This window comes from Ptiloglossa arizonensis, chromosome 1, assembly GCF_051014685.1.
Source record: "Ptiloglossa arizonensis isolate GNS036 chromosome 1, iyPtiAriz1_principal, whole genome shotgun sequence".
Lineage (NCBI taxonomy): Eukaryota > Metazoa > Arthropoda > Insecta > Hymenoptera > Colletidae > Ptiloglossa > Ptiloglossa arizonensis.
The window spans coordinates 7,411,582-7,533,477 of NC_135048.1; the positions used below are offsets into that span (position 1 = coordinate 7,411,582).

Genomic DNA, 121,896 nt, shown 5'->3' on the forward strand with positions numbered 1-121,896 from the left:
ATTTCATGAACGAAATGTATTTTTTGGAAGTACAATTACCATAATGAATGTTATTTCGATATATTTAACAATAAGATATTTTAAAACGACAAGTGACCTTTAATTCATACGGAGTCAATTTGACTTCAAGTCACAACTATTGATAATCAATTGATACAGAGTCAATTCGACTTCAAGTCACGACTATTGATATTCACTTTTATTAAGCAGCTTTACCGACGAATTACCAATAACCCATAGCGAACCCACTCACCTAGCTTCTCATCCTATGTGTCCTATCTCATCTTATTTTCAATCGATCTCCAAACATATTAATCTAAGACTCATCGATCTTGCTTATTTCATCTTGTAGTACCTGAAAGTGCAATTTCAAGATTGTATAAACAATTCTGTAATAACGTGTAATAACCATTTGTAAATAACCATTACATACATATGTAAATAACCATTTTGATACCTATACCTAAAAATATAATTTCGAGATAGCTTAAACAATTCTGGGCACTTGAAACTAAGATGAATATAAATAACCATTCTAAAATCTGAAAGTACAATTTCAACACCTGAAAGTACAATTTCAAGATTGTATAAACAATGCTGTATGTAAATAACCATTCTGATACCTAAAGATATAATTTCGAGATTGCATAAACAATTCTGGGCACTTGAGAGTAAGATGAATATAAATAACCATTCTAAAATCTGAAAGTACAATTTCAACACCTGAAAGTACAATTTCAAGATTGTATAAACAATGCTGCATGTAAATAACCATTCTGATACCTAAAGATATAATTTCGAGATTGCATAAACAATTCTGGGCACTTAAGAGTAAGATGAATACAAATAACCGTTCTAATACCCGAAAGTATAATTTCAAGATAATAGAAACAAGTCTGGGCACCTGAAAGTAAGAAGAATACATAATTAACCATTCCAACAGCTGAAAGTACAATTTCGAAATGGTATAAACAATTATGGACACTTGCAAGGTGCATTACAAATAACCATTCTAATACCCGAAGTAAAATTTCGAGATCGTATGAACAATTCCGGTCACACGATGACTTTGAAGCCCGTGTTCGTTGATTATGGACGAGTGGTTCCCATACAATTTGCCAATCGTTTGGCTCTCACGTGTCCCCAATTTATCGACAAAAAGTTCCTTTCATCCTGGCCGCGCCGCAATCCGCACCAATTTTCGAACAAAGGCAGGTCGAAATGCAACGAGGTATCGATCCAGCGAATCCTGCAGAATCCTGTCTCTTGGCATTTTCCTCGGAATGCAAATCAGCCAGCCCGAGGAGCACAAAAGCAGCACGCCTCTGCGGCATTGACCTAGTTCGCGGCATTTAATTATTACGGTGCAGCAAGCCGGTAATGGCGCGTCCCTGGGGCTCCCGGTGAAACAATATCGAGCACTCAATACCATCGGACCAAAGGGAGAAGGTCTGGGTTTCCAGCGGGAACTCGTGCAGACATTGTACGATGAGTGAAGAGGCGTCTGGTTGTCGTAGCTGCGATCCTATTCATTGTAATAAACCGAAATCCAGGTTAAACGCAATTATTGTTACGGGGATTACAGTCTTCCAAAAGACCATTTTCCGAACACAAAACAAACGGAATCCAGTACGAAACTTCAATGTCTAGCGACCAGTGCCCGGTGTCTACTTCGAGTGGCCAGAATTGTTTACGTAGATGAAACTGCCTAACAGTTTCCACGTATCGTTGAATATCGTTCCATCTTTTCGTCGATCGTCCTTTCGATTAACCTCATCCTCGCGCAACTGGTTATCGATGAGTTCCATCCTGAACGAAGCGTTGGATCCATCGAGAAACACGTCTAACGAATTCTCACACTAGAGAACATTCGGTGTCAGAACGATGGTATATTGCGCGAAGAGAAACAATAGAGAAAGCCAGGTGACGATGACCGTCGAAGCTATCGGTGTAAATTCTGTAACACGATGACCGGCCCTTTGTTGCGAGACAACGTCGTAAACTGGGATTCACCTAACAGAAATGAGAGGCCAACGTTCCCAAAGAAAGGGGAACTGAAAACGAAATAACGTTCCAGCCGCGAATCTCTACCCGATATCTCTTAATACCTCGATGCTACTAAACTACGTACGAAACATTTTGCAACGTCTCGTCTTTACGACGCGTCCGATTTATCTCGGGGATTTGTTCAATTTTCAACGTATCGAGAATAAAATCATCGGCCATTACGGGGGATCATGGTTGTCGCGTTCGTCTCGTACGCGCCAGGAGACGGACACGAGGTTACAGATACTGCGATACTCGAGCAATGTTGTAAAAGCGAATTTTTCGACGCTTTGGGCGGACGGGAAGGAGGGTGATAAAGCTCGAAACGAGCGCGTTTTACCGTTCTGAACGACGGACCGGATTTTATGGAATTATTACGGCTAATGGACTGCCCTCTGGGTCTGTTACAATTACGAGCTCGATGGCAGAAAGGCCGAGCGTGGATTCGCGAAAGGGACATCGGGGCTGCAGTGTGAAACTTGTATGACGCGCTCGATGCAAATGTAATTATGGTTGAGAGGATTGATATTTCGCTGGTGGCGTTGAAAATCGTCGTGCACAACGATAGAGAACAGGAGACGTACAGTTGTTAGCGTAGCATTGGTCCAACTGTTGGAACTTCGTGGAACTTTTATCATCCGTTCTTAGTTATTTTCTGCCCATCCTTGTTACAAGTATACTGTACTAAGTTAAACACGGAATATCTATCGGTTCAATTTTATCTAATTCTTGCTGGGAACCTTTCTAGATGGAATACGGTGACTATTGATACACGTTAAACGGAGTCAGTGAAAGGGAAACACAGAATGTCTCTCGGTCCACTTTTAAGTAGTCTTTGCTAGAAACTTCGTACCCACAATACAGTGAGTACTAAGTAAACGGTGAACGGAGTATGTAAAAGAAAAACTCTGAATGTTTATCGGTTTTTTTTTAACTAGACTTTGCTGGAAACTTCCCAGATTGAATACAATGACTATTATATAAATGATAGACGGAGTATGTAGAAGAGAAACTTAAAATGTTTATCAGTTTACTTTTTAACTAGACTTTGCTAGAAATTTTCCAGACAGAGTACAGTAACTACTAAATAATCGATAAACAGAATATGTAAAAGAGAAACTTAAAATGTTTATCAGTTTACTTTTTAACTAGTTTTTGCTAGAAATTTCCCCGACAAAATACACTAACTACTAAATAAATGATAAATGGAATATGTAAAAGAGAAACTTAAAATGTTTATCAGTTTACTTTTTAACTAGACTTTGCTAGAAATGTTCCAGATAGAATACAGTAACTACTAAATAAACGATAAGCGGAGTATGTAAAAGAGAAATACAAAATGTTACTCGGTCCACTTTTAAAAAGTTTTTACTAGAAACATTCTTAGACAGAATGCAGTGATTACTAAATAAACGATAAACGGAGTAAGTAAAAAAAAGGCACAGACTGCTTATCGGTCCACTTTTAACTGATTTTTACTAGAACTCTTCTTGGACAGAATACAGTGACTACTAAGTACAGGATAAACGGAGTATATATGGAAGACACAAAATGAGAAACACAAATTGAGAAACAAATTGAGAAACACAAATTGAGAAACACAAATTGAATAATACAAATTGGGAAACACAAATTGAGAAACACAAATTGAGAAACACAAATTGAGAAACACAAATTGAGAAACAAATTGAGAAACACAAATTAAGAAACACAAATTGAATAACACAAATTGGGAAACACAAATTGAGAAACACAAATTGAGAAACACAAAATGTTTCTCAGTTCAGTAATAACTGCTTCAAGTAGTCACTACTCAGTCTTTAATTAGTTTTTACTAGAAACATTTTTAGACACAATCCAGTGACTACTGAATAAACAATGAACGGAGTATGTAAAAGAGAAACATAAAATGTCTCTCGACCCACTTTTAACTGGTCGTTGCTAAAAACTTCCTACACAGAATACAGCGATTACTAAGTAGACGATAAGCAGAGTATGTAAAAGAGAAAGACAAAATGTTTCTCGGTCCACTTTCAAAAAGTTTTTACTAGAAACATTCTTGGACAGAATGCAGTGATTACTAAATACACGTTAAACGGAATAAGTAAAAGCTATCTCGTTCGCTTCCTGAAGCATGCAAAATTCTGCATCCTGAGAGTACTCTTAATGTTCGTTTTGAAGAATCAGTCTCCATCTTTGCAACAACATCGCTGCTATAATTAATGCACCAGCGAAAGAAAAAGTCCATCGTTGACAGGAAGATAAAAGACGCATAAAAATCGACTGTAAACCACCTCTCCTCTCCCTCCTCCGATCCAACGACCTCTTCCTCTCCTGCTGAGGGAACAACACGTTTTCGCGCCGTGTTGGCCGCTGTTCTATGGGGTTCTCGGTCGATGGGGCATTAAACCGGCACTAATTACCCACAGGCTCGCGGTGTACCGTCGTAATGTCTTTATGGTGCTTCCTCGCGGCCAATTAATATCAATCCGATATTGTGGGTTTATCGCGTGCAGAGCGGCACTAGACCATTTTAATCGACCCCGTTCTTAACGTCGTTCCATGGTGGATTCGAGGTACGTTCGTTGGACACCTTATTGCTCGACTCGAAGAAATTTCTCTGCAAAGTATCGTGCTGTTCATAAAATTGCCACTTCGCTATTGAGAACACGGTAATAATAATATTTCGTTCGTTTTAAAAAGTATAACGTGTAAATGCATTCGAGTGCACTTCGTTCCAGAGTCGTTAATTGACTTGTACTTATGCATTCGAGTGCACTTCGTTCCGGAGTCGTTAATAGACTTATACTGGGTTGTTCGATCAGTTTCGACGTGTTCTCCATTCTAGAAAAACTACTATGACACTTCAACTTTGAACAATTGATCTCCATTCTAAAAAAAACTACTATGACACTTCAACTTTGAACAATTGTAAATATACGAATGAGTAAATATCGACAGATCTACACGAAACTTCACACATGTTCATCGAACGGTAGTACCATCTTTAGAAAAATAAAACGACGAACCTAATAGTGATATTTTTTATCGAACGACGAAATTTATCGAGCAACTTATTAGACAAGGCTACCAGACAGACCAGACTATCTTTGGAGCGTAAAGTTGTGAGACCAGGATTGTTTAACATCTGATGACGTTAAAACTGAGATAGTTCAAACTGTGGTGATTTTTGGTCGATAAGACTAAATGGAAAATTACGAGATACGTGTATTTCGTTCTGGACCTCTTAATGGAATCATCTGCTATCCAATAGATCTTGCATTTGTATATAATGGCCTAATAATAGTGATTCTGCATGGAAAAAATAAGTGTGCAACACTTTCTCAAAGTTGCATCGCAAGAACGACCAGGACAACAAATGAATTCATTGAACGGCGATTTCACAAATTTTTGCATATCTGTGATCGAATCGTATAATGTTTCTTTTTCAGGATTATATTATATATATCGTTAAGAACCTAAAAAGTGAAGTGGGAATGGAACAAGTGGTCCAAGTCTAAGATAGTTCTATTCAAATCTCTCTATTAAAAATATTTATAATTTTACCAAACATCGTTACGTTTTATCAATACATCGAGACGATCCTATGTCTATGGTTTTCTAAATTTTCTAAATTTCCTAATTATCCTCCGATATTTGAAAATTCTACTGCTATGCGGATAGCGTTTCACCTTCTCGTCTCCCAATGGTGTATTCCACGTACCCGATCGAAAAATGGCTACTTTCGATCCCGATACACCTCGATTCTTAGCAATTTCTCTAGAAAGACACATGGTGTCTATCGCGTGCACGAGCCGGTATAATCTGTTCCGTTTTTCGATCGTTGCACGGTCGACTTGTAGCCGACACGTGTCAAAAGCACATTTACGAAGCTCCGTGGGCAAGTTTGAAGTCCTAGTCGCGTGTGAAATATGCATACCATACGATAAGACATGCGAACCGAGACGACCGAGTCGCAATTATTAGAATTCGCGTACCTACGAACGGGCACTAACTTATTAAGTTTCAATTAACCGTGGTAAGCGCATCGAACAGGCCGCGCCAATGTCGGAAAACAATTCGAGCAACGAACACGGAGAATATTTTAAAACTTTCACAGAGGCTAACCCCGTGCCGTGGAAACAGCAGCGAAATTAATTGAATTTTGATTAGACATTACGTCTAGATTGCCTTAAGAGGAACTGCAAAAATCCACCGGTGAGCGGGAACGCCGATTATTAGGCGTGGAAGTGGCGGCGCTACTTAGAATAATTTTCATCAGAAGTCCGAGAAGAATTTCAAGGGAGAAAGGGTCGCGGAGAGGGCCAGAAGAGCCAAGGGTAAGGGAATTGAGGCAGGGAGGGAGGAAGGGAGGTTAGCATGATTATACCGAGGCAATATTGAATCGAGCACGGACACGCGAGGTCGGACATATTAAGATTATGAATCCATTAGCCAGAAACGAGTAGATGAGGTCGAAATACTTCTCGGTAGTATTGCTCTCTAATGGAACTCTATTTTTTATTGCCACTACCCGGTCGCGCTTCCGGTATAAAGTTTTCTGGCCCGCTTAACCGCGGTTGAATAATTTCTTGGTGGTAATCGTAAATGCGAACGACGATTACGGTTCTAGCACTTAAATATTAATCGCGGTGCCGCGAGAGAAGTGAAAAATTAAGGCACGAATGCGGTCGGAGCCGCGAGAAGTGTCAACGTTGCCTAATTCGGAGCCACGAGTACGAGAAGTATGTTGTAAATTCGGATTACGATACAAAGTTAAATACGTTGTAAATTCGGATTATAGTATGAAATAAAGTACGTTGTACGTGTAAATTTAATATGAAACGAAATGTGTTGTACGTTCAGATTGTAATATGAAATGAAATATGTTGTACGTTCAGATTATAATATTAAATGAAATATGTTGTACGTTCAGATTATAATACGAAATGAAATATGTTTTCATTTGTTGTACATTCAGATTATAATATGAAATGAAATATGTTTTCATTTGTTGTACATTCAGATTATAATATGAAATGAAATATGTTTTCATTTGTTGTACATTCAGATTATAATATGAAATGAAATATGTTTTCATTTGTTGTACATTCAGATTATAATATGAAATGAAATATGTTTTCATTTGTTGTACATTCAGATTATAATATGAAATGAAGTATGTTGTACATATCAATTTAATATGAAATGAAATATGTTGTACGTTCAGATTATAATATGAAATGAAATATGCTGTACGTTCAGATTATAATATGAAATGAAATATATTGTAAATTCAGATTATAATATGAAATGAAATATGTTGTACGTTCAGATTATAATATGAAATGAAATATGTTGTACATTCAGATTATAATACGAAATGAAATATGTTTTCATTTGTTGTACATTCAGATTACAATATGAAACGAAGTATGTTGTACGCTCAAATTATAATACAAACTTGAGTAGATTATAAATTCAGATTATAATATAAAGTTAAGTGTGTTGTAAATTCAGATTATAATATACAAAGTTAAATACATTGTACGTTCAGAATTAGAATACAAAGTTAAATACGTTGTAACTTCAAATTATAATATCAAATTAAACGTACTGTAAGTTCGGAATAAAATATAGAGTTAAGTGTGTTGTAAATTCAGATTAAAATGTAAAGTTTATCACGATACCCTGAAATCTCGCGTAACCAGTACTAGAAATTGTGAATGCAAGAATACGAAATATATAAAGAAATGTACAGCAATACAACTTGGTATGCACGACGATAATATCGTGTGCCCTTCCTGACTCGCAGCTTGAAACTGAAAAATGTAAATAACCAAACCTTTTACCGTGCAACAGACGACCTTTTAGCACCAGTAAAACAGACAGTCCTTAAAACTAACGTCAACCATTGGTCTACGACGTCTGACACGTTTCAATATCATCGTTGCATTCGTTCCAACAAAATAATACGCGTTCGAGCATTACTCGTTTCGAGATGTTTCACTTTTTCATGAATATGAGATATTTATATTTATGAGTATCTACCATTATATCAATCTTACACAAAGTTATACAGGGTGAGTCACGAGAAACAAGTCCCCGAAATATCTCCATTAGTCGTCATTGTATCGAAAAATGTCGAAAATTTTTTCAAGACAAAGTTTCGCTGTTTTAATTTGAGTGAGAGAATACAGTGAGAGAAAAAGTAGACATCTTTTTCATAATCGATTTCAAGATCAACGATATTTTCTTCAACAATACCCTGTATTTTTTCTCCTTATCCTTACAGAGCATAACGAAATAAATTCACCGATCGTAACAACGATACAGTTTCTAGAATTTATTCTCAAGGTATTTGCATCGGAAGATATTTCAACTTTTTTAAACATTTACGCGGCGGATCGAATTACGCATTCGTATGCATACGTAATCACTGACTGCTATTGGAAGCGATAACCGAAGGTACTTACTTTTTCGCTGCGTTCGCGATTCTTGAGAATACGAGCATTCAAAATGGTGACCGTTGACTTCGATGCATACTCGAAATCTTTTAATTAATTCTTCGTGCACTTTATCCAATTTCCAGAACGTTATCGTCGAGCATGCGGCTACAATTCTTTCGTTCTTTCGTATCGTGTTGTGACTTTTTCAATGTAAACGATATCATTTTTTTTTCTTTTACGTCACGAATGAAAATCTAATAGAGCAATGTCGGGAAAACAAAATGGTCGTTCCACAGTTCTTCACAGGTCGGTCAATCTAACGGCCACTAAACGTTCTACGTAATTCTACCACGTGAATGTTGAAAAAAGTTTCAAAATTTAGAGAATACATTTAGAAAATAAATACCAGGAACTGTACGGTTATTACGATCGTTGGATTTATTTCATTGCGTTTTGGGAAGAAAAATATAATAAGCTTGGGTTTAAAAAATATTCTTGAAATTCCCGCGAAAAACTACTCTCTGGAGAATAAATTATCTTCACTGTTACGCGTAACCCTCGAATCGGTGCAATTTTTTCTGTGAACTTTCTTCGTACAGAAAAACATTTCTTCTGTACGAAGAAAGTTCACAGAAAGAATAAAGCAAATATACAGGTGATTCGATTGAGACATCCTGTGTGTGGCACACATAGTAAAATTCACCAGAATCTATCCGTATCTCGGTCCAAACTTGTTTTCACGTAGGTTCTATAGATACATCTTCTGTGTGCATCATTGTTGAACAAGTTGTACCGGTATAATTATAAACGACTGGGAATATAGCTCGATGAACGCCTCCGTTCGTTCTTGAAACATTCTTGGTGGCTGGTTCGCGTAATTAAACCAACAAGTCGAATTTAAACGAAAGAAAAACCGAAGACCCTTTCACGATCGACGATCAGTTCCACGGTATCGACCGAGCCACCCGTTTCGTTACACGTGCTCTTATAACTACGTGTGCAATTAAAGCGCGCGAGCACCTTACGATAAATGCTTCGCAATTAAACGGCCGCATTATGTTAATTAAAATGTTGATATTTATTAAAGCCGTTCTCACCGGTTTCGCGCTGCAATTTCTCAAGACAACAACGAGCCTGTTTATTCGCGATGCTTCGCCGGTTTCTTCCTTAATTGCTCGAAGAACGAACGATCGAGAAATAAGAACCAATGAACGCTGAATGAAATTAAGTTGAAGAATTCTTGATACGGTAATGGGATGAAAACTTCCAACAAACGAGACATTGGTGGCGAAAGTCGTTACAATTCTGATATTTTGTAAGAGAAGATGATCACCTGGTTAGCTCACGTGATCGAAGTTAAGCGTTTGGAAAGCTGTAGAGATCTTGGTTCGAATCTCACGAAACCCGGTAATCGGTTTGTCGAAACGATAGAGAACGAAAGTTTCAAAAATTGAATCGCAACGTGTAAAGCTAAGTCGATTGTTAACCTTCGAATAGCGACCGAATTCGTAAAGATAATAATAATTCGATGAAAAGAAACCGGCGGACCAGAAGTTAAATAAGAGTTTGAATCAATCGATTGAGACTTTTGACAAGTTTACGGTAGATTAACCAAACACTGAACTAATTCTTTCCGAGAGAATAATATTCGTTTGTTTAAATACTTAAAATTGATCGTATTACGGAAGTTTACGCAGCTAGAACTTGTTTAGTTGTGTTCTGTAAGGTTTGTTGAACTATCGGTACCAAGTCCAGAGAACACCGTTTGCTGACACTAAAAATTTCTATCTAATTACGGTAAATTAAAAATTCACTTTTGTAAAATTTCCGTTCCACTGAAAACAATAACAAAATCGTTGATTTAACGTACGTTACGTATTCCATTTCGACGTATATAATCGAATTATTGAAACATTTTATCGTTAAATGTTGTCATTTACGCGTAATCGTAACGTTGTATCTTCCGCTAAAAGTAGCATCTATTCTGTACTCCATCTTTGACGTAGAATGTACAATGACGTAGAATGACAAAGAATGTAACATTAGTCAAAAATGTTTACTAATTTTCGTACGTCAACTGCTATGAAACCGCGTTAGAAAAGTTCGTTTCTTAACATCGAAAAATTGAACTTTTCCCCATCTCCGAACCATCATGCTTTCTCGAGCGTACACTATCACACGGCTTCGAGTCCTAATCCGTCGAATCGTCGGACGACGATCTCGATAGTCCGAGGGAACGTTGGTTTCGCGTTCTTTCGCGATCGATCTAAATTTCCATGGGCAACTGCAGCCCCCAACATTGTCAAAGCGCCGATAAACTCGAACGATAAAGTCCGCGATGGCGGGACGTCCCGATCGCAAATCCTGCGACCTCGTTTCGGGAGTGGTAAACGTATTACGGAATGCAACACGCGGTGACAATTCACGCGAATATATTATTCGTCTAGCTGAGGTGGTTTTTGCTATCTGAACCACGCGATCTGGCCCCCCGACTCTTCCGCCAGCGCAAAAACAACCGAATAATAAAGCCAATTCACCCGAAGCGACGTTATCGCGTGTTTTTCGCGCCGAAACACCGAGCCGATAGTCCGGTACAATGAAATGCAAATTCGAGGAAAGAGGATTGCACCGTGTCGGTAAGAATCGCGTTCGATCGATCTGCGCGATAATATATTGTCGTTGTTGAGCGACAATATTCCATCCAGCTCGAAGGATCGAAATATTGCGCGTTGCGTCGTTCCGATGACTGCGCTTCGAATTAACGGAGTATAGTCGAAAGGAAGATTGTGACTGCATTTCGAATTAAGTGTAGTTGAAAGGAAGATTGAATTCCATCCTCGATGGAACATGCAAGTGTCTTGGGGAACGACCAAATGAGTGTCGAATGTAAATACGAAGGGAGCCAGGATAGTTAACAGCAGAGAGGCACGCACGATAATCGCATAAATACGCGAAAGTTGTGAAAATTAACGTAAAATGTACGAGGGTGGTTCTAGAAGTAACCGAGCTGAGGTATAGATAACGATTGTTGTTCGAAAAGAACGACTAAGGGAGAAAGTAGCGATCTTGTAAAGTTCAAGTTCGAAGGTTGACGACGCTACGTTGTTCAGTATTTGTTTGGTAACCATCAATAGTGAACGCTCTCGGTGAATTTGTAAAGGTGGAAAAAATTGGTTATCGTTATACAATATTTTCGTTTGAAAGGTCACGTTCCAATCGATACCAAAGCAGAGCTAGATTCTACTCAGGGGTAGTCCGCTCCTTCTTTTGCAAAGGTGAAATATTGTGTGGCAGAGTTTAAACGAAGACGTACGAGCTGTGAAGACGAACACGAAAGGATGCAATTCTTAATTGCACGTGCACTGTTCAATTTGAAAAAAATCTAAGGTCCTACAGATGCAGTGCTCTTCGGACCATTCACCTTTTCCCTTTGACATTTTTTCGTAAATGTATCGATAACGGAGTTATGATACATTTGCATGGACGATCCAGTACATACGATCCTTTACCAATCTTCGAACACGAAAGGATGTAATTCTTAATTGCACGTGCACTGTTCAATTTGAAAAAAATCTAAGGTCCTGCAGATGCAGTGCTCTTCGGACCACTCACCTTCTCCCTTTGACATTTTTTCGTAAATGTATCGATAACGGAGTTATGATACATTTGCATGGACGATCCAGTACATACGATCCTTTACCAATCTTCGAACACGAAAGGATGTAATTCTTAATTGCACGTGCATTGTTCAATTTGAAAAAAATCTAAGGTCCTGCAGATGCAGTGCTCTTCGGACCACTCACCTTTTCCCTTTGACATTTTTTCGTAAATGTATCGATAACCGAGTTATGATACAGTTCCGTGCACGATCCTTTACCAATCTTCCAATGTCCGGACGTATAAGGCAGGGCTCTGCTAGGATGACTTACCGACGAGTCCACTCCCTTTCCTTTTCCTATTTTTGCTCATTCGATCCTCCATCGCATCCTTTGGAAGTCGCCACGTGCTATTCGAATCGAGATGAAAAGATGAGAGAAAATAACGAACAGATAGAACGAAAGAAGCAAATTGGGAAGAGACGGGAGCTGTGCTAGAGACGACGAAGAAGATGAGAGAAAGTGAGAAGACGAAAGCGAATTGCCGGCAGGATGAAGGAGAAATGAAAGTGCTGGGAAGTGGGAACAGAGGAGGTAAGAAAATTGACGAGTCGAAATGCAGTGTAACGTGTCGCACAATTGTAACGGAAGAGTTGTCAGAATCTCGAAAGGGAAAGATGAAGAGAAGCGAGAGATGTTTAATTCCGCGATTTAGATGTGACAACGGAAGCCGAGCGGGAAAATGGAGAGGATAAAATGTACAGGATATGTAAAAAGGAAGAGGATACGATGATACACACGGGATGGTAAGATGTGGAGCTACGCGAGAGGAAACGAGCATTGAGGAATTTTTTCAAGCGAAAGAGAAGATAGGAGGTCCAGGGACGTGAAAACGACAGGACAAGAGGGAACAGGGAGAGAAATAAATAAGAACGAGGTGGAAAAAGTTACATAAATCCGCAAAGAAACACACCGATGAAAGATCGCAAATGCAACACGAACGAGATCGATGTAGTTGGAAAAATGTTTAGATCGATGAGACGTTTCGCGCGTAAATGTAAGTAGGATGTGAAACCGGAAAGAATCCTAAACCGAGAGTAAAGAACGATGTACGACAACGCGAACGAATAATATCTATTCGCAACAAGATGTGAAAGTCTGTTCGAGGATAAATCGGGAAAGAAAACGCGAGCGAATCGCGCAACGAAAGCTCCTGCAACAAGACGAACAAGAAACGGGCTTTCTATCCGCAGTGTATCGATTTACCCTCCGCTGGCGGTCCACCGAATGGCCGCATAATTTATCAATGACGGCGTTATCGGGCCGAAAGTGAGCCGCGGGCTTTTCCATTTCGCGTATCGCTACGGTTTACCTGAAGCGTTGCGTTGCCAAAACGCCCTGGGTTCGCCGCAACACCTGACAAAACGGACGCGAAACCGCTCGGCTTTGTGGCAGATAGCGCGATTCAATGGCCCCGATAGTCCGCGGATATCTTTGGGAACGTTCGTGGGCTTCGCTTTGGCCCCGAGCTTCGCGGAGAGGGGAAAAAAAAAGTGGAAAGTTTGCACCGTTGCCGATACCAGTCACCCCAATAGACGTTTCAACCTTTGGCGGATCGCTGCTGGAAGATAGCTTTTCGAGGAAAGAATGGCGAAGCTAGAAAAGACACGAGGAAAGAACGAATAGGAAGGAAGAGGAGAGGTGTGACGTTTCGTTCTGGATGTACTGGAACGGTGCTTTCGAAACTTCTTAGAGAGTGCTCCACGAGAAGGGGAAGAGGCTGTAGGTTCAAAGGGGATACGATAGATAAGAAAGTATTCGTACGTTATATTATAAGGAAATTCCCCTAACCTGCAAGTCCGATTTTAATGAAAGTTTGCGTGCAAGTGAAGTATATTGGGTCGTGTACGACATAATTTTTTTGTTGACGAAAAATGTTCCCGAGAGGATAAAATCATGATCGGTAATAGATCATTTTGAACCAGTACCAACATACACTATGGACAACTGTAACTTTTAAGGTTATACTCGTATTAATTGATAACGTCAATTCTTTTGCTTATAATCCACTTGGAGGAATTGATCGTAAAATAATCTAAGGAATAAAAAAAAAAGAAATTTCGATATGTTTTATTAAATGTGCTAACATCATGAATCATATATATGAGTATCGTGTAATAGTTGATACTTTTTAACCAATACCGACGTACAGTATGGATAACTGTAACTTTTAAGATTATCCAGCCATCCCATTCTTCTCGATTAAAAAGGTTAACTCCGCTAAATCTGGCGAGTAAATTTATTACATAACTTAAACTAATACCAACGTACACAATGTACAACTGTAACTTTTAAGATTATACCCATATTAATTGTTAACGTCAACGCTTTTGTTTATAATACCCTTGGAGGAATTGATTGTAAAGTACTCTAAATAATCAGAAGAATATAATTTCTCTATGTTTTGTCAAATGTGCTAACATTATGAATTATCGAAATCATACGTACGGGTATTCTGTAGCAGTTAATACTTTTTAACCAGTACCAACATACACCATGGACAACTGTAACTTTTAAGGTTATACTCGTATTAATAGCTAACTCCGATACTATTATTTATAATACCCTTGGAGGAATTGATTGTAAAGTACTCTAAATAATCAGAAGAATATAATTTCTCTATGTTTTGTCAAATGTGCTAACATTATGAATTATCGAAATCATACGTACGGCTATCCTGTAGCAGTTAATACTTTTTAACCAATACCAACATACACCATGGGCAACTGTAACTTTTAAGGTTATACTCGTATTAATAGCCAACTCCAATACTATTATTAATAATTCCCTTGGAGGAATTGATTGTAAAGTACTCTAAATAATCAGAAGAATATAATTTCTCTATGTTTTGTCAAATGTGCTAACATTATGAATTATCGAAATCATACGTACGGCTATCCTGTAGCAGTTAATACTTTTTAACCAATACCAACATACACCATGGACAACTGTAACTTTTGAGGTTATACTTGTATTAATAGCTAACTCCGATACTATTATTTATAATACCCTTGGAAGAATTGATTGTAAAGTACTCTAAATAATCAGAAGAATATAATTTCTCTATGTTTTGTCAAATGTGCTAACATTATGAATTATCGAAATCATACGTACGGCTATCCTGTAGCAGTTAATACTTTTTAACCAATACCAACATACACCATGGGCAACTGTAACTTTTAAGGTTATACTCGTATTAATAGCCAACTCCAATACTATTATTAATAATTCCCTTGGAGGAATTGATTGTAAAGTACTCTAAATAATCAGAAGAATATAATTTCTCTATGTTTTGTCAAATGTGCTAACATTATGAATTATCGAAATCATACGTACGGGTATCCTGTAGCAGTTAACACTTTTTAACCAATACCAACCTACACCAACGATCGTAACTAAAAGGCGCCAATTGACGTGTTCCGTCGTCAGTGTGTTAAACTGCGACAAAGTGTTACAAAGAGGTGAGATACTCGAGTAAGTTGTCCGACGTGAAATAGAGTCACCGGCAATGGCATCGAATATAATTCCGACGGAACCGCGATCTGTATTCGCGACTCGCGGTACGACGTTATCGTCGCTTCGAAATAAAGTGCCATAAATAACGAAATACTTGAATAAAAGTCACCAGGACCCGGGCGTAAAACATAATTTTTTACCCCGAGACAGATTACAGAGCGCGACGGGTGCATTTTAACCCGTGCCACGGCATCGTTAGCTGGCAATAAAGTGCCATAATGTGAAAAATATTTGTCTAAAGTATCTGACGCGGAATGGAGGGCCGTAATTACGTAAAAAAGTGGCTTTTAACTAAAACACATTACACCGCGCGTCGGTGCACTTTAACTCGTGCCGTTGCCGATGAATAACAGCCCCGCGATTAACGCGTTATTCAGCGAGAAGTTCAGCCACAAACAGGAGAGAAAATAAAATTAAAAACACAGGAGGAAAAATAAAATATAGTACTGGTTAAGGTGGGAGGGAGGAGGGGTTAGTTGGCAAAGGATGGAAAAGAAGGTGAAACGACCGGGATAATATCCCGCTAAAAGAAAACCGTTGCCCTCGGTCTTAATCTGCTCGTTTTACGGCGCGTTAGACGTTTTTAAGCTTGTATTTTCTCATTACTTATTGCTGTAACGTAATTTATTACCGGCACGTCATTTATGACCGCCGTATATTTCGTGATACGCGTGTGCCACACGGCAGGGGGGAGGGAAACCGTAGCGTAAATCTTCATTTAGATCATCTTTGAAAACGATTCGCGATGTTCGTTAAGGACGACGTCCGAGGCCGAGGTTTACGATGCCACTGGAACGTGAATTCTTCGCCGTTTCTGCGAGTTGGGATTTCTATACAATTAGTTTTAATTTACGGAGATCCTCCACCACTCGGTACCTCGAAAATTAATCGACCGTTCAAGATCGCTAGAAAGTTAACCGTGCTGTTTCGTTAACCTCCCCGTTCCATTTCTCGACACTTTGCGAAAACGTAGAGTCACATCCGTAACTCGAGCAAAGAATATGGCTGACACAGGGTAAAAGTAAGTGGTGCGCTTCAAGATGGGGAAAGTGGCCTTCAGCGACCAATTGATATCGCCCTAACGACGATAACTATTCCGCTGACTCGCCAGAGGGCTACCAAGACCTTAAAAGAAACTTGCTACGTTTATTTATTTCGGTGTGGAACCATCATTTTTTGGACATCCATCCAGCAGTCGTTCGTCATCAGGAAGGACAACCGGGTGACGAATTGTTAATACCTGAGCCTCTACGAAACACTGTTGAATTGAAAAATACACGTGGTCGTTATTTCAATTATAGTTCGTCCCGCACTATGAATCTTATCCTATACCTTCGCGTTTACACTATGCCAGTTTGTATATCTCTTTAAGGGGATATTCTTGTCTAGAATACGATTTTTGTTGGCTTTTTGTTATGAACCTTTTTGCGTATGGATTATGGTACACATGTTTACCGATATTTAGACTGCGTAAAATTATTCTTTCGAATCAAAAATAAGAAAAATTACACGAACTATGTTTGGCTGAAAAAGGTATCGCGAAGAAAAGTGTCTTGCTTATATGAACACGACTATGGTGTGAATCATCGAAAATGAAAAATCTTGACGATTAAAGAAACGACGACACTTTGAAGTTTGAATACAGTTTTTTTTGTTTTTCAAATCTATGACATGTTAAAACAATATAAAAGACTAAACAGTTTTTAAAAACCGTAGTTTATGCGATACGGCACGTCTGCTGAAGGTTCTCTGCAAGTTTGAAGTTAATCGGTGAGAAAATTCGAACGCGTTCGAAGTTTTCTTATCAGTTCACTACAACTGTCAATTGTGTTCTTTAAACGACTGCAACTTCGTAAATATCACGAATTCGAACAAATCCTGCTGTATACATATTTTCAACGATATATACTTTAAGATGAAGCATTGAAAAGAAATAATTTTTTTTAATCGTAGACTTAACTTTTTTCGATAATGATTTTATACACTAGGTTGTTCACTAAGTTTTTCCAGTTTTTTTACTGTAAAAAAATACTATGACATTTCAACTTTGAACAACTGTAAATATACGAACGAGTCGATAGATCTACGTGAAACTTCACACATGTTCATCGTACAGTAGTACCATCTTTAGAAAAATAAAACGACGAATCTAATAGCGTCATTTCTTATCGAGCAACAATTTTTTTTAATTCAAAAGAAACAATTTTTTTAATTCTAGACTCTCTTCGATAATGATTTTGTACACAAGGTTGTTCACTAAGTTTTGTCGTTTTTTTTACTGTAAAAAATACTATGACACTTCAACTTTGAACAATTGTAAATATACTAATGAGTAAATATCGACAGATTTACACGAAACTTCACACATGTTCATCGAACAGTAGTACCATCTTTAGAAAAATAAAACGACGAATCTAATAGTGACATTTCTTATCGAACGAAAAAACTTATCATGCAACCTATTACCTACAGATTTCCACGGAGAGCCGAGAAATGGACCGGTGGGGGTAACCAAACAGTATGGTGGGGATGATAACCCAGTGGCCCAGAGCAGCCAATTAATCTTGCTCCCACCGCAGTAGTATAATACGTGCGCGATAAAATGCTTATGTTTCCTAATTGTACCGACCAAAATTAGAACGCACGATATCCAGAATTTTCGCACATCGATTTTATCGTTATAATTTATGTTTCTACCATTGTTAAATCATCGTTGCCGTTAACAAACTCGTACTTGTTAATGGTTTTTATACGACGCACGGTCGATGTTCACGATTATTTCGGTCGAAGTAAATGTTCGGAACGCGAGAAAACGTGTCGCGTTTTCGTTAAATTTGCCCGAAGGCTGCGACGAAATATTAACAACGACGTTAATTGAGATAAGCAAGATCATGGCCGCGGTCACGCCACTGCGGTATACGGGGTGACAAAATTTTATTCGTCACCCTTGCTGGCCCCCCTTCTCGTTCCAAGTGCGAAACGAATCGCTAATTTTGCTTGTAGATGTATTTTTTTCCGAGCGGCATGCCTTCGCTCGCGGAAGATTAGCATCGTTACACGAAAGAAAGATTTAATTCCTGTTCGTGTGGCCTGGGTTCTTTTCGCTACGATTTTATCGAGTCTTTATGGGAGCGTACACTCAACTCGGAATAATCGAATAATTCGAGCAAGTCCTTGCGCCCCGAGGAAACGTTTTGCAATCGTTAACGAACGATTTGCGAGCGGGACCAATTAAAGAAAACGGGAAGATACGATCCGAGAATTGACACTTTTTTCAAGAAATCTGGATAATTATTGGTGCACCAGTCTTCGAAGGTAACGAGACCATCGAGGCTCCAAATGTTTCGATAATTGTCAAAGAGTGATCTAACAGATTGCTCAATAAGTTGTTTCGTCGTTACGTAAGAAATGAGGCTATTAGGTTCGTTGTTTCATTTCTCTAAAGATGGTACAGATGTTCAAAGTTGAGGTGTCATAGTATTTTTTTTTTTTACAATGGAAAAAACGATAAAGTTTATCGAACAACCTAGTATTTACATGACTTAAAAGTTACCTTACCGATCGTTTTCAGATTATTCGTATTCGCAATTGTCTATCTTTTTCTATATGTGTTTCATCTGACGTAATCCAAGGCTCTCATCTAGGTCCTTAACTTTCCATTATTTTCATCCATGACCACTATCTTTCAATTCTGTAAATGTCTCTCATTTGTAGACGATGTTAAAATGTTTAACGTCGTCTCGTCTCTCGATGATGCTTCTACGATACAGACTGACCTTGATCGTTTCTATGAATGGTGTCTTAGAAACAGTACGGATCTCAGTATTAAAAAATCCTCTGAACCTTTGATCTATCCTTGCTGTCCTAGTAACTGTATTATCTCGTCAATAGCAGAAGTAAAGGATTTACGACTGAATTTCTCTTGCACCTCAGACTTTTCCAGCCATATTTTTGAAATTGTTAACTCCGTTTCGAAAACTCTTGGTTTCGTTATACGTTTTCCCTGCGATTTTCATTCAATCCATACTATAAAATTGCTACGTATTACTCATGTTCGCTCGTTATTGGAGTACGCTTCAATGATACGATCCCCGAAAAGCTCGACAGAGTACAGCATAAATTTCTACCATTTGCGTACATAAACTGAACTCAAGTCTGTACATGGAATAAAACTGACCATATTTTTACATTTAATTCGATCAATGATTACACCGATCTCTGATCGAAAAATTTCTGGTAAGATTCAAATTTCAATACACAAAAGTCCAAATCGTATTGTAATTCCTGACTCTAACACTCTTTATGATAATATAAATTTTTTCTATGGATCTCTACACAGTTTTAAAAGCCAAGCGAGTATGTTCACTGGTTAATGTTAATCCTTCTCGTGAAATGAGTCTATGTACACTTCTTTGTAATACAATATCTAATTAGTTTCTTTTTCTTAATTTATATATACACTTTCGACAAAGGCCTTCGACCAGTTTATAAGTAAACAATGATAAAAATACCCTTCCAAATGCTCCAATTCATCGAATCTCTCCCCTCTAGTGATTCTACCAGTACGATGCTTTCGAGACTTTCGAGAATTCCAACGAATCGAAATTCTTCGCGCACGTGGAGTCCTCAGCGATTCCCGTGGGCCTCGGTGATTCGCTGGTGCCCAATTTCGAGGAACGTTGCCTGATTAACCGAATTGCGCGGAAATTTGGAAAATAGTGGGGGGGCCTCGAGCAATTTACCACGAAGAACCAACCGCACGCGTCCCAGTCCCTGCACCGCCGAACTTTTCGCGGTTGTCACGGTTGTTATGATTTGCGGCGGGCGTCCGCGTCGCGGTTGATAAATCACGGACGACGTTTCGCGGCGCGCGTGACGCGTGATGAACACGCGCGATGAACACGCGCCGAGTTGAACACACTGCCGGCAACCGGGAACGGACAAGCTGAAAGGGTGCGTGCTGTACGCGGCGCAGTGTGCTTTCATGCTCGGAAATCAGGCGTCTAAATCTAAACGGCGCCGCGACACGACGCCTCTTGCCGCGCGTCGACTAATTACCGTTAACGCGACCCGCTTAATTAACGGGAACTTTAACGTCTCGCCGCTAACCTCCTTGCTCCGCAACCATCTTGTTTTCCCGACGTATCGCTTTACGATTCCCGGCGCTGCACACTGTTTAAAACGATCCAGATCTCGAATCACCGTCGCAGTTGCAATTTTATCTTGCCCCGCGTACCACGTCGATTTTGAGGTTATGCCTCGCCAGGCGATTTTAAATCCTTTTATCGACGCGTCGAACATCACGGTGGCCCCTGGGGATTCTCTAGAGCGTTTACAAGAAATGAACTATAGTACTTGTAATAACTGCTCTGATACTTGTAAACTTTTGATTAATATTATTCTCGTTAGAAATACAGTATTGTCACGTTACACGTCGTTATTATTTGTAATTCTTCATTCATTGTATTGTTTGTAATAATTACTCTAATATTTGTGAACTGTTGCTCGAAGCACATCGATTTTGAGGTTATGTTTGGCAAGGCGATTTTAAATCCTTTTATTGGCGCGTGGAACGCCACGGTGGTCCTTGGGGATTCTCTAGAGCGCTTACAAGACATGAACTATAGTACTTGTAGTAACTGCTCTAATACTTGTAAACTTTTGATTAATATTATTCTCGTTAGAAATACAGTATTGTATCGTTACACGTCGTCATTCGTATTCGAACTATGATACTGTACTACTTGTAATAATTACTGTAATTTTTATAAACTTTTACCCGAAGTATATCTATTTTAAGGTTATGCTTGGCAAGCGATTTTAGATTCTTTTATTGACGCATCAAATGCCACGGTGGTTCCTAGGGATTCTTTAGAGCGCTTACAAGACATGAACTATAGTACTTGTAGTAACAACTTCTCTAATACTTGTAAACTTTTGAATAGTACTATTCTCGATAGAAATACAGTATTCTCTCGTTATACATCGTCATTCGTATTCGAACTATGATACTATATTACTTGTAATAGTTACTCTAATATTTGTAAACTTTTGCCCGAAGCACATCGATTTTGAGGTTATGCTTGGCAAAGAGATTTTAGATTCATTTATTAACACGTTAAACAACACGATGATCCCTGGAGACCGACACTCCAATGTTGCAACGATTCTTTAAAGTATTTACAAGATGTAAACCATTGTGGAATTTATATACGACTCGTAATCTCTCAACTATTAAGATAGCTGATGGTTTAGAAAGGAGTATAGAGTTTATACTTCCCGCCTTATACATAGATTATATTTAGCTTATGTACGAACGCCATTTATAGTACATTATACGTCTAGAACAAAAGATGAGCACCACTTGTTCTCAAAACGTAACACGTGTGTTTTATTTTGTCTTTATTTTTATGCGGCATAAATATAAATATACGAATCCGTGAATAAATCCCATTAACTATACTACTCGTAATAGCTACTCTAATACTTGAAAACTTTTAAGTAGTATTACTCTCGTTAGAAGTACAGTATCATCTCTTTATAAGTCGCCATTCGGAGTCGAACTATGCTACTATACTACTTGTAATAGCTACTCTAATACTTATAAACTTTCAAATATCATTAATCTCGTTAGTGATACGTACTACAAAATAACAAATACATCGACAAATTATCGAATGTTTCCACTCTTTACACTACGGTACGAACAAATATCGAGGATATTTTTAAATATAGAAAACTGGTGTGGCGTTTAATTTGTTGATGAAAAATTAAGAGTACTTCAGGGACGGTCACTTTTTCGCGAAAAGGAACATTACGGCGCGGTACAGTCGTAGAGTCGAATGCGAGGGATAATATTAGATCTTCCGCTATTCCTCTAGATCTACCATTTAGATTCTCCGTAGGAAATTATTTAAAGCGACCCAATCGTCCGATCGTGACTTGGGTTCGTAGTTCGAAAAGGTATTAAATTTAACTTTAGCCTCCTGAGGTCCGACCGGTTTGGTAAAGCGTATCAATTTTGAGGTTATGGTTGGCACGAGGGTCCGAGATTAGTTTTGTTTAAAATTATAATCGTTCGGCTATCGATTTTTCTATAAAAAGGAATATTTAAATAAAAAAGAGTATACTATATCTAAAATTTAACATACAAATCCGATGTACTACGTATGTGTGCGCATATACACATACATTACAATATATATTATAACATAATAATATACATTAATGCGTCATCATAGACAACTTACCCGTTTAGTTCTCTAACTGTCGAGTTTTTATTTCCAACGCGGAAAATTATTTAATTATTGTCGAGTTTCGTCGTGTTCCGAATGTTTCGAATTCTATTTCAAAGATTTCCGGTATAACAAAGTACCATTTATTTATTTAGTTAAATCTAAGGTCTACTGTACCAAATCGATTACCCAAAGTTCAAATAACCGAACACTTTAAACTGTGTAACTGGGCAGATACGCAATCCCGGATGTTTTGAATTCTATTTCAACGTCTTCCGATATAACAAAGTACCATTTATTTATTTAGTTAAATCTAAGATCTAGTGTACAAAACCGACTACTCAGAGTTCAAATAACCGAACACTTTGAACTGTGTAACTGGGCAGATACGCAATCCCGGATGTTTTGAATTCTATTTCAACGTCTTCCGATATAACAAAGTACCATTTATTTATTTAGTTAAATCTAAGGTCTACTGTACCAAATCGATTACCCAAAGTTCAAATAACCGAACACTTTGAACTGTGTAACTGGGCAGATACGCAATCCCGGATGTTTTGAATTCTATTTCAACGTCTTCCGATATAACAAAGTACCATTTATTTATTTAGTTAAATCTAAGGTCTAGTGTACCAAACCGACTACCCAAAGTTCAAATAACCGAACACTTTGAACTGTGTAACCGGGCAGATATGCAAAGCACACATTGTGCCTAGATACGTGCTACTTTAGAATCCAAGTGTCGCTGCTTCGTGGAGATATTTGTACGTGAAAGTTGTTACGTGGAACACCGAGAAGAGTTATAGAACGCTTCACGCGGTCCATGAGCTTGTACTCGATACAACATTATCGATAGATATATTTCGCGAGCCGTAGGAACTTTGCCCACTTCATAAGTTCACGAGTTAATAGCTCCATTACGGTTTCTCGCCTCGCGCGCTTACTTCCTTCTTCTACCGGTATGATTTTCTCGTATATCGAAACTCTCCAATTTTCTTAAAGTGTGTTCAACGTGACAAGCGATAACTTTGACTTCGCGGTAGTGCCTTTCGAGGTTCCACGGTTTCGCGTTAATTAATGAAAAAGTTCAACGGGAAGCGGAACAGGCCCGAGTTACGTTCGATTTCGATTTTATATGTACTTTAATACGACGCTCCGACACTCTGCCGTAGAAAGTACGCGATCTCGAGATTCTTGGTTTCGACAGCGGGAAATGTGACGATGGAGTGAAAATAATTTTAACGAAACCACTTGGATCGAACTGTTCGATAAAATTTCGGCGAGGGAATTTTTAGCCACGAGTGAGAATAATTTTAAACGGGACCACTTGGTTCGAATTGCTCGATCGAATTTGGCGGATAAGTTTCTCTAGCCACGAGTGAATGAAATATAGTGTGCGTGTTTGAAAGAATGGCTCGTGTATTGTGACACGGAACGTCCAGTAACCGAGACGTGTAAGAACGAGTGGAAAACTTCGTGAAAGAGATTAAAAGGAGTCACCCTTGGCGAATCGGACGTGTCCACTTTTATTTTCGCGCAATCAGCGACCCGAGACGCGATATAGCAATCAGGGCGATTAAACAAGAACGATCGTACGTCCGCCGCAGACTTTGTTAAATATTAAAATCGAGCTGGAACCCTCTCCGTCCCTTTTTGCCCTGCCTTTTTTCCCTGTTACAATAGAGTCGACAAACAACGATTCGTTTTCCCTCTCGACGACGTAATTGTAGCTGTTGCTGGCACCCCGAGGGAGTCTCGCCGCGGATCCGTGCGTGCGTCGCGCGAGTGACACGCGAGAGCTGCGCGTTTCTCCGATCCCATGAACGGATTCGCGTAAATAATGCATAGCGCTTTTAACGAACACCGCTCGTTGCGACGGAAAGAGCGCTGGAAAAGAAAATCTACGGTTGAAAGCGTTTCTGCGTTGTTTCGCGAGAAAATGTGTCGCCAGGGAGAGCGCGAAGTGGTGTCTTTCATCGAGTAAATAATTATGGAATTTCGATACGAAAATAACGACCAGCTGCTAACAAATACCACCGTATTTGTATCGGTTTGGAATTTCGATACAAAAATTACGTCTAGGGACTAATAAATACGACCGTATTGGTATTGGGTTCGAATGTCGATACGAAAATTACGTCTAGGTACTAACAAATACTATTGTATTGGTATTGGCTTGGAATTTCGATACGAAAATTACGTCTAGGTACTAACAAATACTATTGTATTGGTATTGGGTTGGAATTTTGATACGAAAATTACGTCTAGGTACTAACAAATACTATTGTATTGGTATTGGGTTGGAATTTTGATACGAAAATTACGTCTAGGTACTAACAAATACTATTGTATTGGTATTGGGTTGGAATTTCGATACAAAAATTACGTCTAGGTACTAACAAATATAACCGTATTTGTTCGGTATTGGATTCGAATGTCGATACGAAAATTACGTCTAGGTGCTAACAAATACGAACGTATTTGTATTGGCTTGGAATTTCAATACAAAAATTACGTCTAGGTACTAATAAATACGACCGTATTGGTATTGGGTTGGAATTTCGATACGAAAATTACGTCTAGGTACTAACAAATACTATTGTATTGGTATTGGGTTGGAATTTCGATACAAAAATTACGTCTAAGTACTAACAAATACAACCGTATTTATTCGGTATTAGATTCGAATATCGATACGAAAATTACGTCTAGGTACTAACAAATACAACCGTATTTGTTCGGTATTGGATTCGAATGTCGATACGAAAATTACGTCTAGGTGCTAACAAATACGACCGTATTTGTATTGGCTTGGAATTTCGATAGGAAAATTACGTCTAGGTGCTAACAAATACGACCGTATTTGTATTGGTTTAGACTTTCAGTACAAAAATTACGTATAAGTACTAATAAATATGACTGTATTGGTATTGGGTTGGGATTTCGATACAGAAATTACATCTAAGTATTAACAAATGTGACTGTATTTGTATTGGGTTGGAATTGCGATACAAAAATTACGTCTGGATACTAAAAAATACGACCGTATTTGTATTGGATTGGAATTTCGATACAAAAATTCCAACTAGGTGCCAACAAATACGATCGTATTGGTATTGGCTTGGAATTGCGATACAAAAGTTACAACTGGGTGCTAACAAATACTACTGTATTGGTATTGAACTGCAATTTCGATACAAAAATTTCAACTAGGTACTAACAAATACGATCGTATTGGTATTGGCTTGGAATTTCGATACAAAAGTTACAACTGGGTGCTAACAAATACTACTGTATTGGTATTGAACTGCAATTTCGATACAAAAATTTCAACTAGGTACTAACAAATACGATCGTATTGGTATTGGCTTGGAATTTCGATACAAAAATTACATCTAGATACTAACAAATACTACTGTATTGGTATTGGATTGGAATTTCAACTAGGTGCTAACAAACACGACCGTATTTGTATTCGGAAAGTTCGTGCCGATCTTCGGTAGATGGCATTAGGACTGATTTTTGTATATCAGAATAATTGAAAACAATTGACACGCGCGCATATTCTAAAAGGTGATATTCCAAGCATCTTTGGAAAAATAGTTCGATTAAGATGAAACTTCTAAAAGGATGAAATTTTCAAGTTACCTAAAAGATGGAGGCAGGTTGTAGAACAAAATGGTAACTGTGTAATTCAATGTGTATCGAAATTAAATCTATTGCCTTTGAATTTTCCGGACAACTCAATATTTCTCATCACTGTTGACGCGATGACGTCAACGATAGCACCTAGAACATCCTCGCAACGGACTAACCTTCTGACCTAGGCCAGTGTTGAGTAATGTCGTCGCTGCGTCCGGCTCAATGGATCAAAATGTGCCTTCGATACATTGCTTTCATGATTGCACTTCGAGTTAGCGTCAGTGCAATCGCGTTGAAAAAGTTGTTGAATTACTACAAGGTGTTCGAGTCGAACTTCGATATACTCGCGTAGACGAGGGGGAAAATTTATCACAGTCGAGCGATCTTGTAACCAGCTCCGTGTTCTGTCTCGTCGTTGCAAGTTGAATAGTCTTGATCATCTGTCGATAATTGGTGGATTCTGTCAGTGGAGGTGTCAAGGTCGGATATCTTCCCAAGATAGATCGGTCCGCAATTATGCGAGTTTCGATGACAGAGATATGGAATCCTAACTGATAAATCGTTTTCTAACGTTTATATGTCTAAATAATCGTGGCTGCCAGTCAACTCGCCAGATTTTCGAAAACGAAAGTTTGCACGTTCACGAGGTGCAATAGTGATCTCGTCGTTGCGTAACGCTGCGGACGTACCGTTAGCACGACGAACAGTTTTGCAATTGGAAGCAGCTTTCTCTGCATTTTGGATCCGTTCCAATCCAAAAAGCACCGGTACGTGTCCCAGACACCGGTGAGAGCGTTTCTGGAGTGTGGTCCAGGTGTTGACGATTTTCGAAAGTGGTGCTAATATTATCCGGTGGCCAAGAATTGCAGGACCTGTCAGCGTAGTTGGGACACAAGACGAACTACCGTGACCCGTATCTGATAATACCCCGTCCAAGAGAGAACTCTACACCTTCCGGTTCACTGCTTCTCGCATAGCGCTCGGTACACTCATCGAACGAACTCGCGGAAAAATCGTGCTCGGTGTCGGACTCGTAAATCTCCAGTCAGGCGGTACACGTGAAAAATCACGGCCGGGATCGATGCTTAACGCGATTGGAAACGTACAATCACCGACAATGAACGGTGTGTCTGGCGTTTCACAGACATCCGCTCGTTACGATGTTATCAGAGGCGCGATTCTTTGATTCTTTTTATTTTTCTTCTACGATCGGTCGGTTCAGTTTCTGCGAATGTGTGTCGCGCGCGATGGCGCGCCTCGTGTCGGGGTCACGATTCGATAAATGTTACGCGCGATTTGCATAGCCAAAGAGGAACGACGAGGGGCGGCGGAGGCGGAGGGTTTGGCTATTGCAAATGCCGCTGCTCGAACGCAACGCCCACGCGTTGAATCCGAGAGTTTCTTCGAGCGAAATCGCGTGTCGTAATAAAGCGAGCCTCGTATAAATTACCTATCGACGCGAGTGTCCATGAATCTATACCGAGCGCTAGATGGATAAAAGGTATACGTTGGATATTAGATGGTTTCGCGGTTCTGCTCCAAGTTACCAACTCGTTAAAGATACTGTAACACGAACCGCACGATACGCGATCCGTGGTGCTTCGACTATCTCGATACGTGACGAAGATTCGTAAAATAAACCGAAACGGCGATAAGTATTCTTTCGACGAGCCTGTCCAGCGGGAACAACGATCTTAAACATGGTTCAGCTCGAGGCTGTTGGGTGGTTAAAGATATCGCGAGACGTCAGGGATGATCAGACTAGTGGATGTCGCTAGAGTCAGGATTCCAAAGAGGATTTAGACTGTTGGAAATTAGATTCAATGTATACGCGTATTGGTTAGGGTCACTGTTGAAAGAAATTAACTGAGAGAAACACGCGATAATCACACAAGTAGATAAAAGTCATAAAAAGTAACATAAAACGTAACGTGAAACGTAACGCGTGATCTCTCGATACGTGTCCGACAAGAACTGATCAGAGATGCTTCGACTATCTCGATACCTGACGAAGAATCGTGAAATGAACCGAAAGGGCGATAAGTATTCTTTCGACGAGCCTGTCCAGCGGGAACAACGATCTTAAACATGGTTCCGCTCGAGGCTGTTGGGTGGTTAAAGATATCGCGAGACGTCAGGGATGATCAGACTAGTGGATGTCGCTAGAGTCAGGATTCGAAAGAGAATTTAGACACTTGGAAATTAGATTTAACGTATACACGTATCGGTTACCCTTTTTAATAGTCATCCTGACTATTAAAAGAAATTAACCGAGAGAAAAACATAATAATCGCATAAATACGTAGGAGTCGTAAAAACTAACATAAAACGTAACACGAAACGTAACACGTGTTCTCTCGATGCATGTTTGACAAAGACTGATCCCTAAACTGCACTTCGGTCTAAAACCTAAACAAAAAACTGTCATCAGCGTGTCAGAGCCATGCAACCCCTTGTCCTGCGATTGAAGTTTCAATGACACGTGTCATAATCAATAATAGAGTCGGTCGCAACTCTCGCTGGTCCCGTGAACGCTAAATTTTCTTCTTGAAGATATACGAAGGTTTTTTTCCAATATTAGGTTCTTCGGAAAGCCATTTCGTTTTTTTTTTTTTTTTGGTGGAAATCGAATACGATTTTATTAGAGTGTATAAACATTTTATTAAATTGTATATTCTCCATTTTGAAAAACGAAACGACTTTCCAAACAACCTAATATTTCGAAGGAAATACATTTCAACGTACGAACGTAAACAAGACTCATTCGCGATTCTTATATTTGGCACGATTTCCTTACCACTTGTGTTAAATAAACCAAAGCTTATCTCGTACTCGTACATTTCTTACAATATGACGGTATCGAGCTACTCGACACGTGACTCGAGGTGATTCGACTATTCGAATACCTGACAAGAATTCGTGGAATAGACCCAAGAGAAACACCTTTCACTATCTACACCGATGTGTTCGGTGTGTCAGGACTTTTACGCTTGTTAAAATAGAGTGTTCCAACTGGGATTGTTAAAGAAACGAATCTTTCAAATAAGAAAAGATTGTAACGCGAAAGATATTCGACTTGAATGCTTCGTTGAACCGTAATGAAGAAAGATTTAGCAAGAAACGTTACGTGTATTCAATTTGAAGGTTAGACTTGAATTGATTCTTTATTCGGATGTTTTATGTATATATGGTCTTGTCTTGTTGATTTGGGTTTAAGTACAGTAGGTTTGAGTGGAGGCTAGGCAAAGTTCGGTTGATGTCATTTCAGTGCCACGATCCCTGGACTATAGGTGTTTTTGATACGTTACAAAGGCAAAGTTCAGTTGATGTCATCTGAATGCCACGATCCCTGAACTATAGGTGTTTTTGATACGTTACAAAGGCAAAGTTCAGTTGATGTCATCTGAATGCCACGATCCCTGGACTATAGGTGTTTTTGATACGTTACAAAGGCAAAGTTCAGTTGATGTCATCTGAATGCCACGATCCCTGGACTATAGGTGTTTTTGATACGTTACAAAGGCAAAGTTCGGTTGATGTCATCTGAATGCCACGATCCCTGAACTATAGGTGTTTTTGATACGTTACAAAGGCAAAGTTCAGTTGATGTCATCTGAATGCCACGATCCCTGGACTATAGGTGTTCTTGATACGTTACAAGGGCAAAGTTCGGTTGATGTCATCTGGGAGTGTGTTATCTCTGAATGATGAGTCCTATGCCTCACATCCGCGTATCTTGTTGCAAGTAAAATAAGGAGTTGTTTACACGGCGTGACGAGACTGCAGATGAGAAGGCTTCGCATCAGCCCCGATAGATTTATCGAAATGAAAGCAATGGATCGAAACGGTGTAATCAACCGAAAAGATGGACCCGATAGTAGAAACAAGAACGTAAGAATCCTTCAAACGAATCGTCTCCTTTCACACCCAGATTTTCAATTCCGTTGAATTGCTACCCAACGTGATCTTATCCGTCAGGATTGTTACGTTCCAAGCGTACAAAGTATAGATCGTGAAAGATTTCACTCTGCGTTCCTTAAAACGAATGCTTGGAAAAGCTTCCTTACCGGACGTTCAGTAGCTGTCCAAAATTATCCAGTTGCCTAGAATCCTCTGGCTTTCCCGCCTAGCTCGTTATCTTCTTTCTATCCGTAAAATTCTCTTGCACGGTACAATCGGAGTCGCTGGAAACGAGTCAAGTGTCCGGAAGATCGTTCTTCGTGACAACGATGCACATCCACCTACAACGTTCAAAGACCGGTTGAATAAATCCACTCGAGTCACCGCTGGAACAATGAAACCTCTAATCGTGACGAGACAATGAAACCTGCGATTAGCCGCGAGAAACTGGACGGCGTAAACGCGGCAATTAGCCCAGAAACCGCGTGAAAAAACGCAATAACAAAGGGCCGGGAGGATAACCACAAACGGAGAGGCAAGATGGCCGCGACGAGTCTCTGATCGCGACACGTGCAATTTTCTGATAGCGAAACGAAACCGGGCTGTTTAACCGAAATCTAAGAGCTCGCTCCGCGTCGTATTTTCATCGTTTCCGCGGTATTTGGCCAGCTCGAGTCGCTCGTTAAACCGGTGAGGCGAGCATTTGTCTTCGCTGAAGCAGTTGCGTCGACTAACGAATCACCTGTCGCTGGAACAATGCTGCTCGTTGCTTCGGATATGCACCCGTGGAACAATTCTCCGTGTCAATTCTACCAGCAGACATTAACGGGCCAGCGTACTGTGAATTTGAAACCGTAACGCGAGCAAGACACGAATCGGATCATCGGTAGACCGGTTCGACATGATTTTCAGCCGCGTTGCCCAATGTGCGTTCAGTTACGACGAACGTAAACAGCGGAAGTGGCTGCGGAAGGTATACCAGGTTGTTCGAGAAGTCTTGTCGTTCGATAAAACTTATCTAATAGTATAGTACTGATGTACTAACATAATACGTAAGAGTAGTGTAACAATAGTATAAGAGAACGTATTATAATAGAACGTAGTACAACAAAAGGTAATACAACAGAAGGTAGTACAACAGAAGGTAGTACAACAGAAGGTGTACAACAGAACATAGTACAACAGAACGTAGTACAATAGAACGCAGTATGGCAGAACGTAGTACAACAGAAGGTAATACAACAGAAGGTAGTACAACAGAAGGTAGTACAACAGAACGTAGTACAACGGAAAGTAGTACAACAGAAGGTGTACAACGGAACATAGTACAACAGAACGTAGTATGGCAGAACGTTGTACAACAGAAGGTAATACAACAGAAGGTAATACAACAGAACGTCGTACAACAGAACGTAGTGCGACAAAACGTAATATGACAGAACGTGGTATAACAGAACGTAGTACAACAGAAGGTAATACAACAGAAGGTAGTACAACAGAAGGTAGTACAACAGAAGGTGTGCAACAGAACATAGTACAACAGAACGTAGTACAATAGAACGTAGTATGGCAGAACGTAGTACAACAGAAGGTAATACAACAGAAGGTAGTACAACAGAAGGTAGTACAACAGAACGTAGTACAACGGAAAGTAGTACAACGGAACGTAGTACAACGGAACGTAGTACAACAGAACATAGTACAACAGAACGTCGTACAACAGAACGTAGTGCGACAAAACGTAATATGACAGAACGTGGTATAACAGAACGTAGTACAACAGAAGGTAATACAACAGAAGGTAGTACAACAGAAGGTAGTACAACAGAATGTAGTACAACAGAACGTAGTGCGACAAAACGTAATATAACAGAACGTGGTATAACAAAACGTGATACAACGGAACGTAGTACAACAGAAGGTAGTACAACAGAAGGTAATACAACAGAAGGTAATACAACAGAAGGTAATACAACAGAAGGTAGCACAACAGAATGTAGTGCGACAAAACGTAGTGCGACAAAACGTAGTACAACAGAACGTAGTACAGCAGAGCATAGTACAACAGAACATAGTACAACGGAACGTAGTACAACAGAAGGTAGTACAACAAAAGGTAGTACAACAGAACGTAGTACAACAGAACGTAGTGCGACAAAACGTAATATGACAGAACGTGGTATAACAGAACGTAGTACAACAGAAGGTAATACAACAGAAGGTAGTACAACAGAAGGTAATACAACAGAAGGTAATACAACAGAAGGTAGCACAACAGAATGTAGTGCGACAAAACGTAGTGCGACAAAACGTAGTACAACAGAACGTAGTACAGCAGAGCATAGTACAACAGAACATAGTACAACGGAACGTAGTACAACAGAAGGTAGTACAACAAAAGGTAGTACAACAGAACGTAGTACAACAGAACGTAGTGCGACAAAACGTAATATGACAGAACGTGGTATAACAGAACGTAGTACAACAGAAGGTAATACAACAGAAGGTAGTACAACAGAAGGTAGTACAACAGAACGTAGTACAACGGAAAGTAGTACAACGGAAAGTAGTACAACGGAACGTAGTACAACAGAACGTAGTACAACAGAACGTAGTACAATAGAATGTAGTATGGCAGAACGTAGTACAACAGAAGGTAATACAACAGAAGGTAGTACAACAAAAGGTAGTACAACAGAATGTAGTACAACAGAACATAGTACGACAGAACGTAGTACGACAGAACGTAGTATAACAGAACGTAGTATAACAATAAACTACCTATTACTTTCGTCGATGAACAGTGTTAACGGGTATGACATTGTGGGGATGTATCACGTATGGTTCCGAGGAAATGTAAAAATGTTCAATCGCTATTTTCGATTCGTCTAATTGCAAGCAATATCGTGCTATTCCGTATTTATCATACAATTGTTTGGCAGAAGCTCATAATATAGGATTCCTTTCCAGTCCCACTGGATACGAAGAATGACTTTCTTCGAACGAAGACCTACCTTTGGTGTCTCTGAAGGTGATTCATTTCACTTGTTCCAGGATCTTTTCCGCTCAACATTATTATAAATAATTCATTTTTCATCTCGTCACCACTCGCTTGAAAAATGGTACGCCCCCGTTGCGTTTATAGAGCGAGTCGCAAATGGAAATGCGGTCCATCAGACTTTTTTAGTTAAATTGTGGGGAACCCATACATCAAAACGGTTTACGTAACCAAGCTTTGCAAAATGCTCGTGGACAATGGTTTTTGATATTTTTAGCGTTTCTGCTAATTCACCGGCCGTATAGCGTGAACTATTCTCGATCAGTGATTTGATGCGATTTTCGTCAGTGATAGAAGTTTTTGATCATCGAGGTTGTAATCGTCTGCTTTGAATCTAACGAAAAACATCGGCACAATTCTTTCAACTATAGCACCTTCACTGTAAACATCATATGTATTTTTTGCTGTTTGTTCGGTATTGTTGCTTTTTTCGGAAAAAGAAATAGCATCGATCGATTATAATGCACTTTGTTTCCTTCCATTTTCAAAAGTGTACGAAACTTACAAAAATTAATATATTGTAGGAATGTAACGAAATACGTATGGCTCTGAGAAAATATGAAGAGTGTTTAGGATAGAACTAAGGATGAAAGACGAACAATTGAGATGCCATCAGACTTAGAAATTTTGGGTGAACGTGATCCAAATACACGGAATGAAAAATATTAAAGATTAGAATGAAAAGGAATGAATGCGAATATAAGGTGCAAGAGAAACGTAATTGGGACACACTTGTTGTTAGAAATTTGTCGAAGTGTTTTTTTACTTCTTAAACCTCTAAACCTTAGTCACGTGGGATTTAACAAAGATAATCTCTGAAAGCGAGCCTTTTCTTCCTAAATAAACATAGTAGTAATATTAAAGGAGTTTTTTTACTTCTTAAACCTCTAAACCTTAGTCACCTGGGATTTAACAATGATAATCTCTGAAAGTGAGCCTTTTCTTCCTAAATAAACATAGTAGTAATATTAAAGGAGTTTTTCTATTTCTTAAACCTCTAAACCTTAGTCAAGTGGGATTTAACAAAGATAATCCCTGAGAGCGAGTCTTTTCTTTTCAACTAAATATAGTAATAATATTAAAGAAGTTTCTTTACTTTCCAAACCTCTGAGCTTTAATCGCGTGGGATTTAATAAAGATAATCTCTGAAAACGAGTCTTTTCTTCCTAAATAAATATAGTAATAATATTAAAGGAGTTTCTTTACTTTCCAAACCTCTGAGCTTTAGTCGCGTGGGATTTAACAAAGATAATCTCTGAAAACGAGCCTTTTCTTCCTAAATAAATATAGTAATAATATTAAAGGAGTTTCTTTATTTTCCAAAATTCTCTAAGATAGAAACATTTAGTTAAATATTTTACGTATTATTACTGAAGTTCTAACAAACAACTTAAGTAAAAAGGGTTAAAATCGAGTTCCTGGTCCCATCGTTACAAATGTACCGAATCGAATAGTTTCTTACAGACATGTGGTTAATGTTCTGATTGTGCAATAAAGAATACAATAATTTTTGATAAAACGTGTAACATTTCATGTCAAAGAACCTATAATAACACGATCGCCAAAGTATTCACGCATTTATTATCTCCAATATACTACGAGGGCCAAGGCCACGTGTTCTCGAGAACAGCGTTCGTTAGTACGATAATTGCGGACCCTTTCAAAGGGCAAGAGAGTTAAGTGTATACCGTTCTACGTGGGACGACTCACGATCCGAATCAGGTCCGTCCACGGACCGTCCTATCCAATTTTGTCGCTCGAAATATTTTTCGTATTCTTGGAACAAAAAAAACGCTTCGCGTGTCGCGTAACTCTCGCAGCTAGGGTCGCTTTACACGAGAGACCAAAAGACCGAACGACGAGATGGCGCCACACCTACGGAATGCGAACAAGAAGCGAACAACTGTCCGAGATTTCGATCTACCTATCTCTGCTTCCGTAGATACCGAATTAGCGCGCGTCTTGTCGATGGGGTAGCAATAGTTGCACCAGAGCAACGAAAGATGTTCCCTGATCTCGTTCCACGTCGAAAAATTAATCTCGAATGAATATCAAAATTGATCGGTCGAGTTTAAGCAAAATTAACTTTAATGTAAACGTTTGAAAAAAAAAAAACGAGGTTTCAATAATATCAATTTGACAGCGATGCGTCTCGTAAGTGCCCGGAGTTCTGAGTTCTTCCCAGGTCACGATGGTCACTATAGTTACATGTTTTCTTAAGGTATTGTTTAAAGGTTCATAGAATTTGACTGAATAGAACTATCGAAGCTATTGAAGTTTCGCTATTTCTATAAACTTTTATATTGTTACACCGTAACCAGATACCTTTCATAGATTATCAGGCTATTATTTGGAATTCTTCTTTTCACCCCTTGAAATGTATATCGTGAGAAGTCGAATGGAACATTATCGAATCGATGGAAACATTTGAATAATACAAACGTTGCAGGTCTCGCGTAAATAATACAAACGTTGCAGAAGCGTCGCATAAATGTGTGACTGTTGGCCAGGTGTGACTGTTTTTACCCGAGGGTCACTTTAACCAAATGTTTTCTTGCAGTATTATTCGAAGGTTCTTAGAATTTAACTAAACGAAACTATTGAAGTTATTAAAGTAAATTGCCCATTTTCTTCGTTGAAAATTTCGCAATTTCTATGGATTTTTGTATCGTTACAACGTTGCAGAGTCGAACAATCCACGAAAATTAATACTCGCTTTATAGGGTAACGTAGAATAACATACTCGATTTTCTACCGAAAAATAATACTACCGGCACTAAACTAGAACTATAATACTACTAGAATACTAAACTGGAACTATCGATAAATTCCGGTATATCGTGGTGTTCCTCGTACGTGTTTCAGGAAAATTAATGGTTGGGAAAAAAAGAAACTTATGAAATTGATTACATTTGTAGAATAGAAAATGTAACGTCTTTTGAAAATATGCTATGGAATTTAAAGTAAATTTCTTTGTAAAAATAGTTGAAACCAGTCATTTTACAGATTGGTAAATCTGGTGTTAATTAGTGTTGCCACGTTCAGTTCACGACGTTGATCGTCTATTGGTTCTAAACTAACCTATGGTACTTGTTGAGAAAGATACTTAGTTTTGGAGAGGAAATTATCATCGTTTAAAGCGAGTAAGCTCGGTTAAAGGAACGGAGAACCATATTAGATATTGTATGTTATACGAATATGGTAAAGGCAACAATGCAAGCGTTGCCACAAACAATATTAACGGTATGTGTCCCGAAGCTCTAAATGTTCGAAAGCGTCAGAGATAGTTTCAGAAATTCAGAAACGGAAATTTCAATTTGGAGGATGATGGGAGATCAAAGAGACCTTCCACCCTTGAGGATGATCGTTTAAGGATTGAAGGAAATCCATGTTTAACAATTGGAGAGGTTGCCGAATTTCTATTGGCCGATTGGTGCGTTCGTTGATCACCAAAATGCTATACAAGAAGCATAGAGAGATGAAACGAGGGACTTGACTATCAACCACCGTATCGAGCAGTACCGTTGTTTAACATATATAACTTTTCAATCTCGGTTGTAATTATATTTGTATTACAGTGATCCGTACTCAACTCGACCGATTTAATTCAATATTCACCTTCGATCAATTTCACAACGCGAAGTGGAACGATACCTGAAAGTCTCTTTCATCGAGTTTGTAAACTAGCAATTATTATTTTCACACCGGGCGTCACAACTAGTGTTAACCTTTTGACTGCAGCACTCTGTCGAAGAGTATCAGTCGCTGCGACTGGTTGTTCATTGACTATTTACCAAAAATGTACCAGAGAATACATTTATAATTGGTAAAACAGTAAAGGTGTTGCATTAAAACTCTGTAGTGGGCGTACATTTACGTCTTTCGTATATATCGATGACTCGTAAAGGCGTATATATACGAAAGCCATAAATTTACACCCACTGTATATCGGTAGACTTGTAAAGGCGTATATACACGAAAGTTGTAATTTTACGCCCTCTATATATCGATAGACTTGCAAAGGCGTATATATACGACAGACGTAAATGTATGCCCTCTACATTTGTTAGATGTATCTAACAATATGATAACAATTACTGTTATCTAACAATAAATATTGATTTATATTTATATACGCCTTTCGTGTATATTAATAGACTTGCCTGAATGAATATATAGTATACACTTCTCGTATATACCGATAGACTTATGAGATTGATAGATTTGTAAAGGCGCATATACACGCTGTTCGTGTATATTAATTGACTTGCAAAGACGTATAATATACACCTTTCGTATATATTAATAGATTTATAAACGCGCATATACACGCTTTTCGTGTATATTAACAGACTTGTAAAGACGTAAAATATACACCTTTCGTATGTATTGATAGATTTGTAAAGACGTATACATACGCCTTTCGTATATATTCATAGACTTGTAGAGGCGTATATACACGCCTTTCGTGTATATTAATAGACCTGTAAAGGCATATATATACACCTTTGTGTATATTGATAGACTTGTGGGAGTGAATATAAACGTCTTTCGTATATATTGATAGACTTGTTGGTGTGAATATATACGTCTTTCGTATATATTGATAGACTTGTGGGAGTGAATATATACGTCTTTCGTATATATTGATAGACTTGTAGAGACGTATATACACGCTTTTCGTGTATATTAATAGACCTGTAAAGGCATATATATACACCTTTTGTGTATATTGATAGACTTGTGGAAGCGAATACATACGTCTTTCGTATATATCGATAGACTTGTAAAGGCATATATATACACCTTTCGCACATATTGATAGACTTGTAAAAGCGTACATACACGGCTTTCGTGTATATTAATAAACTTGTAAAACCGTATGACATACACCTTTCGCGTATATTGATGGACTTGTGGGTGTGAATATATACGTCTTTCGTATATATTGATAGACTTGTAGAGGTATATATACACGCTTTTCCTGTATATTAATAGACCTGTAAAGGCATATATATACACCTTTTGTGTATATTGATAGACTTGTGGGAGCGAATATATACGTCTTTCGTATATATTGATAGACTTGTAGAGACGTATATACACGCTTTTCGCGTATATTAATAGACCTGTAAAGGCATATATATACACCTTTTGTGTATATTGATAGACTTGTGGGAGTGAATACACACGTCTTTCGTATACATTGATAAACCAGTAAACGCGTATATACACGTCTCTCGTGGTCGAAGGGTTAAAGAGAACGCTAGCTTCCGGTAGCCCTGACCGTAACTGGCGACAGCGGCCGGCTCCTCGACACTCGACGTGCCCCCTCTCGAAAAGACGAACGACCGACAAACAATTATGCCAACTTTTCCGTGGCGAGTTCGCGCGATCGTCCGGGCATATTTCATTTAATTAACCCGAACCGAAAGTGGCGCGTTCTGTCTGCCAGCGGCAAACGCGGGACCATTTTTCTCCCACCGGGATCTTTTTTTCTTTTTTTTTCTCTCTCTCTCTTCCTCTTTTTTTCTTTTCTTCTCTCTCTCTCTCTCTCTCTCTCCGCGCGTTTCGGTGTCACGCGTCCGTCTCTCTATCGCCGGGGGCTATTTTCGCGACGTGACGCAAGGATAATACATCACGGGGCCGTGTCCTCGCGCGTGTCGTCGTGTTACACGGCTTGAACAGCGGTCGCGCGATTCCTACGCGCCGCGGTGATCCCCCTGGCCGTGGATCGTTAATATTTGATTTTACTGGGTTGACGGGAATGAAGAACAACCGGACGGTTACGAGCGGGAAAGAAACTCCATCTGGAGGCGCGCCAGCTCGATAAATTCAGACGCTAGTTTCGCAACGGTGCACGTTGCCCAGACATTCCAGGAGTCACGGTATCCCTGTTGCAGCTGCGTCTTCGTCGCTCGGCTGACAGGTGAAAGGTATTGCAAACACTCCGGCCGCCCGGGCCGCGCAATAAAATCCGAATGTTATGATACGGTGAAGAGGCAAGATCAATTTTGAACCGTGGCTACCGAGAAGGACACCAGAGACGTACCCGGTGACGTTCCCAGCTTTGTCTCGACGAACGTACGTCACGTTCACGAATACTGGAGCGACCCAGGGAACGTATGGTTCCGCGGGACTTGATTTTAATGACTCGGCCGATTACTCGCCGTACGGAATAGTCGGTTTAATGGTCGTTGAACGCTTGAAATACTCGCTACTCGAGGATCTGAACGATCGCACGATAAATAGTCCGGTCGACTCGGTAACACTTTGCTGATAGGTACGTATAGTCTACGTAATTTCGTAATCGGCCACTCGGGAATTTAGTTTATCGGTACAAGTGGCCGTGGAATCGGTTACTCGGGGATTTTGAACAGCTAGGCGTACAGTCGCACCGAGATACGAACGAGTACCAGGTTTGGATCCCGGCTCTTCGAATATCCGTAGCGTCTTGGCTGGTTTAAATTGTTACGCGTTGAATTGTTCAGAGATCCGATTAATTATGTAATCGGTTGCTTACAGATCCGGACAATCACGTTAGCCGCTGCTTAGGAATCTAAATAATCCTACGATAAATTCCTCAGCAACTGACTAGTTTCCCCAAAGAATTTCACAGAGATCTACATAGTCGGGTGAACCGTTGCTCGGTTATCCGAGTAGCTAGGTTTCCATTTGCCCGGAGACTCGAAGAGTTATGCGAGCCGTTGCACCGGCGATTAAAACAGTCACGGGATCGGTTACCAACAAATCCGAACGATTGTGTAATCGGTCGATTAGAGATCTAAGTAATTGCACGATACGTTACACAGGGAACTAAATAGTTTCGTGTTCGGTTCTTTAGAGAACTAACCACCTTCGTTATCGGTTGTCCAGATATCTATGTTGTTTCGTGATCGATCGCCCGCAGATTTAAATATACCTGTACAACCAGTTACACGGAGATTAAATATATATATACATACGGGTGATCAGCCGCTTAAAGAACTAAATAATCGTTGCTTAGAAATCTCTTAGCAGCTGCTCGCCCCGTTAGAGGTCCACGTAACTCTTGCGCAATTTCCGTGAACTTCGTGCAACCATAATTCAAGACTCTTCTTATCTAATCGAGTAACTCGAAAGAAATCCTCGAATACCCTATAAATTCCATCGGGAGAAACATTAGCTTAAATCTTCCCGATCGCGGGGACATAAATAACGTCTACTCCTTTTTCTGATGAGAGATGAAAATGACTTCTCCTCCGACCATGGATTTCCGTCTCTCCATCGACATTTTCCATCATTTTTATCGCGCCGCGTGACTTCGGTGTCCCACACGCTCGCACCTCTTTCACGAACACGTTCAACCCTTTGTTTACAAAAAAAAAACCCCCCGTACGCGTGTGTGTTCTCGCGCGCTCGCGCGCGAGAGTGAAAAATGTCGACAACCGTGGCAAAAAACAATCGATCGATTCAATTTATCAAAAGTGCCCGAGCTTTTCGGTCCGCGCTCGTATAAATTTGTCTCCATTTGCAACGGAACGCGAGACGCCTCTATACGAGGCGTCCCAACGAAAATGGACGGCGCGCCTAGCATTCTTTTCGTTTCTCCCGTCACGATTATTCGTGAGTAGCAAGCGAAGTGGAAAGCCGTCGATACGTCAAATCGACTCGAAGCCACCCTTTTTCTTCCCGTCGTCAACCCCGAAGACACGTAGGGCGTCGATGCTGCGCCGGTAAACTCAATCAAGAGATTCCATTTGCATTTCGACGCCGAGGCGTCGCGTCGCGTCGCGTCGACTCTCGTCGCCCATAGACCCTGTTTCGCGAGCTAGATGGCGAACGGAAGCTGCCAGCAACCATGCCGAACGAAACTTTTAACGTTTTCGTATATTTTCTTTTTCCAAAACCTTTCAACGAAAATTTCCAACGCTCGACTATCGCGAGTCGAATTGGTCAATTATTCTGATCTTCCTTTTTAACGATAGTGATTGAAAACCGATCGGTTCGAACCATTCTTGTATCGACTATTTGTAATTCTTTCGGGAGAAAGAAACTTGCAGTGGCCTATTTTTGCATTCTTCGAGAAGTCGAAAATATTGTCGATTCTGAATACAATCACATTATTTTACTCGTGTAACGATTCTCGTACAGTTTGTTGGTCTTTCGTTCTTTTTCCGAGGGGTTAGGTTGAGAACAGCTAGCGGGAAATATTAATTTGTCGAATTGGTAAATTATTATAATTTTCCATTTTATCATCAAATTATTCTATTTTTGCAACGATTCGACGATTCTCGTACAGTTTGTTGTTCTTTCGTTCTTTTCTCGAGAAGTTTGGTGGAAAATCGCTGGCTAGAAATATTAACTTTCCTCTCGTCACGAGTTAAATTGAGAAATTATTATAATCTTCCTTTGTACCATCAAATTATTACACTTTTGCAACTATTCAACGATTTTTCTAGAGTTTGTTGTACTTACCCCAGGGAACTAAGTTAAGAACCACTGGCGGGAGATATTAATTTGTCGAATTGGTAAATTATTATAATTTTCCTTTTTACCATCAAATTATTATACTTTTGCAACGATTCAACGATTTTTCTAGAGTTTGTTGTACTTACCCCAGGGAACTAAGTTAAGAACCACTGGCGGGAGATATGAATTTATCGAATTGGTAAATTATTATAATTTTCCTTTTTACCATCAAATTATTATACTCTTGCAACGATTCAACGATTTTTTTAGAGCTTGTTGTACTTACTCCAGAGAACTAAGTTGAGAACTGCTGGCGGGAAATATTAATTTGTCGAATTAGTAAATTATTATAATTTCCCTTTTTACCATCAAATTATTATACTCTTGCAACGATTCAACGATTTTTTTAGAGCTTGTTGTACTTACTCCAGAGAACTAAGTTGAGAACTGCTGGCGGGAAATATTAATTTGTCGAATTAGTAAATTATTATAATTTCCCTTTTTACCATCAAATTATTCTATTTTTGCAACGATTCAACGATTTTCCTAGAATTTGTACTTTCGTTCTTCGTCCGGGGAGTTAGGTTGAAAACGCTGACTGGAAACATTAATTTTCCTCTCGTCGCGAGTCGAATTGATAAATTATTATAATCTTCCTTGTTAACGACGCTGGTTGAAAACCATTGACCAGTTCGAACCATCATCGTCTATCTGTATTTCTTTCGAAACAAATGAACTTTGCACCGGTCTATTTTTGTATTCTTCGTTAGAGAGGTCGAAAACCTTATCGATTAAGAAATACCATCGAATTATTATACTTTTGCAACGATTCTGGTACAGTTTGTCGTTCCTTCGTTCATTTCCCGTGGGATTAAGTTGAGAACCGTTAACTGGTTAGATCCAGTGATCTCCGAAACATTAATTTTGCTTTCGTTTGCAATAAATCCCACGTGATTTGAGTAACGGGGGAATAACATTGACATTACGCGCGATTACGTATAAATCGGATTTAAAATCCCCGACATAAAGTAGGTCGTGTCGCGAAGCGAGTTCTGTACTCGTAACTATTCCCGCTCTGTGCAACACCTTCGCATACACGAAAACCCTAGTTACGACAGCTGATAACCGTTCTAATTATTCGTACTCTATAAAATTAATCCACAAAAGAGCTTAAGATAAGAGCGTTGATTTCATCCAGAAAGCCTCGTAACTATTCACACCGGTTGCAAATACTGGATACCTGCACGTTTCTACACCTACGTGGGTAATCTACGAGCTTGTCGCAGGTGAAGTAGCCATATTGGTAATGGGACTTTCGACGTTTCTAGTTTTATCAAAAGCAGTATTTATTAATCAAAGTATACACTATCGAACTCTGCGCTCTTTGACCATCGTAAAATAAACGCATTTGTATATACGTTTTTTAAGAAAGTTTCCAAGTTTAAGGGGGACACCCCTAAAATTTGTAAATTTTGTAAATTTTTTTTCTAAATAGTTACTAAATGAAAAATGTAGTCTTTTTAGGAGAGTATAAATATAACTTCTAGCTTCGTTTTACGATATTGCGAAAGTAAAGATCGTACAAAATGGCGAAGTTATTCGCTATTCCCAGAACCCCTTCTGCTGAAACATTGTTTGTTGGCCGCTACAGTTAACAAAAATTGGGAGATTTGATATACAAAAATGTAGTCGATTCATAAACTAGAGACTATTATCTAAAATGTATCGTAGGATTTTTCGAAAATTTTAATAATTGTAAAAATGGTCGAAGTTTGAAGAAAAAACAGTCATTTCTATCAAAAATAAAAAAACGACTTTAAACCTTTATAAAAAGTTAAATAATTAACATATTAAATAAATCATATGCAATATTGTAGAATAATCTATGCAGAATATGTCTATAAAATTTGAACTAAATCTTATGTGTAGTTCTATATAGAACTATAACTACATAATATAGTTTTGAGAAAAACGTAAAACAAGTTTATTTATCACTGCAACTTCGCTAAATCTTCGAATTTCGAATTGGAACGTTAAATGTTCGAATTATCTTTCGCAACGAATATGCCAAATTTAAGCTACCCTGTGTGAAATATAAATTCTTACGGTAAACGCCATACCGTCGTATCTGTTATTCAGCACGATCGTTTCTAAATCGAATATTATAAATAATATTAAAACGAAATAAAATTCAATATCAAAAATTGTTTCCAATTAATAACACACATTATTATCGCTAACGAGAAGATTTATAATAACAAGCCAAACATCGTTCGATGAAACACGAAATTGCGAAAGCTGTATCGATATCTATTGCTAAAAATGGATAACACATGTATATGCAATGCAATGACTTATTATCCAACCCGGTAGAATTCGATGCATCGAACGAACCTTCCCGAGGGTTCCTGGACTATCCTCGAAACAATCCAATATCCACGAAACGCAAAGGTATATCGGTGAGAATGTCCTCGCATATCGGCACAAAGAAAAGCGAAGAACACGTCCGTTCGGACGTGTCCTCCTCATTGGTGGCGGTGAAGTCTCAGGAGTGGTTGTCTGCAAACTTTGATTACATCTGCCAGCGGTCCATCTAAGCCACGCTGGCACAAATATAGAAGCGTACCAACACCTTATTCCTGGACGTCGTCGAGTCGCCCAACCCTCTTCATCTCCGGCTCTCTCTCTCTCCCTCCCTCTCTCTTTTTCTTACTTTCTCTCTTCTCTCTCTCTCTCTCTCTCTCTCTCTCTCTCTCTCTCTCTGTTTCTTTCTTTCTCCCTTCTCTCTCTCTCTCTTTCTTTCTTTTTTTCTTTCTCTCTCTCTCTCTTTATTTCTTTATTTCTTTCTCTCACTCTCTTTCTTTCTTTCTCTTTTTTCTCTTCCTCTCTGTCTTTTTCTTTCTCCCTTCTCTCTCTCTGTTTTTTTCTTTCTCCCTTCTCTCTCTCTGTTTTTTTCTTTCTCCCTTCTCTCTCTCTCTCTCTCTCTCTCTCTCTCTCTCTCTCTCTCTCTCTCTTTCTTTCTTTCTTTCTTTCTTTCTCTCCTTTCTCTCTCTCTCTCTCTCTCTTTCTTTCTTTCTTTCTTTCTTTCTCTCCTTTCTCTCTCTCTCTCTCTTTCTTTCTTTTTTTCTTTCTCTCCTTTCTTTCTCTCTTTTCTCTCTCTCTCTCTCTCTCTCTTTTCTCTCTCTCTCTCTCTCTCTCTTTCTTTCTCTCTCTCCCTTCTCTCTCTCTCTCTCTCTCTCTCTCTCTCTCCTTTCTCTCTCTCTCTTTCTTTCTTTCTCTCCTTTCTCTCTCTCTTCCCCTCTTCCGCCACCTTTTTCCCCTCCTTTGGAGTTCCTCCTCCGTAGACCGTCCTAGCAGATTTACCAGGCCCGGTTCCGGCGCTGGAAACCCATGGAAACGTATTTAAGCGGATGTCCCGACGACGCGAAAAGTAATTTCGTTAGCCAGCACGTGAGCCGCCTGTCAAAAGTACGCGCGACGATGAAAATGCGCCTCCGGGAACGCGATTGGATTTCCGATGGACGTCATTGTAGCCGGCGCGGCGGATTGAATCAACGCGAAAAGGTATACCATGGTGGTGGAGGAGAGGGAGGGGGGTACGAATCGCAACTTCGCGGCCGATAAACGACTCATAGCGGAAACAATTATTCTGTTCAGATTTTAGATACGTGGAATACCTTGCACGCGCTATTCTAGATCATGGACGGATATTGCGAGATCTCAGGGATGAGCTAGAGTAGGGATTTGAAAGAGAATTTAGACACTTTGAAATTAGGAAAGTCATCTCAATCTCCAAAGTGGAGAATATATAATTTAATAAAATGTTTGTACACTCTAAAAAAAATCGTGTTTCACTTTCATCAAAAAGAACGAAATTACTTTTCGAACAACCTAATACAATAGATTCAATGTGTACATGTATCGGTTACGGTAACTATTGAAAGAATTAACACAGAGGAACGCATAATAATCACACGAGTACGTAAAAGTCATGAAAAGTAACATAAAACGTAACGTGAAACGTAACGCGTGATCTCTCGATACGTGTTCGACAAGAACTGATCAGAGATGCTTCGACTATCTCGATACCTGACGAAGAATCGTGAAATGAACCGAAAGGGCGATAAGTATTCTTTCGACGAGCCTGTCGAGCGGGAACAACGATCTTAAACACGGTTCAGCTCGAGGCTGTTGGGTGGTTAAAGATATCGCGAGACGTCAGGGATGATCGGACTAGTGGATGTCGCTAGAGTCAGGATTCGAAAGAGGATTTAGACACTTGGAAATTAGATTTAACGTATACACGTATCGGTTACCCTTTTTAATAGTCACCCTGACTATTAAAAGAAATTAACAGAGAGAAACACATAATAATCGCATAAATACGTAGAAGTCGTAAAAGCTAACATAAAACGTAACATGAAACGTAACGCGCGTTCTCTCGATGCATGTTTGACAAGGACTGATCCCTAAAATGCACTCCGGTCTGAAACCCAAACGAAAGACTGTCATCAGCGTGTCAGAGCCACATAACCGTTTGCCTTATGATTTAAGAGTCGATGAAACGTGTAATAATCAATAACAGACTAAATTTTCTTTTCGAAGATAATTATAAAAGGGTTTCTCTCTGATATCTTCTTAGAAAATATATTTGAACGTACAAATGTGTAATTTAAATTTAGCGCGATGGGAGAGGTTGCGCGTGCGTATATATTGGTTAGGGTGATGATTAAAATAATAAATAAAAGAGAAGAAAACCCAATTATATCGTATAAATACTTAAAAATCATAAAAAGTAACATAAAAAGAAATATATATATATTGGTTAGGGTATCTATTAAAATAATGAACAAAGGAAGAAAAACAAAATAATCGCACAAATACTTAAAAGTCATAAAATTTAACAAAATATAAAACGTAACACGTGTTCAACGTGGATCTCCAAAATGTCATTCGGTCTAAAATCAAAACAAAAAAGTGTGTCAGGGCTATTTAACACGTCCTTCGTGCTGGTCCGATTTATTGTCACTTCCGGTCCAGATCACGTGAGACGTATACATCCTGCCCTATTATTATTAATAGTTTTGCTTCTGACTAAATGTTCTACAGCTTACAGTATTTATACTAGCGAAGAAAATATAATTACTAAGAAAGGGGTGTAAAGTTTAAGATACATTATAAAACAAGGCAATGTATTTAATTTTTAACGTTACACGTTTATTTAGAATGAAAAATACATATCGTAGTGAATTTTGTAACGAAAAGTTCAGCGTGTGCGGTAAACGTGTTATTTAAACTAAAGCTTATCTCGTACTCGTACATTTCTACCAAATTGTACATCGAACAATCTGAATATACCAACAATACGAAATATTTCGAATATATCGTGGAGACTTTTTTCCAGTTCGTGCAGTATAAAGTCTCCCCGTGTATTCCAAATGCACCGATCTGAACATCATTAACAAACTATGAGAATATTTCAACTCTTTTCGTATTTACTCCCTCTTATCTTCTTTTGATCCTTTTCGATCTCGATCCTCCGCGTTGGTCCAGCCGTGCAAGAAAATTAGTCGAAGAACTCGAGGGGAACTCCTCGGTGTCTTTCCCTCGCAACTGTCTCGTATCCTAATTGACACGAGCATCGAGAAGTGAAATTTTCCCAGCAATTTCATCCAAGATGATCCGTCTCGCGAACTATGTCCCCAATAATCCGCATATTTCCGCGAAGATTCCAGCCCGGTCGGTTTTCTGCTACTTAATATCGTTTCAACCCAGTTTCTCCGACGCATAATCCATCTCGTAAACTACGAACATTCTTCGCATTACCGGAACTGGTTCGTTGTCCCGTCGACGAACGGTGAAACGTATCGCGTTAGAAAATTGATCGCGTGGTACGTGAATGTGCCCCCTGTATCGAAGTAAAATCGCGTGGAGGTTGTCGCAAAAAGCTGGCGCGCCGGTGCTCGATCCGATTTAATAACCAAAGGTATGTCGCGCCTGGGACGATAACACGTACCGATAGCCATTATCGCCGCTCGAGAAGATGGCGAGCCGCTTTAATTGAGCGGAGCAGCTCGGGACCACCGCGGAAAGCCGCATTACCGTTCCTGGAAGCACAAATCTGTCGAGCGAGAGCCGATGACCGGACCGTGAACTCCCATATTTCATCGTGGACGATGCCATCGACGACTATGAACCGACGGCGTAACGATGCCCCGCGCGAATCGCCACGTCCCATGGCCGAGCACAGGTCGTTCACTTTAAGCGGAATCGCTCGTGTATCAGTTTTTAGGGATTGATAAATTTAACCGACGCTATCGGTGTATTTCTATCCGCGTGGGGGACATACGCGACCGGGTTATTAGCACTTTCGGGATTTACGCGTCGCGGTGACTGCACCTTCCGGTTCGCGGAAGATGACAGCTGTTCGACCAACGTACCATCTTCGGGGAAAATTATTCACTCGAAGGCACTGGACGATGGCGATGTTGGTTACGCGACGCAAGGTGTGAAGGGAATTGGACGCTTGTTTCAGATATTTGTCTCACTTTTTAGGTACTTAGAGATGGGAATGGTGGGATTGCTAGATGACGGGATAATTTTGAAACTTGGACAGTACAGAGAATTATGGACACAGGATTTTCTCACTGCGTTCATGAAGTGTAACTATGTTTAATGAAATTATAATTATTGTTAATAGAGAAATTTGGGTAGAACGATGTCAGACTTTGACCACTTGTTCCACTTTTCACTCTTTAGGTCCTTAGTGATCAAACTGCATAATAGATTTCCAAATATCAGAGGATTGTTTGGAAACTCAGACAGTAGAGAAAATTATACACACAGGATTGTCTCCCTGTGTTAATGAAATGTAACTATGTTTAATAAAATTATAATTATCATTCATATAGAAATTTGGGTAGAACGATATCAGACTTTGACCACTTGTTCCACCCTTCACTCTTTAGATCCTTAGTGATCAAATTGTATAGTAGATTTCTAGATATCAGAGGATAGTTTAGGAACTTAGACAGTACAGAAAATTATACACACAGGATTGTCTCTTTGCATTAATAAATCGTAACGATGTTTAGTATAATTGTAAATATCTTTAACACAGAGATAGAACGATGTCAGACTTTGACCACTTGTTCCACTTTTCACTCTTTAGGTTCTTAGTGATCAAACTGCATAATAGATTTCCAAATATCAGAGGATTATTTGGAAACTTAGACAGTAGAGAAAATTATACACACAGGATTGTCTCCCTGTGTTAATGAAATGTAACTATGTTTAATAAAATTATAATTATTATTAATACAGAAATTTGGGTAGAACGATATCAGACTTTGACCACTTGTTCCACCCTTCACTCTTTAGGTTCTTAGTGATCAAACTGCATAATAGATTTCCAAATATCAGAGGATTGTTTGGAAACTTAGACAGTAGAGAAAATTATACACACAGGATTGTCTCCCTGCGTTAATGAAATGTAACTATGTTTAATAAAATTATAATTATTGTGGGATAATGGATTTGTTGAGCACAAGAGAAAAAGTAAATAGAACGTTTATTTTTAAGATAAGTATAATACAGTCATACAGCGGAGTATGGTTATGAACAACTGAAGAGGGCGTAACGATCACGTCGGTACACCAACCGAAAAAGTATGGGTCTATGTCGTTGTATTCCAACAATTATCATTGATACAGAAATTTGGACAGAACGATATTAAACTTCATCAGCTTATTCCACCTCCCCAGTTTTTAGGTTCTTATCAATCAGACTGTACAGTAGTGGTATTTCCAGATATCAGAGGATAATTTAGAAATTTAGACAATACAGAATATTAGAGACTTAGGCGATGAGGTTACGCGATGAGTAGAAGATATGTTCGATTTGATCAATAATGATCAAGAATCTAAAAAATGAAAGGACCTAGATGGATTGGACGACCGATTTCCCTTGCTCCTTTGCGTCAGTTACTTTGTAGATAGTGTTTCGTCTTCTCGTTTCCCAATAGCACGTTTTTCGTCGAGAGGACCGAGACCTAGACCAACGACGATGGTTCGAAACTTTCGATCAAATATTTTCCAATAACTCCGTATTACGAAGATTCGAATATTATTCAAAACCGAGAAACCGTTCTTCAAAGTTTAGAAAATTTCAATATCTCGATCGTCTTGAATGTTTCGAAAGTTCCGAATATCTTCTGCTGTAAATTCGGAGCAGAATATACACTTTATTATAATATGCAGCGATCTCGTGTATCCAGTGGTATGATTGTGGATAGAAGAATATAAAATAGAAAACACATGAAAAAATTGTCGAAAGTTAAATTAGTTCGTCTAAAATTTCTTTTTCAAAAATTAAGAATAAGTTTCAGGTTTTATTTCTTTTAAACCAAATATAAAAATGTAATTCAGTGTTTCTTATTGAAATATATACATATTTTTGTAATTACGAAACGCATCTGCACCTTCGTTTTCCCATTTTGTCTTGTATTTTTACAGAAATGTATAGCAATACAACTCGGTTCAAACGACGATAATGTCGTGTGCCTGAATGCAATGAAATGCACCAATGCAATTGCAGTCCTTAAAACTAACATCGTCCATTGACCAACGACGCTTAACACACCTGAACATCATCGTTGCATTCGCTCCAACATCTTCAAACTTTGAAAAGTATCTCGATAAAATGGCAAATAAACGCAGAAAAAATTTATAAGAAATATAGAAGCAAAACTTCACAGTCAATATTATCCTCTAATCTATTTCTCATTGTAACCGTATTCACCGATACCTATTTAGATAGAGACGTTATATTAATGTAGTTTTAATCTTCGAATCGATCACCAGTGATGGTTGAATTTTTAAAAGAAAATATTAAAAGTGAAAAAGATATTCTGTTTCTCAAGATAAAAGGAACATGTCGAATTCAGTCAGAACGCAGCCTTGGATGTGCAACAGAAAACGTAGTATTACTTGAAGGATACTTGTTCTCTGCTCCTAAAAGGCAAAGTTCCTTTCGTTGAATAACGAAGGTAGTTTGGTTCTTATTAACGCTCGACAACTTTTAAACAGATTTTTTAAGGGTCGAATTATGGTGTTAAGGAAAAGTTAGAATCTGTTAAAAAGTTCCGAGTTCAATATTCCGGTTGCTTAGCCAAGAGGTGTAAAAACTCTGGATAGAAAATTGAATCAGTCTTTAGGGTGATACGCTAACACGATTATGACCGAAATCGCAAGGCCGTGTGTCATATTCGCAACGTACGCGATCCGTTAAACGATTGGACATATTAGACTATAGCCCGAAACGGAACTGCTCCAAATATTAACGTTAAACGTTAACTTTCAGCTTTTATTTCTTTAAAGTACACGCACAGATTAATGTCGTAATTCTTCGAAAAGCATTCTTTAACGTTGCACGAAGCAGCGACTCGACGTTTTAGAAATCTGCTGAAAGACAAAATGGATCCTTCGAATGACGTTACAGAGAGTGAAAAAAGGAGGAGCGTGGAAACTAAAGTATGCAAAGCTCGAACTCGTCTGCATTACAAGTCTACTAACAGAATTAAAAAAGTTTTCACAGTACATTAAAGAGAAATATGCGGAACGCGGTGTTATTAGACGTACGATGAAAGGATGAGAAAGAGGTTTGCGTAACGTTGAATAACAGTGAGCTGGAAAGAATATAGGCCACGCTAATACGGAACGATGCTTCGTCAAAGTCTCTTCCAGCTTAAGTTTATCGTCTTATTCGAAAAGTCTCGGTTATATTAATTATAACGTAAACGAAATAAACCACCGTTTATGTTCACCGACTACGAATAACGTCACGAACTATCATCCATTTTACGATATCCTTGTAGGTTTCTGTATTCAGACGGGGATATCACTCAATAATTTGTAGAATTGACGTTCGAGCAATAGATTATGTTTTAACATTTTCAAATGTTCGGATACGACACTAATAACTGCTCGAACAATATTCTAAAATACGTTAGTAAATACTGTAAATATATTGATTTCTTTTCGACTCTTGCTAGATTCAAGTTTCAATTGTTCTGTATATTGTCATATATTTTACAACTAATTCTTCCTTTTTTTCTTTTTTATTCTAAAGGTTTATTCCGTAAATATATAAATAAATCTTCTTGGTGGTCTATGAGCGGTCGAATCATTTTGACGATTAAAAATTTAGGGCGTATTATTAAGATGGAATCGAAACTCGATGAAGAATCGAACCGAGAACCAAAGATAAACACAGTCCACTTTATTGTAATAAAATTTCCGTAACCTACGAGTCTGATTTTAATGAAAGTTTGCATGCGTGTAAAGCATACTGGGACGCATACGACATAATTTTTTCATCGACGAAAAATGTTCTCGAGTGGATAAAATCAAGACCCAAAAATTCGACATTTCTTCAGTTTTTAATACAATCTTTTGGGCGACTTTTTTTCACAGATGAACGATAGAGCATTAAAAAACTGAATATTTGCTGTAAGAAAATTTTTGTTGTCTTTTGCATGATTACAAAATTCTAAAGAAAATGATAGTCGTTGCAAATTTTCCAATCGTACGAAATCGATGAAAATCGGCCTTTAAAGTGTCAATTTTCTTCGATTTTTCCTACGAGAACCGTTCAGCTACTTAGTGTTTTATGATTCTGTTGCAAAAAGTCCCGAGAAAAGTTGCATTAAAAATTAAAAAAAAAGCTTTAAAACCTTCAAGATTGATTTCACTTTCTTAAAGAAATTTCCTGTGGACGAAAACATTTTTTTTTATATGTCCTATTATGCTCCACGTGCACACAAACTTTCATTAAAATCAATCTTACGAGTAGGAAGAATTTCTTTATTATATAAGGAATGATAATATTACTCTATATTATAATATAATTGTAATATAGCGTATAATGGTATTATAATATAACGTACGAATACTTTTTCGAGCCACTGTAGATTCAGTCCATACACACAGGATCAAACGCGTCTCGAGCTATCGTACTCGAAAATCCAGCTTGCGCGATCCTTTATTTTCTCTTCTCTAAGTGCTAACCCAAATGTTACCGAGAAGGGGGAAAGCGTTACTAAACTGCAGAAATCTGCATCCTTCAGAGATTATACGTTCATAAACCTAAGGAACTAAGTACTTCAATGCCTCGGTTACTTTTAACTAAACACCTCGAGATTTGCGAAGTTTGCGGGTAGACGACCGGTATTAAGATAGTCCGAGAATTAAAATCCTGGAACCAGGATGAAGTCTAACAAGGAAAACGCAGGATCTTCGTTGCACCGATCTAGATGAAGCTTTGCATACTCGTGCATTTACTTACCACGATTTATTATGTATAAGATTATAAAATCGGATACTCGATAGTTTTCTAATTATTCATAGTTAAAGTTTCATCATTACGGATGATTTTAAAATGGTTACAATATTTTTCAAGTTGATCGATAGCGTTAGGAGAGGTTTGATTCAGATGAAGCTATGCATACTCGTGCATTTACTTACCACGATTTATTATGTATAAGATTATAAAATCGGATACTCGATAGTTTTATAATTATTCATAGTTAAAGTTTCATCGTTATGTATAATTTTAGTACATGTTACAGTATTTTCCAAGTTGATCGATGACGTAAGGGCAAGGTGTCTGTCTTATCCATCAGCAGACCACCAGAGTTTGATTCCCAGCATTTTCCAATACACCATATATTTCGTTTCATTGATTCAAATAAATTAAAACAATCTTATTTTTTACCCAAAACATGTCAAATATACTTATCGTTGATCACACCGACACCTTACCTTTATCACCAGCGTTCAGCTTGAAAAATGTCACAACTATTCTGTAATTACGCGCAACGATGAAACTTTAACTACAAATAATTAGAAAATGATCGATAATCCGCTCTTGCAACGCTATACGTGAGAAATCGGGTAAATGTAATTATACAAGCGTGCAAAAGTCTCGTCTAGATCGTTGCAACGAAGATTCCTCGTTGCAAGGAGAGAGCAGAGTTAGGGTAGTTTATTTCGAGGGTGATTGTCTTTCTCAACGGTACAACGATACTCTTGGTCGTTCTCTCACGTGACGGATCACCGTTCCACTGTCTTGTAATGGACGTGGCGATAATCACTGCCTACTTCGTGGCTTTTGAACGACGTCCAGAAGGACAAGGCGGAGAGACGATAACGCGACGACGTCGTATTCTTCGTATTGGCTTCGTTAGCCACTACCAACCGCTCTCGTTTCACCTCGTTCAAGGCTAATCGAATCGACGATAAAGTGGATTATGCGACCAGGCTCGGCTGCTTCCGATTCGATAACGCGATCGATCGTTCCTCGATCTGCGAACGACGTCTCTGACGCTTCTGTCGCGCGCAACGCGATTACCACGTTGACGTAGACGAAGACGATACAACGTCTACTCAAGTCCTATTCTTCTATTTAAATTGGGAAACATTTCTCGTAAAATCTTACCAAGTGACGAATAAATATTTCGAATATTCCAATATTTCGAATTATCGTCCAATCGATGTATTTTCAATTGCGGAAATAATTCTTCCGCGACTTTATAACTCCAATATCGAATTCTTTGCTCCGAAGAAAACAGTCCTCTTCGACGTACAGTAATTTAGAGAATAATGGAAGGTTCTTTCGTAATTATATTTTTCCCAAATATTCGAAAAAGAGTCGATTTCTTTCGTAACGGGTCTTCGCAAATGCAACGAATAAATTTGCAATAAATTTCTCGATGAATTGCGATCAGTCTATTTGTTCGCTGTTTCTCGCTTCGAGGAAGATTGAATTTTTCACGGCAGCGAAGGAGAATATTAATTTAAGTAGTCGCAGAGTACTCGTTGAAACAGTATTTAATTCCATCTTGCACTTGAACTTTAAGTAGCATTTAACACCGAATTAATTACCAATTGATGAAAACTGAAATAAGTGGATTACAGTCCGGAGTCGTTACTTATTCTCTCGAAACGAAGATCGAAACAGGGTATAATAATTCGAGTGGCTTCGTATCGTACTCGATCACGTCCATTTGCGTACAATGTTTCGAAATCAGGTTAAATCGTTCGCCTCTGTTCGCTCACCGATTCCTTTTTTCACAAGGACCATTTTAAAACACACACCGTGCAATATTTTCAACGAATAAAAAATTCATACTTTTATCTCTTTCTAGCAAAATTGTGCAACCTGTAACACTCTCGGTTATTTATTTATCAATCCCCCGGTTTGCAGACAGCTAGCTTCAAAGTAAGTACTCGTTATTCGCGCCATTCTGTGTCGTTAATAATAAAAAAAAACTCCCCGCCGTTGAATCGCAACATTCACCGCGGTCCATCTGTAAAATTTCGTCGCACGAAATATATTTTCGATCGAATGAAAATTAGAGTGTCGATTAAAAAGTCCGTGGAAGAGTGTCGGGCGATTTTTCCAGCAGTGTTTTCCGCGGCGCGAGATTGAAAAGCGGCTGACGAAACGAGGAGTGGAAAGTTTGCGTTGCCCTTTTCCGTGCCGATTTTCAGCACCGTGTCGCGCGGCCCTCTTCATACGCGTAGCGAACGAAAAGTCACGCCGCTGCGAGACCAGAGGCGGAAAACAAGCGTTGATCGATGTCGCGTAACCGTGGTGCCGGTTTCCACGGATTTCTTTTTTTTTTTTCTTCTTCTTTTTTTCGTTCGTTTGTTTGTTCGTTTTTATACTCGCGTTCGTGTTTACCTACCGTGAAAACACGTTTTTTCATTTAACGATTATCTAGAGGATTGACTATCAACGCGCACGTCTCTATCGACGAGATGCCCGGGGCATGCATTTTAAATACTCTGCTCTCGCGCAACACTTTTTATCCAGTTGACTCTGTCGGTAAACGCGACAGCGCGATACGGTCGCATGACCTGACCCAAGTATCCGTGATTCGATCTTTCAATTTACTTCCACTGACCGGTTATTCGTTCTTGCGCATTTTTTTCTTCTTTTGTGTATATATATATATATATATATATATATATATATATATATATATATATATATAATATATATAAATCGAAGCTATTAGGTTCGTTGTTTTATTTTTCGAAAGATGGTACCACTGTTTGATGAACATGTGTGAAGTTTCTTGTAGATCTGTCGACTCGTAATAGGTTGCTCAATTGGTTTTGTCGTTCTATAACAAATTAAGCTATTAGGTTCCTCGTTTTAGTTTTTTAAAGATGGTACCACTGTTTGATGAACATGTGTGAAGTTTCTTGTAGATCTGTCGACTCGTAATAGGTTACTCGATCAATTTCGTCGTTCGATAAGAAATTAATTATATATATATATATATATATATGAGGATGCATTGATACATCGAGGACCGCGTGCTTTCGAGTGCACGTGGCTTTGGAAGCTGCACATTTCGAAATGATAAACGCGCGAATATTCGAAAATGATGTTACAAGTCTTTGATATAGAATTTACTATGAAGCCTACTTGTATCGATAAGTATAATTACAGCGGATCGGTATTTGTCTTATTGTTCAATATTTCGTAAAACAATCGAGTGGTTAAAGAAAGTGGCATTTTGGATATATAGTATGAGGATGCATTGATACATCGAGGACCGCGTGCTTTCGAGTGCACGTGGCTTTGGAAGCTGCACATTTCGAAATGATATACGCGCGAATATTCGAAAATGATGTTACAAGTCTTTGATATAGAATTTACTATGAAGCCTACTTGTATCGATAAGTGTAATTACAGCGCATCGGTATTTGTCTTATTGTTCAATACTTCGTAAAACGATCGAGTGGTTAAAGAAAGTGGCATTTTGGATAATATATTGTGCATTGTATTTATTTGTACACGTTGCATTATATTTTGTAAAAAAATATTGAATCTTTTATTGAAAAGTTATAATGTTGACACATTGATGACGGTATGCTCTGATAAGCATACAGACTGAATTCTCACGTATTTTTTTAAGTATTTAATAAACGATCGATAAGATTCGAAAGAATGTATAGTATTTAAGAAGTAAAATAGTAATGTTTCTAGTAACATTTTTTAGTGCGATACGCTTGAAAACAATTTCGAACACAAAATATATCGTGTGTCCTATTTCCTTTCGTTTGCAGTACCTACGCGGTATTTTCTCTTTGGATACTTTTGTTTTGTTTAGTGTTAACAATTTGTTCTAAAATATGCTGCCGCATATTCTCAGACAATAGACGTTCCATGTCGTGCAATTTGAATTACACCTTTTCCTGCTTCAGAATCGTCACTTGCCCAATTTGTTGCCAATCGAAGTAAAAAATCTTTTTACTTTATTTTCATCGTAGCGTTTAACTTTCTGTATACTACAAATGGATCGAACAATGCACAATTTATTATCCAAGTGTCACTTTCTTCGACCACTTGACTGTTTTACGAAATATTCAATAATAAGACAAATATTGATCAGCTCTATTATATTTATCGATACAAGTAAGCTTTGTTTCTACAGTACCATTTCGGTATATTTTATAAAACATACCGACATCGTAAATTCTCGAAATCATAATAGGTTGTTCAATAAGTTTCGTCGTTCGATAAAGCAACCTAGTACTATACTGTTCAATAACGAACGAACGACAATATTTTAACGAACAACGAAACTTATCGAACAACCTATTATGTACTACTCGGATATTCTATGGTGCCATAGTTAACATTTTCTACAGGATACCGTAAGAACGTGGTCTCTTGTCACCAACGGTTGAAAATTCAAAGACGCTAATTGACGTCTTCCGGTACCAACGGTTCAAAACTGAAAAACGTCAATTAACGTCTCTCGTGTACAATGCGTTAATAGACCTTCGCAGAGACTGCTACTAAATAAACAAAAAATGACTCGTCGACGTTTCCCTGACTCGAGCTACCGTACTCCCCTCAATTCAGAACCGATCTTTCCCTAAAATACTTGCTTCCGTTGGTCCCTTCTCGACTAATAATTGTATTTCTTCCTTTATTACCCCTGTTTCACCTTCTCCTTCGAATACTGGCAACATTATTCTCCTCTGCTTTCTCTTCACCCTGAATCAATATTCAAGCAAGGCAATCTCATTCTGTGACCGACTGGGGCATCTCACTCCCGAGACGACGGGAGACTTTATACAACCGATGATCGATTTCGAGAAATCGAGGAGGATTTGAAAAATGGACGATCATCGGATATCGTTGCTCCAATACTGCTCTTGGTAACTAGGAAGCGCGAATTTGCTCTTCCCGCGGAAAAAGAGGACCAAGAGGGGTAGCCGTCAAACACAGCCGTCTACAGGCCAGGACCTGGCAAGTTATTAAGGCCTTATTAAATTGGTTCCTTTTTCCTCCGGGAACTTTTTTACCTGACAAAAAAGCGCCAGACGTAGGAACGAGTAACGAGCCGGGCCTACTCGCCGACTTCTCTTCGTATGAATTCTTTCGCAGTCTTCCTTCGTTTTTGTTTTTTTTTCTTCTTTCTTCTTATTCCACTTCTTCTTCTTCTTCTTCTTCCTCTTCATCTTCTTCTTCTTTTTTTCTGTTTTTTTATTTTTTTTCTATTTCGGTTCTCGTTCTCTTCGTAAAAACGGCGACGACAACGACGGGGGAACGTAAATTATTTCCTCGTTTTCGTTTCCCAACACTCCCGGTTCAACGACGAAACGAGACGGAGCACTGTTTTTAGAGGCCCTTTTAAGCCTTGCGTGAGATTTTAATTTCACCGTGGCGGCCGCGTTTCGGATCGTTCTTTTTTTCGCTCTTATTTCTACCGTTGGATATTGTCGTCGCGCTCGCGGTGGAATAATTGCGCAGCCACGGGAACACGAGAACGGCAAAGCGGCCTTTTCTCGAAAAGTGCAAGGAAAACGCACGGTTTCGGATACGTTCTCTTCGGTTTCGAGCGGTGAACTGGCTTCGCGCAAGTATTCCTTGCCAGGAACGTAATAGGTTGCTCGATCAGTTTCGTCGTTCGATAAAAATCGAAGCTATTAGGTTCGTTGTTTTATTTTTCGAAAGATGGTACCACTGTTTGATGAACATGTGTGAAGTTTCTTGTAGATCTGTCGACTCGTAATAGGTTGCTCAATAAGTTCTGTCCTTCGATAAGAAATTAAGCTATTAGGTTCCTCGTTTTAGTTTTTTAAAGATGGTACCACTGTTTGATGAACATGTGTGAAGTTCCTTGTAGATCTGTCGATTCATTCGTAATAGGTTGCTCGATAAGTTTCATCGTTCGATAAGAAGCCATTAGGTGCGTCGTTTTATTTTTCGAAAGATGGTACCACTGTTTGATGAACATGTGTGAAGTTTCTTCGTAGATCTGTCGACTCGTTCACATATTTAAATCAAAGTTAAAGTGTCATGGTATTTTTTTACAATGGAAAAAACGACAAAACTTATTGAACAACCTGGTATGTATGCTCGTTTTCGATCGAAGGTTCAGCGCTTCGATGCGATATTGCATCAACCAATAAGACGACGAACTTATCGATTAGATTATAAATTAGTTGCGTACATTCGGACCACCTCTACAAATACAATTTTGAACGAACTGTTTGTTTCCAAAATACAGCTGTTATTGTTAACCCATTGGCGCATGGAAAGTAGATTGAGTCGAAATCTAATTTTGTTGCAGTAACTTTATACAAACAAACGACAAATTGTTTCCAGTAATGGTTTACGATGTGCAAAAATAACGTGTAGATTAAAAATACTCTAAATGATACACTAAATATATTCGAGAATCTATCGAAGATGTATTTGTATACTTGGGATTCTAACAAAAAGCCTATGATTATTTAGATTCTATATTATACTTAGTACTTTGTATGCATTCATTTAGCTTTAATAATCGATTGTAATTGAATTTCGTTTTCCTCGCTTCTAAATTCAATAGATGCAATCAATTTTCAACCAGGTTTATATACGACTATATCTAGTGTTTCTCTGTTTGTACTATTTATAAATAGTTTGTTTCTTAAAAATATTTGAACAGAATTGAAAATGGTTTCTTTCTCAGAAATATTTCAGCAGAATTTGAAATATTTGTGGCGGTTCGAGGACAAACTTTTTTCTGCGAAATTGTCGCAACACAATTTAATAAAGTGCAAGCACTTGTAAAATACATTTTACAACATCCTTAATGACATTTCGTCGTTCTCAAACCCGTTTTCTGTATTTTCGATGTCTTTTTATTTTTTAACAATGTACTTATTATACCATTAACAAATTTAAATTTAATATTTTATCGATATTTCTCGTATCTTCCAAATTCTGACTTTTATATGAATTTTGTAATTTAAAGATGTATCACTTTCCGTGTAGGCTAAGGCTAGTAATATAAACAAACTTTTACATTTCGATCATTGCAATATTGCATACGTAATTTCTACAATTTAGCATTCTGTCGTAACGCGTTACTAAAAATTTCTAATTTGCACATTATTTCCGTGTATACTAAACTACAGAACGTACATAGTTTCGCTTCTTTGTACAATATTATTACGAATAAAGTAATTGTTCGATACATTTTTGACACACCGTATACGATCGATACAAATGATTAAATTTAACACGTTTCCTTTCCAACGAACAAGGTTGTCCCGGAAAAATAAGGCGTTTCGTGATAAATCATGTGCCTTATCGTGTACCAAGAATAACAGAAGCACGTACCGTAGGGAGAAACAAGGATCGGTCCTGAAAAATACCGCAAGTCATTGGTTGGACGTTTTACCGGACACATTTTACTTACTCGTGGTACCATATGTCCCTTAACACAGGAGTAATTTTTCTTTCTTCCTACAATACATAGAGAGAGAGAGAGAGTCCACTAAAAGTGTAATTTAAAAAACTTAAATTTAAAAATAGTACATTCTTGAAAATGGTCACATCGTATCGAATATCGTCCAAAACACATAGTAAGAAGTACAGTGTTCTAAAGCATTCGAAATATTTATTTAAATCCTGATTACTTTGAATCAACTTGTATACTTTATCGCTGAACACGATTTTAACAACTTTAAGTTTCGACTTTAAACTTGAAAAATTTCTTTCTTTCTTTAACAGCGTTCGATTATTTTCATACGCCTGCTGTTTGAAAAAAGAAAAAAAAGAAAGCACGTCGAGTAACGATGAACACGACTTCAACAACTGTTTCGACTTTAAACTTAAAAAGTTTCTTTCTTTCTTCAACAGCGTTCGATTATGTTCGTACGTCCGCCGTTTGAGAAAAGAAAAAGAGGAAAAAGTAACGACAATCCCCGAATTCTGTATACGTTTCACTTCGTACGATACGCTTGTAAATTTCGTGACGTGGTTGTGCACACAACCGTGCCCAGGTACGTTCCGTAGGTTCGAAACGAATGCACGAATATAACTCGCGAAACCGTTCGATAAACCATCGCTCGGCGAATTCAGATTTACGGCTCGATGGACTCATTACGCAGTCGGAGCGTTGCAGGGGTCGCTTTGGCGGACGCATAAACGGCGACACGGCGTTTCATCGGGCGAAGTGGGGGGTGGGGATGGTAGGGAGGGAGAGAGAAAACGGTGGGGAGGGGAGAGACGTCCGCGATAAAATTCTTCGAAGGTCGTTCTTTGTGCCACGGTTCCCTTTTGCGCGAGACAAATATTTACGAGACCGGGAAACAGAAATACTTATTCGCGGAAAATAAATAAATGCTACGAGTGGCCGCTGAGAAGAAGGAAATATGGCGGTGGGGTGGTGGCAAGGGGTGAGTGGGTGGCGGTTGAAATGGAATTAGTCAAGCACCGCGGACAATGGTTCCCCCTTTTGTGCAGCGCAAAACACGCTCCGAGGAGTACTTTTTATGAGACTTTCCGAAGGAAGGAAATTACAGCTTCGCGACGTAGATATATATCATCGATCCGCGCCGCTGAGCGACTTGCGAAATTAATTTGTTTCCGCCTTTGTTTCAGGGACCTCCAGGGGAACAATATCTCGGTGATATTCAAGACGGACTTCGAGGATATGGCCACGCTTCACGTTCTGTGAGTATACGTACAATCTGTGTCTTAGGGGAGGACACCACGCTGACGAGTAAAAAGAACAGAATTTCTTTTTTTTTTTTTTTCTTTGTTTATTTACTGTTCGATAGGCGTGGAATTTTGTGTCGAAAGGATACCTCGAAATTCGAACATTTGGCGAAGTTGCAGCGATAAACTTGTTTTTCGTTTTTCTATATTTCTCAACATGGCCGACACGAAATCTACGGAACTGCACACCCGATTTTGTTCAAATTTTGTGGAGATATTCTGCACAGAGTATTGTACAATGTGGCTTACGGTTTTTTTAATATGTTAATTGTTTGAGTTTTTATAAACGTTCAAAGTCGTTTTTTTTTTTTTTTTTTTTTTTTTGATAGAAACGATTGTTTCTTCTTCGAACTTCGACCATTTTTACAATTATTAAAATTTTCGAAAAATCTTACGATATATTTTAGATAATAATCTCTAGTTTATGAATCGATAGCAATTCTTTATTTCAAATCTCGTAGTTCTTGTTAACTGTAGCGGTCAACGAACAATGTTTCAGCAGAAGGAGTTCTGAGAATAGCGGACAATTTCGCCATTTTGTACGATTTTTACATTCGCAAAATTGTAAAACGAAACTGAAAGTTATATTTATAATCTCCTAAAAAGACTAGATTTTTCATTTAGTAACTACTTGGAAAAAAAATTTACAAAATTTACCCATTTTTTACGTCTCAGAGTGGTGTCCCCCCTTAAGTAACGAAGCCAGTTTGACTTGCATAGTTTTGATCATGCGCGCGCGACAAGTAGAATTCGATCAGGTCGCCAATGTAGGCAACCAAACCCTTGAGAGAATGAGAAATTAATCCAATACTGTGAAATTTAGCACAAAGAACACTTACTGCAATATTATTCCAAGGCAGAGCAGAGTTAACGAAGTTCTCTCAATTTTTATACTATTTTTATATTCTTGGAATAGATCCGCAATATTGAATTAGATATCAAATAACACGAAGCGATATTATGTTTTTGGATGCGATTGGTCTCGAAAGAAAAATATATATTCGATTTATAAACGGAAAAATTGAAGTTACGGATCACGTAAAAAAAACTCCTCGATGGGGAACCATCAATTCGAAAAATTGAAGGGTATCTTGAAATATGTGATTTTAACACAGAGATGAAAATAACTCGTAGAATTTTCCTACAGTTATTGGAAAACTATCAATTCGAAAAATTGAGATGTATCTTAAAATATGAAATTTTCAAACAGAGATGAAAATAACTCGTAGAGTTTTCCTATAGTTATTGGACAATTCGTATAGAAACATAACGCGATTATTTTTTGCGATGCTTGTCGGCGAAAGTTTATAAAATTTATACCGAACATGCGCTGGTATTTTTTTTTACAGTTGGCTATCGAATAATCAGATCCACACCATCGAGAGAGGTGCCTTTCAGGATTTAGTCGGCGTCGAGAAGCTGCGTCTTAACAAGAATCAAATACGCCATCTTCCCGACCTCCTCTTCAGCAACATGATAAACTTAAAACGCCTGTAAGTATTGCAGAATGAAATGAAACTATGCTATCATTTACTCGTCGTAGTTAGAAACGTATTCGATATCTGTGAAAGGCAAAAGTGTTCAATGGTAATCACTCTGGAAAGAAAGTTATTCTTTGAGTTAAAAAATCTTCTGTAATCTGAATTTTTCATATATAGAATTATTAAAATGCATACTGTCTATTGTACAGGGCAAATATCTTCATTGTTCGTGGATACGATACGATTAATGTAGTCAGGACTTTGTTAAACGATTTAAAGAGATAAGCATACAGTCAAGACTTTGTTAAACAAATTAAAGAAATAAACACACAGTCAAGACTTTGTTAAACAATTTAAAGGGATAAACATAAAGTAAGTACTTTGTCAAACAATTTAAAGAGATAAACACACGGTCAGGACTTTGTTAAACAATTGAAAGAGATAAACATACAGTCAGGACTTTGTTAAACAATTAGAGATAAATACACAGTCAGGACTTTGTTAAACAATTTAAAGAGATTAATATAGTACAGTAGAACTCCGTTTATGTAAACCCGACAAGAAACAAATAATTCATATAATCAGGTGGGTTTATGTAATAGGAGTCCACCAATTATTCCCACTTCTTGTAACTTTTTGTTCAAATAACCGCAGTTTTCGTTGGGATAAATGAATTCAATCGTATATTTAGCTCGTTTTTCGAATTATAGCAATATTTTGATCTTTATGAACATTTTTTCCATTTATCGTCATTGCTATTTTGTATTTTATTATTTCAAATTCGTTTCTTTTAACGTTAGCAATCGTAGATTCCATAATGTCGATCACTTTAGAGAGAGAAGCTATTATCTTACCGTTTGTCTAGCTATATCATTATAAACACGGGAAACTATTTCTTCGAGAAACAAGTAGAAGTATTCTTGTTTGACTACAACACTATTCGTTTCGACTAGTAAGCAAAATCCAGTGGCCTAACACAGACCTAACCCAAAATTGATTGTCTAAATCTCTGTACATCATTGAGACAACTAGAAGACTAAGGAAGTAACATTCCTAGGACTTGGTTACACTAGCTGAAACATAAACAAAATTTCTGTAAAAGTGTTAATCCAAAGGGATTAAAACTCTCTGGAAGAATTTCTCCGAGAAACAAATAGAAATATTCGTATTTGAATACAACACTATTCGTTTGGACCAGTAAGCAAAGTCCAATGGCCTAACACAAACCTAACCCAAAATTCATTGGCTAAAACTGTGTACACCATGGGGACAACTGAAGAAGAAACATTCCTAGGACTTGGTTATACTAGCTGGAACATTAACAAAATTTCTGCAAAAGTGTTAATCCAAAGGGATTAAAACTCTCTGGAAGAATTTCTCCGAGAAACAAGTAGAAATATTCGTATTTGAATACAACACTATTCGTTTGGACCAGTAAACAAAGTCCAGTGGCCTAACACAGACCTAACCTAAAATTCATTGGCTAAAACTGTGTACACCATGGGGACAACTGAAGAAGAAACATTCCTAGGACTTGGTTATACTAGCTGGAACATTAACAAAATTTCTGCAAAAGTGTTAATCCAAAGGGATTAAAACTCTCTGGAAGAATTTCTCCGAGAAACAACTAGAAGTATTCGTGTACGACTACAACACCGCAACAGTTTCGACCGGTAATCAAAATCCAGTGACCCCAAAGATCACCACATCGTGAACGTTGCCGGTAACTGAGAACCGGTCAGCCAGTTCCTAGCAGGAAGATCGAGCACTGGACTTAAAGAATGCGATCCACCGATTAACTCGAAGGCTCTCTTTTCCTTGAACATTCTTGCCGATCCTGAATCTTAATCAACCGCACCAGCCCCATACCCGGACGGACCAAAAAGTATAAAAGGCATCAAGGCTCTGTCGTGATCGAGAGGGAATACGCGGCTTCCGTGTTGAGGATGCTCGGTGGTTGCCACTCAAGGAGTAAAAAAGCCAGCTCGGGGTAAAAAGAAAGGTCCCTTTTTCATGTCGAGGCCGACAGGGACGATTCGTAGGGGGAGGCGGAAAGCCGAAAGGTGAAACAAAGAAAGAAAGAAAGAAAGAGAGAGAGGCGGGAAATGGAGATGGACCATCCATCATCCTGCGAAGTGGCCAGACGAGGCTCGAAAGTTCCCCGGGACTCGAGGTCTTCCGCTCTGCCCTCGGACACGTAACCTACAGTTTCTGATGATAAGGCCGGGATCAGGCAGCTTACAAAAGGACGTATTATGTTGCGAGCTTCGGCGAGGTTCTCACGGGCATCCGGACGCCTGATAATCCTTCATCTGCCGTGGATAAGTCGATGCCCCGCTCGGAAACGAGAGAAGGCCAACGGTGATTGCTACCGATAGAATTGTTTCGAATCTTGGACGTCTTACGTTTTGTCATTTTTTGGACTGTTCGTTTCTTGGTATTTTTCGCTGGTCGTTCGTCTATAAATTAATCACAATCAATTGTAACCGATCGTGCGATTTTTGCTCCTGTGTGTCGATTCGTTGCTGCTGTGTTCCATAATTGGATGACATGTGTCCATACAGATTCAATCACGACTTTACAGATCAGAGGTTTGCTTTCGTTACTTCGCTTAGATTGCCTACTTGTCAACCGGTACGTGTCCTTTCTCTTGATTCTAATTTGGTTTGTTCTTTTACACGAGATCCTAGGCATTTAACTAATTTTGTTTGAGGAATTTCGTTATCAGGAACGCTGATTTTTGATTGCGTTTATTACTGTTGACCTTTACTCTTCCTTCGATCAACCATTTTTCTAATGAGTGAACATAGTTTTGTAGGATACTAGCTGCTTCGTCTGAGTATTCGTGTGTTGTTACTATTCTAGTGTCATCTGCGAATGTACGTAAGTTGCTCGATAAGTTTTGTCGTTCGATATGAAAAGAAGCTATTAGGTACGTCGTTTTATTTTTCGAAAGATGGTACTACTTGTCGACGAACGTGTGTGAAGTTTCGTGTAGATTTGTCGATTCATTCGTATATTTACAGTTGTTCAAAGTTGAATTGCCATAGTATTATTTTACAACGGAAGAAACGACAAAACTTATCGAACAACCTAGTATATTATACTATTGGGTTGTTCGGAAAGTCATTTCGTTTTTTTTTTTTGGTGAAAATGAAACACGATTTTTTTTAGAGTGATTATATGTAAGAGAACCATTTCTACTTGTTTCACCGTGCAACTTAATTTTTTTTAGAGAAATTATATATTCTCTATTTTGGAAAACGAAATGACTTTCCGAACAACCCAATAGTTAGGGTCGTTGGAGTATCTGATGTATAATGTGTATAATACTGGACCCGGACACTCCCTTGCGGCTGAACACGAATCTTTCAAGTTCTGTTATTAGAATGCAGCAGTAGAGACTGTGGGACCGTTTGAACGATCATCGAATGTTTCTATGGTTCGTCCACGTGGAAAAATCTATACCAGTATCTGTTGTCACCTACCCAATTATCTTATCAACGTACATACGTCGAAAGTTCAAATCTCGAGTTTCGAAAAGAACTAAATCAACAATTTACAACTATGACCCTTAGGAGAGTACCTATATCCATTGTTCTCTCTACTACGTATCGAAGTTGTTTCTCTAGAGTTTATAGAATGTGTCCGGTTAGAACTTGTTATCGACTCCAGTTGTTGTGTTCTTTAAAGAACCCTAATTGGTCCTGTCCCACCATAAGAACTGGGAATGTTTTGTAGCTCAGAACTTCTGTATCGAAATACCCTGATCATTTTCCTAAACGATGTAGATTGATGTCAAATCCATCACACATTTTAGGTTAGGTTTCGAAACAACGATTCAGCAACAATTAGGTAAGAGTTACACTTCGCCTTCTTGTATTTTATCTCTCCTGGTAAACAAATGTCGATCTTCAAAATCTTAGAAAAATAACGCAAATAAAAACTGCAGACACAAGTGTCAGCCATATTGAATCCGGTTCCATATTTGAGTCAACGTTCCATATTTGACTCAACAGCCATTGCAACGTCGTTCGAGGTACATGGAAAAACGGTCGATCGACGTTTCATCCAAGAAATGACACTTGAAGCGAAAAACAAAGACTCGAAGCGAGAAACGAGCGTCCTTAAAGAAACAAAAAAATAAAAAAGAATTCGAAGCTGAACGGAAAAGTCACGTGTGTTCGATCAAGAGGTGGGAGATTCCCGCAGCGGGTTTCACGAACCTAACTCGTGTACACTTCCGCGTATACACGTACGTGTGGGTGGTATGTAGGCCATCGTCTGAAAAGTTTACGCGATAACCTCCGTCCTGTGTTACGGTGACGAGGTACAGGCCGTGTATGGACTTTCACGAATGCTAACCGCGCGTTTCGAACAAATTCGCCACGCGAAAACACACCGACACCGTTGAGTGTCTTTGAGCGTGTTATTGTACAAATTCAGCATTCATTAGTTATTACTTGCTACCTGGTACGAGCACGAAACTTGTACAAAGTTTAACTGGTTCGCAGTATCTAACAGTTAGTGTCGTCCTGACCTCGTTGAGAATTGAGGTTAGGTTTTAAGATCAGAATTTTCGTTGCACCTCGCCACTGAGACGCTTCTCGAAACTTGTACGAAGTTTGACTTGCTCGTGGTAACCAGCAACCAGTATCGTGCTGACATCGTTGAAAATTAAAGTTAGGTTTTAATATCAACATTTTAGTTCTACCTCGCCACTGAGACACGTTTGTACATCTTGTATCCAAGCAGTTGAAATTAATTTATCGGATGTACAGGCTCGACTACGTAATTCGTTCAAATTATTTCCGGTAATGGTGGAACGAACCTTTTGCTTTTAGATTGGTCGAGTAGGGCTTAGAAGTTAATTATAGTACGATTTTTCTAATTATTCGAACGAAAGAAATTCATATACTATACTGACAACGATCAATTGAGTCAAAGGATCAACCCTGTACACAACAGGTCCAAAATCATTTCTGAAGTGTCTTTGTTGGTTGTATACCTCCCATCGAATACACTTCTCGAGTATTTCTCGAGTACTTTCGCATCTTGCAAACGAGAAAAACAATATTTTCTAAATGTCGAACACTCTAACATCATTTTCATCGGCACTCGAGCAATATTGATTAATTCCTTGAGACAGAGGTTGCTAAACGTGCGAAATGATACGAAATAACTAAAACTAAGAAATAAATTAATTAGATATTCAATTATGAAATGAAATATTAACAGTCTCACCGTGCAACTTGCGCGGAGTTATTTTAATTTTTCACGGTGAGCTGGAAAATATCCTACCGTGCACATCAGAGTATTAAAGAGGTGAGATCTAACAGGTGGGAAAAATTGAACTAACCCCATACAAGTTGCACGGTCGGACTGTTGATATTCCATTTCATAATTAAATATCTAATTAATCTATTTTTTGGTTTCGGTTACTTTTAGATCTGAGACCTAACCCAAACCTAACCCATTGTGCCCCAAAGAATAACGGTTAGCAGTTAAACCTAGGGTAGAGTCTTTCTAGGATCCAATATGCCCTTTACCGAACAATTTCTGTAAACTACCCAATTTTAAACAATAGCCTGTCTCGTGTGGGCTACGAATGGTACTTCAATTCGATATTGAATGCATAGAAAGGTGAATATAGATGAAATTCAAGCGTTGGCGTACTCTAAAGTCAAATTTTTGACCTGCTCACCTCAGTGGAACCATTCTCCAGCTCACAAAGACTGCTCGATTCGGATAACATCGTCTTCGATCCCTGGGAGAGTTCCCTCGGTATCACGGTTAAGTCGTGGTGACGAAACGTGTGATTAACCCATCGCGCAAACGTAGAAAGCTGCTCGAGGTGGTAAGAGGATGAAACTCGCCGGTAATAAATGGTTTGACACAATGGAAAGGGGCGCGGACACTCGGCTGATTAGTATCACTCCGTCGTGTGAGCATATTGCACCGCTTGAAACGCGATACCTCGAACTCGCTGGCGAACGTACAAGCTTGTATTTACGAGGCAATAACATTTGTTCGCTGTACACTTAAGCCGATAATAACCGGGACAAACGGTTCCCCCTGTCGCTTTGACAACCTGGTGTTGCGGTGATTTAAGCAACGAAACGCATCGGGGCGGGAGTGCCTTACGATTCGCGACCGCGAAAATTTACGGCCACGTATTATTTCGTCGCGTAAGACGCGGTTCGATGCCCGCTGAACGGTGAAACGCGATGTTATTCCTTGTCGTCGTTATTCACAAAGTATCGTTACCGAGCCGAAGACCGCGACGATCCCAACCCTTTTTGCTTCAAGATAACTCGAGACCCTCGTTGCGTCTCTAGTGGCGAGTATTCTCCTAGCGTTGAGCAGCGAAAGAAGAAAGAAAAAATGGCAAACGCGGTGGAAATGTTACGATTCGAACCTCGTTTCTGTAACGTGTGACAAGTCGAACTGGAAAAATATAATGGAAAGTTACGGGGAGGACGGAAACACGTTAGGGACGAAGATAATTGATAAATCGGACCAATGTACGGGCGCTCGAAATAATTACGCGTTTATCACGAATAACATTTCAGAATCGCGAGAAAATGAATGTAAACTTAAAATAAACGTAGGCACTCGAAATAATTGCGCGGTTGCGACGTATAACGTTTTAGAATCGTGAGAAAGTAAACGTGAATTCTGAACAGGCGTAGGAACTCAAAATAAGGCACTCGAATAGGCGCTCAAAATAAGACGCTCGAATAGGCACTCGAATTAATTACGCGTTTATGACGAACAATATTTTAGGATCGTGAGAAAGTAAACGTAAATTCTGAACAGGCGTAGGAGCTCAAAATAAGGCACTCGAATAGGCGCTCAAAATAAGGCACTCGAAATAATTACGTGGTTACGTCGAACAACGTTTTAGAATCGTGAGAAAGCAAAAGTAAATTCTGAATAGACGTAGGCACTCAAAATAAGGCACTCGAATAGGCACTCAAAATAAGACGCTCGAATAGGTACTCGAAATAATTACGTGGTTACGTCGAACAACGTTTTAGAATCGTGAGAAAGCAAAAGTAAATTCTGAACAGACGTAGGCACTCAAAATAAGACACTCAAATAGGCACTCGAAATAAGGCACTCGAATAGGTACTCGAAATAAAGCATTCGCATAGGCGCTTAAAATAAGGCACTCGAATAGGTACTCGAAATAAAGCATTCGCATAGGCGCTTAAAATAAGGCACTCGAATAGACTCTCAAAATAAGTCGCTCAAAATAAGGCACTCGAAATAATTACGTGGTTACGTCGAACAACATTTTAGAATCGTGAGAAACTAAAAGTAAATTCATAATAGACACAGGCACTCAAAATGAGACACTGAAATGGGCACTCTAAATAATTACGTGTTTACGACGGAAAGGATTCTGGAATCGTGAGAAAATTCAAGTAAATTCAAAATAGATGTATTTGTAAATGTAAGGTTATGGTACGTACAGTATTGTACGGTAGGACAACTTGAGAGGCAGATAGGTTCGTTCCACTTTGTATACATTAAGAGCGAAAGTAAACAACCGTGAGAGCGAATGAGATGTAATTGATACGGTGCGAACTGTCCCAGGAAGTGGTAGGGATAACATTGTTCGTGACATGTGTACCACTGTATAGGGCAGTGCTCTCCAAACGAAGCATCGCGAGATCTCTGAGATTCCCCCGCTTCCGCTTAAACGCGACACCATACATACGTTTTGTAGAGCGTCTGTGAGCGATGTATGGCGCGCTTTCTCCGACAACATAGTTACTTGAGTATGCTGCTTGAAAATGGAATTGTCGAAGAAAGAAGTAAGTACTCAGAGTGGACTCTACGCTGGACTACGTTGGTACAAAGTATTCCTGAAGTAACTAAATTTGCAGACTAAACTTTGTTCTAATAATTAGAACAAAATGATTTCTGTTTTTATTTTGCTCATAAAATCAATAACTGTTCCATATATTGGCGTAAATTTAAAATAAATATTTTTCTGTTGTACGAATTAATTATATACGTGTATACGTAAAGACAATAAATATTCCATGTAATTACCGTGATAAAATAAATATTTTTCTACTGTATATGAATTGGGTACGAAAAAGTTCGTATTAATATATTAAACTTTATCCTATTCGCTTTAAAAATTATAATGCAAAATCGTTGCTGCAAGAAAATTCCAAATACCCTAATTTTATCACCGACAGAAAAGAAAAGTAGGAGAACATATCAATACAGATCATTTTACATTATAGCCAACATACTCAACAAGAAACCACAATTGTCCAGAAAAGGGAATTTTAATATAATTTTCGGTCGCTCCGTGCAATAAATAACGCTGCTTATTATGGTTGGTTGCAGTTACTGTATGCAAATACCTTCTAATTTACGGGTAACCATGAATACTTAAGCGCCTTAATTGCTTACTTGAAATTCTATTGTAAGTACAACAGCGAATAACTGGCCACTAGAAATGATTTCAAACGTCATTTTCGGGAAAATTAGTTTAAAAAAAAAATGTTTAAACGGTTCGAATTGTCTTACTAATTCATTGTACGTAAGTTGTATAAAATTTGCTCTCGGGGGTCCGCGACATTTAAGGAGAACAGAAGTAAACGGAAGTGAAGTCAAGGCACAGGAATTGTGTTGGACGAGTAACTCTTATGATTCCGGCGCTATCAATCCGGTTTAGTTTCATCCGACTCTTATCGCGTGCACACAAAGCACAGTGGCAGCAACATTCGAAGAGACGCCAGAGAGACGAGGTCCAGGAGGTCCTTTTGTTAGTTTCAGCGAAGGAGCGGCTACGTCGAAATTCGGTAATTGCTTTCTGGATTGGCTGGAGCGCGGTGGGAGTTTAATCTGTAGGTCTCGCCTTGCGTTGGAAATTATTGAAATTCTACCGAATTTACTGCACAAAAAAAAACCCCCAATAAATGAAACTATCTAAAAAAAGATAGATTCGATCCTCTGCAATCCTATTTCGTCGATGTTAGAGAAAGTAAAGGAGTTTATTTTTGAGATTTAAACCGAGTGTTGCAATCGGTACAGAATCAATTGATCGCTCGAGGCACCCAGGTTTCCCACCATTTTGTTCGGCTATCTTTAAAACGGACCTTAAAGTTATCTATATTTATAATTAAATGAAAACCTACTAACGAAGGAAAAAGTGAAAAGGAAAGCTAAAAAAACGGAGTTTGTAGTGCATTTGAACACAGTTATAACGCACACGCGTGTAAATTTAATAGGTTATGTACAATATAAAAATGTAATAGGTTATGTACAATATAAAAATGTAATAGGTTATGTACAATATAAAAGTGTAATAGGTTATGTACAATATAAAAGTGTAAAATTGAAATGTCCAATGAACAGCAGACCAAACGGGAGACCTTAGATTTATTAATATTTATAATTAAATGAAAACCTACTAACGAAGAAAAAAGTGAAAAGGAAAGCTAAAACAACGGAGTTTGTAGTGAATTTGAACACAGTTATAACCTATACGGTGGGAAAATACGCGCGTAATTTGAATAGGTTATGTACAATATAAAAATGTAAAATTGAAATGTCCAATATACAGCAGACCAAACTTTGAAGTTATCTATACTCGTAATTAAATGAAAACCTACTAACGATGGAAAAAGTGAAAAAGAAAATTTAAAAAACGGAATTTGTAGCGTATTTGAACACAGTTATAACGTGTACGGTGGGAAAATACGCGCGTAATTTGAATAGGTTATGTACAATATAAAAATGTAAAATTGAAATGTCCAATATACAGCAAACCAAACTTTGAAGTTATCTATATTTGTAATTAAATGAAAACCTACTAACGATGGAAAAAGTGAAAAAGAAAATTTAAAAAACGAAATTTGTAGCGTATTTGAACACAGTTATAACCTATACGGTGGGAAAATACGCGCGTAATTTGAATAGGTTATGTACAATATAAAAATGTAAAATTGAAATGTCCAATATACAGCAGACCAAACTTTGAAGTTATCTATACTTGTAATTAAATGAAAACCTACTAACGATGGAAAAAGTGAAAAAGAAAATTTAAAAAACGGAATTTGTAGCGTATTTGAACACAGTTATAACGTGTACGGTGGGAAAATACGCGCGTAAATTGAATAGGTTATGTACAATATATCCGATGAACAGCGGACCAAACTGGCGAACGTTACGTCCGCGAGGTGTGTATATATATATTTTCCGTTAAATCGACACTATTGAGAGCTGACGAGTTTAACGAGAAAAACATGTTCAATCCACCGGTATAGACTGCATCGCTATCAATAGAAACATTCCACTCGCGGGTGCACCAAATTACCCGTTCAAATTAGGAACTTATCATGATCCAGCGCTGCAACAGCGGTCCCAAATGAAACTGGCAGCACTAAAAGCCTGTCTTCCTTTTGTTTCTGGCATGTCTACGTGGTCGAAATTCGGTAATTGCTTTCAGGATTGGCTCCGGTAAGCAGGAGTCCAAATCTGCCGGTTCTTGCCGTATGTTCGCGGCTCTCGGGTTCGGAATACCGTGGCTGTGCTCCGTCTCTCTTTCTTCTTCGTTCGTGGCCGATCCCGCTCGCTCCCGGAGCCTCTGTTTCCTATTTTTGTTTCTCTGTCCGTGGTCTCTCTGGCGGACATAATTACAGGCTGCACGGGTCTCGGAGCCAATGGATGGTCAACGGTGAACCGAGCACCGGGACCTCTAACCTATCATCGCGAACGTCTGGTTAACTCGTGCATCGGGAAGAGAGTCCGGAGGATCTCGAGACGTAACGCAATCTATTTAAATGAACCTCCGGTTTAGCGGAGAATCCATTATCGTGACTGACTCTCGTCGTGGACCGAGCACCAGGCCGGGAAAACCATCGCGTTGCCATGCATTATGCACGGTGTTTCGTTTGTAGAAAATTATGGCGGCGAATGTGATCGAAGTAAGCCTGAGAAAGCCCAGAGAAAGATTTAACGTCTTACGGTGAACACGGGAACAACACCGATACCTTGCGCCGATACTCGGCTCAATTCTCGTGTTAACACATACTGGTCGATTGAGTTAGACCGGACAGAGGCATGTTGATACTTGCGCCGGTGGTCGTTTTGGTAGAATTCTCGACGCTTTACTATTAACGGGTAGACCATAATGTGGGGATCGTCTTTGTTAAGTCCCACGTGACTAAAGTTTAGAGATTTGAAAAATAAAGAAAGTCTTTTAATATTACTACTATATTTATTTAAAAAGAAACGGCTCGCTCTCAGGGATTATCTTTGTTAAGTCCCACGTGACTAAAGTTTAGACGTTTGGAAAGTAAAGAAACTCCTTCAATATTATTACCATATTTATTTAGAAAGAAAAGACTCACTCTTAGGAATTATCTTTGTTAAGTCCCACGTGACTAAGGCTCAGAGATTTGGAAAGCAAAGAAACTCCTTTAGTATCAGTACTATGTTTATTTAAAAGGAAAAGACTCACTCTCAGGAATTATCTTTATTAAGTCCCACGTGACTAAGGCTCAGAGATTTGGAAAGCAAAGAAACTCCTTTAATATTATTACTATGTTTATTTAAAAGGAAAAGACTCATTCTCAGGAATTACCTTTGTTAAGTCCCACGTGACTAAGGCTCAGAGATTTGGAAAGCAAAGAAACTCCTTTAGTATCAGTACTATGTTTATTTAAAAAGAAAAGACTCGCTCTCGGCAACTATCGCTGGACTTTCTTCGACTCTGACTCACTTCGATAAATCTCTAACAAGTGTCCCAATCGCGCTTCTCTCGCGCGCTATATTCTCACACGTATTCATTCCCTTTCATTCTATTCCTTAACATTTCTCACTCTGTGTATCTGGTCACGTTCACCTAAAATTCCTCGGTCTGGTGCCATCTCAATTGCTCGTCTTTCGCACCTCAGCTCAATCATTCTGTCATTCTGTTCAAGCACTCTTCCTTCACGTCTTGAAAACACTTTACTCGCCAGTCTATCCCAAACACTCTTCACATTTTCTCAGAGCCATACGTACTCTTACAATAATTCAAACTTTGCTAGGATTTACGTTACCGTTTATTTTTATGTATGTTTCGTTTGATATCTCAACGAAGATGTCATGCTTCTGTCTGTGCGTAGAATAGGACGATATCTCTCCTTTTATTATACGAAGACGTACAAAGTTTATTTAGGCGAAAAAAAGTAATACCAGAACGAACACGAAGTAATATCTATTAACGCAACAAAACCACTTCTCGCTTTAGTTCTCTCTCTAACTTTTTTACTCTCCGTTTCTTCTTTCTCCTGGTGTTTACTTCGTGTCTCTGCTACCACGACTGACATTCTCGGACATTGTTCATAACACCTCTTTCACCAGACTCGACTCTCACATATCTTATTTACACCACGAAACTACCGACCACAAAACTATAGACAAAAGTCTTCCACTCGTCCAACGTTGCTCACGTACACAGATAAAACCAACACTCACACTGTCAGTATGTATTGAAATGAGTTTCGCCAACTTACAGAAGTAGACAGGATTATGAACAATGAAGTATAGGCAAATTAGGATATTAATCACTGATTAATTCAAACATGACAATTTTAAAAACGTTGAATCAATATCGCTCTTTTTTTGTATTATGGACCTTGATAAAAGGACCACAAAGAATCGATGCACCCTTATTTTAGGATTAATAGTTTGGCTAAAAAGTTACATCCTTCTTTAGAAGAAAAGATCATCCTTTTTCTTTCAAATAACACAACTTTTCGACCGAACTATGAATTTTGGGACAACCGTGTTTCAGCATTTTTTTACTTCTTTTGCAAATACTTTCTATCATTTAAAAAGAAACAAAGTCGACCAAATGACTATGAAATTTTTGTTCGAAACCACTCTTGTATAAAATGATGCGTCGCATACTGTACCTAAAGTACCTGAATCGATATAATAATAGGTTGCTCGATAAATTTTTCTCGTTCGATAACAAATTTTTAGGATCGTCGTTTTATTCTTTTTAAAAATGGTACTACTGTTTGATTCGTATATTTACAGTTGTTCAAAGTTAAAGTATCATAATATTCTTTTACAATGTAAGAAACTACAATACTTATTGAACAACCTATGAAAGAGTGACGTGTTGACTAAAATTACGAAGAAAATAAAACCTCACCGTAAGATATAAATTTCAGTCTGCAGATTAGATACTGCTCGTTCCGTGTTTCGTACATATATTTACAAAGAATATTTATTTCGGAGAGTGGAAGAAGATACAGTTTTTAAATTATTTTGCACAACCTAGTACATTTAATGCCTTTATTATCCACGAAGATATCTCGATTTGTCACACACTTTGCCCTTTACTTTATTTTTCAAACGTGCCAAGAATTAACCATAGAACAAGGACGCGTGCAATTTCAAAAAATGTTCACTCCCTTTGGCAACTGAATATTTAGGACACCTCGAAGCCGCGGTAAACGCTGAAACGAGGGAAACGAGGCTACGGTACCGGAAACCGACCGGTCACGTGAGCCTTTGGAAATGGTCACTCGTTACTGGTGTAACGACTCCGTGAAACCTTAAGGAAATCCATAGGCCAGCAACGTGATCGGTGCACGTGCACACGGTCACACGTGAGCTGATGACTGTGTCCACGGAGAACTTCCTAAAGGAACATCTAGAGGCCCGCGTCGACACTCGACAAGTTTTTGAATAATTTATCGCGAATGTAGAGCGAACTCGAGACCGACTGCAACAAAGTGGACTACACACCGGTGTGTTACTCTTTGAAAAGCAACCTTCAGTTATAGAAGGGAAAAGTTCGAAAGGTCGATGTGTTGGCTATTGCTAACTAACACAGTAATTAATCGATGCTAATGTGTTCTAGAATTTCTAGAAACTTTGCGTTCGATTGTGTAATTTGGGCAAAGTGATTGCTTTCAGCTTCGAACGACAAACATTGGAATTTCTTTCTCTTTTCAAGCTACTTTGGTAAAGATAATGGACAAATTAGAATAACGTACAGGCAATAATTATGTATTCACTGTGAATAATATTCTGGAATTTCTTTCTTTTCAAGCTACTTTGGTAAAGATAATGGATAAATTAGAATAACGTACGAGCAATAATTAGGGATTTACTGTAAATAATATTCTGGAATTTCTTTCTTTTCAAGCTACTTTGGTAAAGATAATGGACAAATTAGAATAACGTACAGGCAATAATTACGTATTCACTGTAAATAATATTCTGGAATTTCTTTCTCTTTTCAAGCTACTTTGGTAAAGATAATGGATAAATTAGAATAACGTACGGGCAATAATTACGTATTCACTGTGAATAATATTCTGGAATTTCTTTCTCTTTTCAAGCTACTTTGGTAAAGATAATGGACAAATTAGAATAACGTACAGGCAATAATTACGTATTCACTGTGAATAATATTCTGGAATTTCTTTCTCTTTTCAAGCTACTTTGGTAAAGATTCAATTTTTCATATTATTGAGAAAACACTCGTAACAAATTGCGTACCATTTTCTGGATAGGAAACCAACAACACTTCTCTGAAAGCTAACATTTGAATTCAAGTTTCGTTACGATAATCTGAAATTTCGAAATTTGACTTTCTTTCCCTCGTTGCATCTTCTATTGATTTTTTTCTTTTTTTTTTGCAATTTTACACGGTGGATGATCGATTTCGTTGCTACGAGAATTATTTTTTCCTTTGTTTCAGGGATCTCAGCCACAATCAAATCGCCACGATTGGACCAAAGACCCTGAGAGGAATTTCATCTTTGAAACACTTGTAAGTTCCTCAAGTTTGAACGTTAATTTAACGTTAAAACAACCAACGGTGAACGTATTCCTATTTATACCCGACTTCAAATGTAACTTCGAAAGTAGAAGGAGAAACGACGAATTAATTTACGGGTATAATTAGTTTTCCATTTCAATAATTTCCAGCGAACATTGCGGGCGAGAGCACCGTTAATAATTGAATAACTTTAAAAAGAAATTCAAAACGGGTCAAATGATCCAATTTGGTAGTTTCAGTGTTGAACATATGCTCGATGCATTATCTTCGAACGAAAAATCATAGTAATGCTGTTCAGACGTCTAATCGGAACTCCAGAAAGGAAATAGTTGGAACTAGTAGAACACGTCAACACTATAGTAGCCAATTAAGTAGTATCGTCCGTGGTAGCCAGACACTTTGAGTGGAACAGAGCTAATACTGCTTTAATTTAGAATTGTTAGACGACATGAAAAGTAAACTCGCAAAAATATAAAGTGAATATTGCAAAGCTTGTTTTACGGTTGTCATTTTTTGCATTACTACCTGCTTAATCCTTAACTATAATTAATAAATTTTCCATCCTTTATGGCTTTCAAATTGTGCAGTTTCTCTCTTAGGTTTCATTTCAATTCTTACGCGATGACAAAGTTTGTTATTTCTAGAAAATATTTCTTATTTTAATGATATAATTCTCTGCTCTCAGACTGCTTGACAACAATTTGCTGACCTGTATCGACGAAGCGTCGATACGAGAGTTAAAAGACCTAGAAATGCTGTAAGTAAATAAAATACTTATCTAAATCAACTAAATGTATTTAATTTTCAATGAAATTAATTTCAATTAAATGTACATTTAAACACGACTTTACTCAGTCTTATAGAATTCAATTTACAGTTGCGCGAAAAATGTTTGTCATTTAATAAATATACAGCACTAATTGAAAATATAATAAATATGAAAAATAATGAGATTATTTCGTTTAAAGTACTTCCAAGAATCTAATCGTATTATTTTTCTTTTCGAACGTTTCTTATATCCTCTAGAAAAAGACGAGACAATTCATTTTTCAACTAATCGTTAATAACGTTAAGAATACAATTTACGTTTCCTATGTGTTGGTAATTTGTATAGATATAAACGAATAATTTTTCTCGAAGAGAACTCCAATACTTAATTCGTTTTCAGAATGCTGAACAACAACAAGCTGACGACGCTAGGCAAAGAAGTGTTAAGTGGATTGTCACATTTGCGTACGCTAAAGCTCGTTGACAACGCGCTCTCTTGCGACTGTCATTTAGCTTGGTTGTCACGACATTTAAAAATGTACCCACGGCTTGGCCAACATACACGTTGCGCATCTCCGATCCATCTTAAAGATCGAAATATCGCCGATGTGCAGGTTTGTTTAATTTAATTCTAACAAAAAATCACTTTAATATTTTATTCAAAATTTTACTATTCCAGTGTACCGTGTATTTAAAATTTAATTTCGATCAATTTCTTCTATTCAGAATTAATCCTTAACCCCAGACATGTGATGTCTCACATTTCTGTATAACAATTAATATCGTATTAATTTTATAAATATTTAGTAACCACGTTTTCCTCCACGTCTGATGGACTCTGTGTCGGTGTCATTGTCAAAAAATTGTGCGTCCCCGATTAAGGGTTAAACATCTGTCGATGTTGCTCGTGACAATTTATATTTTTGTCAATTACAATACAACACGTAGTCAATTTTCGAATTCACCACTTAAACGAAACTCGTGAAACAAATGTAATCGAACCGTGTAACTCGCTTTGTTACCGTTGCGCAAAATTTGAAACTTCTTCCTTCGTTAAAGGTTTCCTTAAATATCGTGACAATTATTTTATCGGTGCATTATTTTACCAACGGTTCGGCAATTTGATTATTTTACGGATTTCTAAGCTATCGCTGTATTTTTCCAAGAAAATTTGAAAATTCTCCGTAACATTGGTATTCTTACGATAGAAATTATTTCGCAAATGTATAATCGACACAATGTGAGAACTGATTTCGAAACTCTGGAACGACACCGATATTTTTACACCCAGTAGTCGGACCGAGTGACACACTTCGTTTTGGAAAGTTTTAAACCGCTACTTCCGTTGCTAAAAGTTCTTGGGATCCCTTTTGCACACAGGAGCACGAATTCAAGTGTTCGGGGCTGGTTGAGCGCACAGGATCAGAATGCAGCGCGGAACCGCAGTGCCCGCATCCCTGTAGATGCGCTGATGGTATCGTCGACTGCAGGGGAAATTCTTTGACGAAAGTGCCCACCCACCTTCCCGAGGACACGAACGAGCTGTTCGTAAACGCAATTTCATCCTACAATCCGCGTAGAGTTGCCAAATGTTCCTTCTGTTACGTGGGACCAGAGTCGAAACGATTGAAACGTCAAACTCCGTTAACCAACCTGGGCAAACTGTGCCAAATTTGTTCGAAACTGTTCAGGAAATGAATTTTTCAATCGTAACATTTTCGAATCGTAGCTGAAATTCTAATAGGATGGAAAATAAAATCGAGAGTTAGAGAAAGTTACACAAAAATTGAAGTCACGATTAAACCCGAGTTGAAGAAGTCAAAGCGTCGGATTGATTTTAAAGGGAAAGTTTTTTTTATTAGTCCGCACTAATTATGAAATTGGATCGAACGAACTTCGAAAGTTTGTAGTAAAAGTTTGTTCAAACAGTCCTTCCGTGGAGAAATTAATTATAAGAAGCTGCACAGAATGGGGCAAAAGTCGGTTAAGGTGCTCTAACGAAGCCATTCAGCTTTTTGTTTTAAAATTTATATTTAATCCAATTTATATATTTAATTCACCCAAGTTTGCAAACAATCTTTTGTAACCAATTTTGTACTAATTTGTCAATTGTAATCAATTAACTAATCAATTGTAATCAATTTTTTACTAATTTATAGAAGTTCATGGTTGTCGAAAACATTTTTACATCATATTCTATTTAATTTCAAGTGTCTTGGATCTCTCGGTTTATCAGTTCGTACAATCGCTTGTAAAAATGATATTACTTCAATTAATCGATGTTAACGAAGTTTACACGTTCCAAGTGTTTTGGACCTCTCGGTTTATCAGTTCGTACAATCGCTTGTAAAAATTGTATTATTTCAATTAATCGATATTGACGAGACTTTCCCTGTTTCTCGTAGCAACTTTTACGCGGTGAAATTAAACCATCCCGAGTATAGAACTTTGTTAACTTATTCTGTCTCTTACGAATCGTTCACAGACGTCTGGAACAGAACAACATAACGGAAATCCCGCCTAAGGCTTTCTCTCCGTACAGAAAACTACGTAGAATGTGAGTGACATTCATGATTGATCCAATTCCCGTTTTTTATATGCACACATATATATATATATATATATATATATATATATTTTTTTTTTACGCGCGTACGTGTATTGTTTATATACACAATTTATTTTGTTACACAATGTATACATAGATGTTTGATATTTTTTAATTCCTATGTATTCTTTGACAGTGATCTCAACCAGAATAAAATTAAAAAAGTGGCAGCCGACGCGTTCCACGGCTTGAAATCTCTCGAATCACTGTACGTATAATATTTCAAATGCTCTGTAACGATTTCTTAAAATTGTGATCGGGATGTTTTTTAATTACAGTGTACTCTATGGAAACAAAATCACCGAACTGCCAAGCGGTTTGTTCCAAGGCTTGACCAACTTGCAGTTGCTGTAAGTGAATGGAAAGATTTTTCGAGAAAATTATTTATTACACTGAATAGTAATAATAATTCGAAACAAACATTTTACGATACGGTTCCTTCCTTTATGGTATTACGTAACATAGATGTAATTTTAAATTATTCAATACGAAGAGAAATTACTAAAGAAATTAATCTTATAGTGTGTGAAATTGCTTTCTCGAAGTATTACGTATAATCATTATTTATATATCTTTCGAAAACAATTTTCGAAAAATAATAACAATTCTCTGCGCTCAAAAATATATAGATTTTGATTTGTGCGTAAAATACAAAAAAGTTATAGTTCCCATACTCAACAATCTACGTTTTATATTCTCTAGTTCTATACTCCACATTTTACAGTCTACATGTACACTACACTACTCTATACTCTGTCACTTTATCTATCGTTTATACTCTATAGTCTGTGTTTTATATGCTCTATACTGTAGTCTGTATTACATATACAATCTTCTATTCTTCATACTCTTCTATTCTTATACGTATACTCAACAATCCACGTTTTATATTCTCTAATTCTATACTCTACATTTTACAGTCTACATGTACACTATACTACTCTATACTCTGTCACTTTGTCTATCGTTTATAGTCTATAATCTGTGTTTTATATGCTCTATACTGTAGTCTGTATTACATATACAATCTTCTATTCTTTATACTCTTCTATTCTTATACGTGTACTCAACAATCCACGTTTTATATTCTCTAATTCTATACTCTACATTTTACAGTCTACATGTACACTACACTACTCTATACTCTGCCACTTTATCTATCGTTTATACTCTAAAGTCTGTGTTTTATATGCTCTATTCTGTAATCTGTATTATACATACGGTATTCTATTCTTTATACTCTATACTGTATAATCTACGATCTGTATTCGATACTGTGTATGACCTGAATTTTTCATCCTGTGTTCTACGTTTAAAACTGTACACTCTATCCTACTTGAGACTCTGAATTACAGGTAGTTTTACTCTCTCAGAATCTTTGCGATAATATCCAGGGTATTACAAATGGTGTAAATTGACGCGACAAAATGAACTTTTCAGATTACTGAACGCCAACAAGATATCCTGTATCCGAACCGATCTGTTTCGAGATCTGACCAGCTTGACATTGCTGTCCTTGTACAATAACAACATCAGATCCCTGGCCAATGGAACTTTTGCCAACCTGCGAAGCATTCACACGCTGTTTGTATTCCATCGTTCAACCATTAATTTATACAAATCACCATGACATTTCGAACCTTTCCCGCTGCAGGCTCTAATTGCAAAAGCGTATAACCATTCATTTTATCGATTGTTTCGAAATTTTCCGAGAATTCCAATCCACTTATTCCTTGATTCGACGTTCATTCATTTATATTCTAAAATCGAACGAACGAAACGATTTTTAGAAGCTCTCGACATCGATCGTGTCGTTTCGTTATATTTAATTACAAATTCTTGTGTATTATTACTATGTATTATTACTGTATATTATTACTTCCTGTTTATTATTTCGTCCGAAGTAAATATCAAGGTTTTTTCTGCGATATAACGATTTGAAACTGAATCTGCAGTGTGGGTCGAGAAAATTCGAGAAACGTTGACGAATCAAAATTTCACTCTGTCACGATTGAACTCTTTAAGTCGACAGTTGAAATTTATTTTATTCGAACATTGTAAGAATTAAGAAATTGATCAATGTTGCAGAACTCGGAAAAATTCTCTTAGACGTATATAAAATATGAAAATTCGATAAAATTTCGAAAATGTTTCTTACAAATACATATTTATTTAAGGGGAGACACCACTACCAGACGTCAAAAAATTGATAAATTTTGCGAATTTTTTTTCTAAGTAGTTACTCGATGAAAAACATAGTCTTTTCCGGAGAATATAAATATAACTTTCAGCTTCGTTTTACAATTTTGCGAAAGTAAAAATCGTACAAAATGGCGAAATTGTTCGCTATTCTCAGAACTCCTTCTGCTGAAACATTGTTCGTTGACCGCTACAGTTAACAAGAACTACGAGATTTGAAATAAAGAAATGCTATCGATTCATAAACTAGAGATTATTATCTAAAATATATCGTACGATTTTTCGAAAATTTCAATAATTGTAAAAATAATCGAAGTTTGAAGAAAAAGCAATCGTTTCTATCCGAAAGAAAACGACTTTAAACCTTTATGAAAAGTTAAATAATTAACATATTGAAAAAATCATATACAACATTGTAGAATAATCTATGCAGAATATCTCTGTAAAATTTGAACTAAATCTCGTGTGTAGTTCGGGAGATACGTGTCGATCAGTTTGGAAAATATAGTTTCGAGAGAAACGTGAAAGAAATTTATTTATCGCTGCAACTTCGTTCGATGTTTTTCATTTCTAAATATCCTTTTTACGTAACGTCCCACGCGTTTCGAACTTGAAATAAAATACGAAAAAGAGATTCGATTTTCTGGCCCGTCGGGTTGGTGTCCCCCCTTAAAGTTATTCAAACGTCCCCCATACTTTATCTTTCGACATCGCAAAGACAACGCTCTGAGATGTTTTCCTAAGGTATGTCCTCCTATGACGCCCCGTTTCAAACTGTGAAAGGGTTCCACAAATGAATCCCCGTATACCACGGATAAAAGATTGTCGCACACCGCGGAACCTCGTGTACACCGGCTTGACAGAGACATTCCTCGGTTTCTTGCAGACATTTGGCAAGGAATCCGTTCATCTGCGATTGCAATCTACGATGGCTGAGCGCGTACCTTGACGCGCACCCCATCGAGACGATGGGGGCTAAGTGCGAGTCTCCGAAGAGGGTGCAGAAGCGGAGGATCGATTCGATGCGGGACGACAAGTTCAAATGTAAGGGTAAGCACGACTCGATTTTTCCGATATTTTCTCCTGTAAACGCTCCGCCGGAACACGAACACAGGTCGGTAGTCCATGAACGTATTCCGTAATCTTTTTGTATAAATTACTTTTTTTTTTTATGTGTACGAATGTAAAGGACACTCGGTGTATACGACTTAAAAGATTGCGGATGAATCACGACTTGCGCCGGTTTTTTCTTTTTTTTTTTTTATGAGCGCTGTGACCCCAATTTTGAACAAAAATTGTACGAAAGTTTCCAAGATAAACCTATGCGATTTATTTACATTGAAATGATTAACTGTTAAAATCTTTCGATGATTCTATAAATTAATTATTGGAAATTATCGAACTGAGTTACAAATATATTTATATTTTGGAATTGTATATTTTGTAATGCTTTTGAATATGATCTCAGAATAAATTTACAGCTTCTGAAGTCGCAAGGAAACAGAAAACGTATATACAAATTTGTTCTTGATATTTTTGAATCGATTGAAATAAAACCTTGAGTATTTCGAAATAAGCAAATTCGAGTGAAAACGCTGAAAAAAGAAATCTACCGAAAATATTTGTTTACATAGTTTATTGCAAAAGCTTCATCCGCAATATTTTAAGAAACAAATTGGTGATTAAACATTATTATGGGCTATTGTTTAGTCTTCTTGGTGCCAGGTTGTTAAAATATTTCGCGTATTTGATTTTTCATGTGTCAAGTTATTATAGTGAAATTGATCTCGATACATAATATATAGTATCATTATGTATGATCCTTCTCTCTGTCCAAAATTATTGAGTCGGCTCATAAATTCATGCTCATATTTCAATGTATCGAATAATTTTCAATTGCGTCCTGCTCAATCCTGTTGGTGTTATTGTTAGTGAAGCAATCGAAATTGTTTTATCACACATGACACAGATTCAAAAAGTCCTTTAACTTTCGTACGTGCAATTTTATAGTTTCTTTCATTCATCCTCGTACGACAAATAAATGAACTATAACATGAATTATAACATGAACTATAAAATAATGAAACAATAGTTCATAAACATGAACTGTATGAAATAAATGAACTGTATTGCATTGAACAGACCCACATTGAACAGTACTACATTGAACAGTACTACATTGAACAGTAGGACATTGAACAGTACTACATTGGATAGTATTGCATTGAACAGTACCACATTGAACAGTACTACATTGAAGAGTACTACGTTGAACAGTACTACATTGAACAGTACTACATTGAAGAGTACTACGTTGAACAGTATTACATTGAACAGTACTACATTGAAGAGTACTACATTGAACAGTACTACATTGAAGAGTACTACGTTGAACAGTACTACATTGAACAGTACTACATTGAAGAGTACTACATTGAAGAGTACTACATTGAAGAGTACTACATTGAAGAGTACTACATTGAACAGTACTACATTGAAGAGTACTACGTTGAACAGTACTACATTGAACAGTACTACATTGAAGAGTACTACGTTGAACAGTATTACATTGAACAGTACTACATTGAAGAGTACTACATTGAACAGTACCACATTGGACAGTACTGTATTGAACAGTACTATATTCAACAGTACCACTTTGAACAGTACTACATTGAAGAGTACTACATTGAACAGTAGTACATTGGACAGTACTGCATTGGACAGTACTGCATTGAATAGTACCACATTGAACAGTACTACATTGAAGAGTACTACATTGAAGAGTACTACATTGAACAGTACCACATTGGACAGTACTGTATTGAACAGTACTACATTCAACAGTACCACTTTGAACAGTACCACATTGAACAGTACTACATTGAAGAGTATTACATTGAACAGTAGTACATTGGACAGTACTGCATTGAATAGTACCACATTGAACAGTACTACATTCAACAGTACTACATTCAAAAGTACTGTTCAATAAGTTCTATCGAACGACAAAACTTATGAAACAATCTATTACCATACGAAAAGATATCGATGACAATTGAAAATGATTGGAACAACGCGAACGATACTTCCCCCTGGACATTTTCAGTAGCCACAGTGGTACCTAAAGTGCTCGCGATGAATGGCACTCCCTGTACAAAGAATACGGTCTCGTAACGAAAACAATAACATAAAATCGCACGGACTCGTGGTGCTGACCTGATACAAGCGTCCGTTTCACGCGAGCCCGTTTAAGAGAATCGAAAGATCCACCGTACGGAAATAAATACCGAAGAGATGCTTGACGAGCATCGGGACAGAGCGTGCAGCCAACGCAGCGTACAAGAATAACAACGGCAAAACTTTACGCTTTTCTTTTCCACGGTTGTATATTTCACCTAATTGCACTCGCCCGCGCGGAATATAATCGCATCCACCTCCAGCAGCTGGTTCCGTGCACGCCAACTTCTACGGAGTAAATGACACTGGAAAATAAACACTTCGCTGGCACGTATGTGCCTCTGTAGCCGCACATTATCGTTACGCCGCATTTCCGCAAACGAGAACTTACGCCGGCGCCGCGTAAAACTTGCGGCCAACTTTCCGCAACTTTCGTCTCAAACGCCCTCTGAGAGAAAAATTTACGCAAAACTTCTGAGAGGTGTGCACCGGAGAGGATGTAGAAGCAACGGTGAACGACGTTTCTTTAGTTTCTTCTGGACTCCTGACGCAGAGAATTCGGAGCTTTCCGAGTTCGGGACTCTCGGGGATTGAGTAAGAGATTGATATACAGGCCCGGTACACTTTCTTCGAAAGTAACCCGCACAATTTAGAGAATTTCAGGTGACAATGTTTACCAGGTATATCTTACGGGTTGTATTCTAGTTTAATAATGATACTACGCGACTGTTAATATTTATTTTGACTACTGTCAGGATGTAAAGATCAAAATTTACTCCGTAGTTGATCGATGGACTGGTCGATAAGGCACGAACTGCAGGCCTCGTCTCGAACTCGATTAGTTATCGATATCGGTGATATGTACGACCATTTATCGTTTGGTTGGAACATTGATTGATTCGTGGATACGTGAACAACGAAAGAGTAAATTCATTATTGAAAAATTAAATCGAATTTATGCAATAGAGGATCAATATGGAATTTGGTTCTTATGTATGCCACTATATAGTAGCATTTTCTAGAAAGTTTATCGTTTGATAGTTCCTTCAGTGGACTCGTCAGTAACGCTACCATCTCTGTTACAAGGAGAAGAAGATTGATATCCTGGATTAAGGAGAATGTTTACAGTTTCGAGTTAATTTTTGCCCAGTTATTCCTTTCTTTATCCCATTTATAGTAAACAATCTCTTCTGCCTCGAGATATTCGATAACCAATTAAATATAAAAACGTGTGTAAGTCTATGGTCTATAAGAGCCTGTCAGTGGCTGATCGAGATCTTGCGAGAAAGAGATCGGTTGACCAGCCATCTAGCGGTGAACGATAGAGATGTCGCAACAGTCGGTAACTAACCATCACGATGCTTGTTGTTGAGTGACTATTTCTTCCACTAGTCGGAACAATACGACAAACGGGGTCCATGTACAAATATCAAGGTTTTACTGCATATATGTTATACGAAAAGCATTCGACAAAAGGAATTGACAATTTTAAACGCATAAAGATAACCTTAAAATTAAGAACCGTGGAAACAATGCACTCGAGTATCGGCAAAGGAATGATTTCCATATACAAATTATGTTCGAACATCGGTATATCGAGGGTCTTCACATGGCGAATGAGTTAATCGTTACGAATCAGTATAGACCTAATATGTGGCTATTTAATAGTACATACACACACTATATACTTCATATAGTATATATATATATATATATATATATATATACTACATATACTATATATACTACATATATACTACATATATACATATATACACTATATATGCAATATATACTACTACATACACTATATATATTATATACACACATAGTGTATATACTTTTCCCTTTAAATGGGAAATCACAAGCACGTTCCTTCTACTATTCCTTCGAAGAATTACACCCAGTCGCCAAATATCGAAATTACCAACTGTAGGTTCATTTTAAGAGGCGTTCCTCGTCAGGTTACAGGTTTAGAAGTATCCCTCGACCCCTCTTGGCCGTAGCTTTCCATACCTAGGCTAGAAACCGCTGAGTACACTCGGGTCTACGATATCCCATAAAACTTAACGTTGCCCTCTCGAAACCGATCCTCGGATAGCTGCCAGATAAACCCGCTTAAAAATCCCTCGCGGTCGCGAACACGTTGATTAATCGAAGTCGAAGAGCGTCGGGCGGCGTGATCACGCGCACCGGGTTACCATGTTAATGCCACGACGATAAATTTTGATAATGAACAGTAGTAGCGGCGATATCATTAAATTAAGCATCGGCGCAATAACGCGCGCTCTCTCGCACGTTAATTGAGTGTTGAATGTCATGTGCTCCGCGAGGTGAATATGTTTATGTATGAGTACGGGCGAGCAGGTGATTTATCATCGCATTATACGCCGCGTTACAAATTGTCCGTCGCGATACACGTACGTAATTATATCGGTAATTTGCGTTCAACGTTTAATAAGACGAGCGTACCACGTACCCGTAGCCACTTTCTCCGTGAGCTTCGTGCCCTCGCGATTTTCACCGTCACGATCGACACCGGGTCACCCGATTACCACCGATCGTAATGCTATCGCGATCGATAACGTAGTACTACGTTCCGCAGATATCTAGACACGGACACCACGGCCACGCGATAATAATTCTTCTCGGGAGCGGACACTAGGATGCCTCTATTGTGCATTTAGTTCGCGTCAGACGAAACGTACAGTAACAGGCGATCAAGTTCGTGAACGTTGATAACTATCGACGTGTCGCTAATTCTTCTCCGGGGACTGTTAGCTTTCGGCTACGTGTTCCGATTCGTTGAATCCCGAAGCTTCACACTGCCTCCACGAGTTTGCCAAAGTTTGGAGCCGTTGACGTAACACAGAGTGTCTCTGATAAATGGAGTCACCTAAATATCTTCCACCTTGCTTTTCGAAAAACTTTTGAGAAAAGTTTCCGATAAATGCAATCATCTAAATATCTTTTATTTTGTTCTTCAAGAAACTCTTCAGAGCTAAATTACACCGTTTCAAAATCTACGTGTGAACACTGAAAGATGATTTTTTCTCAATGTACCTTTTATACAGAGTGTCTTTAACAAATGGAATCGCCTATCTTCTACATTGTTTTTCAAAAATCTTTCGAAACAATCTTTTGCAAAATTACACCGTTTCAAGGTCTACGCGTGAGCACGAAAAGATGATTTTTTTCTCAATGACCCTTTTCTTAAAAGAGACTTTTAGGTGATCGATACTTCTTTAATCGGTACTTTATATTTTTTGTCCCTATTCTTGTAAAGCATTAAAAAACAAAAACAAATTCAACGATCGTAATAACCATATCGTTTCTAGCATTTATTCTCGAGATATTTGCATCGGATGATATTTCAATTTTTCTAAACATTCACGCGACAAGTTCAATTACTCATTCGTATCTGTACGTATGAATACTTACTTTTACACTCCATTTGCAATTCTTAAGACTACGAGTGCTCAAAATGGTGGCCGTTGAGTTCGATGTATACTTGAAATCTTGCAATTAATTTTTCGTGCACATTATCTCATTCCTGCAATGTTATCGCGTCGAACAGCTGAAATTCTTTCCCACGTATCGACCGATGTTGCAGGTTTTCCATGATAAAAAATATTTTTTAATTTACCCCGTGAATAAAAATTTAACGATGTAATATTAGGAAAACGAGAAAGTGCTCTACAGTTTCCCATCGACCAATTCAACGACCACTAAACATTCGTCGTTGAATTTGTCTTTTTATGCTTTACAAACATAAGAGAAAAGATGTAGATATAAAAAATATTGATGATCTTGAAATCTCGTAAAGATATGATATTGAAAAGAAAATTTTTCCATGGTTGCATAAAGCCCTTGAAACGATACAAGTTTGTCCAGAAAAGTTTTTTCATAGAACAAAAACTAAAGCAGATTATTTAGATTATACAGAATACTGTATTTTTTCGCATTGTTTTTACGTTACGACGGCAGTCGTAATCGAAAGTTAACCTCAAAATAATTATTCCATAAGTTGCATTGTACATTTCACGAATAGGTAGTTCTACGGAGAACACAGACTGTGTGGAATAACTTTTACCTACTTCCCTTTTATTTGCAGTTACAACTGCACGGTACTGTATGTTATTAAATTTCCCTAAACAAAAGGAAGAAAAAAAAAATAGAATAACTGCGCTCGGACTGCATTCGTCCGAAATACGTCCAGTATTTTACACAGTACGAGGGAAGTAATTTCCATGAAAATTGCACAATATCTCAACGATGACATTGCACAGAGCAAATTGTTTTTCGCAGACACACAGTTGTCGTGAAAAAAATGTAGGTTAAAAATTCGGTGAAAAAATTGGATTAAAATCGTACTCGATTTTTCATCCCTGTCGTACGCATCGATCGTCATCGATCATTATCGAGACGAAATAGCAAACAATCGGAAATATTAATAACATCGAGATATGTTTTTAATTCCAACGAACGTGAAAGATATCGTTCGAAATGAAATCTCTCGTAGAAAATTCGCCAAATAAGAATAATACTCAACCACCAACACCAAGAAGCCCAACAGTGCCCGCATTGACTCGAAAAGTCAATTTAGACTTTGTCAGTTCTAGACATGTCAGTTAATCGAGAAATTGTTCCTTTTAATCGTTTTAATCACCGATTCGTCCTAGAACAGATTGTTTTCGGTCCTGAGAAGGAAAGGCGGATCAGACGGAATTGTTTGAAGTAGAATATACCCAATTGTTTATTCGTAGGCGATGAGGAGCTCTTAACGAAGAGAGCCGGCGAATGCATCTTACCTGGTGAGTGTCCAGCTCCGTGCACTTGCAACGGTGCAACGGTCGACTGCTCTAACAACAAGCTAACCTCGATACCGGAAGAGCTACCAATCTACACATCTACATTGTGAGTACATTTCATTGATCACTTCGTAACAACGTCACTAGTTCACTGGTGACTGCTACGCACCAATCACTGGTAACAACTAGTGGAAACTTTGTGACAACGTAAAAATACTGACTATGCGTCAATTGATATACTACACAGGCAAACCGATATACCGAACGATCGATACACTATGTCAAACTAACCGATACACACCGAGATATCGGTGACCCGGTCTCCTAACTATCGCGCATTGTTTCACCTTCGAACCAGACTTTATCCAATCAGAACGGATAAAAAGGAAGATAAAAAGGAACGATCGATTCGGATGAATGGCGTTCGGGGCTCTCGTTTCCTTCGCGCGAGAGAATTAATTCAATCGGTCGACAAGATAATTATCTGATTAAAAGCTGGCCCGAGGGGAATTAGGCGCGATGAACGTCGAGCTATTATTTGAAATAAATTATTCGAACTCGTTTAATGAATCGACACCCCGGAGCGCGATTAATTGCTCACCGTATCAGACACTGACAATGGACTCTAACTTTCACGTCCACCGGCTTTTCTTTGTCCCTGGGTCCAGGTTGTTGGCCAACAATGAACTGGATAAGATCAAAGTGAAGGTCCTGTTCGAGAAGCTGCCGGAGTTGCAACATTTGGACCTCAGGAAGAACAAAATCTCACGCATCGAGGCCTCGGCTTTCGTAGGGGCGCACAAGCTTACCGATCTGTAAGTCTTTTAAAACTGATCCCACGATCACGTGATGTTTTTCCTAGCTTCTCGTTGTCTGAACGCGTTGACGAACGCGTGACTCGGTTTGATCGTGTACGTTTAATCGCGAGAAACGCGATCCAATCGATTACAGTGCGTTGTATAACGATATCGTGAATCGATTGATCTCTCGTAATAATTTTTCAACGTTTAATTTATGTGATATTTCAATATTCGAATTTCATCGATGAAATATCGAGAGAAGAGTGAGTTTGCGTACATCGAGCAGGGAAGTTCACTTATCGTACTTGAGAATTTCCAGATAGGATGTGTGTTTCTTTCTCGTTTATTTTTTAATCGGTTTAATAATTTTTTAACGTTTAATTTATGTGATATTTCAATATTAGAATTTCATCGATGAAATATCGAGAGAAGAGTGAGTTTGCGTACATCGAACAGGAAAATTTACTTATTGCACTCGAGGACTTTCAGATAGGACGTGTGTTTCATTCTCGTTTATTTTTTTAATCGGTTTAATAATTTTTGAACGTTTAATTTCTGTGATGTTTCAATATTAGAATTTCATGGATGAAATATCGAGAAAAGAGTGAGTTTGCGTACATCGAGCAGGGAAGTTCATTTATCGTACTTGAGAATTTCCAGATAGGATGTGTGTTTCCTTCTCTTTTATTTTTTAATTAGTTTAGAGAACAACTCCACTTACGAGGGAATTGTTGATCGTTTTTAATGAAACATTTCCCGCCGAGGCGTGTTCGGAGTGTCGAGATTACTTGCGTTATTTGTGCCTAACTCGATCGGGACTTTGAAACGAGCTTTAACGAAGCAGAATAGGATTTAATTTTCAAAGGCAATTAACGGGACAATGGGTCGATTAATTAGATAGCCCGAGGGGTGGAGAATGCCTGTAGCTTGTGTGTATTTTAGTGCACACGAGTGCGGAAGCCGATCTGAAATATCGATATTACCGAGGAAAAACAAGTCGAAGAACAGTAATTTTCATCGGGTTCGGAGTTTACCTAATACGAAAATTTAATGTCGATCGTGTGAAAAGTTTCGACAAAGTTCGACATAATTTTGATCGGTGCACCGTTATCATTGAAAATAATATTCATCGACAATTCAATGTGTTTTTTCAACTTTCTCACTGTTTCGAAATATTCGATATTTCGTATTCGTTCCGCGAAATGGTTCGTTGAAAATTTCGCGCATTCCACGTTAAACAACAATAATTCCCCGTGATTTTTCCATCGATTTAACGATGCAACGATGCGCAAGATTCGCGATTCCCAACGATGCGTGAACACCTCCAAAGCGTGGGGGGTCGTTTCTTTTTTCTTTTCTTCTAATAATTTCGAAACTTTATATCCGGGGCATCCTTGTCCCGTGGAAATAACGACTCCTCGTTTCGCAGAATCTTGGCGGAGAACAGGCTGAGGGAAGTTCACAACAAGATGTTCACCGGCTTGACGAATCTTAAGACTCTGTGAGTAGAAACTTTTACGTCCCTTCATAAAACGGTATCACTGGGGACTATATTCTTCGAACTTCGTTTTCGCAGGAACCTTCATGGGAACGCTATTACCTGTGTTATGCAGGGCGCGTTCGACGGACTGACGCACTTACGCACCATGTAAGTGCTTTTGCAACGATCGATCCTTTACTGGCTTCGAGGCAAAATTGTTTCTCTTTAGTACGAACGAAATGATTGCACGATAGTGGTCCAAGAACTGATACGTACTGTTATTAATGCATGCTTACGGTATACTATATTGTACAGTTATTCGATCATTACAAATACTGATAATAGGCAAAATTGTTGATTTCTTTGGCAGAGCTTTTTTTGAATCGGTCAACGACAAAAAATAGTGATCGTTCAACATACAAATGAGATTGTCGATTCTATGCATTTGACGTACTATTATTAGTGCATGGTTACGGTATACTACATTGTACAGTTATTCGATTATTATAAATACTGGTAATAGGTAAAATTGTTGATTTCTTTGGCAGAACTTTTTTTGAATCGGTGAACGACAAAAAATAATGATCGTTCAACATACAAATGAGATTGTCGATTCTATGCATTTGACGTACTATTATTAGTGCATGGTTACGGTATACTATATTTTACAGTTATTCGATTATTATAAATACTGATAATAGGCAAAATTGTTGATTCCTTTCAAGTCGGTATAAATAAGATTATCCATTAGATGCACTTGACATATTGTTATTAGGTACGATACACTATATTATACAGTTATTCGATTATTATAAATACTGGTAATAGGTCAAATTATTGATTTCTTTGGTAGAACTTTTTTTGAATCTATATAAATGAGATTATCGATCCGATGGATTTGACATACCGTTATTAGGTACGATACATTATATTGCACAGTTATTCGATTATTATAAATACTGGTAATAGGTCTAATTATTGATTTCTTTGGTAGAACTTTTTTTGAATCTATATAAATGAGATTATCGATCCGATGGATTTGACATACTGTTATTAGGTACGATACATTATATTGCACAGTTATTCGATTATTATAAATACTGGTAATAGGTCAAATTGTTGATTTCTTTGGTAGAACTTTTTTTGAATCAGTAATCTTTTTTTAATATAAATGAATTATCATTGTGAAAAAATTATATTCTATAAATTTTTGAATTATTTGTTTCTTATGTGTAACACTGTTTAAAAATAATCGATAATTATCACGATAGGAGTTACTTTGAATGAAATTATATTCAGTAAGTTAACGCAGACTCTTGTTATTAATGTGACAATAGTGAATATAGCATATAGATTTAACTCCCTGCTTCGTTATAATGAATAACATCAATTAATACTGACTGTCAATTGATAACAATAAGAGTTTCTAAATCGATGCGAATTAAATGATTAAATTGGTGGATTTAGGTAGCTAAAATTGACGAGTATTGTACTATTATATTATTCTCTCGTAACGACAGTTGCATATGCTTTTATCTATTTAACTATTACGAACAAAATTAATCGACAATTGTCGTTAATTATTATTTATAGAAGTTTTTAATAACAGGTGAATGAAAGTATCTAATTTACATATATACGATACTACACAAATACTACATAATTATCATATAGTGGCAGTGCATTTTGTACACGCTTTTAATCATTAACTATTGCAAACAACAACGATCAATACATTCTGTGAATTATAATTAAAATGTCTGGAAACTACTTTAAATGGATGCAAATGAAATTATTAAATTAACGAGCCCGAGAATCTAACATTGATAGGTACTACTGCCATAAGTAACGTTAATTGTCAGTAACTTATGAAATAAAGTAGTAATTGACAATTAATGCTACTTATGACAGTAGTAACACGATACTTATCGATGTTAGATCCTAGAGTGTGTCAATTTAATGATTTCATTTGCATATATTATAATAATATATATATATAAATGTTTGAATTAGTTAGTTTCAAAGAGTTCATGTTGGTAGGTACTACATCATTGTTGTTTGATGAGAGTGAAGCCAGCATATTATTAATGACTAGTAACTAGTACTGCTTCCAATATATAAGAATTACTCAACTATTAGATTAATAATTATTACAAAAATAATATTTAATCAGTTTAGAATTATATAAGAATTGTACGAATCGTGACTAGTTAAAATTTATTTTAGTTAAAACGCATTCACCCCCAACTTGCTTAATACCCTTTGCTAAAATATTTCTTGCTTCCGTGCGCATAATTAATGGCAGTTTAACAAATTGCCCCGCATTTTCAGCAACATGCAAGGCAATCCTTTGTCCTGTAATTGTCATCTCGCGTGGTTCGCCGGATGGTTGAGAAAACGCGACATGTCTGACGTGGTTGGACACTGTCACGATCCACCACGATTGAAGGACGCCATCATCAAGGACATTCCTCATCACGAGTTCAAATGCAACAGTACGATCCTTACTTATTTCGTTGAAAAAAGAAAGAGAGAAATAACGTAAATTAAATTGACGATTACCAATTGTGAACTACTAGCTTGTTCAATAAGTTTTATTGTGTTTTTCATTGTAAAAAAAAAATACTATTACACTTCAACTGTAAATATACGAACGAGTGGACGAATCTGCATGAAACTTCACACGTGTTCATCGAACAGTGGTGCCATCTTTCGAAAAATAAAACGAAGAAGCTTCATTTCTTATCGCACGACAAAACTTATCGAACAACCTATTACATTAAGATCAGTGGTGAGGGTACATTCCCTGAAACAATTGTTAATTTAATCTATCCAAGAACATTAACGTATACACATATGTATACGTTTAAAGTTTAAATTAGTTAAAAAATTCTAACAGGAAAATAACCGCTAAAATTGTGAACGAATACTCGTAATTAAATTTCGCAATAATATACAAAAATGAAACGGGAACATCGTCGCAGGATTGATATACGTCAATGTCTGTTTCATTTTCATTTATTATATTTCAAATAAAAGCATTTGTCCCTGAAAAGATTAATCTTAATCTCATCGCCGATATTTTTTAAGCATCGAATGAAAGAATCTAAACGAAAGCAATATTTCTTGGACGAAGGTAGAATTTTATTAATTATTTGGTAAAATATTTGGTAAAATAATTGATACAATTATTTGGTAAAATATTCGGTAATATAATTTATACAATTGTTTGGTAAAATATTTGGTAAAATAATTGATACAATTCTTTGGTCAAATATTCGGTAGTATAATTTTATCAGTTATTTGGTAAAGTATTTGATCAAATAATTTTATTAATTATTTTGTAAAATATTTGGTAGAATAATTAGTACAATTATTTGGTAAAATATTTGGTAAAAGAATTGGTACAATTAATTGGTAAAATATTTAGTAAAATAATTGACACGATTATTTGGTAAAATATTCGGTAATACAATTTTATCAGTTATTTGGTAAAATATTTGGTAAAATAATTGACACAATTCTTTGGTAAAATATTTGGTAAAATAATTAGTACAATTATTTGGTAAAATATTTGGTAAAATAATTGGTACAATTAATTGGTCAAATATTTAGTAAAATAATTGACACAATTATTTGGTAAAATATTCGATAATACAATTTTATCAATTATTTGGTAAAATATTTCATCAAATAATTGTATCAGTAATTTAGCACAGTTATTCAAAAGCAGAAATCTACCCAAATCTTGTCTTCGTATATTCCTTTTTGATCTTACGAATTGATCCCGAGATTAACGATCCACCGTCTACTTTACGAATCGCAGACGACAGCGTGGGTTGCCTAGGAGACGATTACTGTCCACCCCAATGTAATTGCGCCGGGTCAGTGGTGAGGTGTTCGAGGTCTCAGCTTACAGAGATTCCACGTGGGATTCCACCGGAAACCACCGAGCTGTATTTGGACGTGAACGAAATCAAGACGATCCAGCCGGAGAGGCTGAACCACCTGAGGATTCTCACTAGACTGTAAATAAAATACGCGCGCAACTACGTCCCCGAGGAGATTTATAAAAAAAAAAAAACAAAAAAAAAACTAAAACCGCTTTCTCTCGCTTTCAGGGATCTAAGCAACAATCAGATCGGAATGCTGTCGAACGACACCTTCAAGAATCTCACCAACTTGTCGCACCTGTAAGTCGACGTTCCAATTTTCTCGATAGAGTCGTATTTTCATCTGAATTTCATCGCTTCGATTCGATTCGACTCCATTGAATGCTTTCATTCTCGAGAACTCGTTGAACAAGTTTTACAAACGGAAAGAAAAATTGTAGAAAATTTTCGATACATGAAAATACTGTTTGCGATTCACACTGTTGGTTTAACCATTACAGATCCATTGGACGATTTTAAAACGGTACAAGTTTAGAAAAAATTTTCAAAAATGTATACCACGCGATTCGCGATTCACCAGAGAATTCATTATTATGGACTTGTTTGTACAATGTTGAAGCAGAATGTACACGAAAAATTATAGTAAATTTTGTACAATTGAATACTACGATATTTACGATTCATTGTTGACCGTGTTGTAGTTCTCGATAATGTTACAAGAGCTTGAATTTGAATTGTTATTTTTCCAGGATTATCAACTACAACAAGCTCCAGTGTGTTCAGCGTAACGCTCTTGCTGGCTTGAAATCGCTGAGAATAATGTGAGTTTCGATTATCCGTTACTTTTCTTTTCGAACAATACGTAGATTTATATCTTTGTTTCGTAGTCAACGTTCTTTATGAATAATGGAGAAAGTATTACTCGAAATAACGCTGCGAAAGGTTTGAACAAACGAGATCATTTCTCTTTCGAAACTTCCGTTTCTAAACGAAACACCAAGAGCTTTCGGTGTACTTTAGTTCTTCGAGAATGCAGAACGTACGAGAAAAGAACAATTGATAATTGGACATACATTAAAATTTGATAATGGGATAAATGGAATCCGTGATGAGGGAGAAACAATCTGCCCCGAATTAACGAGCGAAAACATGCCGTTTTATCGGTCCCGACGATTCACGATACGTTATCAATGTTTATTCCCCTGCTTGCGTTATTAATTTTATTTATAGAGACAATTTGAGCCATTATTATTCACAATAAACGAAGTATTTTAATTTATCGATTAAATCACTCGTACGAGCACAAAGCAGATGACGAAATAATTTTTGAGCGGATCGTTCGGGTTGAATTTAATAAAAGTTCGGGATTTTAAAAATGCAAAATATATTCGAACGTTGCGTTGATAATGTACTAACATTATGTTAATACTACGCAAAAACTATTCCAAATAATAATACACGATATATATATATATATATATATATATATATATATATATATATATATATATTAGCACTATCTAAATATTGTCTCGGTATTATATTAAGATTAAAAGGACATACTGTGCTAACACTGTATTAATATTATGTCAATACTGTTTTAATACAACGGTGTAACAGTGTGTGTATATATGTTATTAATACTATATCAACAGTTTGTTGACTGTACGTATATTAATTTTCTAGTGACGTTACAATATGGAATTATTATAATATAATAAACATGGTATTAGATAATGTATCAATTATGATATTAGTAGTATGTTAACGTGGCATTAATATAATGTTAATGCAACTATAATTTTACACATCTTTATTGAAACAGTGCAATATTAACACTATAATACTATTTTGCAACGAAAATGACAACGTGTCTAAATAAAAATTCCTAGGTCCATAGTATATTAACATAAGATGAATATAATGTTACTGCAACTATAATTTTCCACATCTTTATTGAAACATTGCAATATTGACATTACAATACAATACCAACAACAACAATAACCGTAATACAATAATACTATTTTGCAACGAAAATGACAACGTGTCTAAAGAAAAGTTCCTCATTGTTAGTTCCATAGTATATTAACGTAAGATGAATATAATGTTACTGCAACTATAATTTTCCACATCTTTATTGAAACATTGCAATATTGACATTACAATACAATACCAACAACAACAATAACCGTAATACAATAATACTATTTTGCAACGAAAATGACAATGTGTCTAAAGAAAAGTTCCTCATTGTTAGTTCCATAGTATATTAACGTAAGATGAATATAATCTTATTGCAACTATAATTTTACACAACTTTATTAAAACAGTGCAATATAACTGCAATACAATACCAACAACGATAATAACCGTAATACAATAATACTATTTTGCAACGAAAATGACAACGTGTCTAAAGAAAAGTTTCTCATTGTTAGTTCCATAGTATATTAACCTAAGATGAATATAATGTTACTGCAACTATAATTTTACACAACTTTATTAAAACAGTGCAATATAAACGCTGCAATACAATACCAACAACGACAATAACCGTAATACAATAATACTATTTTGCAACGAAAATGACAACGTGTCTAAAGAAAAGTTCCTCATTGTTAGTTCCATAGTATATTAACGTAAGATGAATATAATGTTACTGCAACTATAATTTTCCACATCTTTATTGAAACATTGCAATATTGACATTACAATACAATACCAACAACAACAATAACCGTAATACAATAATACTATTTTGCAACGAAAATGACAATGTGTCTAAAGAAAAGTTCCTCATTGTTAGTTCCATAGTATATTAACGTAAGATGAATATAATCTTATTGCAACTATAATTTTACACAACTTTATTAAAACAGTGCAATATAACTGCAATACAATACCAACAACGATAATAACCGTAATACAATAATACTATTTTGCAACGAAAATGACAACGTGTCTAAAGAAAAGTTTCTCATTGTTAGTTCCATAGTATATTAACGTAAGATGAATATAATGTTACTGCAACTATAATTTTCCACATCTTTATTGAAACATTGCAATATAACTGCAATACAATACCAACAACGATAATAACCGTAATACAATAATACTATCTTGCAACGAAAATGTTAAAGTAACGAACAAAAATCCCTCGTCGTTCGATCATTTAAAATTACGTTTCACACCAGGTCTCTCCACGGCAACGACATATCCGTGATCCCTGAAGGCGCGTTCGAGGATCTGAAATCTATAACCCACCTGTAAGTATCTCTCACGTTCCAGAAGCGAACGCACTGCATTCTCGGCAGTTGTCGATAATTCACCAACCGGTGTGTTTATAGCGCTCTGGGGTCCAACCCGCTCTACTGTGACTGCAGCATGCGATGGTTGGCCGAGTGGGTGAAGAAGGACTTCTTGGAGGCAGGTATAGCCAGATGCATGGAGCCGCCAGCGATGAGGGACAAACCCCTCCTAACAACACCTGCGACCGCGTTCCAATGCAAAAGTATGTATCTCCATGACAGATATCGCGATCGCGACAACCACGGCCAGTTGCAGCAATTCAGCTATTGCTCCACGAGCAGTTCAATCAGATTCTCTACCGTAATTCCATTCTACAGGATGTCCTAACTACCTAACCACCTAACCCAGACCTGATATACCAGATCGTCAACTTGTAACGGAGGATTTTTCCCTCTGCGATACATTCATTCATGTAACGTTGCAATTACAATATTTTCCTCGTTTGAAATATTATTCTACGATTTTCTTCCGTCCCTCCGATAGAAACTGAATTCCACGAAGAAAAAATTGCGGGCTTCTCGAACGCGTGAAACAACCGCGAAATAATTATCGACTCGTTTCTTCACTTTATTGTGCAATTTGAAACGCTGCTCTTACGAAACGTGTTGCATCGAGTTATACAGGTGATAGTCCGAAGGTGCAGCATCCGGAGAGTAGGCAAGGTGAGAATGAACTCCTCGTTTCGACAGTGGCTTCAGCTGTACGCGATCTGACATTATCGTGCTAGAAAATAACTTTTATTCGCTTTGACGCTTCTAAGGAACTTTCTTCCGTAACTTCGCGTCTAGGTTGATTAGTTGCCGACTTTATCGTGTGGTTCATTTTCGAGAAAGGAGAGAAAATCGACAACAAAAGTTCGGTGTAGTTTAACATCTTCGAAAACCGATTCGTAGAACTTTGTTAAGAATCTAATGGGTTTCCTCTGCTGTTAGACTTTCGAAACAATCTCTCTTACGAGTATTGTTGTATACTTTTGCTCGATTTGCCATAGCAACGGACTAGTTGAGAATTGATCATCGAATTGATTCTAAAGATGCGAGATATTCATCTTCAAATACGACTTTAGACTCCACGTTCGGTAGATACTAAAAAAAGTATCCTTTACAGGATATGTGTATCTGTGCTCTTCGAAGAAGAATCTTCGTGTTGTGTATCGATGTATTATACCACAAAATAATCGAATACCTACATAATAGTGGTTCGTTTGAACAAAAGGTAAGGAAGTTGACCATAGTGCTTCCTTGTTCCAGGTCTCCAGCTAGAATGAAAAAAATCTTCATTTTTTGGAAGTATTTTATTAAAACTCCAAAAACAAGGACAAATTGTGTTCAAATCAGAAGTTGTCAGTGTCACGAGAAAATTCCTTAGATAACATAAAAAATAAGATTGTCCCGGTCCGTGATCAGGATAATCGTTATATGAGCAAGAAGCAGATGATTTCTAAGAGAACTGTGGTTTCTTAATACAAATTGTATTGTATTAAGTTGTTAAATTGTCCACTACTGGTGCTAGTTTAGAATGTCACCGAAATATTGGGTTGTTCGAAAAGTCATTTCGTTTTTTTTTTTGGTGAAAATGAAACACGATTTATTTAGAGTGTATAAAAAAAATGACTTTCCGAACAATCCAATACATTCGGATCAATGTAACGAGATTTATAAGTTTTGAAACGAAACCGTAGCACGTTTTAAAATAACGAAGATAACAACGAAGATTTATTCGATGACGTTAGAACGAAGTTCAGAGATAATTGTTCAGTTGGTAATTGACTGATTACTTCATTCATCGCACGGTGATCTTATATACATATTGATACCGTGGGTTTCAGTGGAACTTAGGATCTGTACCTGGTATCGATAATCTTTATCTTAGGTTTATCATCGTAGGGGACACACCAGTGAGGGTGTATGCCTCATCTTATCGGTAGGGTTCGTCGTTCCCAGATTTGTCACGGACACCTGGAATACGTCAAAGTGGATCATAGTTTCTTTGTTTTCTTCTACACTTTCACTTTTTCGTAATTCTGTTATTTTACGTTCCCTACTTTTTGTTTTCTAATTTCTACGATTACTCGTCTTGCTCCCGAGCAATCTTGAACGCAAACATGTGGCGACCGGACTCGCGCAACAACGAACGAGTGGCATTTTCCAGGCTTTTCTACCCAGTCGCTTTCTCTGCTTTCCTGCAATTTTCTCCACCTTCTTTTCCGTTTCTGTTTTCCATTCTTTTCTATTCTACGTTCGTCTTGGTCTTTTCCCACTACTTGTAACGACACGTGGTACGGTGCTACGAAGTTAGATCAGAGTTCGTCACAGTTCGGTCCAGTTCGAGTTTCAGTTCAGTTTATCAGTGTCGTGATCACGCGTATAGAATTAAGACGAACTAGGTGTACGTGATTAACAGTAGATTTACCAAAACCAGTCAAAATGACTGGTTGCATCTGCTTTCATGACGAAATTTACTTTGAATTCTGTAGCATGTTTTTTCGAAAACGTTATGACCTTTTCTATTCTAAACATGTGATCAATTTTACACGTTCCTCTTTTTCCTCATCGATTGGCATTTTTGAGATATATATAAAGTACGCCTTAAGGGAGGACACCACTTCGAGACGTTGCAAACTGAGTAAATTTTGCGAATTTTTTTCTATGTAGTTACTAAATGAAAAATGTAGAATTTTTCGGAGAATGTAAATATAACTTTCAACTTCATTTTATAATTTTGGGAAAGTAAAAATCGTACGAAATGGCGAAGTTATTCCGTATTCCCAGAAACTAGCACCTCGATGAAATTCTTCATCGTGTAATTAATTTAAAACGGAACATTTTCATTTCAACATTTCATATACATATGTTTACATCTTACAAGAAAGGAGTAATTGAATTTTTATTGCAATTCCAAACCACGATGGTTTTCCGAACCCTTTGCACTCGAAGCTCTTCTCCTACCAGAAACTAGCATCTCGATGAAACCCTTCGAATCGTGTAATTAATTTAAAACGGAACATTTTCATTTCAACATTTCATATACATATGTTTACATCTTACCATAAAGTAAGACATTTACCATTTTCGAGTTATACCATTTTTGTAAGACTACAAATTGAATTTTAATATCAATTTCAAATCAAACAATGATTATCAAATTGGAGAAAGTACACCGAGTCGAGTGACGATCGAGGATCGCCTCTCGAGTGGAAAGGGTTAAGAAGATAAGGTTCAGTTCCTCTTACGTTCCCATCCTTCACACTTCGATCCTGTTTCGGATCTCGATCGTCGAGTCTCGCGTAGAATCACGTAGAAGTTACCTCAGCCAACTGGCCTACGTTGCCTCGCGATCGCCACGATTCTCCGCACGTGCAGATGTTTTTGATTTTCTCACTGACCCGTGACGCAGTCTGTTTAGTTCATGGTTTTTTGGCCCGTCGTCACAATAGGGTACTAAAATTGCTCATTAATCGTAGACCTTTCTTCCGCGCAGCCAATCAACAACCAGCAGAAGTCCTGGCCAAGTGCGACCTGTGCTACACCTTGCCATGCCAGAATGGAGGATTTTGCGAGACGCTTCCGGACCGGAAGTTCCGTTGCAAGTGCGCGCCAGGATATCATGGAGACCGGTGCGAACATAAAATCGACGCGTGCTATGGAAATCCTTGCCGGAACACCGGAACTTGCAAAGTACTGGAGGAAGGAAGATTCAGGTACCAAACGTCTCAGCCAGCTGCCAAGTAGACTTTTGGCCAGCTCGTTCGGGTCTGACCTCTAATTTGCTCGTTCAGTGGTGCCCGTAGTAGCGATGTCTGCGACAGGTTCTCGTCACGTTTATCGTCCTCCGAGCTACCCACTGAAAACGCGAAAGAAATAGTTTTTCACACGCTCGAAAATATTGCGTTTCTCGCAATTGTTCATCGAGTAACCGGAGCATTACACTCGGATGAGAATCTCGGTGCAGACACGAAGTCACGAGTTTGATCCTGTGCATTCAGTGTAGATATCGATTGATCTCATCTTCCATACGTGGGAGACACGAGTCGGTAGCTTTGGACAACAATCGAGTAGACCTGCACGAGAAATATTAATGTACTCGGTATAGTTGAATACCGATAAGGAAGTAGCTTTGCGTGTCTACCGTAGCACACTGCATCGATCTTGACGAAAATTGGAATTTGGATTGCCGACTAAACCGGTCTGATTGAGTAAAAGTAAATTGATCGTAGACCAGTAGTTACGCGCCAAATGTCATAGGTGCGTCTCGTCGTTTATCGAAGAACTCGACTCGGTGAACAAATTTTTTACGTATTCTGACAAGTAGACTGTATAGATTGTAGTTTCAGTAGCACTAAATTGCACGTAGAAAACCCGTGCTCTCTTGTGTAAATAAATGAAACGGGACCCCTGCACGTGAGCCCCGAAGAGTAGCAGCCACACGCAACAACCTATCGACGAGGTAACATCGATTGTCGAAGAATTCCGATTCGCGGTCACTTCCGGCCAGTATGCTCGTAAATCGATTCAAGTTCGTCGTAGGATCTCCAAACGAGATATTAGGTGAAATGAAAAGTTCTGAGCGTTTTTCTCTTTCGACGATGAAATTAACGAAGTTAGAATATTCGGATTTAGATCGAATATGCGCCGTTTCGTTCGATAAGTTTCGTCCATTTTGAGAGCAATTTAATAACTCCACGATCGAACAAGTCCTTGTCCCTATTGATAAAAAACTTGACCAGCACATTTTCACGAGCCTCTCTAGAGGCCAGGTTTTTACCATGAAGAAAATTTTGCAAATGCTTGAAAAGATGAGAATCGGTTGGAGACAGGTCTGAGCTATACCTCGGGTGCGATATAACCTCCCATTCAAGCTCTCGGAGCTTCTGGCGAGTCGTTAAAGATGTATGCGGCCTGTCGTTATCTTTATGGAACACAACAACTTTCTGTTGGCTAATTCTGGACGTTTCTCGTCGATCGGCTGCTTCAATCTGGTCAGTTGTTGACTGTACAGGTCCGAATTGAGCGATTGGCCCGATGGGAGCAGGTCATAGTGGAGGATTCCCCTCCAATCCCACCAAACGCACAGTAAAACCTTCTTGGTCGTTAATCCGGGCTTGGCGATCGTTTGGACCGGCTCACCGCGCTTGGACCACCATCTTTTTCGCCCGTTGTTCTCGTATGCCACCCATTTTTCATCCCCAGTCACCATCCGTTTCAAAAATCGATCAATTTCGTTACGATTCGGCGAAGAATCGCAGCCATCGATTTGCTCCAAAAGATTCTTTCGCGTCAATTCGTGTGACAGCCATACATCGAGCTTCTTCTCGAGACTGGTCTTATGCAAATGGTTCCAAATGCCCAATTTTCTGGCTGATCTTCAGTTCCTGGACAATGGAATAAGTGCTCACATGCCGGTCTAACTCGACGATTTCCATGATTTTATTAACATTTTCAACGATTGGCCTATCAGAGGGTGTTTCATCTTCGACGTCCATATTACCAGAACGGAAGCGTTGGAACCACCGCTTTGCTGTTGCATTCGATACTGTATTTGGTCCATAAACAGCACAAATTTTTTCGCTAGTGGTACTGAAGAATGTATCGAATTTTCTCTCTTTTTGCTTCCATTTTGGATGCGCTCTAACACACAATTGGATCCACCAAACGCAAAACTGTCGCAGAACCTTTTTTAAAGCGTCACGTCGCCTTTAAGTCACTGTACAGAATGACGAGCTGCAACGTATACATCGTGAGATATAGCTCGCTGAAGCCATCTAACGAAAAACGCTTAAAACTTTTCACTCGGCCCGTTATATTGGTTATTCAGAAAGTCATTTTTTTCATTTGTTTTTGTGTTTGTTTTCCATTTTTCATTTTTTTTTTGGTGAAAATAAAACACGATTTTTTTTAGAGTGTACAAACATTTTATCAGATTATACATTCTCGATTTTGGAGAACGAAACGACTTTCCGAACGAGCCAATCATTTCTCTCGTGAAAACGTAAAACACTCTCGTGGATACGTTGGTTGCGCTTGGTAATATCGATTGGCGGATACACCGCGATCGAAGGTCATGGTCAATGTCTCGATTGACGATCAGTCGGTGTGTGACAGTTGCGACTGCGCTCCCGGATACAAGGGACTTCGATGCGAGAACAACGTCGACGACTGCGAGAACAACAAGTGCGCAAATAACGCCACCTGCGTCGACCTCGTACAGGCCTACAGATGCGAATGCGCCCCAGGATTCATGGGCGAGTACTGCGAGGAGAAGATACCCTTTTGCACAAAAGGGCACGACCCCTGTGAAAACGGAGGCCGATGCGTCGACCACGGGACCCACTACAGCTGCGAATGCCCAATCGGCTTCACCGGCTTCAATTGTTCCACCAACTTGGATGACTGCGTTAATCATATGTGCCAGGTATTGTTTAGGAATTTATTTCATCGGTGGCGGTGATTATAGAATAAGGGTGAATAATGTTCTAGGATGTAGGTGTATTGAATGAGGTAGTAGCAGCACCAAAACATTAACAAATCGCACAATTAACCCTTTGAACTCGAGAGGAGATCCTCGGTCGCCATTTAATTATTCAACCTTCTGCGTTGAGTCTCTCTCTCTCTTTCTCTCTCTTATACAAACATACACCTGCATACTCAAGCTGTCTAGGTTGTTTACTAGATTGGTCGAACTTTACTAGGTTGTTCGATAAGTTTTGTCGTCTTTTCCATTGTAAAAGAATACTATGACACTTGAACTTTGAACAACCGTAAATATACGAACGAGTGGATAGATCTAGATGAGACTACGCAACGTGTTCATCGAACAGTGGCATCGTCTTTAGAAAAATAAAACGACGAATTTCGTAGCTCCATTTCTCATCGAACGACAAAACTTATCGAGCAACCTATTATTCCATAACTCACGATACTATAACAGAACGTTGTATCTATATTACTGTGGCCTAAACGAAAATTTAGACGAGATATTACCAGAAAGTTGACAAACCAAGTGATAATACTCTGTAAAACCTGTAAAGAACAACCAATTTTGACTGTGGCCTAAACGAAAATTTATACGAAATATTACCAGAAAGTTGACAAAACACGTGACGACACTCTGTAAAACCTGTAAAGAACAACTAATTTTGACTGTGGCCTAAACGAAAATTTATACGAGATATTACCAGAAAGTTGACAAAACACGTGACGACACTCTGTAAAACCTGTAAAGAACAACCAATTTTTACTGTGGCCTAAACGAAAATTTAGACGAGATATTACCAGAAAGTTGACAAAACACGTAACGACACTCCGTAAAACCTGTAAAGAACAATCAATTTTTTGTGTACCGTGTTTTAATAATACTCGTTGAAATTTTTGTTGGCAAATAATATTTAGGTACATTCTTCTATAATCTTTCAATTATTTGCAATTCATTAATAGGAGAATATAATTTTTTTCATTGTATATCGTCAATCGACAGTGACTGACGCGGCTTGAACGAAAAGTATACTGTCACTCACGAATGACTGACATGGCGCTTAACACGCTCAAAGCCACCGAACAGCTATCATCCACCCACCCCATTATTTCACCTATTTGATCACCCTCCTCGTCTCGTTCTTTTCTCATTGAGAATTTCGAATTTTACGATCGAAATACACAAAGCTGCGAGCAAACGTCTCTGCTTTCGAGTAAACGTCTCACGGTGCACGTGCTCTCAGTCTCTCGAATACGTGGACAGTAACCATTTTTATGCAGTGGTGAAACACGATTTTTTTTAGAGTGTACAAACATTTTATTAAATTATACGTCCTCACTTGACTGCGTGACGTGAAAGTGTGAATGAAATAGCGACTGAATTCAAACGTTTTTTTATACGAGTGAAATATTTTTCAGAACGGTGCTACTTGCATCGACGGCATAAACAACTACGTTTGTAAGTGCGCGGCGGAATACACAGGGAGATACTGCGAAGCTGCACCCTCGACAGCCATGCTCTATCCGCAGACTAGTCCATGTGCTCACCATGACTGTCAGCATGGTGCATGCTTCCAACCAGCTCCCGCTTCCGCCGCGGACTACCTTTGCCAGTGCCACCCCGGCTACACCGGTAAGTGATTAGACCAATTGTTTCGTTACATTTTGCGAATTCTTCGTTGGAAGATCGAATCACTTGTTTCTTAAAAACAGTTTATCAGTATTATACTAGATTGTTCGATAAATTTTGTCTTTATTGAAATATTCTTCTGTTATTGGACAATAAGTTTACTGTTCAATGTAGCACTGCTCGATAAGTTTTTCGAACGATAATGTTATTGAACAATAAGTTTACTGTTCAACGTAGCACTGTTCGATAAGTTTTATCGAACGATAAACTTATACATTGAACAGTAAACTTATTGTTCAATAACAGAACGACAAAACTTATCGAACAATCTATTATGTGGATCGATAAGTACAATTCACTGGAAAATTAAAACCAAGTATAGAAAAAAAAGATACCAGAATAAGTTATCGTTTTGATATATTAAGTCGTCTCGTAAGTTCGTACCGTTTATTTTTCTACCATAGAAAGTAATATTTTAATCTCACCTACGAAACTTACAAAAAAACCTTTTTGCACGACTTCTTCCCACTTTTGAGCCAACAACACGATCCCATTAGTACAACATTTCTTTGATTTGTCACAAAAATATTTTTCTAAAGCATTTTCTATCGCGTTCACATTGTCAAATGTTTGCCACTTGAATAATGTTGTAACGATCAATGGTGCGATGTCCGTAGAATAAGGTGGATGGAATAAAATTTCTCAACCAAATTCCTGTACATTTTTTTCACATTTCGTGTAACCTGCAGTCCGGCGTGACGAAGAATCACATTACCAGATTTTATAAGTTTTGTACGTTCTTCTGCAATTTTTTCTCTCAATTTTTCAAGCTGAACACAATACAAGTCGAAGAAGCAGCTCGAAGAACAAAATTCCTTAGTAGCCCCATTATATAGAAAAAACATTGCGAGGATGTAAACCAGATTTTGCAACTCGTTCTATTGTATTGTCTCTTTCGATCCAAGTTTGTTTCCTTTGGGTTTTAAGTACACATAATAATCCCTCTAATTACTATATCTTTTAATATCTTTTCTTTACGTGCGAGCAACCATATGCAAATTACCACGCGATTGTCACGGGGAAATTCCTCGTATCAGGAAATAAATAAGGATATTGACTCCTGTGTGTGCACAGCAGATAACTCCTAAGAGAACCCTAGTGTCTTAGTGACCTAACCCAGACCTAACCCTGGTATCTTAGGATCTATTGTTGTTAGTCGAGAATGCTACCACAGTGCATTCAGACTAGAACATCGAAGCTTTAATTCTTAAAAAGAACTCTACTGACGACGTTGGGACAGAGTCTCTCTCAAAGATTCGACACAGAGCTTAGTTGGTAATTGACTGACTGCTTTATTCATCCAGTTCAGTGGAACTTGGGGTCTGTATCTGGAATCGATAATCTTAATCTAAGGGTTATCTCAGAGGTCGCACGATCAAGGCATCATTCTCTACAAATGTCTATGCCAACTTTGCCATCATTCTCTTCAAATGTCTATGTAGACATGATTTCGAAGTGTTTAACATTTGCGACATTTCTCTCAAACTCCTCGTTTTGTTCACCAGATCAGGAATTCTGTCTCGTGGCTCATCTTCCGGATTAAAATTTCCTTTTCGAAATCGACCAAACCACTTTCTGCACGTACGAGTCGTTAAAACACCTTCCCCATAAACGACACAAACGTTATCTGCTGCGCTCGTTACCGCATTCCCTTCTCGAAACTCGTACAACGCGAACTGACGAAAATGGACACGCGTTTCGTTCATTATTTGATCCGTTATTAGATACAATATTCTCACCGCTTCGCGATCTGTGGCTTTCGAATGACTTCTACACGGACTAAACCGAAGCGTGTAAGTTTAGTCATACTGTGCGTTCATGAAACGTAACGCGCGAAGTATGAACACACCGTGGCACGAACCTACGAGACGACCTAAGATCATGAATGGACATCGTCGATGCTGACCGAATAACTCTCCATTCCAAGGAAAACGATGCGAGTACCTGACGAGTTTGAGCTTCGTGGACAACAGCTCGCTGGTCGAGCTAGAGCCACTACGCACGAGGCCAGAAGCGAACGTGACCATCGTCTTCACGACTATGCAGGAAAACGGGGTTCTCCTCTACGACGGGCAAAACGGCGACCACATCGCGGTCGAGTTGTTCAATGGCCGTGTCCGTGTCTCGTACGACGTGGGCAACTACCCAACCTCGACGATGTACAGTTACGAAATGGTAGCCGACGGCAAACCCCATGTGGCTGAGCTTTTGGCGATCAAGAAGAACTTCACGATGAGGGTCGACCGTGGTTCTGCTAGGAGCATTATTAACGAGGGTCCTAAGGAGTACCTGAAACTTGTCGCGCCGATGTACGTCGCCGGCGTCACGCCGGAAGTCGCCAACATCGCATTCACGGAGTTCCACTTGAGGAACACCACGAGCTTCCAAGGTAAGTTTCGGGCCAACCACTCGATAGACATCGCAGATTTCGAGATTAGAAGGGACACTCGGAACTGTGTAACCTCCAGAACGGGTAATACACCTAATCAGGTTCAACGACTGTTTTATTACTTGCTATGCGTTTAAGAATCTGTGACGTTTCTTGAGTTAATTCGGTTGGTAGACCAAATGCCTAGCTAGCGAAATCTTGTCAATTACAATTTAACGTCTAAGAATCTGTGATGTTTCTTGGGTAATTCGTTTGGTAGACCAAATGCCTAGTTGGCGAAAGCTTGTCAATTACAATTTAACGTCTAAGAATTTGTGATGTTTCTTGGGTAATTCGTTTGGTAGACCAAATGCCTAGCTAGCGAAATCTTGTCAATTACAATTTAACGTCTAAGAATCTGTGATGTTCCTTGGATTCATTCGTTTGCTAGACCAAATGCCTAGTTAGCGAAATCTTGTCAATTAGAATTTAATATCTAAGAATCTGTGATGTTTCTTGGGTTAATTCCCAATTCAATTAGAATTTAATGATTTCTACCGTTTTATTTACTAGATTTCATCTAGTGTTTAATGTCATTCGTTTAAAAATCGAAATAGACTTGGAACGGATGCTTTGACGTTAAAATCGGGGCAACAGATTCGTGTTTAAGAAACCTGAGCAATTGTCACGCGTTTGTCGAAACAATGTTTCCGTATTCGAATCCGGAAAGTGTCTTTCCGTTGGAAAGCGTCACACCTGAACATCGATGATTCTGATTCCATCTCAGGCTGCATCTCCGAGATGTGGATCAATCACAAGTTAGTAGACTTCAGCAACGCTGCAAAAATGCACCGTGTGACTCCTGGATGCATGTCGAACGACGAAGAGGCTGACGAGGCGCGTGACGTCATCGAACCAGAAGGAATGATGAATAGTGGCAGCAACGAGGAACCTATGCAACAAGAGAACATGGCTCACGAACATTCCGGTGAGTACCCGGTAACCACCATTTCTCCTGTCCATTATCGCGATTGAAACAGATACGAGAGAGTTCGAACGCAACGAAATGGTATTCAACACCAGGATGAATTTTAATCGAGGATGAAAACGATTGATTCAAGTACGTTCGATTACAGACATCGTCCTCACGGTACCTGACACTATAATTTCGGATCCCTGCGCGGGACACGGATGCAGAAAGGACTCCCAATGCGTGCCATCGCCGATCGAGAGTCCGTATCCGTACACGTGTCGGTGTCAAACTGGATGGCAAGGACGGTACTGTGAGAAAGGTATGTATAGTCATTCTTTGCACGTTCGCTACCATGCGTCACATATGTATGAGTTCTATCCAGGGCTCAGTGTCAAGCACCGAGATTGTATTTGAATTTTCAACAAAAGAAATAGATGAAGTTTTTATCTGCTTACATCGTTGATGCTTCTATATACACAGTGTAAACAATGGTGGACTACACCTGGTAACGAGTGTTACGATAGATATTTTTTTTTTAGGTAGTTTGTCTCTACGTATTTTCTGTTGTTGGTGGTACTAGATTGTTCGATAAATTTTGTCGTTTTCTTCATTGTAAAAAAATATTATGACACTTCAACTGTTGTACAACTGTAAATATACGAACGAGTCGAAAGGTTTACACGAAACTTCACACGTGTTCATCGAACAGTAGTATCATCTTTAGAAAAATAAAATTTAGAAAAATAAAACGAAGGAACTATTGGGTTTGGAAAGTGATTTCGTTTTCCAAAATGGAGAATATATAATTTCATAAAATGTTTATACGCTGTAAAAAAATCGTGTTTCATTTTCACCAAAAAAAAACGAAATGACTTTCCGAACAACCCATTAATAGCTCCATTTCTTATAGAACGACAAAAATTATTGAGCAATTTATTATACGGTTTGATCTTTGCTCGAGTAATGTTTATAACGTTTATAAAAAATTAAACAATTAACATATTTAAAAAATCGTACGCTTCGTTTTAGAATACTCTATGCAGAATATCTCTATAAAATTTTAAATAATTCCGTAGTTCCGAAAATTTCGTGTCGGCCAGATTAAAAATTATAGTTTTGAAAAAAGACGTAAATGCCTTTTACTTTACATATAAGCAAAGTCAGTTATTCTGCAGCAAACGTAAACATAAACACAATGCAGCATACACATTGTATTTATAATACAATTGTACGTTAAGTCCCTCGGTTTCAAAAAAAAAAATAAGAATATATAAGTAAGAATAATATAACTTTGCGAATGTTTCCATCTTTGATGTCTTCTTACTATTTTATAAAATCCTCATCATCCGATATGTCACATAAATGTGTCAATTGGTCTGTGGCGTCACACATCTGTGACGTACAATAGAAGTCAACTAAACCATCTACTTTCGATATTTTGATGACACGTGTATGTGAAAACTTATGTCAAATTATGTAAAATTAAGAAAATTTGAATGCAGGGCTATGGAAAGCGACTCTTTCCTCGAATTGTGGTAGCGAACGTGTTAAGGGGACATCACTCTGAGACGTTAAAAAATAGTTAAATTTTGCGAATTTTTTTTCTAAGTAGTCACTAAATGAAAAATGTAATCTTTTTTGGGGAATATAAGTATAACTTTCAGCTTTGTTTTACAATTTTGCGAATGTAAAAATGGTACAAAATGGCGAAGTTATTCGCTATTCCCAGAACCCCTCCTGGTGAAACGTTGTTCGTTAGACGCCACAGTTGACAAGAACTGGAAGATTTTGAAATAACAAAATTAAAAAATATTGTCGATTCATAAACTAGAGACTATTATCTAAAATGCAGCGTAAGATCGTTCTAAAATTTTAATAATTGTAAAAATGCTCGAGGTTTGAAGAAGAGACAATCATTTCTGTCCAAAAAGAGACTTTAAACGTTTATAAAAACTCAGACAATTAACATATTAAAAAAATCATACGCTACATTGTAGAATACTCTATGCAGGACGTCTCTATAAAATTTGAAGTAAATCGGATGTGCAGTTCCGGAGATTTCCTGTCGGCTAGATTGAAGACGACAGTTTTGAGGGAAACGTCAAACAAGTTGTTTATTTATCGTTGCAACTTCGCTAAATGTTTCAATCTCGAAATATCCTTTTGACATAAAATTCTACACACTTTAAGAAAATAAGGAAAGAAGAATCTATTTTTTGACTCGTCAGGATGGTGTCTCCCCTTAATATTTCCAATTTACAGTGCCCAGATTGTTGGGACACAAACGCTACAGTAACAAGAGCCATACGATATGCGTGATTCTATTGCAGCTCCAACGTGCCGCAAGGAGCACACTAGAGAGTATTATAGCGAGAATGGATGTCGGAGTAGACGACCAGTGAAGCTTGCCAAGTGTTGGGGTAGCTGTGGCAACTCTTGCTGCCTGCCGCGGAAGACAAAACGGCGCAAGGTACGATTTAATTATCTGAAGTTAGAGTATCTATCACTGGTATCTTAATACTCGGTAAGCTGTTCGTTAATATTACCGCACACATCTCTGTTCGATAGCTTTGAGCCTGACAATTGTGAATTGATTTCTACCGAACCGAAACTTTAATGCCAGACTTATTGGGGATACGTCGTATAGTTTGTTTACATACAGAAACGATCGAGACTGACTTTGAATATATTTGTTTGGTAGAATATTTAGTTAAGCTTGAATATATCCAATTGATACACAGTGGTTCAAAAGTATTCGTACGCTATATTATAAGGAAATTCCCCTAAACTACAAGTCTAATTTCGATGAATGTTTGCGCGCGTGTGAAGCATACTAGGCGGCGTATGACATAATTTTCTTGGTCGACAAAAATGTTCTCGAGGGGTGAAGACCTGAAAATTTAACATTCCTTCATTTTTTTAATACGAAGATTTTCAATTTTTTCTGGGACCTTTTTTCACAGTAAAGCGATAGAGTAACTGAATATTTTTTGTAAGAAAATTTGTGTTGCATGAAATCGGCTAGAATCAGCCTTTCTGTATCTTCGATTTTTCAAATACAACTTCGTAATATTGGGAAGCGGAACAAAACTTTTCATGTGAAAAATGTTCAACCCTTGATGCTCTGTCATTCTGTTGCAAAAGAGTGCCGGGAAAGTTTGCTTTAAAAAAATTAAAAAAACATTAAAACTTTCGAAACTAGATTTCACCTTCTTAAAGGAATTTCCTCTGGACAAAATAATTGCTCCGTGTACACACTATTATGCTCCACGTGCACACAAACTCTCATCAAAATCAAACTTACAAGTGAGAAAAACTTTATAATATAACGTCCGAATATATTTTCGAGCCACTGTGAATGTACCGTAGCGTTACATAGTTTCCTAAATTCGCGATAGAAAAATAAAATATTAATAACATCGGAAAATAAAGTAGAAAAGTAAGATAAATTTACCAGTAGCACGAGTCTTAATTTGGTCGGACATTGACGGAGGCTAACCTGTTCCAAACAGGGGAAAACAAACCTGTCGATGACGTCCAGTAATCTCCGAGAGCGATCGTACCGTATTCGATGAATAAGAGGGTCACGAATTTATTGCAGGTTCGATTGATCTGCGCTAACGGGATGAGGTACACAAAGGACGTCGATCTAGTGCGCAAGTGCACGTGCACCCGGAAATGCTATTAGCCAGAATCGAGGGACAGGGGGCGCCACAGGTGTTCCATAAATATTCGTCGAGACGTATCGAGACCGAGAGGAAGAAACCCCCGAGAACCGAGCAGTGTCCCAATTCGAACTTTCTACGCGTACATACACGGGAGATGTGCCGAGAGTCGATTATAAATCCTGAGGGACGAGCCCATGTGGTCCTCGACGCATCTTCGTGAAACGCGTATCGAAACATTGGGCCGCGAACTGCCTGGTCGAAATCTGACATGGCACGTATACACACACGCACACACACACACATATGTATACACGCTCGAAAACAAAAAACACACGTACACGCATGCACACACAGCACACACATACACACGCGCAGCCGGCTCAGTGTGATATATATTCGAACAAGGAGAAAAGAATTATATCGTGCGTACGTGGACACGGGAACTATTGATATTGGAAACAGTTTAACGCATACTAGGTATTATTAATCGTATGTTTAACGATGAGAGTGGAGAGTGGAAAACCGTGCAACATGGACCGCAGATGCACGTGTTCCAACATTCGCAAGAGTTGCGCACGATCGCAGAAACCACGCAGCATCGTTCGCTCAGTGTGAAATAGATCTAATGAATGGTGTCGATGTTTGATGGATGGAGTATGGATCGATTGTAAAGAATTCACGCTTAATATTGCGATCTCTCAGAAGTGTTTTCATTCGATACATTGAAAGTGAACAAAGTTGAAACGCAAAAATTGGCTCTGAGACTTGGATGGACGGAGAGTTGAGAGAGGAGAGTGGTTGGCTTTTAGAATATTTTCAACCAATTGTCTAAAGAAAGTCGTTAAATAAGTCATATCATCCTGTTTAAATGTTCAGTGTCGTAAGTTTCAGTTTAAACGTAACAGAAATTAGTCTGAGAGGTCGAAATTTTGCATTTAAGGATGCATTAACATCGGGTATAATAAATGCTTCGCTAGTAAGCTGAGCTTTGTGCAACTATTTTCCATATCTGTTGACACACTCGCAACAGATTAACTGCCTGACTTAACTGCCTGACGATTTATAATTGTAACTTAAGCGCAACGCAAGCAAGAAAATGAAAAACGGTAAAGAAGTAAACGATATCGTATAAGTATTAAAGATGTATAGGGAGCTTCACGTTTCTCCAAAACTTTTCCAATTAATCGTGGAACTCGATGGGCTGTTAGGTCTATTGTCCTCTGAGTAAACGTTTGTATAAACACACGAACAATGATGGATATCTTACGGAAGATTTTTAAACGACACTTTGGATAAAAAGTTAGTCCTTACGACGATTTCTATTTCAGTTTGTCTCATTCGGTGATTACGATAATTTTTAATGTGTATTCTGATCGTCCTATTGTTTAAGAAACGTTCCTTTGTCATAAATATTTAAGCCCTTGATAATTAATGGAATAATTTAATACAGCAGAAGGAAGTGTATATTTAAAAGACACAGTGTTTCTCGTCCTGTTCGTGCATTTTGTTGCTACACCGACAATTAAAGAACACCGACACTCAGTTTCAAAGCAACAACTGTAGTGTTTGGATAACTCTACTTCTCCATCGAAAGAACAGCTTTAGCTAACTAACAGAGCATCGACGTAAAATGTATTAATGTAATTATAAATACAATTCGTTAATAAAATTCTCTCTTGTTTCATAAAGTATGGTCCTCGAGTGTGACGTTTACTTTTTAATGTGCTTTTGCACAGCGATACCACCTGAAATACCAAAACAAATGACATTTCGAGTGTGTTCGTTTCTGTGGCTCTAGTTTCTTTTTATACTAAACGCATACATCTTTCGATCCAAGCTTAAATTTTAAATAATGAATTTTACAAAAGTACGAATTACATTTAATGTAAGTACACGTACAGATTGTACAACGTACCAACTCTTTAATGTTAAATAATTATTAAACTATTCACCGTCTACACGCGAAACAATGTATGGTTAGCTCTGGTTGCAATTTCAAGCCATATCGTTGCGTCAAAACCCCATTAAAAACCGTGTGAGCGTCACATCTGGGGACCTCTGTCGAATCAACGTGTGCAACTGGATGCACGAGGAAGACGAAAAATGATTGGATCGCACTAACCAAGGTCTCTAAGAAAGACTTAACGGACTCCCAGAACCTCGAATTCTTCATTCCACGGCCTAACGCGTTGCTTCGAGGTTCATCGTGCAAATTGCACGCAAGAAGAGTCGCTAAAAGCGCCAGGTCGATAAATTATATGCGACCACGAGTAGAAAAAGAAAAAGAGAAAAAAAAAAAGAAAACGAATTGTAAGTCGATGACGAGACGAATGTAACTAATGTAACTCGGGAACAATCAATTTGCGCCCGGGGGCAGAGGATCGCGTAATTATTTTTGTATGAGCACATTATTTATAAATCGAGCGTCGACGATGAGTTTGCGATTGTTTTCATCGGGGTGGCGTGATTCGTTCGAACTACTTAAGTCCCTCTTAATGTTTCGCGTACCTATTTAACGTGTACCTACTCTGCGAATAACTGCATTGCATCTTCCACTGCCAGTATTTAAGTCGTATTTATTCATCACGGACTATCTGAACAGGAAACTTTCGGTAGATTTTATTGTTATCGATCGATTATTCTTCACGCACCTTCGGACAGTTCTTAGAACTCGGTTTCTTAAAGGGAAACGAATTCGTAGAGAGTACGATCGAGCCCTTTTGCACTCCGAATCTTCGGCGAAGATGGTCCGCCATCTTTGATATTAATTTTTCATCAACCGATTTTAACGTACCTCTGACAGATTTCTACCTTTCCTAACGAAACGAAGATACTACTGTAGGAAATTTGAAATACAATTCTCAAAGCACGTAATTAGAGTGCAAAGGGTTAAGTCAGTAAAATACTCAACAACATGTGCACAGTGTTCAGCATTTTCAACCCCTTTCGGTACGTGTGATTGTTGAGAAGTTGAATTGATATGGCCGAATGCAAGTATCCTAAGTAAAATTGTATACACTGGACTCTCGATTTGTTGCATTGTGCTAAAAAATTAATTTTCACTCAGAGAATCGTTGATTTTGACTATTCAGATACGTAGAACTGTTACGTTTCTTACAGTGTGTATATATGATACTTAAACGATTACTGAATTTCAATAATTTTGGTATGTGAACAATTCCAATTCCAAGATGGTGAACACCTTCGTCGTATCAAGTTCTATTGGAAGTTACACGTAACGTGAAACTTTTTTAAAAATTTGAAATGGGAAAGTAAATGGCAAGGTTTTCGAAAAAGCGAAAGGAAACGCTTTTTTAGAAAATCAGGAAAATGTAAATCAAGCAAATGTATACAGAATAAGTACATATTTACGGGGAATTACAATGCGAGAATCGTACCGAGAGGGGATCGATCAATTTTTCTTAATGTATTTTTAGATTATGTTAAGTGGTATATCCGTTCGTATATTCTGCGCACGAAAAATGAATTGAATATTTTTATGTTACGTTATTATTCTCGTAATTAGTATTTTCGATGGAGGATTTTATACCAGCGTTCATTTTATAGAATTCTTTGCGATAAAATTAATTTTACTACTTGTGTATTCGTTTTCAAGAGAAAGTATTGAACAGAAACGAATGGCAGAAGCGATACGCAGCATATATTGTAGCACCGTCGAATGTGTCACTTATTGTTACTGATTTTCTCCTTATACGCCGTAGTAAAATAATAGGTGTACCATAGCGACGTATGTTACGATTTCATAGTATTAATAGTAACGTAAGTTGCCTACAGCGTTGCGTTTGAAAATTAGTTTCTTCGCGATTAGGTTTGAACGCGTTCGAGTATGGTTTCACAGCTACGAATTACTGGAGATTGTTGTTGTTGTTGTTAACACGTTGCTTGCCAATCGGGTACGTTATAAATTAACGAGATAATTTCATTAACAAACGTTCATCTCGCTAACTTACGTGATACGTGAGATTAAAGAGAAATCAAATTCTTCTGAAATCTGATTGAACATAATATGATTGGTAAACAATATATTGAGCTAAATATCTGTAAATCAAATTGAGAAAAGCACGAGTAGACACGATTGAACAATTTTTAGAACTTTGTTGAAAATTCCACGTTAACTTAACATTTCTCTCTGTCGATAAAACTTCGATAATCATTCGTCGCGTTGCGATCTTCTTTGCCTACACACGATACTGGTCGTTAATATCGTTTTCTACAACGGAGAGGTTTATGATAAGGTAGATTCGTGGTTGCGTCAATAACGAAAACTGTTTTACCGTTTGGGTAGAAAATACAGTGTCGAAAGTTACATAACCTAAGAACTCCTCAATGATAATCATCGAAATGGGAAAGTCGAGAGACTCTACTGTGGGTATCGACCATTATTTAAATTAAATTCTCTTTACAATGTTTCACAGCGAATTAAACTTCGTATCGGACCTCTAGCTCTATCCTGAACCAAATTTCACTCTGAAACTGAAACAATGGAAGATCCATAAAAGATTATTACGTAACTTTATCTAGAACTTGATCAATCAAATTTAAAACAAATGAAACTCGACGACATCGGTATCACGTGTCTATTACAAACTGTTAACACACCTCGGGCAATATTAAATCTAAACGATGAATCCGAATATGTTCGAACTTTCTTGTCGAACTTCGAATCGGTAGAATTGAAATCTCGCGTTTCCGTTTAGATGCACACTCGATGAGAAAAGAATCGTCAGCAAAGTTCTGAAAGCTTGTCTACTTCGCTAAAAACGAGAACAGTGGTCCAGGTTGAAACACCCGAGACCTGTACCAACACTGCCGGTTACACGAAGGAAGTTGCGAGGGCCGTAGTCATTAATGAATTTCGCATTCGACCAAACATACGTGCGAGTAATTCTTCTTGTAACGAGATAAACGTCGTGCGGAACGTTTAACGGAGAGAAGGAGAGGGTCAGAGAGAGAGAGAGAGAGAGAGAGAGAGAGAGTGAGAAAGAAAGAGAGATATAGGGTTTTCTACGAAGCTTACGTCTATATTGGACAATAATGAGGGAAGAGACGAGGGATTCGGTTAACGACGATGAAGAGCGTTCGAGTTTGTGATTGCTCGAAATTCCTACGAGTTATATTTGTACATTTACTTTACGAGAAACCTTAATATATTTCACGAATCGGTGGACTATAGCGCATGCGACTGAAGTATACCAATTTTAAGAGTCTTTACGCTTAAAGTATAGCAAATGCTCTCGTACTCGGACCAGCCGAAATGTATTCCTTGAGAAGGAGTTTCGATAAACATCCGGCCGTGTCTGTCCGGTTGCCGGCTCCTTTCGTTT

General features: G+C 38.0%; 1 protein-coding gene across 1 annotated transcript; it reads left to right on the top strand.

The window, feature by feature from the left end:
- Positions 1 to 61,654: 61,654 nt before the first annotated feature.
- On the top strand, positions 61,655 to 121,547 carry Sli (slit guidance ligand). Its single transcript, XM_076311349.1, has 30 exons — positions 61,655 to 61,710; positions 61,916 to 61,987; positions 63,382 to 63,525; positions 78,251 to 78,322; positions 79,017 to 79,088; positions 79,500 to 79,713; positions 80,480 to 80,643; positions 81,585 to 81,656; positions 81,844 to 81,915; positions 81,986 to 82,057; positions 83,148 to 83,291; positions 84,793 to 84,956; positions 91,853 to 92,003; positions 92,566 to 92,712; positions 94,127 to 94,198; positions 94,274 to 94,345; positions 96,509 to 96,672; positions 98,004 to 98,205; positions 98,299 to 98,370; positions 98,820 to 98,891; positions 101,268 to 101,339; positions 101,421 to 101,584; positions 104,863 to 105,082; positions 107,484 to 107,793; positions 109,272 to 109,485; positions 111,470 to 111,931; positions 112,698 to 112,898; positions 113,047 to 113,202; positions 115,214 to 115,353; positions 116,485 to 121,547. The coding sequence occupies exons 1-30, from the start codon at positions 61,655 to 61,657 to the stop codon at positions 116,569 to 116,571; spliced, it is 4,296 nt and encodes a 1,431-aa protein (XP_076167464.1). The 3' UTR covers positions 116,572 to 121,547.
- The last annotated feature ends 349 nt before the right edge of the window (positions 121,548 to 121,896 follow it).

Coding starts and splice junctions, on each gene's coding strand:
- Sli (XM_076311349.1), top strand. CDS start 61,655: ATGCTACGAGTGGCCGCTGAGAAGAAGGAAATATGGCGGTGGGGTGGT. Junction 101,340..101,420: donor CTGAAATCTATAACCCACCT/GTAAGTATCTCT, acceptor GTGTGTTTATAG/CGCTCTGGGGTCCAACCCGC. Junction 111,932..112,697: donor GAACACCACGAGCTTCCAAG/GTAAGTTTCGGG, acceptor ATTCCATCTCAG/GCTGCATCTCCGAGATGTGG.